The sequence below is a fragment of the Pangasianodon hypophthalmus genome, chromosome 4 (assembly GCF_027358585.1).
Source record: "Pangasianodon hypophthalmus isolate fPanHyp1 chromosome 4, fPanHyp1.pri, whole genome shotgun sequence".
In the NCBI taxonomy this organism is placed as follows: Eukaryota; Metazoa; Chordata; class Actinopteri; order Siluriformes; family Pangasiidae; genus Pangasianodon; species Pangasianodon hypophthalmus.
The window spans coordinates 25,617,428-25,761,606 of NC_069713.1; the positions used below are offsets into that span (position 1 = coordinate 25,617,428).

The 144,179-nt window shown below is 39.0% G+C and overlaps 3 protein-coding genes across 9 annotated transcripts; 2 read left to right on the top strand and 1 right to left on the bottom strand.

Moving 5' to 3' along the window:
• The first annotated feature begins 30,589 nt into the window (after positions 1 to 30,589).
• klhl20 (kelch-like family member 20) lies at positions 30,590 to 49,043 on the top strand. Its single transcript, XM_026937276.3, has 12 exons — positions 30,590 to 30,791; positions 40,504 to 40,852; positions 41,329 to 41,535; positions 43,966 to 44,124; positions 44,415 to 44,509; positions 44,714 to 44,829; positions 44,923 to 45,106; positions 45,619 to 45,762; positions 46,516 to 46,649; positions 47,506 to 47,714; positions 47,792 to 47,898; positions 48,057 to 49,043. The coding sequence occupies exons 2-12, from the start codon at positions 40,517 to 40,519 to the stop codon at positions 48,139 to 48,141; spliced, it is 1,776 nt and encodes a 591-aa protein (XP_026793077.1). The 5' UTR covers positions 30,590 to 30,791; positions 40,504 to 40,516; the 3' UTR covers positions 48,142 to 49,043.
• Positions 49,037 to 58,131, bottom strand: cenpl (centromere protein L). 7 transcript variants are annotated; one of them, XM_034303672.2, is made up of 5 exons: positions 58,058 to 58,131; positions 56,324 to 56,489; positions 54,610 to 54,861; positions 52,741 to 53,286; positions 49,037 to 50,471 (listed from the first exon to the last, which is right to left on the bottom strand). In XM_034303672.2, exons 1-5 carry the CDS (start codon positions 58,114 to 58,116, stop codon positions 50,397 to 50,399), a joined length of 1,098 nt encoding a protein of 365 aa, XP_034159563.2. In that variant the 5' UTR covers positions 58,117 to 58,131; the 3' UTR covers positions 49,037 to 50,396. The 7 variants fall into 7 exon arrangements, with proteins under 7 accessions (XP_034159563.2, XP_026792940.3, XP_026792941.3 ...); XM_026937139.3 differs by lacking the exon at positions 58,058 to 58,131 and adding an exon at positions 56,978 to 57,117; XM_026937140.3 differs by lacking the exon at positions 58,058 to 58,131 and adding an exon at positions 56,978 to 57,105 and having other exon boundaries at positions 56,324 to 56,486.
• dars2 (aspartyl-tRNA synthetase 2, mitochondrial) lies at positions 57,329 to 83,004 on the top strand. Its single transcript, XM_026937138.3, has 17 exons — positions 57,329 to 58,001; positions 58,225 to 58,324; positions 58,409 to 58,475; positions 58,594 to 58,695; positions 61,242 to 61,337; positions 61,709 to 61,832; positions 61,913 to 61,959; positions 63,883 to 63,989; positions 67,045 to 67,114; positions 67,384 to 67,563; positions 67,773 to 67,880; positions 72,123 to 72,185; positions 78,271 to 78,423; positions 79,958 to 80,176; positions 80,668 to 80,778; positions 82,169 to 82,244; positions 82,597 to 83,004. The coding sequence occupies exons 1-17, from the start codon at positions 57,836 to 57,838 to the stop codon at positions 82,785 to 82,787; spliced, it is 1,980 nt and encodes a 659-aa protein (XP_026792939.1). The 5' UTR covers positions 57,329 to 57,835; the 3' UTR covers positions 82,788 to 83,004.
• Positions 83,005 to 144,179: the final 61,175 nt, after the last annotated feature.

Genomic DNA, 144,179 nt, shown 5'->3' on the forward strand with positions numbered 1-144,179 from the left:
TTGTGATGGCTAGATGACTGGGTCAGTGACTCTCCAAAACAGCAGGTCTTGTGGGGTGTTCCCGGTATGCAGTGGTTAGTACCCACCAAAAGTGCGTCTGTGGGACATGCTGGACAAATAAGATTCATGGAGGCTTCACCTTGCAACTTACAGGACTTAAAGGATCTGCTGCTAACGTCTTGGTGCCAGACACCACAGCACACCTTCAGAGGTCTTGTGGAGTCCACGCTTTAACGGGTCAGAGCTGTTTTGGCAGCACAAGAGGGACCTACACAATATTAGGCAGGTGGTTTTAATGTTATGGCTGATCGGTGAATTTATATATTTATTTATATTTTATGATTAATTATGTATTATTTATATTATTTATATAAGTAATACTAGCATTACAATGAAACAACAACAATATATATATATATATATATATATATATATATATATATATATATACATATATATAATATTTCATTTCATTTCCATAATATTAATTACTGATAAAATACGTCAAGATATTGAAAATGAAATAATAACAATTATTCTTGTTGTCAATAACAATAATAATAATCATCATAATATATTAATATGTAAAATATCAAAAAATTTAATATAATTGAAATCTTCAATTCAAGTCAATTGTTGGTGTTGCTGCTGGTGGTGGTGGTGTTTTGTTGTTATTATTTTTGTTGTTGCTGTTACTGTTAGTCACGTTACAGAGCTGGAAAAAAGATGATGATAATGACGACAGCTTATCTTTAATGTCTTTAAAAACATAAACTGGTAACTAAGCAGTAGTCATGGGAGAAAGTTTCTGAAACATATGATGTGGCAGAGGAAACATTTATGTAGCTTTTTTTTTATCATTTATCATTACATTTTAGTTTAGGATTTTGTGCCAAAAAAAGAAAACACTCCCTGTACTCCACTTTATTGCAGATGGTAGGTACTGCAGGAGAAACTTGTCCACTGCTGCACATCACCCTTCACACAGCTCTCCTTCAGTCAACAGCCATGGCTCAAACCCCAATCCACAGCCCTCCAATGTAACAGCAAATTGAACTCTGGGAATGTGGCTCGGCTTTGTTTTCTCTGGAAGGGAGATGAGCTTCGTTGGTCGCTGCCTGCAGAGGGAACCCTGGAATAACAGGGCAGGCTGCAGCACCCTTTTGTAAAAGACGTTAAGCCACACTGAAAGATTAAGTCAAAAGATAGTGAATAGAGATTAGGAAGAGTCTGAAAAGCATTTAGATTCTCCATCCAATATGTTGTGCAAACATGTATCTTTGTGTGTGTTTCCATAACAGGCAGAACACGCTTTCTGAAAAGCAGCCTTTCTAAAGGTTTATTTGGTCACCTTGACATTCCTTCCTTTGAACAGACAAAACAGTGTGTTAGCGGTGAGAGTCGTGTTAGACCACCCGGAAAATCCTGCATGATGTCGCAACCACAGTTTACTGAACACACTGTGCCCATTCCATACATGCCACGAGTAGCCGAAAGACATTTCACCGGTAGAATCACATTTAATAATCGTAAACAAGCAGAGAGGAAAAAACAAGCACAACTATCATTTACATGTTATAGCCAGCTTAACACCCAAATTTGCTTTTCATTTAACCATGCTAAGGTAATGATGTTAAATGACGTTGAGGACGTGCATCAGATTAAAACTCACACCAGGGGTTTACGGATACGTGTGCGGTGGCCTATTGGGTGTACGTCTTTACAAACAGACTGTATGCCTACAGGCCAAAAACAATAAACACTATAATATACTAGTCTGAACTGCAAATATACATGATGTTATCTATAGCTCTGGAAGATGAAAGTATAGGTTATAGCAAATGAATTTTTTTTTTGCAAAAGAATTTTTGGCTTTTTATATCAGAAATCGAACGTCATCTTTTGTAATATTTATGCTCAGTCTTAAGGAAGCTAGGACTATACAAAAATGTCATAGTAATCTACAAAAAAGTAGTAATATACAAAAATTAGCTGAAAGACTTAACCACATTGACTCCACCTCCATGATTTACAATTCTTCTATAAATTACATTTGATACTTCAAATAATTTCCTTGTCAATCGCCTTGACTCTGGGTTACCGCTATGGTGCTCCTCCTTAAGAAACATCGTTGCATTGTTTAGAATCAGCCCTAAGATAGAAATTTGTGGAAAGCTACATATGAGCTACATATTCAGTTAGAGGTGCTGCTGAATGTATGTATGACTTTGGACCAAACACAAATGAGTAAGCGGATAACTGGAAACAATGATCAGGTTAACTACTTTAGGTCATGTTGGTGATGAACTAAATCCTGAGTATTAGGGTATTTTGACGGTTTGGTTAATGTTAAATCTCTGATGATGCAGATTGAGGGTCTGAAACTGACATTAAACCTGCATTGAGGCAGACTCTGTAATTCAACTGTCCTGTGGTATAAAGAAGTTTAACTACCTACAAGCTAGTTAAAATAGTTAACTTCTGTTCATTTAAGTAAATAGGATTACATAATATAACATAATCATTCTAATATATATAAATATCTAATTACAATCCATGTGGTAATGAAATAAAAATGGAAAAACGCAGAAGGACACTTCAGTGAGAAGAGTTGTGAATAAGAAGGAATGAAAAAGGAGAATAAAAAGCAGCGTTCAATAAAAATTGATCCCTGCTTGTTATAAGACTTGTGTGAGGCCCTGAGGTTCTGGCAACCATCATCTTTGCAACCGTGCAATAAGAAACTTTGCGTTCTAATATCCTCCACTTCTTCTTTATTTACAAGCTGTCAGCTGCATGCTGGTGGCATCATTTTTGGCCAGTAAAAGGTGGATTGTGATTCAAAGCAGGGCCATCATAAAAGTCAGCGCATGCCACTGACACTTCTGCACTGATTAGCTGCTCTTTTAAAACACTAACCCCGTGGCCACAACATGCTCTGCAGGGCTCAGGAGGAAAGAAAGACACAAGTTCTCGTTGATTCTCTTAATGACGACATGCAGCGCTGGGGGCGTAGGGAGGAAATGTGGTCCAGGTGCTGGAATATGAACCACAGTCTCTAAAGTGTCTAAAGAGATCCACTAACATGGTGGATTGTGCAGGTCTTTTGTGGTAGTCCCTAATTTAAACAAATGGCTCTGAAAAAAGCCCATGCGGTGGGTCTTGCTGCACGCACACACACACACGTCTGAGTTTTTAAATGTATTTCAGTATGCAGAATATCATCTTATATTTACATTTTACGATTATGTAGTGGCAGGTGTTTTTATCCAAAGAAACTTTTGGACAAGGAGACTCGCTTAGGGGCCAAATAGCGGCTCTTTGACAGCGTTAGCATTTCAATTCACAATTTCCTCCGTCACTAGCACAGAACCCGAACCTCCAAATTACTAATCCTTTTTACTCGACTTCACAAAATCTCCCACTGCTCCAATTTAGTCTGAAATATGATTATAACTATGCAAAAGTGGACCATTGCACCCGTAACGAATTCACTAAAACCATGGGTTTGAACGGAAGCCAGTGCAACTGTCATGAAGGAGAACAGAAAAGTGAGATGGACGGATCAAGCCACAGAAGTCGCACAGCTACCACAGGGCTCGATTTCCTTCTGATTTCCTATGCCTTGGCCCAAGCAGCTCTTATAAATCATTCTCAATTCCCTTAAACAAGCCACCCGGATTAGGTCGGTTTAGATCATAAACATGCGCCGGGGCCAGACCACCCACAGGGAGGCCTCTGACCGCCGAGAGCACAACATGCTTCGTGTGGTTTGTTTGTGTGCGTGTGTGTGTGTGTGTGTGTGTGTGTGTGTGTGTATATGAGGGAAATAGAAAAAGAGACAGAAAAGTGGGGGCCGTGGAAACAAAAACACACACCCCCTCCCTTTCCTTATTCACGGTCAGCCGCTGATAGACTGTGACATAGATAAACACACTGAGCTCTGCAGGACTACACGCCCTCCTATGTCTCAAAACACTCCTTTTTACTTTATCTGAAAATGGAAAATGATATCTGGCTTTAACATGGCTCCACAGACATCACCTATGTCCTAAATGCTAGAAATAATGTCTACTTAGAGTTTTACTAGAGCATCAGTCGTTTTAAGAAACGTCCCAAATGCTACAGCTGATAAAATCCTTACTACTACTATCCCTACTGACTGATCGCTCCTTTCATAACGCATGCCAGCTAAAGCATAGTGGCTAAGGGATCCAATCTAGTCCCATAATGCACTGTGAGCAAATGGCACTTTCATTACTCTTTATCAGGCTTTAGCTGAGGAGTTTGTTTATGTAGCAATGTCAGTGGCACTAGTTTAGTGATTCCATGATTGTGGCAGCATTAAGTCCTTGTAACGCTTAAAAATTAAACTTTATTTTTATCATTTATCAACATTAAATCTAAGAAAACACATGCTTAGCCATCTCAGGCGACAATCTCTTACTTTCACGAGGTTTCTCTACTGACAATGGCTGCATGTTCCTTTTAAACGAGTAATGGTTGAACGTAACAGGGTTATGATTTTCGTATAGAATTAGCAAATACACAAAATGCGGATAACTCACATCCATGCTAATGATACAAGGACATTAAGGACATTCTATTGATTTACTTAACGTATTTTTTTTTATTCATACTTTACTACGTCTATAATTTCAATAACAGAGTATTTTTTTTCAGTGTCCACATCACAGTCAATATCACAAGATCTTCGAGAATAACCACACAAGAATGAGAGAACCTATGTTTTCTTTTCATGATCTTCAAGACATTCAGATGACGCAACTTCCTGTTGAACATATGACACTTTAATCATGGAATCAGCCCGTTACTGGCTAACTCCCGAGAAGTATCTATCTATTTATACTGTCCAAAACAAAACTCTTCTTTTAAAATGTATTAATTTACATCACAGGTTAGAATGAGTTCTTCTATCAGATGCAAAATAACCATTATAAAGTCTGTGAAAATGGGAGAACGTAAAGAAATGAGTGCAAGATTGCGATGTAGCATTGTTTACACAAGAGGTAATATTTAATATTTAATATTTGAAAAGTGAAGCAGGAAGAGATGATACGTTTCCGCCTACATGGAGGAGAAAGGAAAAGGAATTAGGCTAGGTTTTAGCACATGGTTTCCATTAAGGCAGGCCTCCCCCGGTGACTTCTCATTGACATGAAGGCTGAGCTGCAAGAATACACATTCGCAGTGCCATTAGCAACTGATAAAGAGGCGTAAATCACGACCACACAACTGCTCCGTTTATAAATGTCCTAAATAGCAAAACCAGGTAATGGAGAAGGTGTTCAGTGTCATCAGGTTATGATCGAGAAGAGCTTTAGGGCTAAGAGTGCTAAATAACTGTCTTCTATGGATGGGAAAGTATTTATGACCTAGTTTTATGAATCAAGCAATTACAAATTTGTTTTTATAGCCCATCGACATTCACTTGGCCATAAGCACACAACATTTGTGTGCATGTGAATGTCTAAGAGAGAGCACTGTGTGTGTCTCATACAACAGGTTTTATGATCTGCCAGCTGCGGAGTGGAATGTAAAACAGTTTTTAAAGAGGAATGATCTAATTGTTCACTGATTCACACTACACAATGTCACTGTTACCAGTTTCCACTTACGGTCCACATAAACGCACACGTTCCAAAACAATTTTCAACATGTCGGTGTACAGAAATTGTCTAGAATTGATTGGAGCTTGAATGTATTTGTGTCATTAGAGTTTGATTTCTTTTAAGCATTCTAATTATGCTTTAAAAAAAAAAGAACTCTAGTTCAGTTCTTACTCTGCTCATATATTGTACATAAGTGTTAGTTCTACTAGTGACCATTCAAAATCCAGTTTGGGATGGGGATGTGTTGGGGAATCAATATTTTGGCTTGATCTATGATGTCCATCTGTTATAATCCAGATGACAGAAATACCATCATAACATCCAAACTAGTCCCTTTGCTACTAGTAATGAGTTCTGAGAAGACTTTAACTGGTTGCGTGCTACTACAATGAAGATGAAGAGGCAAATAAATTTGGTTTTAAATTTAAAATGTTCTATTACAAACCTATTGAGCAATGAAATGAAAACATTTAAGTTACTGTATGGAGGAAACAGGCTGGTAGCCAAACTATGCTAAATTTCCCCTACGTGTGAATGAGTGCCCCATAGTGCTTTGCGATGGACTGGATTCCCATCCGAGGTGGATTCCTGCCTCGCGATAAACACTGCCAGGATAGGCACTGTGACCCTGACCAGGATGGAGCAGATGCTGAAGATGAATGAAAGGTTTTATATAGTGTATTTTCTGTCCAAATATTTAATGTCTTGAACCGCTTTGTACCAAAAAAATGCACAGTTATGCAAAAAGTTACGTTTTTCAGTATTTTTTCTAGAGCTTTTAGTCAAACATCATCATATTGCTGCTGTGTGATATCTAGATGAGGCCCAAGAATGGTTATTTAAAGAAATTTTGATATTCAGAATCATTTGCCAGCACTATAAGTAATTGAAGTAACTGAAGTGGTGCTTGGACCCCTAATGATCACTGCTTGCAAATAAATTGAGAATGATTTTTGTTAGAGAATAATTCAGTTTGGTTTATTTCCAAACATTCTCGACTAATGTTCTCCAGTTCCAGGGCTTCAGTTCCCAGTAAGTGAATATGTTGTAGTATTTTGTTTCTCAATCAAGCTAGATCACACGAATACTTAAACAGTGCATAACAGGCATAATATTTTTCATTTTCCTGCCTTTCTCTGCTCCATTTAAGATACAAAACAAGGACAGACAAACATGGCCTACTCTCTTCTGTCATAATGCACGCCAATTTTTCTTGTATTTGATTTACAATGCACATAAGAACAAATGCCTGGCAGACAACTTGTGAGGCCTAGAAGTGTGTAACCCTCTCAACACTTCTAAAACAAAAACTGCCCATGTATCTCACAAAGGAGAAAATTTACTTCTCACACCATTTTCTCACAACCATCTTTTTTCTCCTCGTTATTTCTCGCTAACATTTGACTAAATTACAGAGCGAGTTGAGAGACTTGAGAGTCTTATTCCAGTAGAATTTGTCAGCCAGCTGAAGTGCTTTACAGACTTCATCAGCATTGACGTTGGGGGCAGAGACCATACGTGCCCCCTCGAGCTTTGTAATTTGTGATAACTGCTCAGAGAGTTCCCATTTACTCCCCTGTAGCTTTAAACACGGGCTTTGCAGGGTGACACTTCATAAAACCCACTCGTGGGCTTGTAAAGGCGGCCTAGCAGACCTTTCTGCACTCGGACAGGAGACATGGACGCCTAATGCTCTGTGCATGTACTTCTGAAAACCAAACCCTCTGGCTGCTTCACACGCTCGGCCTGGCTTGCCTCGTCTCTCCTCTGGTTAATGATTGCCATAACTTGCAGGTTGGCAGAGATTCAAGAGGGCACATTGGGCCAGAAATTGGATAATGAAATAGAAGCGATGGTAAAAAGAGAGAGAGAGAGAGAGAGAGAGAGAGAGAGAAGAGAGAAAGGCCCGGAGGTAGTATCTGGTGTTTGAGTACAAATCTGTCTAAACATGGCCGCGAGAGTGGAAAATGGGTTATGTTGCGGTTTCTTTTTTTTTATTATTATTATAGCGCCTAAACAAGAAAGTTACACTCATTCCAGCTGAAATACCCTTCTCCGAGTGCTTGCTGTGTGCTAATTCCTGGCACACATTTGCACTTAAGCATAAATACTGGACTCCGTTTAATTCAGTAAGAACATCCGCACAGCACGGCATACAGGTGTGAAAGTTTGTAAGTTTTACTGCTGAGACTAAAGTGTGTTTTGGAGAATTCTGGAGGATAAGCCACAGGAGTGCACAAAAATGGTTACATGCATGCCACACACACACACACACACACACACACACACACACACATATACTGGTTGGTTCTTGTGATCTTTGTGTGCGTCTGTGCTGACTGTTTGCCCCAAACCCATCTGACTGTGAGGTCTTCTAACCACACACACAGACCCCTCACTGCTACAAAAAAAAACCTGTGTTGTCTTTCTGTCTGTCTCACTCTCACTCTGTCTCTCTCTGTGGGGAGTCTGTCCTTGGGCACCCATCACAACCACACTCTTATTAATTATCCGGGATTTTCTGGAGGGAGATGTGTGCTACCTGTAGGCCTACAAAAACTTGCTTCTGGTTAGGGAAATTCTCATTTAAAAAAATATATACTTTTTCCCTCAACCTTCAAAGACAGTGTTTTCTATCTTGGAAGGATGAGTGTGTATATCTTTATTTGTAATGATAGGACTTAGCCGTATGTCTGTCCCTGAGGTCCTGCTAGTGCCGTCCAGCTGGCCCTGGTCTGGTAGTACAGTGACCGAAATCTAGGCCTTGGGCCAAAAGGGGAAATATAAAAATCCTTAAACAGATTTATAAAGATTTGATTTATCCCCGGTCGACAAGGAAAGGAATAGCTCGCAGAGTCTGTGCCAATCCTCACTCACAGTATACTTGTGTGGCTTCAGAATCACTGCTTGGTGTGTGATTCAAATCTTATTGTATCAGTAGAGCAACCTGCACTAGTGTCAGTCTGGATTTGAATCAAATTTAAAAAAAACACACACACACATTGGGGAGTGATTCAGGATGGACTGTCAGCCACCATCGCTGTATTGCCTGTTTTGGAAAAGTTTTTTCTTACACTAATGCCAGTAAAATGTCACCAGTGACTAGACTCCTAACAGTAGCACTAGCATTTGGTTTTATTTGTACAGCACAAATGATCACTTCTGGCTGGCAGAAAGACAAGATAAACCAACAGGAAGAAACATGATGTGGTGCTTCATTAATTTCGCTTGTTGCCCAAAGTCCTCAGAGATGAAAGAAGGCATAAAGCACTGAGGACATCCATAATGATGCCCTATAATACAGTAATTACAGTACTGCTGTGATTGTATTTAAGGACAAAGTGTTGGTATTATATCTTCATAAATAGACCAAAGGGCTTGTCATGCTTTCTGTCATTGAAACCACAAGCAGAGGTTACTTTACTTTGTTACTGTAGTTAAATCTCTTTCTTTTCTGTGGTTTACTTGAGCTTTTCTTTCACCTCTGACTTTTACTCACTCAAAAGAAAAATCTCTACCTGTTTTTACTCATTACATTTTCAAACACTAGATCACTACATGTCTTTATAATCATATCTTTTTAAATCGTAAAATGACAGCTCGATTTCTAACAAACTGAAACTTAAAATCTAAACCAATCTAAATCCAAACAAATCTAACAGCAAAAATGAGCCCTAATAATCATGACTGTAATCTCTCTGCTGTTATGTACACTTTGTTTTTAATCAAGGCAGTTTGTATTAGCTATTAGCGTTAAACTAATTTGTATCAAAAGAGGTATTAGCATGCTAGTTAACATCTGAGACGATCACTGATTTCATACTTTTAATAAATTTAAGAATTTACACTTTTCTACTTGCGCTTTTACATGAGTTCGCTCCCTCCGAACACAAGGGTTTGCCTGATTTGGATGTTTTGCGAGATTGTGTCCTTCATCATATCATAATCATATAGACTATTTGGACAACACAAACTAATCCCAGACCACCAGGTCAACCTGTTCTTGTTCCATTCAAAAAAAAAATTAACTGAAGTACAATACAAAATTGAAGTTTCCTACATATATCTTTTTTGCACTTTGATCAAGAAAAAAAAAATGAAGTCTATTTTTGAAATCACACTTCAGTTACAGAGATGATCTTCAGGCCATGCTCTAACCTGACTAGAACATGACCCACTCTAATGTGATACACAAGGTGCAAGGTACAACAGGACATCTACTGCTAAGCAGTGAACAGAACATGAGGGTTAACACGCAAAGGCCGTGCTCAGCGGATGCTGATCTCAGTGTGAGCGTGGAGGCTCAGAGGAGCTGAGCGCTGTGTGAGGTCTGACTTCACAGCAAGAGCAGACTGCTGGCAGAACAAACATGGGTGGGACCACTCGCCACACACAGACACACACTTCCAGCACGCACACACACAAACACAAAAACCACACTTGCGTTTAGTAAGCTAATGAAGGCAGGGCCCAGACTGACTCATGTCTTGACTCAGTGTTTCATTTTTACACTTTAAGTCTCAACCTAACACTTATCTCCCAATGCCTAATTTCTCATCGAATTAGGAGTGTGAGCAGAAAACTCATTCGTGGCATAGATGCCTTTTTTTTTTTTAAAAGCTCTTGTTTTATAGTCTGGAGTTTGTTTCATGTCAGTGCTTGAGGCATTTGTTATCCTTGATCAGCTTTCAAATGTTTTTAGGTCTGTGAATACTGAATAGAGTGGAATCCAAAACTACAAATCCCAAAAAGAAGATTAAAGCCACAAGTCATAAATTTTGTTCTCTTTGCATTATGATAAGCTTCCAGCCCAATGTTGTGCTTTTCAATGTGTCACGTCTTTCTCTTTTACATTTCCAAAGAGGATAAAACGTAATGACATATAACACATATGGTGATTAAGAGAAATGGGTAAAATATTTTGTTATTTTAAATGGCAGTGGGAAACAAATACATTTTCCTATCATTTAAAAATGATATGCTTGCTCTTTATAAAACAGACTGCCTTGTTTAAAAAAATCTTTTACAAAAGGGACATTTCATACACAAAGATAATGCATCGTGTTTTACATCGACATATTAAAAAACTATTAAGTGAAGAGATGAACAAGGGAAGCTGAACTGAGTGCAGTGCATAGCATAAGGATTTAATCAAAAGCACCAAGAGAATGAAAATGTTTTAAATGTGGTTTTAAAGATGGCTAACGTTTGGACACATGTGAGCATATTTCCTGTCTAGACCAGGACACCATAACAGGAACAGTATACTGATTTCAGATTTCCTTATTATGTTGCTATAGCTGAATGCCAAGAAGTGAAAAAAGACAATCAGAACATAGAGATACATGAAATATACTTTAATATATTGAATTCTTACTAGATTAAAAGTAAACGTAGCTACCCCAAATGATACTTAAATAAAAGTTAAAAGGTGTCCACAATGAAATGTGTGTATTTAACAAAGAAAAATATGATCGTTGATTATGTATAAGTAAAAAATGAAGACATCATGATCTGCGTAATTTGTATGAAAAGTTGATTTGAACCAGAATTAAGAAACATTGCCTTGTTCATTTATACAAACTGAATTTATACACACTGAGTCTTTTTTTTTTTTTTTTTTTTTTTTACCTATGTAACATTAATGTATGAAGAGCAAGTGAGACTAATACACAGTCTGTACACAAAAACTGGTATGGATTTTATTGTGTTTTAAATATAGTCAGCGAATAAAGTTAAAATGCATAGAAATGCAAGTGGATTACTAGTTGGGCAAAAAATAAAAAATAAAAATAATATGCATTTGGAAATTTGTAACAACTATTTACATTTACAACACTTGTGGTTTAACATGGAAAACTAATGGAGTAAGAGTACAAATATTCATTTTCATTTTCAAGTTATCATACACAAGAACAGCTCCTCTAAATGATATTTCAGTATATAACAAAATACAATTCCTCGTCTGACTATATAAGATGGTGAGTTGAATGAAAACCTTAAACGTGTGACAGTCGTTTAGAGGAATCCGGAGAAAAAGGATACGCTTTTGTGACGCCTATTTGCAATAAACAATGCAAAGTTTTTAAAATTATGTTTTCATTTGACTCACCCTCGTACATCAAACCCCTAGTTGGTGATAATTCCAATTTCAACACTGCGAATTCATAACATGTGAAACCTGAAATCCCCTGTGCATCTTGAACTATTCATCTGCACGCCATAATGAAGGCCCCCCAGAAATATTTGTCTGTTTTTTCTAGCGTGAATCCAGCCTTTCTCTGTTTATTATTGTGCTCAGGTAGGCTAGCATGTTTCTCCAGGATTGTTTGAAATGGAACCATGTAGGTCGCTGCTGAAATAAATGTTTATAGCATTCCAGCCGTTTTGTACGAGACCATATGTGTGGTCCTGTCAGCACCTAGTAAGGGGCGATGTCTTGTAAAGGTGTGTGTCTTTGTGCATGCTCCGTTTACCTGCGTGTGCTGTGGCGCGCCTGTGTCTGTGCTTGCAGCTGTGTGTAGTCTGAAGTTTACTTCTATCCCAAAAGTGACATTAAACCACAATGCCATAAATCCCAATAATATATTTATATGTACAGTGTTTAAGGAAAAATGTCCGGGGCCTTAGCAAAGCTGGCAGCCTTTCCTATTTGAAGACAATATTACAAAATGAGGTTCCATTTCAAACTGTTTTCTTACAATAAGGATCCATCTGCTGAAAAGCTCAACACCATGTTTTTTCTCTCAATGTGTCTTCGAAATATTTCAAATGGTCAGCTGGGTATAGAAGAGAAAATGAAAACATGGAGTATCCAAGGTTTCACTGCAGTTGATTTGTGCTCTCGTTGCATATATCGATGCTACAATCTCAGCTGGAGATCTATCAGTAATAGAGATTTATTCCGCATGGTCAGTTGGCCAGGTAGCCACACAGGAAAGTGAATATTTCCTCAGAGACTGTAACTGCAAACATCATAAATGTGTGGAAACAATTGGATGTATTAAGAGGACTTTATTAAATGTAAAAAAAAAGAGAGAGAGAGAGAGAGAGAGAGAGAGAGAAAAGGAGAGACAGTGAGAAGAGAGAAATGTGGCCTGTTCTAAGGTAGCCTAACATATGGGTGTATCCCAAAAGCTAATGTTGGATAGAAGATTTCAGATTATAAATCAGGCTAACAAATAACGCTCATCAGAAAAAGTTAGATCCCATGTCACGAAGCAAAGCTGTTAGAAAGGAAATCATTACTTTGCACTAGCACGTTAATTCGCTAGAGTGTGATTTGTAGTTGGCTAGTGCTTTTGGCACGACAGCAGGAGCTAGAGCACATGGACAAATACACAAATACACCACTAGCTGTTGAAAATTTTCAATATTACGCTAGTAAAACGTCAGTAATTTCTGTGTTAAAACTGATGCAGATTGTGTTCTCAAAGTTTTTAAGTTTTTTCAGTACCACTTTAACTGTATTTAAGACAAAATGTGCAGAAATGATACAGTAAATATCAATATGCAGTAAAATAATGTGTGTTACAAGGGTGGCTGTTGTTAGCCTCACCAACTTCTTTGTACTTTGTAAGAAATAAAACATAATGGCATATATTTTTATTAAAAAAAAAAAAATACATGGTTGTGTGATACAACCCAACGCAAAGCTGAGCTACTGCTACACCAGCAATTTGCTAATCATTGGAATTTGTATTTATTAAATAACAACACATAATACTTTCAGTTACATTTAGTTTATCGTTACGTTTCATGTTGTGGAATGTCTGCTAAACAAGTTCGTTCTTGTTATCACTTACATTACAGCAGCTATAAACAGATTCTCTTACTTTCTCTTGAATTTCATTAGACAAAAAAAAATGCAGCTTGTTACTAATAAACCACAACGTCCTCCCTTCTTAGACTTTCCCTTTTGCAAAAAAAAAAAGTTTTACATTTGACTGTTACAAAGCTCTGACACTGGAGACTCCTTCCATAATAGCAAAATAAACGTCTTCTTACAGAAAACCTCACCATATCAATAATAACCGACTGATTTTTCTTCGTTAAATAACAGCACATTTTCTATCTGTTTATTATTAGTTTTAGATCATGTGATCGTCTGCTATAAAAGTCCCTGTGAATTAGCTGTTACTTTAGAAACTATAAATTATTAGAAGAGTGCTGGTACTACTGTCAGAGCTGCTGTTTTAGAAATGAATCATCATCACCTTCTGGCCAGAATCAGAACTCGTTATCACTATGGTATAAACATTTCTAACATAACATAAAATGTTATTAAATAAGTAAGTTATTAAATACTTATTGCAACCATTAATTTGCCACTAATAAGTAGTAATAAATAGTAAATAGTAGTTTTTTAGACAAGGTTTTTTAAGAATTTGCAGACACTCTGTGATGTATGTCTGTATTGCATTATAGTAATACACATTTGCTTAGCTGGAAAAATAACATCACGACCATGAAACCACTTTAGAATGGATTCTGTGTACTTGAATTTGGGATGTTTCTTAAAATGGCTCTCTTTCCAGCAACACTAATTAGACATGAATTCTTGCTTTTCAGACATTTCCCAGTCACGGTCTTCTGCTGAGTCTTCGGTGATTTCCTGTTTGTGCTGCGCCTCCTGGTGGTCAGGTTATATATATAGAGACTATTTAAAATACCTGGATGATGAGTCGCAGACATGGATGTAGAGGATTAGTGGATTTCTTTAGGTTCTTCCCCAGTTCATGTGGCTTCTCACCCAGGAGGACTTAGGGATGAGAATTCCTGCCTGATACGGCTGGTAGCCGCTTCCGCTTGCTCTGGGAAATCGGTTGAACCAGAGCCATCCTGTGAATCCCCAAGCGGAGATAAATCATGCTTAACTAGCCCCTTCGCACACCACATGTGTTGTATGTGTGTGTGTGCGTGTGTGTGCATAGCTGTGTGTGTCTAAAGGCCTTAATCACTCTGAACGTCTTTGTGTATGTGCTCTAGTGTGCAATCTGTGTGCCCATGTATGGCGTGCCTTCCAAATGTGTGTGTGTGTGTGTGTGTGTATATGTGTGTGTGTGTGTGTGTGTGTGTGAGTGTGTGTGTCTGTATGTGTTAGAGATTGTGTGCACAGCTGGATCCATCTTTTACTCCACTCCCTGGGACAATATTCCCCTCCTGTGCAGAAGTAATTCACAGAAACAGGGAGGGAAAAGACTACTCCAGATGCTCTCTCTCTCTCTCTCTCTCTCTCTATCTCTGAGAAAGGTACAGTCTCACACATAAGGGATAAATAACACATGCGTTACACTGGTGAAGACATTTTTAGTAGCTTTCAAAAGCCTGCCATTATCCGTACAGTTCCTGCTGAGGTGTACTTGCAATATGCAAGAAGCACGCATGCATACACACACACACACACACACACACACACACACACACACACACACACGCACACGCACACATACACACACACTTTTGTCTTACTATCCTTGTGAGGACCTTCCCTTGACATAATTATTAACGCAGCTAATAAATGCTATGCTACACCTAAGTCTAACCCTAACCTTAACCTCAGTAACCAAAAGGAAATCTTTTAGTTGTTTTTTTTTTTTTTTGTGATTAAAAAAAGCAGTTGTGCCCAAATTCCCAAACTGTCAGATATTCCTATCCTTTTTTTTTTCAGCACAGGTAAACTGAAGCTGAACACAAACCTGTTGCTCCAAATTTCTGACTGGAGTATGGACTGAATAACAAGACCTGTGATTGGTTAAATGGTCTTGTCTGAAAGCTGTGGGCCTACTGTTTTATAGTACAACAAACTTCTGCCTTGAAAATCGAACAGTGAATTAAAAAAACTACAAAATCTCTGCAGAGTGCTGGTTTATAATCCAAACAATATAACAAAAATACACATCATTTTACTGCTATATCTACTGTATAAGCAATACGTAAGACATGATCTTTCAGCACCAGCACCATCACACATGTATAACAATATATTGCATGGCAGAATAGTAAGAAAATAAAACCTGAAATAGTTATACATTTAACATTATACTATCCCAACATAAATAAAACTTATTTTCAGGGGTTTCCTGTTATTTAAGATATGCTACAAGATATGTAAATATGCTATATGGAAAAGGTTTCTTAACAAAAAATGACCTATAAAGTCTAGAAAAAAGTATTTTTACATTGCAGAAGACAACAAACGATCGTCTCAACAAGGCCATTTAACACCTTAGTCCCAGAACCTGTTTTCAAACTTACAATCTTGTAACTAAATACACTGTAAAAAAAAATACTTAATTCAAATACGTACATCGGTTCTGCATGATTGAATTGAGTTACATAAACACAAATATGTTTCCAACATGATTTGAAAGCCCTGAATAAAACTGAATTCCATGATCTCACCTGAGCTGAAGGTCAAACCCAGCTCTCTGACATTCAGCAACATCCACATTACCACTGTCAACGGATCACACTCGCTCTACATAATTCAATCTAGTAATGCGAAATGTGTTTACATTTACTATAAGCTATGAAATCATATTTTAGTAAGCAACATAATATTTTTAAGTAAACTATACATAATCTGTTCTCTTAAATCTGACTGACCACATACTCCATTTTCTATCGTTCATCTTTCATATTAGTTTCATTACTGAAATAGTCATGTTAATTAGTTAACAATATACTTGTTACAGTCTGTAAAAGGAGCTTTTCATTACATGTTGCGTGCATCTGCGAATTCATTTTCATTTGAAGATAGGGACAAAATATTATCCCTTAATTATCCTTCAGCGAACTCATAGGCAATACATAAGAATGATAGTTGATTAAACATGGAAGTATCCAGCCAAAAATTAAGTCAGTGTTTTCACGTGAAATGGTAATTTTATTACTTATAAAACTGTCAGAAGAAGATTTTTGTTTTAAAATGACTACGCCATTCTGTCTGAAAACATCGTTCAATCTCTGTAAGTTTGCAATATTTACAGTGAGCTAGAATTTGTCTTGCTGCTGAGCTAATTTGTGTTATGTCCTGGAATTGTTGCTGGTCTAACCAGGCATTAGCAAAGGAAACAGGCTAAATCAGTTAAATATAGCCAGTTAATGTTAGCAAATGAACACAAATGAAACCCACTTTTTCAAATGAGATGGAATCCATTCCTTCTAGAAAGGCAAAGGAGATGGCTCATTTCATACGAGTCCTCGCTTACTCCAGCTATAGCGCTAACTACATTGTGTAGCATGAGAAGATCGCAGCATGATTCTTGAGGGTTTTTTTGCTAAACTGAAATGCTTGAAGGCTAAATTGAGCCCGTTTACAGTCATGTGCAGTCATTGGGTATATGAGAAAAGAAGAGACATTTAAGACTTGTAACGAGCACTTTGAAGGCTACCTCTCTCTCCCTCTCTCTCTCTCTGTCGAGCTACACATACTACTTGTGAGACACAATGATCCTGACGCCTTCTGCTCTCCCGACCTGCCTGATCCATCCTGATGCCCTACTTCTGGTTGGAGTTCTTATTGGGTTGAGATCACTCTCTGCTGCTGGGGGTGGCCCCACATGGATGGCTTGAAGATCATTGGGATTGATGGGGATGGTGTCGCTTGGGGACCGTGGAGATGGCTTTGGACTGCGGTTCATATGGCCAGTTGTACTGTAATGGCTTGGGACTGCGATTGCTGTAGTGGCTTTGGGGCTGCGGTTGCTGCGAGCAGTTTTGCATTCAGGTCTCCATCAGTGGACAGTGGATAGGTTCAACAAACCGGACTTCATGTGAAAACTGTAATCAATTTCCTGGTTACACATTTGCACTATTTGTCCATGTAGTACACATTTACAGAAGAATTTATTTATAATCGCACTATCCATTATCACTCAGATGAGGATGGGTTCCCTTTTGAGTCTCAAGGTTTCTTCCTCATGTGGTCTCAGGGAGTTTTTCCTTGCCACCATTGCCTCTGGTTTGCTCATTAGGGAAAACGCACGCATTTAAAATTTATATCCTGAATGTATTTATTTCTGTAAAGCTGCTTTGGTGACAATGTCCATTGTCAAATGTGCTATACAAATGAAATTGAATTGAATTAAATTGTAGGCCTAAATAAGGTCTAAATAAGAGGTACTCAATTTCTAGTAAAGTATAAATATGCCAAAATAATACTTAAGTATAGTCATGTAGTAAAATAACGCAGGTATTTTCCACCCCGATTCATAAAAAGTATTAGCACATACTTTAAAAAGAATAACTGTATAATAAGCTGACAGTTTAGCGGGATACATTTTCCATAACTGTCTAATGTAAATCTTGGACTGCCGCTGGTGTGTTTTATGTCAGTTAATGTCATTATGTTTAAAACTCCATACCTGTAAGCTACAGTGTGGCATACTGAAAGCCATGATAATGGGTTGTATATTTAGTGTATCAGGTTCATTGCATGTAAAAGAACAAATCTATCACTCTCTATGTATATATCTTAAATATCCTAAATATGTTTCCCACAGATTGACATACTTTTCACTGTGGAGTACCTTTATGCCAGTTTGGGCTTCGTATATTAAACAATGTCTCCACTGAGTGCCAGTCTCTCTCTCTCTCTCTCTCTCTCTCCTGCATGCTAAATAACTCCTAGTTTCTCCCTGGCTCTGTTCCCGTGCCCATGCCACACTGAAAGACCACCCTGTAGCTGCTCTCTGAGATGCCCAGTGTGTTGTTTCTTTCATTAGCCCAAAGACCACACTGCACACTCAAGTCCCACGCAAAGCCAACTCCCACATAACACACAGCTTTTTACTGCAAAAGGAATAATCTATTTACATTTTGGACATTAAATTTATATAGCAAATGCTTTTATCCAAAGCAACTTACATGTTACAATACAATCCAGACAAATCCAGCCGAGCAGTTTAGGGTTAAAGATCTTTGTACAGATTTGCAGCATGAACTGACTACCACCTTCTGATTGAAAAACAAAAGGTGATGTTAACCTGGGTGGTAATTCCAATACCAAATTTTAGGACATTTCTGATAGTACAGATTTCTCAAGCTCAACCTAGAATTAAAGTTGGTACCATATGTCTGCCAACACGAACATGCCATCAGTACATAAGAGTTGTTTTAGTTCACATTTTAAGTTTATGATAACTTGGACACCTTCTTCAGTGCTGTAAGGGATATGTGGGTGTCTTTAGACAGGGGTATGCTAATGTTTAACATGAACACAGCTATATGCTAATGCAGGTTAATGTTACATGAACTGTAATGTTTAACTAATAGGCTGTCATTCTTGTTCCAAATGCATTGAAATGTCTTCCTATCTTTTTGACATGAATTCAATGGTGAATTCAAATGCTAGTGTTTGATAGAAAAAAATGTTACTGCAGGCTTCTAAGAAGTAGCAAACTTAAACAAATTGAGATAAAGAGTACAGATTTTGCACCACAAAGAGGCATTACAACAGAGAACATTATAGTTTTGCACATTATGGTTTTAGTTATGCATTGTAGTTATTATAATACATTTAGTAGCTAGCTAAAAGTCTTCTGATTAATATGTAAATGAATCATCGCATTCTGTACAAAGTGCACTTAGCAAAAGCCTCCTGCATTGTTTGGAAATAATACAGTTTTATTACACAATTGTTTAAAAATCAATGTGCTTACAGGAGCCATTTCTCAGTTCACTTGTGCAGTGCATTGTGGGTCATATTCAGAGCTGGCAACTTAAGTCCAAAAATCAATATTAATGTGGGGAAAGTTGCTTGTGTGATTTTCTGGGCTCCCTGTTCAGATTATTATTAAAATCACTTGTGTGTAAATCTGAAGTTTCCATATTTTTCTTGAGTAGAAACATATGAGACAAGAGTTTTCAATAGTGTCTATGAAAAAAACAATGATATATGAATGAGAAGATGGCAAGCATTGATATATCATCTAAGAGGAGACTAGTCTATTGCCAAGATATTGCTACATGAATATACCTAGCTGTAATTATCACTTTAATATAACAATATGGCTTCTACTCTCATTATTCAGCCCCTGATCCAGCACTTGATCCAGCGCATCTTATTATTTTGCATTTTGTTTTATATCATGTGCAGACAGTTCATTGTGTGCAACTTAATGAAGCCATGAAATATTAAATTGAGGTCATGAAATCATAATATATGTCCAAGATGTAGGCTACATTATCACATGTTTAATTTGCTGTTTTAAGTTGTCAAGTTAATAATATAATAATAATATAATTATAATATAATAATATAATGTTTTGTTAATTAATTGTTCTCTGCTATGAAGGATAAAAGTCTACTGTTTAAAGGATAAGCTGACCTAGCACTTTTCTTCTACGCTTACTACTTAAGTCTATAATAACATCTGATGTCTGAATACCGATGTGCGCAAACTTTACTATTACTCACCGCTAAATATGTTTAATTCAACTCTGAATATGGCCATACAAATGGAATGAACATGGTAAAATCATAACTATCCAAACATCTCGTTAGTAAAGCGTTTACTGTATGTTTTCTAGTATTTGGGATGTTGCTTAAAATGGCTGACATATTTTTAATAACACTAACAGAACCTGACTTCTAGCCTTTGGGACAGACCCAAGATCTTTTTCAAGGTCTACGCTTGGTTATTAAGTTTATTTTATTTTGTTATTTTTCTGCAAGCTATGTTTTTATTGGTATTTTTCGTACAACTTAAATATACTGTAGGCTACCGAGCGCTTCCCGCAAGTCCAGCGAGCAACGGCGGTTTATGTTTTTAAGCAGCCTCATTTCTGCTGACTGCGCTGTGATTTTTATGGACATTCAAATGAGACAAGCGATGGCTCCATCCTTATGGTCAGCTCACAAAGATGGACCTACATATAGCAGGAGAAGTGGTAGGGACTTTCCACCACTGCACTTCTGTATGTTTTTCTGCCTGTGGCTGATTAAAGTTACCTTATATAGAACTGTAGTTATTATTCTGCTCTGTTATTCTGTTGAACGTATCATAGAGTAGAATGACCCATATATCATAAAGGGACAACAGGACGTCAATCATTCATCTTCAGTCATTTTTATTTTTGATTCTGGGCAGGGCCAGAAAATTAAATTTATAAATGAAATACCATTGGATTTTATTTTTATTCTTTCATAATCTGTAACTGTTCTATCCTGCCCTATCTATTCAAACATATGAATATAATGCCTTATTTATTCAAGAATATAATATAATAATATAATACCCTATCTATAGCCTGTCTACCTACTGGCACGTTTTAGGAGGTGGGTCACACCCTGATATATGGGGTGTCCCAAAAGTCTCCATACATATGGGAAATTAACACTTTTTAGCAAATGTCTTCCAAAATGTTTCAAACTTAGTTTATATTTAGATCTTTTTTCAGATTTAAGAATGCCTTTGACGAAAGAACATTGAAATCATCCTCATGGCTGGATTGGAAAGCTGTCGCAAGGGTGCGATGGACTTTAACAGGAAACATGGCAAGCACATCACACACAACACTGTTGCCAAACTTATTAACAAATTCAAAAAGACTGAAAATGTTGCGGACCAACTGAGAAGTGGACGTCCACCAACATCCACTGACGAAGGCACAACAAACGTGGCTCTGGCGTACATAGTCCCCTATGTATGGAGACTTTTGGGACAACTTGTATTGCTGTAATGTTTTTACTAATATTTGATAGGATGTGGTATAAAATCTTGGTCATTTGTATATACTTTTTAATGACTACCATGGTTTCCTCTCTGATATTAATCTTCATGGATTACTATTTGGGAAATTTAATTTGCAGCCTAATCTTTGGTGCTATGAGGGAGTGATGTTTATGGCGTAGTGGTTATTCATTGTTCATTTTTCCACTCTAGATAATAATATAGCAGGCCTGAAACAAAATGCTGCTGCTACTGCAATACAAATTCGAAACCAAAATTGTCATCCTCTGATCCAGTAACTATCCACAGGACACTCATCAATACTATGTGTCTTGTGTGGAAGGAAGCTCAAAGATGGATGATTCCTCAAGTAAGCCAGCGCAGCTCTGCCACTCCTGATAAATGATTGCCATCTGCTGGGAGACTCAGAACTTCACATCGAGTCCACGAAACAGCTAAGGGCTCAGGAGCAATAACACTAGTCCTCATGCATGAGTATTCAGAGGTGTTCATATAAATAAATTCAATAAATGATACCAAAATGTTGTGACCTGTATATTGTAATGTCTGGCAGTTTGAGTGAGCTCATTCCTCTTTCTAATTTCTTTCTGACTGAGTGAATGCATGACTCAAGCTTGACTAGCATTCATACAGAGGTGCTTCATCCAAAATGAAGTAATAATGGCAAGCAAGCACACATCCGATAATTGATTGAACTCCTGGAAAATCAAGCTGCAATCCCATAATTCCCTGCTAGAGCACCAAGGCACACCCCTTTATCTCCCCACCCTTGGCATGGACTCTTAAGGTCCAGCACATGGCCCCAAACCCCTCCTCTGTCCCCTTCACCTCCACCTCCTCCTTTCCCCCTTCCCCTTTCTCCTGGTTGCCTGGGCGATGCCTAACAAAGCCATCATTTTACCAATTTCCACAGAAACAGGTGCTGGCACAATGGCCGCTTCCTTCGGCGCTGAAAGGCGAAGGTTAGAGAGGTTCATGGGAACCCGCGAGGACAATCTCGGGCCTGTCCAAGTGTCGTCCTTGGTCCGTGACATAAAAGAAGGCTAATTTGTTGTCGCTGTTTTCCCAGGAGGGGGGGGAGGGAGATTTGGGCGGGGGTAGTGTGGAGGGGGGAATAAAGTTTACAGAAAAACACACACACACACACACACACACACACAAACTCACACACAGAGCCTCAGATATGAACCTGAGCAGACTTTCCAACAAGTGCGGAGTGTGTATAGTGACGTGGGTTTGCGTGGGTGGTGTCCATGTGGGCACATTGTCGTGGGTCAGATTGAGATCAAAGCAGAGGCTATGCGGCCGTGTTGACATGTTTCAGCTCAGCTGCCTCCAAATGTGTACACACACGCCTCTGTGTTTGCATGCATGCATGTGGCCGTGAGGGAATATTTCAGTCGGGAGTTTACAGTCTAACCCCCACCACGTGCCCCCTCTCCAAAACAACACAAGACTGGTGCGCTGGCAGCACTACAAAGCCAGAGTGGGCATTGAGGAGGAGGCTTTCCACGCTCCCTGCTCGTTTGTGCTCGTTTTGTAGAGCACAAACCATTTCAGGGTTCCTGAACTGTACAGTGAATCGTGCTCAGCTTCTACATCAATATACAGTAAATTTAAGCTTTGCTTCTTCTGGTCATCATCCATTAAAGAGTTTGTGCGTTTGTCATATCAATTATAACATACATGAATGTAATTGTCATTTATCCTTCTGATCCACTTTTAATATAAACTGTTAAGTCTTATAAATATTAATTAAAGGTATTGAAACATAAGGAAAAAATTGGACAAAACAAGTCAAAATGAAGTGGAAAATGTTTATTCATATGTGGAAATGAAATTCTGATATCTACTGAGGTTACACTTGGGCGATTTGAGCCGCAGGCATGGCGGGTTTGTTTCCCTCAATGGTGTGCTGCTGTTTCCCCTATGACTGAGTCTGAAATGGCTCCTATAGTGCAGCACGGGGGCCACCAACCGCACACACACTCACACACTCCAACATTCCACAAAAGGGCTGAATAAGATATCTTTACAAGAGGCCCAGGAGCCAAGACAGAGTGTGTGTGCGTGTATGTGTGAGTGTGTGTGTGTGTGTGAGTGAGACAGAGAGAGAGAGGGAGAGAGAGAGAGAAAACAGGCATGGCTGAGCTCGTAAACCGCTCTGTAAACATTCCATTGAGGGATGGAAGAATACAGGCCTATAAGAGTGTTATTCACATTCACACAGGCACGCCTGCACACACAGACACAACCACAAAGAAATGATACAGAGCACAACGAAAACAGAAAAGCCAGGCAAAGTACGTGTCAGCAGTAACATGTTTCATGCAGAGCAAACAACCGAGTATTAAAATACTCACTGTCTCGCTCTTTTGCACTCTTTTTCCACAGCTTGCTATAAAAATAGCTGATCATATTCTGAAAATTGCTATACTTTTTAAGGAAAAAAAAGGTTCTAGCACTCTAGGGTTCTTTGGTTTGTCTCTCTGGGAGAACCCTTAAAGATTCTATGTTGAACCCTGCAGAAGTTTTCTCTTTCAGATAGGATTAAACCGCTTTATGTTGAACCTTTATTTGTCAAACCGCTTTATGATGAACCTTTAACAGTCCTTTTTTTTTGGAGCATATTTATAATTCTGAATTCATATTCACATGACATACAGTATATTAATATTTCCTACGAGTCATATTTATGCTGCAATAATTAAGAGTCAAAAAATGACTCCTGACTTGTTAGACCAGTTACAGGCTTTTTGCAGTGTGTGGCACTGAATAAAGCTCAGGATTGCCATTATCAGCAGACTGGGTGAATCCTAGCACACACATAATTAACTGATTAACTAGGAGGAAATCATGATCAAATAATTATGTTGCTGGATGCCATTTCGTACACTTCAATTGCTTACACAGATCAGATCTCCGCTCCTTCTTCCTGCCCATCTCATGTCACTAGGCGTACAGTTTGGGTCTGCATGGACCAGTGGAGCCAACTATGTGGTGGCTTTGGCAGTGGAGTCTACAAACTGAGCTATGCACATTAATAATTGTCACTGACTATGGTGAAACACCTGTTTGACTTCATTAACATACTCAAGTTGATATAAAATGCTCTGATTAACAGTCATTAACAGTCACTCTAGTGCCTATTGATTTTACAGGTTATATCAGAGACAGTTGTATTTATACCTGAATGCTGATGGATATTACTTGTTGACTGAATCATTACTGTCACAGCACTATTTTAATTTTACATCACTTTTCCTAAACTGATTTTACTATTGTGGAAATCCTCCCTTGATGTACTAAATAGATAATGATGTGGCATACATCACTATGACGCAGAATTTAGTATTTGGCTAAATATCATATTCATTCTTGTAAAAGGTGGTGCATTCCTCCCTCTCATGTCTCAGGAGTTCCCGTGTTCTTTTTGCACTTCAAGTTAGTAAAATATCTTAAACACAAAAACAATACAAATTCAGTTTAATAGGAACACCTGTACCCAATTGGCAAATCATGTGGCAGCAGCGCACTGCACAAAGACCATCCAGCTAGCAGCAGTTCAGCGGGCCTTGAAAGGCCTTGATGTTGAGAGAGGTCAGAGGAGAATGGCCAGACTGGTTTGAGCTGACAGGAAGGCTACGGTAACTCAAATAACTTCTATACCACATACCGCTGTCCTTGCTCTTTAGATGTGAGAGAGCTGTGTGAATTGCAATGTTGACAGCATCTTCTGTGGGCCGGTTTTGGTGAGGGTCTGGAGTGTCTGGTTAGCCTTTCAAAATACTTCATCACAACTGGAGTCAGTGCAACTGGCTGATAGTCATTAAGGCAGGTCAATGTAGTCTTCTTTGTGCGGGGCATGATAGTGGTGTCTTGAGCCAGGTGGGTACAGACGTTTGTGCTAGGGACAGGTTGGATATGTCCACAAAGACATCAGCCAGCTATGATGACAAGCCTGATGGCCTGTGGATAAAAACTGTTCCTTAGCCATGTGGTTCTTGATTTAAACTCTTGAAGTGTTTACCTGATGGTAGGAGTATAAACAGGCTGTGTATCTGGAGACAGCAAGACAGCATATAAAGGGGACCTGGTGGCATGGTGCCAAAACAACAACCTCTCCCTAAATGCCAAGTAAAAACCAAGTAGATGACCGCTGACCCACGAAGGAGGAGGGAACAGCACACACTGATGCACATGGGTGAGACAAAGGTGGAGAGGGTGAACACCTTCAAATTCTTTGGTGTTCCCATCAGCGAAGATCTGGCCTGGTCCCACAATGCAACACTAATAAGGAAGTCCTAACAGCGTCTGTATTTCCAGAGAAGGCTAAAGAAATTTGGCATGCCAGCCAAAATTCTTAGCAACTTCTATCCTCACTAGCAGCATCACAGTCTGGTTTGGAAGCTGCTCCTCTCAGGTCCACAAGGCTCTACAGCGAGTGGTTAGAACTGCTCAAACCATCACAGGAGCAGCTTACCCATCACTGGAAGACATTTACAACACCAGGGTCACCAGGAGCATCCATAATATCATCATGAACAGAACCCACCCCAACACAGCCTGTTTTCACTCCTACCACCAGGTAGATGCTACAGTAGTGTGTAAAGTCAAGAACCAGGTGGATAAGGGACTTGTCATTAACTCCATCCCACTGCTGCTCCCACCAGCACATATACGGGGCTGGACCCAATTCCCTAGACACACACACACACAACCATACTGGTGCTACCAAATCTTGCAATATTGCACATTTTTGCACAATGCACTTTTTGACCACGGCCTCAAGGACAAAACATCTTGTATCACCGGTCTGTAATTGCACTAAATTTAAGCAATATCACATGAACAAAAGTTCAGTTACACTGAATATTTGCACGGCTGTGGTTTGGCCGTTGGTAATCACAGCTGTGCCGATATTCGGTATAACCGCATGACTGTGAGAGTGATATTGTTTTTACATAACAGTCCTATAAACAAGAAATGAATATAGAGTCAGTGACATTTCGGATACAATATGGCCAAACGCTCTGTTTATTTTTGCTCCGCTAGCAGAAATAGAGCCCGAAGAAGCTACACTCACTTTATGGCCTGTCGCCTAGCTGGCTAGCTCACACTGATTTGTACATTCCTGTTCAAGGTGCTTCTGGTGAAAATGGCTTCCCTTCTTCTTTTTCATCTTCATCTGACGAGCTTTCATATTTTAAGCCAAAAGTTATATTCCCAAAAAATGTATCGGTTGCACTGTCCGCTGATGATGTCTCCAGCTCTACTGTAGTAGCCATTTCTAATGAGGAAGTGGAATTTTATGTGGCTAACACAGAGGAGCAGAGTGATACACACAGTGAAACATCCCAGTGAGGTTATAGGAAATATAGGCACTCTTGGAACGCCACTCAACCAATCAAATTAGTGGACCAGAACTAACGGCTGTATAATTATATTTATACAATTTGACACCTAATGTCTCTTTTATTGTACAAGTTTACTGCCATTGTCTTTACACTGCAGCCTACCTAACTCACGTAAGTATTCTATTAGTAGTATGTATATATATTCTGTAGGTCCCCCTTTTGCCACCAAAACAGCTCTGACTCATTGAGCCATGGACTCCACTAGATCTGAAGGTGTGCTGTGGTGTCTGGCACCAAAACGTTAGCAGCAGATCCTTTAAGTCCTGTAAGGTGCGAGGTGGGGCCTCCATGAATCGGACTTTGCCCAGCACGTCCCACAGATGCTCGATCGGATGGAGATCTGTGGAATTTGGAGGCGAAGTCAACACCTTGAATTGCACAATTTTTGCACAGTGGCAGGGCACATTATCCTGGAAAGAGGCCACTGCCATTAGGGATTACCATTGCCATAAATACAATGTACAACAGTGTACAATATATATATATATATATATATATATATATATATATATATATATATATGCATAATATGTATATTTAATAAGTATTGGTAATAAGTAATAAGTAATAAGTATTTGGACGGTGACACAATTTTGATCCGACCTTTATATATATATATCAAGAGATGCCTTCATGAATGTAAATACAGACGGTTTATCTGAAGATGCAAACCACTGGTAACACTCAAGAACTGAAAGGCCAGATTAGACTTTGCTAAAAAAAAAAAAAAAAACAAACAAAAAAAAAAACTCTAAAAAAAAAAAGCCTGACCAGTTCTGATGCAAGATTAGCTTGTACCAGAATGATGGGAAGAGAAGAGTATAGAGAAGGAAAGAAAGGGCTCATGATCCAAAGCATCCCACATCACCTGTCAAACATGTGGAGGCAGTGTTATGGCATGGGCATGTATGGCTGCCAATGGAACTGGGTCACTGGTGTTTATTGATGATGTGACTGCTGATAGAAGTAGCAGGATGAATTGTGTACAGAGGTGTATAGAGCTATACTTTCTGCTCAGATTCAGTCAATTGCTGCAAAACTGATAGGACAGCACTTCACAGTAGAGAAGGAAAATGTACTGTGAAAGCAACCCAAGAGCTTCTTAAGGCAAAGAAATGGAACATTCTGAAATGGCTGAGTCAGTCACCTGACCTCAGACGCATCACACTCCACCTGTATATAGTGCAATTTCCAACCATTTTATACCACTATGTGTACAGAGTAAGAATTTCATTGTACAGTGTAACTGCCTGTGTAACTGCAGGAAAAAATTATAGCACTAATATGAGCTTTCCATTTAACTAAGCTGGTATATTATCAGATGCAATGTGACAGCAGCATCTCCTAAACTTAAGAAAATCACTGAAATTTAGTGTGTTACGAATATTATATCCATTAAAGAAAATTGACAGCGTCTTGGAAAAAGGCAGAGCGCTGGCTGAACTACAAAACAAACTGAATGAAATGTGGTCTACAAATTAAAAGCAGAGCACGCTTAACTCCAGGAAAGACGTGGTTGGAAAAACACTGACTTCGATTTCCTTGGGAAATAATAACATAAACATGCAAGCATATGCCCTCTAAATATAAATATTTCAAATTGTAGAAGATCCTAGAACAATATCATATATCATAATTTGCATTCCTAGTTTAACTGTGAAACAATTTGTTGAAAGAATAAAACAGCGCAGCATTAACAGTATCTTTTGGAATGTCATAGCACTTATTAGGGGGCCAAGCACCGAAGGTGTGTAGGCACCCTATTGTTATTCTGCCTTTTCTTTTATTATTCTTTTGCATCTTCTTCTTCTTATGGCTAGGGTGTTTATAGCAGCCCATAGAACCGTCTTATATAAAGGTGTGAAATTTGACACACTGATTGGAACATTCTTTTGAACCGTGTGTCCAAAATTTACAAGGCATCCCTGGGTTCCCTGGGTCAAGACGAGTTCAACGCACCCTATGATGACAATTTCTGCCTAATTAGATTTTCTGCCATCTTGGATTTTGTCAAAAACTGTTTTTCCACTACTCCTCGTACAAATTTTGTCCAATCATCACCAAATTTGGCACACGGCGTCTTCAGAGTAAGCCACAAAAGTTATCAAAAGCCGCCAAACAGGAAGTGAGGCTGTATCTCAGCAACGACTTTGTGCACTGACACAAAACCTGGTCATAAGTTACAATAACATGCTAGAAATGCTTACATCTAACTGCCATTTTTGCTACTCCTCCTCCAAATTTTGTCCAATCTTCACCAAATTTGACTCACACCCTCTCGAGACCTGTCTGAACAAAAATTATCGAAGGAATATTGATATTCAAAATCGTTCTCCTGTAATGCGCTGGCAAAAAAACAGGATGTGAGAGTGTACCTCTTCAATGCATATGTATCTTCATGAAACTTGGTAAGTATCTTCAGGACCACACCCTGAATGTACCCAAGAAGTTTCATGACTGCAACAACTTTCATTTTTTTCCTTATATAATTTGAAGAATTTGTACTAAATTCACAGTTCATTTTTCCTGTAATTCCCTGGGGTATGCTGAAGTGAACGCACACCAACACCTGAAATTCAAGTATACTTCCTGTCGACCATCTTGGATTTTATTATTCCTCCTAAAAATTGGCACACCGCATCTTCAGACCAACCTGGACAAAAATTATCAAAAGAATGTTGATATTACAAATGGTTTGCCCAAAATGTGCCAACAAATCTGACAGTGAAGCTGCCAAACAGGAACTGAGGCTGTATCTCAGCAACGACGTTACACACTGACACAAATCTTCAGGCATCTTCAGGACCATGCCCTGAGGCTATGTAACAAACTTCATGACAGCTCCACTTACTGGTCAGAAGTTACAATAACATGTCGAAAACGCTTCCATCTAAGGGCCATTTTCGCTACTCCTCCTCCAAATTTGGTTCTTCACCAAATTTGGCTCACGTCATCTTGAGACCTGTCTAAACGACTGTCTACTGCCATTCTAGCCATTCAATGTGCCATTATACAGACAACACGTGACTGACAGGGTTTAATATGGAATAGCATTTTTGTTGAGCAATTTCATAAAAAGCAAATCAATAATAAAAAAAATACAATACAGATAGAAGTTTGGTGCAAATAGTTGCACAAAGTGGGGGAAAAAAGGCAGAGACTGATGAGGGAAAAAAATACCTTAGATGTTTTTAATAAAAAATATTTTCAGGTCAGAGCAGTATCAATCATGACCACAGGTCAAAGTGGCAACAGGCGACTCCACAGGTCACAGGCCACAGGTCACAGGTCACAGCGGCAGCAGCAATGCCACCCTGCTGCCCATTTGTTCATCTAGACCATTCCTCCTACAGACAGGGAATTCCACCCTGTCTGTGATCAAAACACACACATCTTGAGTGAAACTACAAATCACTGTTGAATCCCTTTGCCTGAAGTTATTGCTTAGGCACCAACTGTAGCGTGTCTGTGAATGTGAGGCACACTTAGTCTGGGTGCTTGGCCCCCGAAAATGCTGACTGCAGCTTTAATTACTCATTGTGTTTAAATCAGCATGCTCTGATATACTCAGATTTAGAGTTATATACTGACTAGTACTTTGGATGTTTATCCACTGATTTTACAAACATCGTTTGTTTTCTGTGCACTATGAAATGACCATTTAAGAAAAGACTCTTTAGATTGGATATCAGTTATCTCTAAGCTTTTATCTTGCGTGCAGCAAACTCCTATTTAACCTTTTAGTCACCCTTATTTTGAAATATAATATTTCCGGTGGCCATTTCGGAAATTCAGCGAATGTAGCGCAATTCACAAACTGAATCCCAAATAGCTAGTAAGTCCCTACCTAGGAACACTACAGAGTGTATAAAATAACGACATCTACAGCCTATATAGTGCACTATTTATGCATCACGGAGCTGTTTGGTCTTCTGCCGCACTCTTGTCGTCATTAAGGTATTACTCGCTTCAGGTTTAGACCCAAATTCTCTCTCTCGAGACGACTTAAAGAGCACTCTGGACCGCTTGAATGGACAAATAAGGTAAACAAATATTTATTTACATAATACTGTTGTTTGTATACCTCTCATTTTAGCTGCAGTGACAGCATACGTGGTTGTTTGCTAGACAGCCGCTAACTAGCTAGCAGTTAGCTATGCTGGCTACCTGGCATTAGCTTGGAACAAGCTCAGTAACAGGCAGCTGAAACCCAGAGCACTGTAAACACTAACACACTTCAGAGACAAACATTCCAGTTATTTTATTTTCCTGTTACGGTTTATGTGCGAAACACGTTTAAGTTCTTATTTATCCATCAGCAGGGTTGTCAGACTTGAACTTGCCACCACTACTCCCTTTTTAAAATGACCACTTGAGTGCTAATTTAATTAACATTCTCCAGCTGGATAGAAGTGTTGTCAAACATACAGGAGCAGAAATGGGTTACAGTGTGCTTCTCTGAGGACATTCCGACACAGCTTCATTCAGACACGGCATACTAGCGCACTGCTCAGTGTGGAAGGACACTACTTCCCCACAGGGTTCACACATACTGTTTAGTACGCTAGTATGCTAGTTTCCACAGAGTCTCGTGCTGAGAGTTCAGGCTGCACGACACGTCTCGCGGAATCTCCTCGCTATTTTAAGCGCGTGCACGATGACAGCTGTGAGTGCGCTCGTGCAGCTCCAGTTAGACGCCTTTAAATATAGTCCCTCATTCTGCATGGCAGTGGATACTGTGCAGGTCATGCATTTTTAATAAGCAGTAAAAAAAAAAAAAAATAATCGTATGGCTTTTCTGATTTCAGTATCAGGTCTGTGAAACCACCATCACGAGCTTACAAGCTCTGCAGTTCTGCAGGTGGCACTGTTAAAACATCATGACACTATCACTGAGCGCAGGAAGAGGATTCGCACTGCTCAACGTGGAATGAAGCAGTTGAGCACGCTTCATTTACAGCAACCAGGCACAGACCTGGTCGCATAGTATGTACATCCACAGAGCTGGACCAACGACATGGTGAGCGAAGACGCCACATGACAGGTGTTTGGGTCTCAGTTGTCACTGGGTTCCAAGTGGTGCGACAGAAAAGCATCATCTGGAGAACAACAGTGCCACAGCCATCCATATAGGCGAGGGACCAAATTTGTTTGTGCTCTCAGGGTGGGAGGGATGTTAGACTCTCTCTCTCTCTCTCTCTCTCTCTCCCCCTCCCCCTCTCCCCCCCCCTCCCCCCATGTGTGAGCTTGTGTGCGGAAGAGGGTAGATAGCGCTTTCCTCCAAAGTTGTTGTGCTGCCCTTTGACGCAGCATGTGCAGCAGTTCGAAAAGATAGTTGGCTTGCTTCACGTGGCTCAGATGAAGCACGTGATGGCCTTCACTCTCCGTGGTTGGTAGGTGTTGCATGATAGGGAAGAGGTGGCTGGATAGGAAATGACCAAGTCATGCATTGTTTCTGCATGATGTATGTCGAAACCTTAATACTCACTGGATACACACATCCTCACAGCAGCCAAGCCAACTGTCTGCGTGCTTCTGTCAAGCTTTGCAGGATGTCAGAAGCGAGCTGGTGGGGTGATGCGAGATCAGGTCATCTGGGTTCGGTCCTGTGTAACATTATAAAATACATCAACGAATCAGTGTGTAAAATACCTCAAATTCTATTTGATAACTGGCCCGGATTACAATACTCAGTATCAGATCAATACATCAGTTATAATCAGATCACCCTGTCAGTTACAGATTGGGTTTCGTATATTGCAGATGATGATCCATCCGGGAAAATCAGCACCGTCATCTTGCAGCTCACCATTTGTTTATTGTGTAAAGTCACATTTGTGGCAGAAACACCATAGATACACTCACTGTCCACTTTATTAATAACACCTGTACATCTGCACTTTCACGCAGTTATTTAATCAGCCAATCATCTGACAGCAGCACAACGCAAAAATCTTACAGATACAGGTCAAGAGCTTCAGTTAATGTTCACATCAAACATCACAATGTTGGTATCAGGAGGGCTGGTTTGAGTATTTCAGAAACTGCTGATCTCCTGGGATTTTCGCACACAACAGTCTCTAGAATTTACACCCAATGGTGCGAGATACGGAAAACATTGAGTGAGCGGCAGTTGTATGGGTGGAAACACCTTGTTGATAAGAGAGGTCAGAGGAAAATGGAGACTGGTTCGAGCTGCCAGGAAAGATATAGTAACCCAAATAATCACTCTTTACAACATGCACAACACATCAAACCTTGAGGTGGATGGGCTACAGCAGCAGCAGACCACATCAAGTTTCACTCACTGCTGTTGTAGCCCATCCACCTCAAGGTTTGATGTGTTGTGCATGTTGAGATGCTTTTCTGCTCACCACTGTTGTAAAGAGTGCTTATTTGGGTTAGTATAGATTTCCTGTCAACAGTCTTGTTATTCTCCTCTCCTCTTTCTCATCAACAAGATATTTCATCCTGCAGACCCTCCACTCAGTGTTTTTTATTTTTCACATCATTCTGTGTAAACTCTGTCTGTGTGAAAATCCCAGAAGATCAGCAGTTTCCATTCTGATGTTTGATGTGAACATTAACTGAAGCTCTTGACCTGTATTATTTTATGCGTTGTGCTACTGCCACCTGATTGGCTAATTTAGATAACTGCATGAATGTGCAGTGTACAGGTGTTCCTAATGAAAATGGACGGTGAGTGACCGTATTCAGTGTTTTACACATTGATAAGTGGACTCAGGTGGTGCGGTATGCAAACACAGCTTTTTTTCTAAACACCCGTGCTGTAGATCAGGAGATTTGATGCTTTGCTCAGATGTTTTAGTTGATGCTTGCGCTGAAATGTGTGTTGACATTTGGTAATAGAAGCAGCTGTGCAGTGCATTTGGACCACACACACTTGTCTGTTGTTGGCTCAGGTCATGTTTGTACTCTCTTGAGAGATTAGTCTATGCAAAGTGCATGACTCATGCTTTTCAGAGTGTGCAGAGTTTGAATAGAGTAGAATAAAAACTTTGTCATATGACTGAGGCCAGTGGATGTTCCTGATACAGCCTTACTGCAAAGAAATGACAAAGGTGGACAGAATAATAATCCAGGACACACACACACACACACACACACACACACACACAGGGCTAATACAGGATATAATGTACTTACAGTACTTAAAAGAAACCTCCACCCAGAAGCACTTTAAAGCTGGTTTGTTGGTTGGTGCTGTGTGTTTATTGGTTGGTGCAGTGTGTTTGTTATTCCTGTGCTGATATCACACATTACTTTTACAGTTACAATGGCAGTTAATAGGGAAAAAAATGTTAGTGATCTCAAACATAAGTGATAAATGGTTTCTGTCTCAGTTTTACAGTGACGGTTAATGAAGAATTTATTATTTATTATTACTATTACTGAAGAATCCAGCAAAGACGTCATGAAGGAGCAACGAGATGTTGAGCAGGATGGTGTTAACGGCAGTAGTAGCATGATCTGCTTGAGCAGAGTTTACAGCTGAGGAGGTGAGGTGAGGTGAGGTGAGCTCACCACTGTCAGCAGGCAGTCATAAGGCATTGTGGGTAGTGTAGGAAACCATTATCCCAAAGTGAAATAGACTAACATAATTTCATTGCAATGTCAAGTATACACAATTTTCTACTTATCCCAACTCTATTCGGTTAGCTAAGACGTTTGGCTCCATTCACCCAAAGTCTTTTCCATAAGTAGATTCACAAATCTTCATACAAATAACATTAAACAACATAATCTCATTTTAAAATCATTTTAAAATAAATAACGTGGGTAGTGGAACTACTTTCATCTTCCAGCTTTCTGGTAAAATTCCACCTTGTCTGTCTTTCATCAGTTTTGGACAGAAAAAAAAAGGCTGCCCATAAGCATTAGAGTATTCTGCTACACTGTGAAGTTTTGTTTATTTTTTGGATTACAGTAAATCATAATGTGTCCTAAACCACATCGGAAATTCTGCATGACTGAAGAACAGGATTTGGTTTGAGGCAGATATTTATGGAAATGATTCAGTTTGAGGGAGACTTCCTTTACGTCTTACTGAAGAAGCAGACAGACACTGACCATGTGTCAGTGTTTTATTCTGCCGGGAGCTCTGTGGATGAGCTGAACGCTTATGTCATTCTTATTTATAGGATCCAATTAGCAAGTGGTTCAGTGTCACAGGTTTATACGCAGCTCGTAAGATCAGAATAGTTCTGATGTCTTTTTCATTTATTTTGTGAGAGCTCTCTTGGAAAAGCTATGAGTAGCATGAATCTAAATCTGTTTTGCTATTCATGCTAGTGCCTGGTAGGTTTTCTGAACAGTAGTGGCGTGTGAGATGTTGAGCTTTAAAGAGATGCTTCACAGGTGTGTGTGTGTGTGTGTGTGTGTGTTTGTTAACTATTTTATAAAGCTATTTGTTTTATGAATGCATTTTCCAACCGTGAATACCATTTTTCCACTTGAAGTTTTACTCTCTGTTAGTCCTCGGCTCTTTATTCTATCACCACTAGATATTTTTCTATCCGGGTATTAAACAGACTTGAATTCAATCTCTGGCAAAGTAAAATGTGACTGGTGTTTCCATTAAAACCTGTCAAAGCCTGTTTGTACTGAAAGTGTGGCAGAGAACCAGTGTTCTTCCACTTTACTTAATGTCGAAACCAAAGCAACCTTGTGAGATGTAACTTTCGTCTGACAAAACCCCAGTACACACGAGTAAAGCATAAAATCCAGAGACACATTCTTACACATTATGAACCTAATTTAAAATCGTTATCTACATCATTGCTATGTAGTGCAGCCTGTAGCTACAAAACAAACTACTTGTAGTTATACTAATGATACCAATTATATGCTGTTTATTCACTCTCCCAGTGCTTCATGTGAACCACCATCATCATGTCCGGTGTGAATTCTAGATTAGACAGATATGAGCCAACACTGCATTTGACTGAACTCAGAATTAGGCTGTGATTTTTGAGCTCAGCACATTCAAGCTTAAAGGTGGGAAAAAACATGGCTGTCTCCATGAACGTGTGTGTATTGTTAGCAACAAGATAGCCAGCAAACCTTAGCAATCATGAGTTTGACTTTCAAAACAGCAAACTGTGGTTATAGATTTATCCAACTAATGTGTCTATGTTGACTAATCTAAAGTAAATACTACTATGAACTCATTTAACGTAGTGCTGCGACATTTTGTTTACCGTTGACAGTGTGAGCGGCCATGTTGATTTAACGCCGAATGCTGATCCCAGAGTTGAGGACACCTTCCTGATTGTCTGAATAGGAATTGACGTTATTATCTTTGCTGTTGTGAACACGATACTAGCTAGTATCAAGGAAAGCAAAGAATCTGAGACACTGCTCAGTACACAATCCCTCCACGTCCTCCAGGAACCCGCATCCTCTTTTGTGGGCTCTCCTCTTCAGCTCACCCCACAGGGATTCACTGGGGTTTAGGACAGGGGACAGAGATGGCCATGTTATAAGCTTGATTCTGTGGTCGTTGAATCATTTAGTGTGGATTTGTTTTGGAGCTTTGTCTTTCTGAAGGATCCAGCTATGACCCAGTTGTATCTTCTTGGCAGAGGCAGCCAGTTTTTTTATGCAAGTTTCCTGGTACTTCATGGAGTCCATGCATCCTAACAAAGTTTCCAGGCCCTTTGGAGCAAAACAGCCCAGCATCACAGATCCTCCACTATTCCTAACAGTTGGGATTATTACTTAATTAATTTTTTGTATAACCGTCCTTGTTTTCTGCCAAACCCAACTTCAACGTTTGATTCCAAACAGTTTGTTTGTCTCTGACCTTGAGGCAAACAGAGGGTTTGTGGGGGCTCTGAACTCAGACAGAGCAGTGTAAAGTGTCAGGCTGTGTGCGTCTTCGAGCACCTCTTCACCTCCAACACGAATGCTCGTCATCTGTGACGCTATCATCAGAGATACGCAGTTCAACTCTTTAACACTCTGCTATCCTGATTCAAGACTGTCTGGCATAACCACTTCACAGTCAAAAAAACTATAATCCACTCTGTCTTAATGCAGCGTGAACTGCTCAAAGGTGATAGTTTGCGCTTGTAGAGAAGTGTGGGAGAGATCTTTTAATCTCTGATTCAATTCTCACACTAGGTCGTGGGTGTGACCTTTTTTAGCATACTACTCAGTCTTCATTCTTGGCTACGATTACAGTGTATGTCTCTGTGTTTTGATTTTACTGAACTGATTGTAATTGGTTGTGGAAACACCCTGCACTTGTTAGAAGAGATGGCTCCCATCCAAATAGATTATGATCTCACATGCTGTCAGCAAATATATATTATCGTGTCCAGTCCATGAGCATGATTGATTAGACATACAAGCCATTATTCCTGTACGTCTTCTCCCTCCTCCAAGCATACTTTTGATTGTAGTTATACTAGCTCCCTCTGCAGGCCCGGATGTTTAATATTACATAATATTACAGTATTACATAATATTACAACTGATTTTCCCAGTCAGGATGTACAATAGGTAGAAAATCAAATGGAAATTAAATTCTGAATGCCATTGTGGTGCTTATGTAAAAAATATGGTGCACTTCAAGTCTTTGGAACCGAATTGTGATGCCTCTGTATGTACTATAAAATGATCAACTGGCTGTTAACTGAGACCTGGCTTCACCAGACAGGAAACAAGATATTAATTGAAGCACAGCCAGCTTTTTTACATTGCACAAGAGATAATAGAAAGGGTGGCGGAATTGCCTTTTCTGTATGCAGTTCACTTAAGCTATAAAGTGGTCAGTTTCACCTCCTAATCACCTCCTCGTACTAGACTGGTCTCCGAATTTGGTAAAAAGACTGTCCAAATCTTCTACTGATTCTGACTCTATTTTACATCCATGTTGATAATTCTGATACGTATCTGAAACACCTATTCAGTTTGTTAGAAACATTTGGACACTCTCAGCATGTTCCCCAGCTTGCTCATAAAAAGGCAATATCCGTGTTCTTATTAGCCCTGAAACATCAAAATCACAGTCACTGATAGGGCTGTGTGGTATGACGATACATATCACAGGACGATAGAAAAGTGTCCTGTATCGCCAGTGCCACAAAGAGGCTAGGAGCTACTCGTGGTGTGCAGTAACACAGATTAAAAACAAGCATGGAGGAGGGAAAGACTAAACTGCACTCTCAGTATCTGTAGCAGAGAAAAAGACTCACTTTCTGTTTTCTGTGAGTGATCAACATAGAATTACTGCTAAAGCTTGTTTCTGCAAACTTAAATTTAAATTCATGTAGACAAACATGAACATGAATGAGTTTAGCTTGTATTTTAAGCTCATGTAGTAATAACCTTTCACTTATTAATGCTGATGAAGTTGAGGATGTTACATCACCTAAAACGATCCACTTGTTCCCTTGACTTGATTCCCACAAACCTTTTAAAATATATTTTTCACTGATGATGAAAAACTGCTGTAAATTGCTCTTTTGTTCTGTTTCTATATACTATTATCATACCACTACGGTAAAAGAGTAATGCTGATCTGGTTATTATTAGCATCTATTGGCCAGTATCAGATGTTCCATTACTCATCAAATTACTTGAAACAGGTATCTATGAAATGTGTTTAATTACATGTTTAATTACATAGCTATCTCTTACTAGGACATGTACCAGTTTGGTACATAGCCATGGCACTGAAGTGGCTCTTGTCAAAGTTAGAAATGACCTTAGGATTAACAGTGATGTGGACACATTGTCTGTTTTAATGATTTTTATATGTGAGTGCTGCTTTTGATGCTGTCAGTCGTGTTAGTTAATTAAGGAGTCGTAAATATCGATCTAAATGGCCTAGATTTTAGGTGGTGTTCTACGAGGTTCAGTTCTAGGTCCTCTGCTTTTTAGTTTTCACATGCTTCTATTTGGCATGATCGTATGAAAGCATAACTTGTCCTGTCTTTCATATGCTGATTAATCTCAGCTGTACCTCTGTCTGTCGCTCGCTCGCTTGCTCGCTCGCTCGCTCTCTCTCTCTCGCATGCTCTCTCTCTCTCGCATGCTCTCGCACGCTCGCTCTCTCTCTGGCTCTCTCTCTCTCTCAGTAAGCTTGTTGAGTGCCTTGAGATCAGTAAGTGGATGTCACACAATTTGCTACATATAAACAAAGACCAAACTGTTGGCAAAAGCCAGGATGTCTTACCTTACCCAGCTCTGTTGTCTCTCAGATGCACTGAACAGGTCCAAAACATGGGTGTAATTATTGATCTGCTGATTCCAGAGTCATATTACAAATCTTACCAACACAGCTTTTCATCATCAAAATAATCTCTCTCATTGAAGAGACTTTTGCCCTAGCCTGAAAAACTAATGCATGCTTTTATTTTAAGTAGATTCAAATACTGTAAGTCTTTACTGGAAAAACGACAGACAACGACAAAAAAAACGACAGACAACTTCCAGCTTATTTAGATTCAGATGAAGATGTCTGTTTACTGGTAATTCCATGTCTCTATCCCCATCTGTGGTCATGAGCTGTGGATAGTTACTGAAAGAATGCCTCCTGGCCGGCTCACATTGGAACCATGTGAGGCATGTCCCACTTGTCGGAGACCCCAGGGCAGACCCGGAACCCAATGGACAGATTGTGTATCTCACATTTGGCTTGTTGCTACTGTGACCCCCAGAAGGAAAAGTGGAAAAAATGTCCTTACAACGCTGCTTACCTGAACAAGTCAATATGACCACACTCCCCCTGTCATCAGACCACTTCACTGGTTACCAGTCAAATACAGAATTGATCTTAAAATTTTTTTATTCCTGTGTTAATCCCTGAATGGCATTGCTCCCAGGTACATTTCACATCTGCTCGCATGATGTATACCAAACCGAACTCTGGGATTGTCTGCGACTAAGCTCCTTGTTATCCCTAGATTACTAAAGTCAGTAAAATAAAGTTGGTTCTTTATTATTATTAACAATTAATCACACACACTTTTTTTTTCATAGCTTTTTTTTTTTTTTTTTTTTTAACCCATCTTTACCAAGGGTAAAGTCAATTCTGGAATTGACTGCAACTCGTTGCAAAACTGCTTGGTTTTCCTTAATGCAGAGCACTGAAGCTGGAAGCAGTATGCAAGAGTGTCAGGTAAACACTCCAACGCAGTTAACATCAACTGACCAATGCCAAACAACAAAAAGGATTCCTTCAGACGTGTGGCCATAGTCTTTATTTATTCTGCAGTTCAGGCTTTTTAACTCACACTGCCTGTGACAAGTCATTCATTCACTGAGCACAGAGTTTCTATTCTGTACTTTTTTGCCATGAGTAAATAAAGTGTAAATGTCTATTTTGCACTGTCAGATTTTTCTAAATATACGTTACAGATCTGCGTTTTGTATGTCTGGGTCTTTAAATCCATCAGAACTGCACTCAACAAACACAATCTGTGATTGTAGTTTTACTGAGGGCACAAACTCTATAGGCTTTATAAGGTCAAGGTCATCCCTAGAAATCTGTAAGTATTCGGTCTGTAAAAATAATTAAAGAGCAGGTTTCTGTCCTCTACTGGCAAGTAACAGCATGTCTTTCTATGGTTGACCTGACAATGATTACATCAGAGAGGCCAGTGGCCGGGGAGGCAGAAGCAGTTTGAGCAACGGGGGAGTGTGAGCAGGAATGGAAGACGCTGGTGTTGCTCTTTAACGTTATCTAGTTTATCTATTGTTTCTGATTTGTGTTTTTACATTCAGGGGCACCGGCGGGATGGACATCACGAGCCGTTGCACCCTGGGCGACCCCAACAAGCTGCCGGAGGGCGTGCCGCAGCCGGCCCGCATGCCCTATGTGTCAGACAAGCACCCGCGGCAAACTCTGGAGGTGATCAACTTGCTGCGTAAGCACCGCGAGCTGTGTGACGTCGTGCTGGTGGTAGGCGCCAAGAAGATCTACGCACACCGTGTCATTCTTTCAGCCTGCAGCCCCTACTTCAGGGCCATGTTCACTGGCGAGCTGGCCGAGAGCCGGCAGACTGAGGTGGTGATCCGCGACATCGACGAGCGCGCAATGGAGCTGCTCATCGACTTCGCCTACACCTCACAGGTCTGACACTTAGGCTGTAGGCTTGGTTTTACACACGTGCTTTTGTGCATATTTATGCAGCTATTTATGCCACAGACCAATCATGAATGCATGCAGTTCTTTTGTATAGACAATTTCTTCATCAATTTTAGAGAAAATGTAACATATCATGATGTACATCGTTTCAAGATATGAAATTATCCATATCGTTATAAGATTTTGTCCATAGCGCTCGCTCACTGATATTTTGTGAAGCTCACAGCTTTTGTGAACCTTGAAAGTCAGAAGTTCAGTGTTTGTACCAGTGAATAAATATAACTTAAATTTGTTAATAACTACAAGTACGAATGCTTTTGAGTCGTATTTCCTAGGAATGATGAATTTAGTAGACAGGTTTGGTGTTCCTTTATCTTTAAGACGACCACTAAATGTCTGTACTCTGGGTTGGCACTGGTAGTGTGTGAGAGATTAACTGTAGGTGTATTTGTGGCACTCAGGTGACCGTGGAGGAGGGAAATGTGCAGACGCTGCTGCCCGCCGCCTGCCTGCTGCAGCTGGCTGAAATCCAGGAGGCTTGCTGTGAGTTCCTTAAGCGCCAGCTCGACCCGTCCAACTGCCTGGGCATCCGGGCTTTTGCTGACACGCATTCATGCCGAGAGCTGTTGAGAATCGCTGACAAGTTCACCCAGCACAACTTTCAGGAGGTAAAGGGCTTCCTTATAGCTCAGGGCTTCAGTCAGTGGGAGAAGGTGGAAGTAGACGTGTAACAATAATCTGTGATATTCTGCAGTATTCAGCATGAGTAGTATGATGATGATGATGATTATTATTATTATTATTATTGTTATTATTATTATTTATAATGGTGCACAAAGGCACAACAGATAGTATTGCTGACTTGCAGCTGCAGGGTCTACAGTTTGACCCTGAGCTCGGGTTGCTGTCTCTGTGGAGTTTCTGTGCTCCCCATTTCCGTGTAGATTTCCCCCAGGTTCACCAGCTTCCTCCAAAAACATGAGGGTAGGTGGGTTGGCTATGCAGAATTGCCCCTAGGTGTAAATAATTGCATGAATGTGTGTGTGCATGGTACCGTGTACATAGTGTTCCCACAACCCTGCCCCATTATTGAAGCTGAATGAAGTGCTGTGAGGAAGCTGCCTAGGTAGTCGGCATATTTTGGCCCAATTAATAGCCAGTTATCTAATTCTGTTTACTACACAATACGTTCATGAAAGATTTGTGTGACGAGGAGGAGGGAGGGGCTAGGCTGTGAGGATGCATGCCTGGCACTGAGCTGTCTAATCAGTGGGAGAGAGTGATAAAGGAGCGGCTGGAAACGCCTGAGGGGGAGAGGGAGACATGCACGTGTGTTTTATGTTTGTCACAAACAAAAAACAAAAAAAAAAACAACCAGGCCATAACTGTCACTTGGCCAAAGGTTTGTTAACTGTGTCAATAACTAATCCTACCATTCTGATTAACAGTCATACTTGTTTAAGTCGTTCACAGGGTAAAATTTCATCAGATTTCCCTCCACTCCAAATTAGTCTTAAAAAGCATAGCTGTGTTTTTATCCAGTCTAGCAAGTCATTGTTATATTTGTTAATCATTACAGTGATCTCATTACAGAAGACTCAGTAATGTAATCAGTAGCATTGCTGCTATGTAATTGTACCTGTGAGGAGATGAGACAGCAAGCTTTACTTCTTTCTTTTGTTACTTCAGGGCTGTGAGTGTTGCTCAGTCTCAGGATGAGTAAGATCGAGAGCGACATCCCTGTGCTAAATTTAGCAATGCTCACTGGTAATAAACTATATTATGTGTCTCCCTTTTTTTCCATGAGCGTCATGTTTAATAGATAAAGATGCAGCCCTGTGTTATTTTTACCCCAAAGGAAAATTTGAATCCTAACATTTGCTAAATCTATCAAATAATAATCATCATTTAACCTTGAATAACCAATAGTTTAACCACACCAAATTGCCAGGCCGTGTTCCCATTTCTGTTTTTCTTTCTCCATAATCAGCCTTTTTATTATACTCTCCTCTATAATCACCCAATAACCTGAGACTATGTGAATAAGACGAGCGCATTCTTTCTGTTTGTTGTGCGACATTTCATTGTTTGGTTAGCTAGCTTAACAAACAAAAGTGGACTCTTAAATAAGCTTAATAATAACCACTAGATATTTAACTTTGTGTCCTCTTTTTGTTTTTGGATTTCTCACTATAAATTGTTTGGAATTTATCCTACAGCTTGTCAATAGGTTGTAGTCTATTACACTTTCAGTAAATGAACCTTGGCTTCATACTACTGATAGCTTGCAAAGCTGCACTGCAAATCAGACATCGGGGTCTGAATATCCTCTTTCCAGCATATGTCTGTGATGAATTTGAGTTTGGCAGAATTGGTTTATGTAATAATTCTTTATTTTACAAACTCTACCTCACACAGAATGTCAACAGTATGGCTGTGGTTTTGTGAATTTAGTCTGTCCATTTGATTGCCTGTTTCTGTGTTCACCCACTGATGTTTGATTGACAACCAAAGCTGATTGATCCACCAGCCGACTAATCCGGCTTGATGAGAGGTTAAGTGTTACATGTGGCTAATGGCTATACACAGCATCCTGAAGACTTTCCCAGGTGGAAAACTTTACCTCTGGTTGTTACAAAGCACTGACACTTTAAATCGATTTATGTGGAGTGCCAAGTTTTTGTGTTGGTTGTTACTATAGAAACGATAATGTATGGGAATGAGCACATTAATATAAACCTTGCAGTCTGAATTACTGTCTGAATTTCTGTTATAGAAACTTAGTTAAGACCTTCGGACTAATCAGAATCAAGCATTTAACAATGCTGTGGTGTTTTAACATTACTGGGTTTAATTGTATTTATCATGCCATAGAAGGTTCTCTTCTATGGGTTCCTTCTCCTTTTATTTCTATTACAGTGAAACTGAATTATTGATCTCTTGAACTTTCACCCCTTTTTCTCAGCCCTGTTTCTTTATGTTGGTAAAGTACCAATAAATTCATTTTACTGTGACAGTTAGGTTGCTAACAGGGTGAGGCGTTATTGTGGACTGATGGGTTGATTCTCTGTCTGTTTTTCTTTTCATCCCACCTTCAGGTCATGGAGAGTGAAGAGTTCATGCTGCTCCCAGCCAATCAGCTGATCGACATCATTTCGAGTGACGAGCTAAATGTGCGCAGTGAGGAGCAGGTGTTTAATGCGGTCATGGCCTGGGTTAAATACAGCATCCAAGAGCGACGGCCTCAGCTGCCTCAGGTCAATTGTGCACCAGTTACACACATCTTGCACCTGGGTTGTTCTTAGTACTGCTTAACTGTACCTGTACATTCATATTTTCACTATTCTGGTTTTCATTTTCTTTCATAGTAAAAGTTATATTACTTTTAAAAAAATTTTAAAGTATACGGTGTATACTCACCTATTTAGATTACCAGTAAAACAAATATAGTACATGATAAAATTTTTACAAGCTAGCTGTTGCAGAGTCTGAGTGTTTACTGTTGGATGTACATATATTTTATTTATTTAATTTTTTTCCCTCTCAGGTCCTTCAGCATGTCCGCCTTCCTCTGCTGAGCCCAAAGTTCCTTGTGGGAACAGTGGGCTCAGATCCACTAATTAAGAGTGATGAGGAGTGTAGGTGTGTATGTGCTCCATCAATACATTTTTTTTTTTTTCAAGGATGTGTTTACTGAAATGTTACAGTCAAACTGCAGGTAACCAAAAACAGACAGACATCCTAGTAGTCTGACATCCTAGTAATCTGCTGCTGGGAGGATGGATGACCTTTTGCTTTGACATTGTAGTTTTGATGTGACTCAGAGTAACTTTTACTTCTTTGCAGAGACCTGGTGGATGAAGCGAAGAACTATCTTCTGCTTCCTCAAGAACGCCCGCTCATGCAAGGACCTCGTACCCGACCCCGCAAACCCATTCGCTGTGGAGAGGTTTTGTTTGCTGGTAGGTGGATTATAATTAATGAGTGAAAAGTATGTTTTGATTCTTAATACGGAGTTTAATTTGAAGCTGTGTGTGTGTAATATGTGCGCTCAGTAGGGGGATGGTGCAGTGGTGATGCCATCTCTAGTGTAGAACGCTACGACCCCCAGACTAACGAGTGGCGCATGGTGGCGTCCATGAGCAAGCGGCGCTGCGGAGTCGGCGTCAGCGTCCTGGACGACCTGTTGTATGCTGTGGGCGGCCATGATGGCTCTTCTTACCTGAACAGTGTAGAGAGGTGAGCATTATATGCATTATAAAGGTTCCTGTATTAAGAGTTGATAGTACTGAGGTTCTTTTTGCAATCAGCGTGTATTAGGAAATGAATATACAAACTTACAGAAGTGTTTGTCAAAAACACATTCTCATGCTCGTATAATAGGTGAGGAAAACCTAAACATATGAAAAACAGAAAAGATGAGCACTGAAGTGATACAAAGGAGTTGTGAATCTTTAACAGGGATGTTAATATTTAAGCTCAGCTTAACACGGAAACTTCAACATTTTCATTTCTTGATCACATGATTTTTAAAATTTTTTTTTTATTATAATAACCTGGCTGGCTGTGATTTTGGTGTTGTGGCTCTTTTTTTACATTTTTTAAGTAGATTCTATTGTTGTAATGATAATTAAATGTAATATAAAGATCTTATAGCTAAATCGGTTTAGCTTCCTGTACCCTGTGTAATATGTACAGTAATATGTCATTAAGAAACTACAACAATGCTGCCCTCTGGTGTTTCTTTCAAGGTATGACCCTAAAACTAACCAGTGGAGCAGTGATGTGGCACCCACCAGCACATGCAGGACCAGTGTGGGTGTCGCTGTGTTGGGGGGTTACTTGTATGCAGTTGGTGGACAGGACGGAGTCTCGTGTCTGAACATAGTTGAAAGGTTGGTAAAGCAAAATAATTGCAGATCTTTGTACAATTTGAATATAAGTGAAGTGAAGTGACTTGTGGCCAAGTCTGGTGACCCATACTCGGAATTTGTGCAAACACACAGTAGTGAACACACACACACACACACACACACCGTGAACACACACCCGGAGCAGTGGGCAGCCTTTTTTTTTTGCTGCGGCGCCCAGGGAGCAGTTGGGGGTTCGGTGCCTTGCTCAAGGGTCTCACCTCAGCCGTGGTATTGAGGGTAGGAGAGAGCGATGGTCAATCCCTGCCGGACCTGAGACTCGAACACACTTCACCTTCGGGTTGCAAGGCCGACTCTCTATCCATTAGGCCACGACTATTCTTTTCATTTTTGTCCAAGTCAGGTTTCGGTTCTTACTGACTGAAAGCAGTCACGATGGGTGTTGCATAGAAGAACATATTATTAATGAGACAACAGCTCTTGTGTGACTGAATAAAATATAGTGTTGCAACAAGCTGGAACAAAAAAATGAACCAAATGGCATGCTAGGGGGATAATCAGACGTTTATTTGTCCATGTATTCTTGAAGTAATAAGCATTTAGAATGTAGTGGGTTTTTGATTATTTGTCTAGAAACAGCTCTTTATTTTAGGCTCAGACGTTTGGACTTTGCTTTATGGAGATTACATATGACTGTATTATTTAGGATGCTGTGAGCTTTAATCATAATGTTTGTTACATATAAATTAATTATTAATATCTTGCTTTTCTGTAAAGATATGACCCTAAAGAGAATAAGTGGACACGGGTGGCATCCATGAGTACGCGGCGTTTGGGGGTGGCAGTAGCTGTTCTGGGAGGATTCCTCTACGCAGTGGGAGGCTCAGACGGGACTTCTCCTTTAAATACAGGTACCTGTTTATTTAAAGCACTAATTACTGTACTACTTTGACTAGCATGTAATGAGATTAGATTAGGAGAGTGCAGTTGATGCAGTTTCTGCTATTATCTTGATGCATGTTTACTTGTACCCATCTCGTTAATGTAGAAATGGGAGTGACTTTGAGGAATTGTTGATAATAAATGTAGAACAACAGTATATTTCGAGAACAGCAGTTGTGTGCAGATACAAATTTTAAAGTCTCCAGGGTAACAATACTTTGTTAAATATTAAAGTATAACATGTATGGCAGACATGTATTGTTAATATCAGAGAAATTCTGATATTAACAATATTTAGTTCTGAAAACTTCCTGAACTGAAACGGTTCTCTATTTAGCATGTCTCAGAACCAGAAGTAAAGTCTGCTTAGTATTTATTTCATTTGCATTTTATTCAATATGTAGTAAATAAAATGGCTAAAAATAGTAAATATGACACTCTGTGATGGAAAGCGACTAATCACGTCTCTCTGGTCTTTCATGGCATTTGATGAACGCAAGCCTCATTGTCACTCTTGACTCGACTAATCACTGATTGCTTTTACATCAGTGCTGAGATAACTCACTGAATTAAACAGAGGTTTTGTTCTATGCAATATGTCCCAGATTTCCCAATATTTTGGATTAGCCTTCAAAAACTAAACTTTGTCTGCCGCCATTTCTAGTGTCAGCAACAGCAAGTGTGCATTACAGATGATTTGACAGCTGGTATTTATACTGTTTACAAACGCAATCTATTAGGCTTATACATATTTCGATGCTTCAGACAAAGTAGGTTTTAAAAGAAAATAAATAAAAATCCCGGCATGTTTTCTTCCATCTGCAGTGGAGAGGTATAACCCTCAGGAAAACCGCTGGCACACAGTATCACCAATGGGCACACGGCGGAAACATCTGGGCTGCGCCGTTTACCAAGACATGATCTACTCAGTCGGAGGCCGCGACGACACCACAGAACTGAGCAGCGCTGAGAGATACAACCCGAGAACCAATCAGTGGTCTCCTGTGGTCGCCATGACGTCCAGACGGAGCGGGGTAAACACTTCGCTGTTAATTTGCTGCAGGCTTAGGGCATGTTCACCTGGGTTGATGATTGTGTTTCTGGCTTTTAGGTCGGTTTAGCGGTGGTGAATGGCCAGTTGATGGCAGTTGGTGGATTTGATGGCACTACTTACTTGAAGACAATAGAAGTCTATGATCCTGACGCTAACACATGGAGGTAATTAAATACACAGTGAATGCGATTTCATGAACAACACCATCTTGGGACAGAAGCTTTGTACCTGTATAATCATTTGCCGTTAGAACCAAGCTGACTAGCACTTTTCAAATGATTATGGTGACTCTCGAATAATCTGTGCTTTTTCCCCCCTTCAGGCTTTACGGTGGAATGAACTACAGGAGATTAGGAGGAGGGGTTGGTGTCATTAAAATGACTCACTGTGAATCACATATATGGTAATACCCTCATCCACCCCCTCATAGATGCCTCATTATAGCTTGTGCCTCTCATTGAGACATTAAGAAGAAAAAAGACTCCATTATTTAAGGCTATTGCTTTACATCTCAAGACAATGAGATCACTAAGGAGAGGATGAACATCTGTCGCTCTCATGTGGAGCTGATCTGTGAAGACTTTCACATTCAGGGCTGGATTTCATCGCTCTTTTCATAGGACTTGCCCACAGCCAAAGGCTAGCTTCCATACGAGAGAGAGAGAGAGACGGAGAGAGAGTGAGCTCTGACGCTCACTGCAGCATTGCTCCTGTCTCAAACACAGGAAAAAAGTCACATTTAAAGATACACTTCTCTGGAAGGATCTGTACTGCCTAGTATTTGTGATTTTTTTTGTTTTTTTTTGTTTTGTTTTTTGGGAGACGTGTCGTGGTAAGCTGATGCTGCGTGAGGTGGCGTCACGGTCTCATGCTCATATGGACAGTAGCTTGTCTGAATGGTGTTTTAATCTTATGAACTGGATGCACTGTGATTTTTTTTATTTTTTTTTCTTCCTTTGTGCAGTTTCTTTTTTTGAGTTGTAAAACGAGCTTTGTTTTTCTACCTTGCCTCATCAGCCACGGATTCAGCAAAGCATGTTTCTTTTCTTTTTTTTTTTTTTTTTGTTATAGTGGTGCTTATCAAAACAGTAGAATAAGAAATATGCGAGCCTTTGTTGAAGGTGTGAATGAATGAAGGCGCATGCAAGTCATTTTTCAAAAGCGGTTTCTACCATTTCAACACTATCACTTTTATTTTCTTGTTTACTTTAATATCATATGATGCATCGGTCTGTGCACTTTAATCCAAGACAAGTTCAGTTTGGTCACTGTTCTGTTTTTAACACAGTGAGACAATGTCGACATTTTTTTTAAAAAAAAAAAGAAGAAGAATGTTGGTGGATTTATTATGCATTTACATTTTGAGTTTATGGTATGGATGCTGGGTGATTTTTCAGAGATGATAAACAAATGGTTCCCAGTGTTGGCCTGCACACATTGCATCGAAATGTTGATTTATTAAATAAAAGGGATGCATTTTGATCTGTTAAATGGCTTACATATGAGTGTTAAATGTGTAAATGGATTTCCAACTGTTGGTCAGGACAGCTAACAGTTTCATCAGGATGCTTTAACATAATTGTCCTGCCATAAGATGCACTAAGGCTATAAGAATCATGCTGAAAAGCTAGGGGTTTAAAACATTTGTACCTCTTTTTGGTCACTTGCCAATTCCCACCCACAGCAGCTACCAACCAGGGAGGGTGAAGGCTAACACGTGAAGCCACCACATCTTACCCAAGCTAAAGCACAGGTCAGTGTAACACACTCTGTGAAATTGTGTATGTGGAAGAGGGTAGATAGCACTTTTCTCAGTCACCCACGATTGGCTAGTGTCACTGATTGACAGGAGAGAGTAACGCCTTCCCTCTCACCCACGGCCTCTTTTTGCTCTTTTGGACTCCCATCTACGGACTGCTGTGGCATCATCAGGCTCATGAGCCCCAAAAGCCAAGCATTTATCCATTCCTTAGTTTTAAAGAGGGATTTGAATGCTATTTATATATATATATATTCCATTTATTTCAAGATAAACAGATGTCAATAACAGAGAAAAGTAGACACTATCACTTCTGAAGGCATGTCCTTAAAAGACAAATATTTATAAAATATAGTCTGAAATTTTGATTTCACACAAACAATAATGAAATCATGTCACCTTCTCTCACTGCAAATGGATGAAAGGAGAGTCATGTTGTGCTGGAACCAGAAGTTAACAGTACGGACACATTTACACACTGAAATGGATAGGGTACATTATTCACTAGTGATCTACACAAATGTACATGTGAAGTGTAAAAGCAGAAAAGAAATGGTAAATGTTACATTTAAAAAAGGAAGCTTGGGCTATTTACAGACACAATGTACATTAATTTAGGACTCTGTAGATGAAATTTGATCTGCCTGGACTTGGGAACAGGATTATTTCATAAACTTCCACAAAAAGACAAACAGTGATACAATATTGTCTTTGTCTAGTCCTTGGCTAAAAAAAGTCACTAGTTTAAAAACAAAACAAAAATCCATGTAAAGGTACACCTTTACGACTGAAGGACATGTAAATAAATACAATTTTAAGATTTGTGCTTGTGTACAAAGACTGCTACACATGTATTTAGTAAAACAAAACGCTATTTACAGATAAAACAGTAAAGCTGAGAAATTAAACGGGTGTTCTGAGGAGGGCGCACTCTGTTAGCAGCGTCAGTAAGGTGCTGATGTAGTCACTGCTGCCAATCTGAAACAGAAAAGTCATCACCATTCATCACGCGCACGTCTCAATACAACACATCTGTGAGATCTGTCATTAGAGACAGTCCACATCACCGGATTAGCACATGGCTCTAGGACATGGCTTTACTGTGCAAGACTGGAAAATAGGAATTCTCATAGCACATGTTTGTGAAATTCAAGTCAAGTTATTCAATTCTGTTGTTCCCTACAGCATTTATTACATTAGAAACAATACCAGCAAGAGATAAATTAAAAAAATAAATAAATAATAATAATAATTTTTTAAAAAAAGAAGGTCTTGAAGATATTTCACAGCTTGAACCTAATTTACTTGGTCTAAAAATGACTATTGTGAAATCCAACTGACCAGTTTATTTCAGGCTTTAAAATTCTGCCAATTACATGCAAATTCCTACATAATGTCCTCTCTGAGAATCATAGCTCAGGCTGTTTTAAAGGAATTTTAAAAAAAAATCCACCATTGTAGAGAACCTTTCAGAGTTCAAATTAGTAATGAGGCGATATTAATCAGAGTTTGAAATGTTTAAAACCTTAAAGCTAATTCACATAGTTATTTAATATGAAGTGGTTCTGTTACCCGCTGCTTTAATGTTCACATCAAACATCAGAATGGGGGGGGAAATGTGATCTTGGGATGAGAGATGTCAGAGGGAGAATGACCAGACTGGTCATTGAGCTGACAGGAAGGCTAAAGTAACTCCAGCAACCACTCTTTACAACCACAGTGAGCAGAAAGCATCTCAGAATGCATGTCAGGTTAAACCTTGAGGTGGATGGGTTGCAGTAAGAGAAAAGCACACTGGGTTGAACAGGAATCTGAGGCTAAATGGGCACAGGCTCACCAGAACTAGAAATACTTAAAGATTGGAAATACTTCTCTTGGTCTGATGAATCATGATTTCTGCTGTGATATGCAGATGGTAGGGTCAGAATTTGGCATCAACAGCATGAATCCATGGCCCCAACCTGCCTGGTGTCACCAGATCAGGCTGGTGGTGGTGATGTAATGGTTTGAGAAAATGCTTTCTTGGCATTTGAATGCCTCAACCTGTGGTCTGAATACTGTTTCTGACCACATGCATCTTGTTATTGTCACAATTTACACATCTTATAATCGCTATGTCCCACATGACAATGCACCATGTCACGAAACACAAGCCGTCTCAAACTGGTTCCATGAACATTGAGTGAGTTCAGTGTATTTCACTGGCCTTCCAAGTCACTGACAGAGCACATGTGGGGTGTCGTAGAACAGGAAATTCGCAGCTGACAAATCTGCAGCAATTATGTGATGCAATCATGTCAACATGGACCAGAAGCTCAAAGAAATATTTTCAATGTTTCTGATAGGGAACGCTACACTGTATTAGTATGGTGTTCCTAATAAAGTGGACAGTGAATAGTGTACTGTAGATACCTCTCTGTCAAATGCATAGTCTGCACATTACTCTAGAATGAACGGTTTTCCTTCAAAACACACTGTGAATGACTTCTCAGAGAGACAGAGTGATGAAATAACATTCATCTGATTCTGTCTGGTTCAGTGGCATGGCCACAAGATGACAGAATAAACATTCAGCAAATACACAATACATATTTTACACGTACAACTTGGTACGTGTAAACAAAACTGGTAGCAACAATAAAGCCATATTTATACCACAGCACTGCTGAATTCTCAATTCTGATTGGTTAGAAGGTTTTGATTCATTTCCTATAACAGCAGCTCTGACAACTGTAAGTCAAATCACAAGTTTATACATGTGTTGTTATTTAACAAAGAAAAACTTAATCATTGATACAGTGAAACTTTGTGCAAGGAGACGATTATTTAACTGCCAGGGAAGGAGTCTCCAGTGTCAGCACTTTGCAACAGTGAGTTCTCTGACACAGGAGATTTCAGGAGAAAGGGCTTTGTGGCTTCTCTGTAATACGACAAGCTGCTTTTAACTGTCCTTATAACTTCAGAGAGAGAGAAAAGCAGGGCTGTGAGCAAACAACTGTTTATAGCTACTATAACATTAGTGAAAACAGGAACTAAGTAAGTTTGTGGAGGTTCCACAACATTAAATGCAAATATAAATGAATAAAAAGTATGTTTTTAATTGATAAAAAAAATTGGAATCATTGTCAAATTAATTGTGGTATGAAGTATGTGCTGTTATAATAGATGAAAAAGAATCAGATCAGATTGAAGAATTCGACAGCGCTGTGGTATAACAGGAAATAACCGAGAAATACTTGGTGCCTACCTTGATTTTGCCCTCATGATGAGCTGAACCGAGGGAAGTGGAGACCTTCATGAGCGTCCCAGCCGACAGGTAGATCTTAAAATGTCTGAAAAGGTGAGTCTCGAGTCCATTCATAAACTGCTGCACCTCATCGATGTGGATTCTATCGTCTGCACTGTCCTCGGTGTGAATGCTGTTCCACAGCTCCCAGGCGTCCTGCGGGTTCACTGTGTACATGATATCCAGCGAGGGCTGCGTGGGCATGGTCCAGGTCAGCTTCAGGAACCTGATATTGCTGCTGGGATGACAGCCGGTCCACAGGGCAGCCAACCAGTTCAGAGTGGTGGAGTTCAGAAACAGAGAGCCAAAATTACAGTCAAAGGTGCGTTCAAACCAGGACTTGACCAGAGCCGTGAGGGATTCGGAGCCGCTGCTGCAGAACAGAGGAAGGCTGACAAAATCAGGGGGCAGTGACCTCAGGTACTCGTGGTCTCCGTTCACGCATGTCAACCAGCCGCGCCACACCGGTTTCAGAGCTTCTGCCCCAAATGTTGGTTTGGAATGTATCTGAAAAATAATTAGATATTTCAATAAATTTTAAATAGTCTTATACACTGACTAATTTTAAAACATTTGAGGTCTGATTTTCCCTAACCAGTAGATCCACATTTGTAAAGGAACCAAGTCATACACTATATGGCCAAAAGTTTGTGGACACATGACCATCACACCCATATATGGTTCTTCCTTAAACTGTTGCCACAAAGTTGGAAACACAATTGTAGAGGATGTCTTTGTATGCTGTAGCATTACAATTTCCCTTCACTGGAACTAAGAGTCCCAAACCTGTTCCAGCATGACAGTGTCCCTGAGAACAAAGCGAGCTCCATGAAGACATGGTATGGCAAGGTTGGAGTCGAAGAACTCGAGTGTCCTGCACAGAGCCCTGACCTCAACCCCACTGAACACCTTTGGGATGAGTTGGAACGCTGACTGGTGTGGTCCAGGTCTCCTCACCCACCATCAGTGCCTGACCTCACTAACGCTCTTGTGGCTGAATGAGCACAAATCCCTACAGCCACATTCCAAAATCTAGTGGACAGGCTTCCCAGAAAAGTGGAGATTATTGTAACAGCAAAGGGGGACTAAATCTGGAATGGGATGTTCAACAAGCACATATGGTTATGATGGTCAGGTGTCCGCAAACTACTGGCCATATAGTGTAGAATATAAAACTCCTGTTACAGGAAATTAATCAATGACAGGGTGATCCCATTATCACAAGTTGATTTTTTTTTTTTTAGAACAGCACGTCCTGAAACATTTAGTACTCGTGTACAACAATTTGTCAATGCAAATAATTTTTTTAATTAAATAACATAATACCATACTTTTTAGAATAGCATTTAATATTGTTAGTTCCCTCACCAGCTTCTCTGTTCTCTCTTTTGCTTGCAGTTGATAACACAAAAAAATGCAGCCTGTCATGTTGCAGAGAAATGCAAAGCTCTCTGTCCTGATTTAAACTTAAAGTTACTGCTTTACCTCCAACACTGGAGACTCCTTCCAAAACTATTAAATAAATGTCTCCTTACATAAAGCATTACCTTTTCTTTGTTAAATTAACAGCATGTTTTAATCGGTTTATTATTAGTCTTATTGGATTATGTATTAGAACGAGGGCATTAATATAGACCTGTGATTTGAATTACAGTCGGCACTCCTGTTGTAGAACAATAATCACAACATTCGGACCAATCAGAGACGAGAACTCAGCAGTGCTTTGGGATAAAAAAAATATGTATATAATGCACACTGCATGAGTCAGGAAGGCGCTGATGTGTTGATGAGTACACAAACATTTCATTAACAACCTTACTGTTAATTTACCTGAATGAAAATGGTTTCTGCGTCCTCCTCGCTTTCTGCCATTCCCAGGACGGTGGAGATCGTGACCTTAAAGCCTGCCTCCACTCCCACCTCGATGGCGACCCCCTGCTGCTTCTCGGCTATGATGAATGCCGTGAGGTGTTTGGAGTATAATTTTAGCTGTGTGTGTCGGAATCGGTACAGCGGGGTGACGTACGCTAGCTTCCACTCGTGCTTCACCAGAAGGGCCACTTGCTCTGGATCCACTTTACTCTGCAGGAAATGGAGGTTGTGCAGAAATATACATGCTCAATAGACTTGTCATGATTCTTTACATCAACACACATCCTCACAATAATAAAAGTATACAACAGGGGAGTAGCTCCACTGTACAAGCAAACTGCTGCAGTGTGTGAGTTTAACAGGTAAACCTTGCACGTGTGAACTCGTACTATTACTGACTGTAGCTCAGTCAGTAATCAAAGACATGACTTTCACACACGTATTTTTTTTACACAGGAAGTGAACATCAGGAAGGGTAAAGTGTGAATACAAGCCAGGGTTGAAACCAAGGAATAATGACAATTTACAAGGATGAGATGATCACAATTCCTGTGAAATGATCAGAATAGCTCATGTATGAACAGATGCCAGTAGATTACTGAGAAAGACCCAAAGATATCATATGAAGCAAGTGTCTGAAGCAACACCATCAGGAAAAGCCTAAAGCCAAGGAAGAAGAAGAATAACAGGAGACATGTGGAAATTTGCTTGATATGGAATTACTCCAAAGATGAAATTCTTACATGCCTGTAGGAATATCTGTGTAGATGAATGCACACATGCACACTAGGGTTGTTACCTCACCTTAGACTAGAGTGCATTGTTGGTTATTACTGTGTACCTCTTGCATCTTTTTTGGCTTAGGCTTCTTATTCAAGTGGTTCACATTCCCATAGTGTCCAACTGTGACTGTCATCTCTTCTCTCTGGACTTACACTACAGACCTGAAACCATACTACAGTAACCTCTGTGCAGGGGATGTGGACTGCTGTGTAAGCAATTTGCCGTTCCATTGCTACTTCTGCTACCACTCGGGGCATGTTCATGACTTTATCATACACGACAGCTAGCAGGAACATGGCATTACTAACCACAGCTAAACGAATCAGTGATCAAATTTTGGATAAACAGCTTAGTGCACAGTGCAGCACTGGGTAGATGTTTTGGCTCAGCATGCTGCTTTCCTTGCAACCCCCTCTCTCTCCATCTCTCTCTCTCTCCCTCCCTCCCCCCATCTCTCTCTCCCCCTCCATCACTCTCTCTCCATCTCTCTCTCTCTCCCTCCCTCCCCCCATCTCTCTCTCCCCCTCCATCACTCTCTCTCCCCCCATCTCTCTCTCTCTCCCCCTCCACCTCTGCTTATAAAAGCAATGTGATTAGTATTGCCAATGTAAGAGACTCCACAGTAAAATAATACGCTCTCAATAATAGATTTCCAAGAAAGAATAATTTGAGCGTTTGATCTTTTTGTACAGAGATTTCATAATAAACTATTCCGTTACTTGTCACCACTGGCTTGTGTGTTTTCTAAAAGGTCGATGAAGACTATGATACTTGAAAACCGTGATCATCTTCAGACTGGGTTATCATACCGGGAACTCTGCAAACCGTTACACCTCTAAAGCACACAGAGCTGATTTCAGGAATCAGACAGAAGAGATCAGTCGCTCACTAGCACATTGCGGGATCTGGCAGCTCCTCTGCTGCTGGGGATCCTGTGGCCCAGGGCGGGGAAGTGGCCTGGTGTCTGCCAGAACAGAGACGGATTCTCCACACAGCTGCGGCCGTAACTCTTCCTCCGAGTCATAGGCATGTTAGCGGGGGTGTTTACAGCACTGCTAAACAAACAAACAAACAAACAGTCATTTTAATGAACATATTACTAACACTGAAGTTAACCCTGGCCACGCTGTAGTGCTAGCTATCCTCAACACAGTTAACAAAACAAGCACTGTTTACTGACAAAACAAAAAAAAAAAACCAACCTGATACAGCCTTCAAACCACGGCCAAATCCCAAACGCACATAGTGCACTACTTAGTGTAAAATTAACCATATTTACTCTTCCCAGTGCACTATTATTTAGGACATTTCGGATAAAACCTACACCCCTTCAGTACTAGAGTAAAATCAGACCAGGCAGCTAACACAAAGCTAACACAAAGCTAACACAAAGCTAACACAAAGCTAGCATTAGCTCCTCACAGCACGAAGGCAAACGGAAACCCCTCTTATTTTATGCTAAAAGATAAATAAAACCCTTACAGGGCTTTTAATTCCGTCTAACACAAACCATCCTTCCCGAAAACAAAACAAGTTTCCCTACCTGACTCGCCCCTCCATGGCTAACAGGCGCCAGTTAAGGCGGAAATAGATTTGAACATCCCGCTTTCCCATCATGCAACGCGCTAGGAAAACGAATCAATCGCGGTTCGAAAATCTTCCGAGTCAAGTTCACTCAGTGATGGGAACTCAAATAAAGCCTTTCTTAATTAATATATTTTAAGCAAAACAACATAATACAATTATATCTAAAATAAGCAAAATAACACAATGCATTACTATAAGATAGCGGAATATATGTGCCTCGGTTGTCCCTTACAGGGAAGACAGACCGATTAGATGAGAGTTTGATTAGTTGAGTCTGATAAGTACATGACGCACGGTGGGGCGCGTCCAAGCCTATGTGTACTAGCGCACTAAACAGTGTGTAAGGATAGTATGCTAGACACAGTGAAGTATTATATTAGCATACTGTTTACTACAGTAGTGTGCTGTCTCCGACACCGCTACAGTACAAACTCGTGTTTAGTGTAAGGAACATGAAGTAGGGTACATTTTGAGGATTTCTGTTGACAGTTGTGGCGCAGTTTCTTTCTTTGGAGTATGACGGTTAGATATAAAATTTCACGATATGACGTGGATAAAGGATAAAGTGAAATGGGAAGGTGACCGTCACGTGACTCGCACGCGCTGTGTACATTATCTGTAGCGGGAGACACCTGAGTGCAGTTTGAGGATAAAAACTTACAGTTAAAACTTACAATTCACCACCCGATTTGCTGACATTTTATTAACTGTTTATTAACTTATTCATTTCTTGATAGGGTTAGACAGCTCTTGGTTCGCTCTGTAGGGAAGTAAGTACTATAATGTTTGTAGTCAGAGCCAGGACTTTCCTGTAATGGCCCATAGACGCGCATCAGTGTTGCTGCTAAGGGCTCGCCATGTCCTGCGCTTTTCCCGGCACGCGGCGGTTCCTGTGAGCACGCGCCCCATTTCCGCCTCACAGTCCATCTTCCCACATGTTCCTGCTTCTTCCAGTCATTTCTACAGTAGTACCACTGCAGGTAACAGTCACACAATGTCCACAGTGTCTACAAACAGAGCCCAGATTTGTCATTACCTAACAGAGTGATGCCGAAGCTCAAATGGCTTCTTACTTTCAATATGCGTGCACTCCATAGGGCACGAGATAATGGCTTATATAGACTGCACAGTGCACTATGTAGCTAATAATGCGCGATTTGGGACTGAACCTTAGTCATAAGCAGTATGTTGTGTTTGCTGAAGGTCAGAGCAGTTTCTCCATCCGAAGTCACCTCTGTGGAGAGCTGAGCTCCAGTCTCGTGGGACAGGAGGTTACATTATGTGGCTGGGTTCAGTATCTGAGGTCTGTTTCTTGTTTATATTCATGTTCACATAACATTTAGTGATGTCCTGCTGAATAACACTGGTTTCCTTTTTGAAATTCCAGACAGGATCTGTTTGTGATCTTGAGGGACTTCAGTGGTTTGGTTCAAGTTCTCATCCCACAGGATGAGGTAGCAAAATAAACAGACCTCTTTATTTAAGGAAAAATGAATCACATTTGTTGGCGGTGGATAATCGTCCTTGCTTGATGTCCTCAGTCTGAACGCTTTTCTGTGCTCTTGTCTTTAGTCTCAGCGGGAGCTGAAGGATGCGTTCTGTGGTTTATTGGTCGAATCAGTCATCAAGGTGAAAGGAAGAGTCAGGCTTCGTCCAGAGGGCCAGAAGAATACGGTACGTGTCATGGCTGTATGGTTATGACTGAAAACATGATCATGATTATTTTGTTGAACACTGTCATTACGATTAATGAAAACAATTATTCTGCCAATTCAGGAAGTGAAGAGTTTTATTGCTCTTTAGCATTTTTAATCAACAGAATAGGGCCTTTTTTCACATTGTACATGATAAACCATCATTTCTCTTGATCAGTAGGCCAGAACATGAGGCAGAACATGAGGCAGAACATGAAGCTTAATCAGAGATCCACCAGAACAAATCTCCGCTGATTAGTCACATCAGCTGAGAGTTAACTTTTAGGATGCAGCACAGTCAAATAAACACCATTATATAACAGTTAGTTCCACTCCACCAGTTTGATTGGACGAGTGATGTTCCAAGAGTTCTTATGTTTAGTATAACCGCACAGAGACGTTTCACTGTTTGTATCACTCCACTCGTCTGTGTTCACCGCGTAAAATTCCAATTCTAGCAATAGTTTGTTGCACTGAAACGGTTACTACAGTAGAGTTAGTGACATAGTGACAGTGTGGCTTCTTCGCGATCTGTTTCCACTAGCTGGGCAAAAATAAACAAAACATTTGGCCATATTGTGTCCGAAGTGTCACATAATCAAATTACTTTCTTGTTCATGGGACTGTTGTATTAAAGCAATACTGCACTCGGAATTGTGCAGTTATACTGAACATCAGCACGGCTGTGACTACCTACGATTGAACCACAGCTGTGCTGATATGTGGTATAAATGCGCTCTTGCTTGTGCGATATTGCTTAATTAGATATTCTTAGCTAATTACTAATATTACTGGTCATTATGTAAAGTATAAAACACAACGTAGTATATTGTCATAGGAAAATAATCAACAGCGGGGTGGTGTGATGTGGCCCAACGCAAAGCGAAGTTGAACATTGTCCTGTAACAGCTTCTGGAGTGTTTTCATACCGCAGTCATTTTCCAGTAGACCCCTGAGTGAGATGTCTCACTCTGATGACAGACACGCCACCTGGGTGCAGAGATATAGTGGGAGTCTACAGTGATTTTAACAGTTTTCTAAAAAACACAATCAGAAACGTGTTCATAAACACATTCTCCTTTTACCGCATCCTGTAGAATCAAAATACAACATCTTTTCCCTCCTAAGACTTTTCTGAGGTGTTCAAGTTAACGCATTACTACTGACTGTTACAAGAGTGGTGACTCCTTCCAAACTAAATGCCTCCTCACAGAAATCTCCACTACATTCAAACATTTTACATTTTATTTGTTCAAAAAAAAAAAAAAACACATTTTAGCACATTCTATTGTTATTATAGAAAAAACAGGTTAGAACTACTATACATATCTGAACTACTGTCAGAGTTGCTGCTGTGTAAGGAATAACACACACGGTCTGGAGTGTGCTATTTGGCTTATACCACAATGAGTTGCCAATGATTACAATGTTTAAATAGTGAATAAACTCTCTATTGTGCTCTCTCTCTCTCTCTCTCTCTCTCTCTCTCACACACACACACACACACACACAAAAAGCACCTCAGCCTGTCATTTTATGGAAGAGACGGAAAGCGTAACTGAGACTGAGAGCACTTAAAACCGAGACTCATTCTATAAATGTTGAATAAATGTCTCCTGACAAAAAAAAAAACTCACCACATCAACGATTATACGAATGACATCTTTAAAGAACAACACGGTTTTGAGTCCGTTTATTATTAGTCTATTATTAGTTTCTATAGTAACAGCTCATACATAGGGGCATGTATAGGTGTTACTATGAGATGTTACTATGGAAACAATAACATATTAGAAAGAGTACATTAAAATTAACCTATCATTCATGTTATAGCCGGAACTGTATGCTTTCTGACCAATCAGATTCGAGCATTCAACCACGCTGTGGTATAAGGAAAATTAATCAACACCTTCTGTGTTATATTTCCCACTTCATATAGTTTTTCTACTCTCCCTTATTTACACACAATTGAAAGTAGAGGGTCAGAGTGCAGGTCCAGCTGTGGAATGGCAAGACCATGGCACTGGTACTTCTCCAGTTCACTCACTCCATCACGGGATTCAAACTGAAGTACTGAGATGCCATGGACCCAAAGTGATTTTTAAACAACAAGTCGAACCCTGTTGGGAGTCAGTTTGACCCTGGTGACATCCTGACATCCTGCAGTTTAGCCACTTCCACATGAGGATAATGTATTCTAGATTTATGCAGCACTACACAGCTAATGAGCTCTCAAAAAACAAGACCAGAAAGATTTGTTCAGCGTGCCGTGGGATAAAATATTTTCGCGTTTTGCAAGCTGCTTCGGTCTAACGAATCACATTTCTGACAGAATCCACTTACTGTGGATTGAAACATTACTAAATTGAAGTAAAATGGTATGAATATTCATTCACAAGTTGCAGTATCTGTCAAGAATAATTACATAATTGCACACTTATAGTACAGGGGAATATTTTCAAAATAAATTTGCATAAAAAGCTCACTTGAGAATGCTTATGTTGTTTGTGGTGTTGTGACTTTCAGAACATGTCCACTGGAGAAATCGAAGTGTGTGCCGAGAGCCTGGAAGTGTTGAACACCTGCCGCAAACTGCCTTTTGAGATTAAAGACTTTGTCAAGGCAAGTTGTTTACTGCAAGGAAGCTCATTTCATGCATCATTTCTGAAAGTGTTCCATTATATTGTTTTGCGGTCACGGAGAGTTAGCATTTTGAGTTTTCCCATTAGGTTATCGTGGTCTTTCACTGGAGTGCATTCATTTCTGCCATTATATTTTATTTAAAGACAAATGTTTTAGCTTGTTCTCAGAGTTCCTCCAGGCATTTCTACATAAATTACTGAAGACAGATTGTCTTAAGTCTTTCACTAAGCAAAGAACTTTGGTACCGTGGCATTTAGTCTAGGGGTGGGAATCTGAGCACGGTCATCATACTGTGGCTTTCATACTGGCACATGCGTCGTCTAACATCTGTGTTTGTTTTGTTGCGGCAGAAATCAGAAGCTCTCCGGATGCAGTATCGCTATCTCGATCTTCGCTCATCTCAAATGCAGTACAATCTGAGACTGCGATCACGACTTGTGATGAAAATGAGAGACTACCTTTGCAATGTACATGGTAGGACTGTAACTAAAACTACATTCTCTCAAACTTAATTTGTGTTGTAATAATTCATAATAGCGTTTTAATTTCTTTAGGTTTTGTGGACGTGGAGACCCCAACTCTGTTTAAAAGGACCCCTGGGGTAGGTTTTCTCTCTTTCTGTTGAAAAAGTAGATGTAAATAAAGTGGAAGTAATAAATTTAAGCTGCAGAATTAAGACTTGCAACATTCATTCAAGAGGATTGAATAATATATCTAATAGGCATGCGCAAATAACAATATCACACATATCACACTATTCAGCAAGCACAGTGTTCTCATGGACACTTCACATTAATGTCATTTGACCTTAATGTTCCAGTCAGAAGTAGGCTGCCTATGCAGGCAGATAAATCTGCCCAATTTGGACAGCAGTATAAGAACATCTGTCTTCCATATTTTGGATAGATTTGAAGCAGCATGTTTCGTAATCCCAAAATTCTGCATACTAGTCAAGAGTGAACATGAAAAAACTGGGACTTCTTAACTGTCCATTAAACTGAAGAATAAGTAAGGAATAAAACCTGACAGGGTGTGCTGTTACAGGAAAATAATCAACACCAGGGTGGTGTGATGTTTTGTGTCAGGCCATTACCAGCCCAAAGTGTTTTATTCCTCTCACTCCACAGCAATTTGTTAAAGATTACATTTTAAATTTATTGAAGAAATACACATAATACTTTTTTTTTTACTTTTATTGTTGTGAAATGTTCTCAGAACAAGTCAGTCAGTTCCTGTTATAGAAAAATAAACACCTTCTGACCAAACAGACCTGATAATTCAACAATGATGAGGAGTCTAGTACATGAGCAAGTGGATGATATCTAGTGAAAAGTATATTGCAGTGTGTAGGTGAAGAGGTGAGGTGCAGGACACAAGTTCATGCTCAAGGAGTGTTTATTAGTGTTCTTCCGAAAATCCAAGTCAGTCTTCACAGACAGGATTACAATGGGCATGTACATGATCGTAATGCTTACAAGAAGGCAGAGGTTGTAATCAGGGCTCAGATATAAACCCTGTAGCTGAGCTGGTGGAAGAAAGAAAGCACAGCGTAAAAATGGTTTGCCATGAAATGGTAGAAGCGATAAATGCCTCGTCTGTAGCCAAGAGTGAGAGGTACAGCAACTGGCTATATAAAAACCCACACATTAAGGTACATATCGATATTTGTTTTGCCACACACACAGAGTAGGACTGGTTGATTGGGATTGCTCATTCTGTGATTGGCCACTCCAGCAGAGCCATTACGGGTATACAGACAGTCTTGGACTAAGCACGTCTGAAAGTGCCAATAATACTGTGGTTAGATTTGAGTAAACGGAGAGTAATTGATCTAAGACCTGAAGCACTGTATCATTGAAATGGGTGTTGATTTGTATTTGTATTTACAATCCACGTATTACATTACATAAAGACACTAAATGAACAGAGCCAGCCAGAGGACCATATGCCAGTGTGTGCCTTATTCCGGCAGTATTGCTTGTTTGTATTTAATTACTAATTATCTGTGATTAAGAAAAGAATAACCTTGTGATTGACCTGATATATCTCCATGAGCTCTGACTAACACCTTGACTCAAAAACAAGGAGCTAGAAAATCAAACCACACAAAAAGAACCACAGGTCAGACTGAAAGCTTTGCTTTTACAAACACAGGCACCCAAGCAGATATAAATACACAGACTAACGAAGGGTAACAAGAAACGAGTGTGAACAATTAATAACCATGGCAACAAGAGTAAGGTGAGCAGGAAACAATGACCTTATAAGGAAGTGAAAATGGTACAGATGGTGTCAGAATCAGGGCAGACATAATATACAACTTATTATATTTAGTCATACAATATAAGCCTAAATATGAAGTTAAAAAATGAATGTAGTCTACATGTTTAATTTCATTATGACTTCCACTAAAGTCTTGTTTTTATATTTTAATATTGTAAAATGTGTCAGTATTTTTTGAGACATTAATACTGTATACACATTTCGCTGCCTTACTGTACTTACACTTACTTTTATTTGTTAGGGTGCCAAAGAGTTTGTGGTGCCATCTGGAGAACCGGGAATGTTCTTCTCTCTCCCACAGAGCCCGCAGCAGTTCAAGCAGCTTCTGATGGTGGCAGGTCTGGATAGGTAAGAATACACATAATTCTGCTTCACTGGAGCTAAAAACTAATATAGTTTGGTCATGATATATTTTTAAGACATGACGTATATGACAGTGGACCATGTCTCGAGTTAAGTGTGCATAGTGAGGAGTTAACACTGAAATTGCACACATGAGTCTAACATAACTACAGACTTGAACTTGACCTTGAACTCAGTTTATATAGACTTGAACGAGGAGCAGTATTAAGTCCAGCACTACTGTCTGTATTTGTTGTAACCACAATATTTCCAACTTGTTTTGAACATGTTTTGTTCAGTGTAAATACGGAATCTGCGAACTATGATCAATGAAATTCCATTTAAGGGCAATATTAAATATATAAATATGAGATTATGAATGAATTCATTGCATCATCATTGCAGAGTCTATAAAAAGTTTTTTTTTAATACCACAGATGACATTGTATATATGGATAAAATTATGAACTATACTTACTTGAAGTGAGCTGTAAGTGTGATGATGAGTGACCCTTTAAACACGTTTTCACAGGAGAGAACATCGAACCAAAATGGGTTATTTTTATTAGCCTACATCTTGCACACACACATTAAGATTTCATTTCATTTCATAAGGACATGCTGTATCAAGAGCTATTTTATAGGCTGGCAGCTGAATAATAAGGATGAAAGCCATATTGTAATAAATCAGTATATTAGACTCCTATTAGATGTTTATTTGAATTCATGCCATCTTCCTGTTTATATATTTCTTTTTATTTTTTAAATTGTCTCTTGCTTTACTGTTGCATTGTATTACATTTCATAGCAAGAAATTGGTCTAATTCTATCTCTTCACAAGTACTGATTCTGCCTGCAGTATTCTTTGAAGGTGTATTGTGATATTGGTTTATTGTCAAAAAGGCGTATTGTCATATTGCCCAGCCTTTTATAAGTCTGCAAAATACATTTATCAAACAAGATTATATTATTCTTTAATCAGTAAAAAAGTTATTGCTACTGCCTTCATAATTGGTGTATGTGAAAGCAGTAGCAATAACATACACCGATCAGCCATAACATTAAACCACCTGCCTAATATTGTGTAGGTCCCCCTAGCTCTGAAATCAGCTCTGAAATCAGCTCTGAGGCATGGACTCCACAAGACCTCTGAAGGTGTGCTGTGGTGTCTGGCACCAATACGTTAGCAGCAGATCCTTTAAGTTGCGTAAGTTGTGATGTGGGGCCTCCATGGATCGGACTTGTTTGTCCAGCACGTCCCACAGATGCCCAATCTGATTGAGATCTGGGGAATTTAGAGGCCAAGTCAACACCTTGAACTCTTCGTCATGTTCCTGAAACCATTCCTGAACAATTTTTGCAGTGTGGCACAGAGCATTATCCTGCTGAAAGAGGCCACTGCCATTAGGGAATACCGTTGCCATGAAGGGGTGTACTTGTTCTGCAGCAATGTTTAGGTAGGTGGTACGTGTCAAAGTGACATCCACATGAATGCCAGGACCCAAGGTTTCTCAGCAGAACATTGCCCAGAGCATCACACTGCTTCTGCTGGCTTGCCTTCTTCCCATAGAGCATCCTGGTGTCATCTCTTCTCCAGGCAAGTGATGCATACACACCCAGCTGTCCACATGATGTGATTCATCAGAGCAGGCCACCTTCTTCCATTGCTCCATGGTCTAGTTCTGATGCTCACGTGCCCATTGTAGGTGCTTTCGGCAGTGGACAGGGGTCAGCATGGTCACTCTGGCAAGCTGCAATGTGTGTTCTGACACCTTTCTATCATAGCCAGCATTAACTTTTTCAGAAGTTTGCGCTACAGTAGCTCTTCTGTGAAATCAGACCAGACGGGCTAGCCTTCACTCCCCACGTGCATCAGTGAGACTTGGGTGCCCATGACCCTGTCGCTGGTTCACAAGTTGTCCTTCCTTGGACCACTTTTGGTAGGTACTAACCACTGCATACTGGGAACATGTTAATGTGAAAACCAATTATCACATTAATGTGGAAAAAAAAGAAATGTTAGTGTGCAAACATGATATCCAGACTAACATCATCAGTATCAACTGAGGCAAAATTTTTTGATACATGGATGGAATTCATAAAAAAATTCTGCTTTGTAGACTTATATTTTTGCTTCCTGCTATTCATTAACCAATTTGAGATGAGTCACTCAAACACTGCTGCTTGTTAAATTCCCTTTACATTTAAAAGGAAGAATAATAAAATATGACATTTTTCCAGTTGACTTCAAGCCACATTCTGTTTGGTGTCATGATCAATTATAATTGGATTTCTGGACTTTTAGTTTGAGTTTGACCTGTCCAACTGGATTTCATGTAGAATTTTTTTCATCATTTCGTGCATATTGCTTCTTGACGTCAGAAAAGCCAGCATGACAGCAGGTCAGGGTATGAGAGTGCTTACACCCAGCACAATGATGAGGGGGCCTGTCTCCATTCTTTGTTTAAAAGCTGTCTAGTTTTTGTCGCTGTTGTCTTAATTGAGGCTGGGCTATATGATGATATGAGGAGAAATTCTAATGCTACAGTATATAAAGACGTCCTATACAAATGTGTGCTTCCAACTTGGTAACTTGGTTTGGGGAAGAACCACACATGGGTATGATGGTCAAGTGCCCACCTTTTTTATCATACTTTCTATCATATCCCCTCCTACACACACACACACACACACACACACACCCACACACCCACACGATGCCATCCCCCATAATCTTCAGCTTATATGTTTAGAACAAAAAACCCATGGTGAAATCTATCTGTTGATAGCTAAGTAACTTGTGCATGCCCTGCACTATTCAGTGTACACACATCTGCATCGTTACTGTAATAATCAGCATGGATAAGCCAATTAATTGACTATAAACAAACAAATCATATTTGGTTGCTTTCAATTTCAGTCTAAAAATCAAATTTCAGAAATAAATCATGATTGCCATGCTATATGAACAAAGCTGTAGATAATGTAATTTAATATATTAAATAATTGCATAATTTAATATGAAACCTCTGATTTTATGTCTGATTGTCTGTAATCTCAGGTACTTTCAGCTGGCACGCTGCTACAGGGACGAAGGCTCCAAACCTGACAGGCAGCCTGAATTCACCCAGGTAATAACCCCCAAAAGCACAAGATTGGCTGTCGTACATGTGAGAATTGAGCTTGGCTCTGAATGCCAGTAAATGCTGAGATGGGATGATTTGCCTTTCTCTGCCTCCACACACTCTGCTAGCTGTGCTAATATCCTGGAGGGGAAACTTAATCAGAATTTTAAAAAAAACAAACAAAAAAAACAGAATGGCCTAGGTCTGCTCTGCTACTAATGTCAACACAACAGCAGTGTTGTAAAAAAAAAAAAAAAAATCTTCTACACATGCAGGTGGACATTGAGATGTCTTTTGTGGATGCGGCTGGAATCATGGCTCTGATTGAGGGCTTGTTGGAGTACTCCTGGCCAGAAGACAAAGGGACAATCAGTACCCCCTTCCCTTGCTTGACATACGAGGAAGCCATGAGAGATTATGGAGTGGACAAACCCGACACTAGATTTGGAATGAAGGTCAGTGTGTGGTTCTCATTTTTACACTGGTATGACAAGATAAGCAGTTCATTATCATACTTTTTTCCATATTGTACCACCCCTAGATTAAGCAAATGTCTATGATGTGCTTCCATCTGTATAGAATGTATAATGCTTTAACCTGTATGTTCAGAAAGCCTGGCGTGGAATGTTTTGACTAACAAGGCTGCACTCTTTTGCATGTGTAGCTTGTGGATGTTAGCGAGACGTTCCAGCACACACAGATTGAGTTCATCAGGGACGCCATCGTCCAACCAGGCGGCTGTGTCCAGGCCATCTGTGTTCCAGACGGAGCTGTAAGTAAGAGATATGAGCTCGCTGTCTCACGCTCTCAAACACAGTCATCATATAGTCAAACTTAATGAATTCCTCACAGAATTATTTCTTTGTTAGCTGTGGCAATATGGTGCGGAGGGCCATCAGTAATGAATAGTCGCCAAGAAAAGCTTAAAATTAATTAATGTATTCATTTAGTCCTTTATACAGAGAATAATCCTGTTGAGACTGAGGTAAAGTAGAGCATTACAGGAAAATTACATTGATGAAAACCGTACTGTACTCCTAGCCAGTCTTTTAACCCAGGATGCTTTTCTGGAGTTCTAATTATAAGAGATAATGTAAGAGAGTGGTAAATATAAAAATTGGTCAGTGATATATGGACGCATTGATGGGACTGAAGTCTTGACTCCTTTTGCCCCCTGGATGGTTTCACTTGCATAGCCTAAAGATTGCACTTACTGAAAACACTCTGTAACCAAGTCGTCTTATTCACTGGATAACTTCACTTGGATACTGTCGATTTAACACTACAAACTCGGATTAGTGATTAAAATAATAAATAATTATTAAAATGAATAATATTATAATAATAATAACACTCTACCTAGATATAAACACTATAATCTAGATCAGGGGTTCTTCACCTGGGCGTCGCAACATGGTCCCTGGGGGGTTGTGAGAGTGGTGCTAAAAAGATAAACAGAAAAATTATTTTGATGGGTATGTGCAAGGTCTGCATAATAGCAGCACCTTAAGGCCATGGAAGAGAGTCTAATGTTGATTGTTTGTTTCTGTTGGGTGAGCTACTTACTGCAGGTTTACCATTTGCTGTTAAATATATATAAATATATATACACACACACATATACAAGCAAAGATACAAGCATATGAATGAGTGAAGATGTGCAGAAATGCACTGCAGAAAAGTCAGAACTTAAAAAAAGAAAATGAGGAAATTTGATGAAAATTACATGGTTTTAAAAAGACCAATGGAGTGGATTTACGACCACAAATTGTAGTGTGTGGTGAAGTGCTAACTAATGAAAGCCTCAAATGCTTCGAATTGCTCCGCCATTTGCAGACCAGACACTCATCTTTACAGTCTAAGCCTGTCATCTTTTTTTGAGCAAAAGCTACAAGAGCTAAGAAGCCAGCAATCTACCTGCCAAAAAGACACTACTGTGAATCAGAAGGTACTTCAGGCATCTTTTATAATAACAAATTGGATCGCCAAGCCTGGGAAGCCACATACCACCCTGCGCTAAGGAAATGATTTCAATCGGCGCAGCTAGCATTGATACCAGTGCCAAATGATACTGTGTCTATCCACGTTGAGTGTATGACAAAATGCTTGTGTACACCAGATTTGTTGAAGGGAGACAAATTAATGAAGACTTATTTTGTTGTTGTCTTCCTGGGTGAGCCACCGGTTATGAACATTTTGGTTTGCTGCATATGTACATACATAGATATGAAATTGACTGGAACAAGCGTGTGTGAGAATCTGTTCAAACGTCGCATGAGCTGTTACTGACTAACATAGTGGTCTGGTCACGAAAGTACAGGCTGTTGCCCCATTGGCTTTGTGGACACATGTGATTCACAGTTGAGCTCTTGCAACTAAGAAAATGGAAAAACTCAAACAAGTAATGGATGAAAAATATCTGGAGGCTAACACTTAGTATGTTATATCATTTACACAAGGGGCAGCTGATTATTTTTTGTTCAGAGCCTCAGTATGTTGTGGTTAGTGTTTGAATATAAAGAAAAAGCCCTCTCAACTATCTTTTAAAGCTACCAAAAGTCTGTTTTTGGAAAATATTTTGGGTATTCTAGCTTAGTAAATTCCCTGGTGGTCTAGCAGATAAGGAGTCCGTCCTCTCACCGCTGCGGCCTGGGTTTGATTCCCGGGCAGGAAACCAAGTCAGCCACTGGGAGTGTATTCTCAGTGCCAGTCCCAAGCCCAGATAAAATGGGAGGGTTGTGTCAGGAAGGGCATCCAGCATAAAACCTGTGCCAAATCAAACACATGGACCAATGATCTGCTGTGGCGACCCCTAACGGGAGCAGCCGAAAGAACAACAACAATGTTCTAGATTAGTAAATACATTTAAATGTAATGTCATAGTTTTCTATTTGAAATGCAGCTCATGACAACAATCATGACGACAGCGGAAACCTTTAAAGAAAAACAGACCTCATCCATGTGTATATTGTCTCCCAGAATGTTCCACAGTAATTGGTTTGAAATGGCTTAAAATTTTGCAAGATGGAAATGTGCTATCTAATCCTCCAGACGTACAAAAGGCGAGAATGTGACTGAGACTAATGCACACACAGTCACACATCTAGTATAACCTTTCCCTAATAATACTGCAATTCAGGAATAGTTTTCTTTAACCAAATCTGTATTAAAATCTCAGTATCACCCTAAGATATTAACATACATTCAAATTAATTTATCTATATATTCTAATACAGAAACAAGTGTACTTGTAGGAATAATCTTTAACCTGTAGGGGAAACCCCCACACTCACACCTGATTTCAAGGGATAAACGTATGCAACGTGATACAATAACAGTACGAATGGAGTGGGGTGTCTCTTATCTCCCTTAGATCATGAAGTAAAATAAATCGCACAGTTGCCTGCTCAGCATTAAATGTTGCTCTGTAAAACCTGTAGAATTTAAATTGGCACTGCCTAACTTGAAGCAAGTTTCTAACCACATATTTAAAAATTCACAATGTTATATGTATTCATAAAGCATAAAGTGTATAACATATAAGTGCCTTCTATTAAGATAAAACTATCTTGTTTAAAAAAAAAATTCTGCCTCCATCCAAAATGATTCCCCGTTATTTATTAAATTCAGCTTGTGAGATTTTTAGCAATCTTGACACCATATGTTCAAAGCATATATCATACCTCTACATCCGATGTGAGGAATGAGGACACATAACAGATTTCTTTCTATTGTCACAAAGAGAGATTTCATAGCTAGCATAGATTTTTAATAGCTATTTTTAATTAAAGAAGAGCAGTACTAAGATATCAGTTTCTGATATTGTATTCATTCATCTGTTAACATTCTTCTTAATGATTTCTTTAGAAGTCTGTTTATGTTTGGTTATATTTTCCACTACATGAACAATAAATTAATTTTTATGTGACCCGTCCATGCTCACATGCAGTATTTCAGAATTCAGTGAATTTTCAGAGCATAGCATTTACAAATTTTTGACCTCTTGCTATGTTGATACGGGAGCCACCGGAAAACGAAGTCTTTCTGCTTTTTTCAACTGGCAGAAAAGCCAATTCACTGAAGGGGAAAGGGCGCAGGACATGAAAGATGTGCCTTTGTTTCTGGTAGCTGTTACTTTTGCTTCACACTGACTTTATCTAAGTGAACTTTGGCCTGCGAAATTCTGAACTCAGGCTTGCAAGCCAGTAAAAAAAAGTGGGACTGTGATCTTGCTGCTAATTATTATGTAGCGGTCACACTAGATTTTGACTTTTTTAAAAATATTTATTTATTTTACTTGAAAAAATATCTAGCTATTGTTATCCCTAAATTTTCACACACTCATCAGAACCAACATACTGTTGCTGTGTGCAACTTAACGCTCTCATGTAGTCAGTGACAGTATTCTACATGCTACCAAAAAAGTCTGTCTGGATCTGAGTGGGGAAAATTAAACTGTTATGCAACCGTATGCAAAACAATGATTTTGCTTTTCATTTTTTTAAATAAAGAGCTATTTTCAGAAGCAACCATTTCTCTATCAACAGGCAGGTCATTCAGAATAATAAAGCAGAGTTTGTGTCATCATTTTATATTATCTTTCAGTGTAGGCTATTTGTGAGCTTAGTATTATAAGGTTCTCTCTGGGTTAAGAATAAGAAATAGAACCTTATAATCCTAAGGCAACATATTGTCATTTTCACCCACTACATGTTTTATGATTTATGCTGTTAATTTTGTGCCATCCCGTCCACCTACACACACACACACACACACACACACACGGGTTTTTGTCCTCAAATGAATTTTTTTCTCTCTGCCCGCTAGGACTTTCTTGGTAGCATTGTTAGCACTTCTGAATGTTATTTATTAATACAGATATAGTTAGAATCACAGAAATATGTGATAGAACATACAGTTTTTTACACACATACACACTCAATGACATAAATGTAAATGATTTCTTCTAGGTAGTGTCTAAATATATACAAAGTGTATTCATTTTTTTTTTCAGAAACACTTGAAGGGCAAGGACATGGAGTTCTTGAAACAAGCAGCCAAAACTCAGTTCAACCAGGTAAGTCCCCTTCAATTTGTATCTATCCCTCCCTTCATCCATGCATCCACCACTCTTCTCTGTGTTTCTCTCTCTCCTTTATCCTTCTCATCATTACAGAAGCATCACCAGCAGTTACAATGCACACAGCAGCTGAGATAAGGAAAGCTCTTATGAAATATTTATCTAAAAGTAATCCATGAGGCTGATATATCATAGTAAAAGTGTTCCTACCTAGAGGCAAGGGTAGACCACACTCGAAGGGTACATCTCGGCTGATTCTGGAGGCTTCTCACGTGTAGTTAGAAAGGGAATGATAAATGCACACTTTCTCTGGAGCTCTGTTGCATGCACTTGCAGTAACAAATGTGTATTAGTAATTTGTAATCTGCAGTGATTTGACCTCTTTGGTCCCACTCTATTTTAAGTGTCCCACAGTACTGTGTACTTAATTAATTATCTAAGGCTTTACTTTTACTGTTACTTAGTAATGTACTTAAAAGACATAATGAGTTGGTAGTTAATTAAGGAACAAAAAACACAAAAATTGGTCCATGCTGTTAGAGGAAAATAACGACAGGATGGTGTGATGTTGCAACTACCAACTCGGAGTGGAATATTTTTGTATAACACCATGTTTATACCTCTTATACCTCAGGAATATGCCAGTGATCATATTTATTTATTACAGAAAGACACATCATGCTTTTCTGTCAGTTTATAGTTATGTTTATTATTGTGGATCGTTAGTTCACGGATTCCTAAACTTCTTTGGCAAACGACTCCAAATGGACAGTATGAAATTGCTGCGACCCCAAGCCTTGACCACCCTTCAGCATTTTTCAAATTCCAGGTTAATAATATAGGTCCACTGTAACATTTAAACATGTTATTATGTCAGTAACATAAATATGTGTAATGTAAGTGACTGAAAACCACAGGAATATTTATTGTACTGGCGTCCCAGTCTAGTGGGTAGTGTTGTGTTGTCATAGGAAAACTAATCCATGCTGGTGTGGTGTGAAACGGCCCGTTGTGAAGCAGAGGAGGCTGGGTTATACTTGGAGTGAGCAGAAGCAGCGGCAACACAAGCAGCATTGTTCACACATTCGCTGCATATCTTATGTACATCCGGAAGATTTAAAAGCAACATTCACTAGATGGTACGTCAGTCAAACTATAAAATGTTTAGTGATTTCACCAACAGTGACGTTAAACACAGTGGCCAGCTCTGTCTCTTTTTAAAACTTTCTGCCGTGGTTGTGAATGTTGTCATGGGCTGTGTCTCAAATCGAAACCTCTGACCTTACATTCAAACATATTTACTAATCTAGAAACTCACGAAGACTGGTACACAAAAGGTACACAGACCTTTTGGTACATTTAAAGGCTATGTGAGAAGTTTTTAAAATTCGAACACTAACTGTAATAGGAAAATGGTTTAGAATAGTACATAAGAATTTGGGATGCAACACTAGTTTCCTTAGTGGAGGTAGATTGACAGGGAAGTTTGTCCATTTTATTGTTAAACTACACTAGTGCAGCATGTGAGTATAGTGAAAAAGACTGAAATAACATGCACTATATTAATTTAAATGTGGCATGTCTGAATGTAACTCCCAGTAACATTTCAAAATATTAGCACACAAAAGCTGATATTTCTAATATTAATTTGTAAAGGAAATGAATGAAGCAAAAGAGGATGAGTTTCTCTCACAGTTATGTTTGTAAACAAAGCGACCTTGCAAAGCGACTAGGGGTCGCAGCCCCTAGTTAGTTCCTTTTATTACTTATGTTATAGCAGTTATAAACAGATGTTCTCTCACTTTTTTCCTCTCTACTGACATTAATAAGAAAAAAAGCAATGAGAAACCACAAAGCCCCCTTTGACCTGAAGACTTTGGAAAATTAAAGGTTTTAAAAAGTAAAGGTTACAGTTTTACCTGTGACTGTTACGAAGTGCTGACACTAGAGACTCCTTCCATAAATGTTAAATAAATGTTTCCTCACTGAAATATCACCATGTAAACAATTCCATGTGCTTTTTAAATATATTATGTGGTGCATCTGCCAGTTGTTCCTATAGAAATGATAACAGATTTGAACAAGTGCACTAATATAAACCCTGCAGTCAGCATTACTGTCTGAGCTGCTCTTCTAGGAATTGAATTAACAATAATGTGCAAGCAAGAATGCTGTTGTACTGAGTTATCATGTGCTGATATTCAGTACAACAGCATGATTGCGAGTGTGATATTCATTTTATACAAATTTGCTGTTATACCAAATATCAGTGCTCTTGGAATGCTGCTTGTCCAATCAAATTAGTGGACCGGAACTAGCTGTTGTGTAACCTTCTGACCAATCAGAATTGAGAATATAACTGCTGTGCTGTGGTATAATTATATGTAAGAAGAACAGCATAGCATTTCTTCATGCATTTCTATCTGCCACCAAATTTGGGGCTCGTATAAACACCAATCACTTTTGCGCCACAGCCAATACTGGAAATTGGAGTTTGACACATTGCATTCCCTCTGTACTTAAAAACTGCTTAAAAACTACTTAAAAATTCTGCATCTGATGAGAAGGAATGTGTAAGAATTACACTGAATGTAAAACCATTAGATCATATCTAGTAGCTTTCTCCTGTTTTAAATGTATTAGTTTTTAATTATATGTAATGATGTAGATTGTAGAAGGAGTGCCTGTTTGGTCATTTGAATTTCTGAGGTTTTTGATATGTAAATTAATTTATTTATTTACTAATTTATTTACTTATATATGGTCCAGTAGCAACCTTAGGTCTGGTTCATGGTGAAATATCAAAGGAATCCTGTATCATCATAAAACCTCTAATTAGAGTCAGTTCACAGTTTTAGGCTTAGAGGTGCTAATATCAGTGGTTTAAGGAAAAGGTAAGGGAAAAGACACAGGATGTGAAAGACAAGGGTACTTTTGAATCATACCGGCTTTATCCAGGTGAACGCTGACCTGTGAAATCACGTATTTCGGGTTTTTGTTTTTACCATTGTGTGAAAATAAAAAAAATAGAATAAAAATGTCTAATTATAATGCATTATTGTGTCATAGCAATGGGTGTGATTATCTACATAATGTATAACTCATATGGCAAAGAATGTGGCAAAGAAATAATAGCTTCAGGAATCTTAGCTGTATCTCTGCCATCTTACATCATGGCTTCTGTGAAGTTCAGTGCTGAGTCACAGTAATTTGACGAACAGCAACTACAGTGTCTGTTTCATCTTACCCACTCACTGTCGCAGGTATTTCTCTCTGCAGTCTGTCACATGATGTACTGTCACTTTTCATTCTGTCACTCTGCGGGTTACACAGACTTATCAAGTGCTTTTCATGAAGTAAACAAAAGCAGCCCATTAGTAAAAGATTGAGAGATGACTGGTGAGCTTTTTTTCCGTCTGTGCCCCCGCACAGTATTAAAAGGCAAAAACAAAATGAAACGGCAGCAGAAACTGTACAGCATTCCAGCAGCACTGCTCAGCTCAGAGAGAGAGAGAGAGAAAACTGTGTTAAATCAGCATTCATAAATACAAGACAGGTGTGCCACGTTAATTTGCACGTCCCCCCAGACTCCCCCTAAACCACACCCCCATCTTATACGAAGACATTTTGTTTTATCTTCATCTACATAAACAACTCAGGAGTTAGGCCCCAAAGTTTAAAACTCATAATTAATCTGAAAATCTAAAACATAAAAAAAAGAATGCAATAAGGCTGATTTGACTGCGAGCCATTTTGTAGTGCTGTCTGAATTTATCTGTGAACAATTATAAGTCATGTCCAAAAGCATAATGCATTATCTAGTGTGCTAATGAAATCCCACAATGCACTGCAATAGGTTAGTGTCCAAATGATGTACCCTAGCAGGTGCAGTATACCCATAATGCTCATAAAGATGTTGGTGGGAAATAGGAGATAGGCTGCCATTTTGGACACAGTGATATTCTCTGGATTTTTTTTAAACCCATAATGCCCCATAAAACCAGTGAACGACCAATGCACACTGCTTCTGCACAAAGGTACCACAATACATAGTGGTATTTTCTGCTTCTTGTTTATGCCCAAGTCTCACCCTAGCTTCAGTGGATAATCTATGAATACTGGTGAGACACTAGCTCAATTAATACATTAAAACCACTGACAGGTGAGGTGAATAACATTGATTACACTTTCACCTGTCAAGGGGTGAAACATACTAGGCAACAAGTGACAGTCACTTCTCGAAGTGGATGTGTTGTAAGCAGAAAAAATGGGCAAGGCTAGCAAAAATGGGCAATGGGAGCGAAGGCTAGCCCATCTTGACCGATTTCACAGAAGAGCTACTGTAGCACAAACTGCTGAAAAAGTTAATGCTGGCTATGATAGAAAGGTGTCAGAACACACAGTGCATTGCAGCCTGCTGTGTATGGGTCTGCGTAGCCACAGACCGGTCAGAGTGCCCATGCTGACCCCTATCCACCGCCGAAAGCACCTAAAGTGGGCATATGAGCGTCAGAACTGGACCATGGAGCAATGGAAGAAGGTGGCCTGGTCTGATGAATCACGTTTTCTTTTACATCATGTGGACGACCGCGTGCGTGTGCGTCACTTACCGGGGGAAGAGATGACACCAGGATGCTCTATGGGAAGAAGGCAAGCTGGCGGAGGCAGTGTGATGCTCTGGGCAATGTTCTGCTGGGAAACTGTGGGCATTCATGTGGATGTTACTTTGACACGTACCACCTACCTAAACATTGCTGCAGTATTTTCAGTATTCCTAATGACAGTGGCCTCCTTCAGCAGGATAATGCTCCCTGCCACACTGCAAAAATTGTTCAGGAATGGCTTCAGGAACATGACAAAGTGTTTGAGGTGTTGACTTGGCCTCCAAATTCCCCAGATCTTAATTCGATCGAGCATCTGTGGGATGTGCTGGACAAACAAGTCCGATCCATGGAGGCCTCACATCACAACTTACAGGACTTAAAGGATCTGCTGCTAATGTCTTGGTGCCAGACACCACAGCACACCTTCAGAGGTCTTGTGGAGTCCATGCCTCAACGGGTCAGAGCTGTTTTGGCGGCACAAGGGGGACCTACACAATATTAGGCAGGTGGTTTAATGTTATGCCTGATCGATGTAAAGTGGTCTGATGAGGTTGAAACAGAAGGCGGAGATGAATGAAATAAAATAAAAATGGTGTAAGGACTCTTAGTTAATTAAAAGTAAATCAACCCAAAAAGGCCAAAAAAGTCTTGTCAGATTTATTGAATTTTTTATGATGCATGGGAAAAGTAGATATAAAAAAAAATGAACATGGGAATGTTAACCCACAGCAACTTTATTTAAAAGTGAATACTCCTCTGGTCTGTCTGTAGGCCATCGGGCAATGAGAAAAACAGCATCCCAAAATGAAATGACCCTGAAAACTCACAAGTCACAAACTCTTTTTGTGTGCTTTCTCCCAGAAAAGGGACTTTTTACATTACATAAATCAACTATATCGCTTGCCAGCTAATCATAATTTGCATTTTAATCTGATAGTTTGACATTAATTGTCTTCATGCTGTCTGACAAAATGAATAACCCAAGATGTCAAAAACCTTTGATGGCTAAAGTCCTGATAACTTTTAAAAAACACATTATCTCTCCTAGCCACTGAGGCACCTCAGGCTGATGAAGGACACACTTCTAATAATAAAGGCCTGAGAAATATGCTTTTACAGACCGGAATCGGAACAGCTGCGCATTCATGCAGTTATCCAGTAAGCCAGTCTGGTAGCAGTGCAGTGCATAAAATCATGCAGACATAGATCAATAGATGAAGACTGGAAAAAGACTAGGTGGTGTTTTCCCAATGTTCAGCAGGCCAGTTTTGATAGCCTCACATTCCTGTTCTGTTCCTCTTGACCTCAAAACGATTTAATTCATTCATTATGCACTACAAAGTAAAATATGTATACCAAAAAACTAAACTAACTCTCAACCAAACTAAAGCTGATCATTAAACTTGTGATTTCTTTCTTCAGATCTTTCAGCAGGTGGTAAATGCTGCTCTGTCCTTTTTATGTGTTTTGCTGTGTAGGAGGTGGACTGCATGCTGGTTAGGGCAGAGGGATCCATCAAATCTCCTCTTGGTCGCTTGATACCAGACACAACAAGGCTACAGCTGCTGCTGAAGATGAGGGCCAACGCCGGAGACCTGCTCCTCATTGCTGCCGGAGCCCAGGAGCGGGTGGTGTGTACTACACACATGACTACACACACTCATCATGCAGCCATAATGATACCCTTTCATTTAGCTTCATTAGAACATCCAAGTGCAGCTGCTCAGCTTGACTCAGCCACATGGTAATTCAATTCAAACTTGGAATATGACTGTCGCTTATTAATTATTTTTTTCCTACAAAACAAAATCGGAAATGATTTCTCAATCAGCCGTGTTTGTGTTCCTTTAGCTCTTTCAACTGACAGTTGGAGAGAAATGACTAGTTGGGGATATAACTGCAGCACTGGCTTAAAATCATTAGTGATTATTTTGACATTACATGGATTAGGTTTGTCAATATTGAAACTAAAAGCAATAGTGCGTAATAGTGTTCTTTAACATTCCATTAAATAATGTGCAGGTTTACAGCAATGTCCTGCATATTGTTCCACTTAGTTCACAAATCATTTTTGAAATCTTTGTTTCATTGTTGAATTTTCTCAACTTTTGTTCCTTATATTTGTACTAATTAACATTTTGTATAAGTAAAATGTTCATATTTAGTAGCTAAGTTCTGCTTCTCACATGGCTGCATCATAGCTTGACTTCATGAAAGTACAGTAGATGGTGTAAAGTCCTGAACAGTATAAAGCAAATTCCACCAAACCATGAAACGAAATCCCTCTCTTGAGTGCAGGCATCACTTCATATTTGGGCAAGGAATAAGACATTACAGAATGCACATTCAAATCATCAATACAGCCATCTGTACTTCATCAGTCCTGCATTCACATCAGTAACTATTTTGTGCCTCACATCGCTCAGATTTCTTTGTTAGTCACTAGTGGGCTTTCCTCTCTTTAATTCCCTTAACCACTTACCACTTGTTTTTTCCTGAGAGCGCCCAGCTAGTGTAGTGTGACCACACAAGTTCCACAGCGAGCCACAGAATGTATTCCCTAACCACAAATTAAAAAATGAGATGTCTTGCTCATTATGACCCCAAATCATTATTCTTACTAATAATTTCAACTTCCTTGTACCACTGTCCCTCGCTCCCATTGGTTGTTTCAAGATCATTTTGCTTTGCTTCATTTGTATAAAGTCGAACTCTGTTCAACTTTTTCCCCTGCTCATCTTTCACTCTGCTTTTACTTTATGTTGCTCTGCTGCCTCGCTGTAAATTCCCAGCTCTCATTTAAAAAAAAAAATGCCGCTTTGTTACTCTATAAAAGTTAATAATGCTCTTTGATTGTTTTAAATGAATATTGAAAGGAAGCAATTCAAACATGCTCGTAGTTAGTATTTGCTAGTGGTAAAACACCACCTGTAATTTGCTCATTAAACTGATTGAACACAGTTGATTTTCCACTGCACTAACTTGGCTGTAACAAAATAAAAAAATCATGGACCTTCTAGCCATTCTTCACGTACCACTAGACAAAAACCATGGATTCAGTAGCCTTAGGATACAAGACCAAAAAACATGGTTTTTCCTTTAAATATTTTTATATGTCTGATGGCACAGTATACTTTTTATTATTATTTTTTTCTTTCCTCACAGCGTCCACTTCTGGGGAAACTGAGATTGCAGTGTGCTGAGCTGTTGGAGGGTCGCGGTGTGCCTGTACGTGACCCTGCGGCCTTTCACTTCCTGTGGGTGGTGGACTTTCCCCTCTTTTTACCTAAAGAGGATGAACCGGAGCAACTGGAATCAGCACACCACCCCTTCACCGCACCCATTCCCGAGGATGCCCACCTGCTCTACACCCAGCCCCACAAGGTGCACTGCACTTCCACACTTTATTTCCTTTATTACAGGTACAATGTGACATAAATATGTTTATATCTAAATATCTGTGATGTGTTTTACAATATCTTGCTCTTTGAAATATTTGTGCTGTGTTTGTTGGTTGGTTTGTGAAAAGTTAGTGGTTGTGACTAAACTGATTTTACACTGTGCTGCAAGTACAGTATACAAGTACAGGATATACTGAAAAGAATGATAGTAAAGTTGTGATGCTGCAGACAAATTTCCAGAGAGGCCCTGTGATTACATAAATCTAACCCCAAAGACTCTGAATTATCACATTTTCACATTCCTTATGGGGGAATTGATACTGATTCAAACCTTTAGCACGGTTGGTGCCCATGTGTGTTTATGGCAGATTTAACATGTTTGTCACCTCCTCCGTTTCTGTCACCTCTTCCAGTTGTGTTTTATCCACACCTCTCCTTTAATTAAATCCATCCTTTTTACTATCCATTCCTCAGGTGCGTGGCCAACACTACGACTTGGTGCTGAACGGCTGCGAGGTCGGTGGCGGCTCCATCCGCATTCACAATGCCGCTCAGCAGATCTATGTCCTGGAGAACATCCTCAAAGTAAAGTATCTGCAATTTAACAAACATTGCGAAGCTGAAATGTAAGTGCCTTCTGGTTTGTGAACGCCTCTTGTGTTGGGAGTGAGCAGGTTTTTCTAGGGCAGCGCTTCACCACATGTGGTTAACACTTTCACAGCCTTCCACTGACTTACACCTCTGTCGCCGTGGTAACACTATACTATATTTAAAGCTTAAACAGTGGGTTTAGAGTCAGGTGGAAAGCAGTGTTACAGCATAGTGCTCTTATATATACATAAACAGTAGCTTGAGGTTTTCTCTCACATGACCTGGACATTTTGTTATGTTTCTGTAAAGGCACTTTTCCAAGCTTTTTTATATAACGCATGTAACAATTCTACTACTCACTTCTGTTATGTGATATTCATTTCTTTTACGTGCGATTGATTCAGTTTGATCTTTTGGTTTAATTCAGCATTATTGTCACATATGTAAGTGTGCATTATAGCAAAACTCATTTTTGGGCTACCTCAAATGCATACCATTCAACATACAATATAGAATCACCAGTCACTTTAATAGGAACACCTGTACCCCTGCTCATTCGTGCAATTATACAGTCAACCAATCATGTGACACTGGACAGTTGAAGATTGGAAAAATGTTACCTGTTAATGTTTTTCCAATTTTCAGTTGTTCACTTGTAGCCTCAGATTGCTCTTCTTTGCTGACAGGGGTGGAAACCTGATGTGGGCTTCTGCTGTTGTAGCTCATTCACCTCATGATTTGGTGTGTTGTGCATTCTGAGAAGCTTTTCTGCTCACCACAATCGTAAAGAGTTGTTATTTGAGTTACTGTAGGCTTCCTGTCAACTTGACCCAGTCTGGCCATTCTCCTCTGACCTCTGTCACAAACAAGGCGTTTCTGCTGGCAAGACTGCTACTCATTGGATTTTTTTTGTTTTTCATTCTATTCTCTATGAAATTCAAGACTGTTTTGAGTAAAAATCCTCAAAAATGAGCAGTTTCTGAAATACTCAAACTAATAACTTGCCATGGTCAGAGTCAGTGAGATGATGCTTTTCCCCATTCTCATGTTTGATGTGAAGTTTAACTGAAGCTCTTGACCTGTGTCTGCATGATTTTATGCTGCCACATGATCGGCTGAATGGATAATTGCATGCATGAGCAGGTGTATAGGAGTTCAAAGTGGCTGGTGAGTGTATGTAGAATAGGATTAAACTATAGGTGCAAATTTTTGAAGAATTTACAGTGTCCAGATGTAAAATGGTGGTGATGTTTATATAATATTGATTCAGGTACGAAGTGCCAGTGTATTTTGTTTGGCTGTAATGTAGAGTAATACAATATTAATATTTCTTAAACTGAATAAAGGATGTTCTTGTGTTGTGACCTGCTCCACTGTGTTACAGGAGGACCCGTCTCTCCTCTCTCACCTTTTGGAGGCTTTGGACTCCGGGGCCCCTCCACATGGCGGGATTGCATTAGGTAAGCTCAAACCGTGACACCTGCTACCCACCAAGATCCATCAGTTAGAAAGAAATAAGGTCATAACAGAGCGGCTGTGAGTAAAAGATTTTTTCTGAAGTTATCTCTCCATATCAGCCGCGGTCATGCTCCAAGCTAAAATTGATTGTCTGACAAAGATTACTTGGCAGAACTGCAACTCTTCTGAGGACTCGAAAGTCAAAACAAAATTGTGTCCATTTGAGAATTTTTTTTTTTTTTTGCCCGTGACTCAAAACACAAACTTTCAACCAATGCTGAAAATACGATAATAAATTGTGATAGTGTTCTGGGTGTTTTCAGAGCAGATTTACCACTTATTCTCCTCCTTTAGGTTTGGACCGGCTGGTGTCCATCATCGTGGGGGCTTCCAGCATCAGGGATGTCATCGCCTTCCCCAAGTCCTTCAGAGGTCATGACCTCATGAGCCACGCCCCCAGTTTGTTGCCAGAGGAGGAGCTGAGGCCATACCACATCTCAGTGCTCTGGCCTAGTGCTAAAAATGGACAGGGTGACAAACCCTGACTCTTCCACTGTATATCATCTTCCTGAAACTTCTTGTACCTTGACTCTCTTTGTGAAGAGAGGTAAGAGCAGGAAGCCAACTCCATTTCATGGAGAACTAGAGAAACACTGAGCAATCTCAGAGCTATCAAACCACTTTTTCTGTTAACCACCCTCTTCAGATTTCTGTAACATCTGTACTCATGTGAACATTAAAGACATTTATTCTTCTCCTTCATTCATTTCATTTTGTTCAAGACTCAGAAATGTTCCAAGCTTCTGTATTCAGAGACGGAGAGAGAGACGGAGAGAGAGACGGAGAGAGAGACGGAGAGAGAGACGGAGAGAGAGACGGAGAGAGAGACATTCCAGTAGGGGGTAGCATTGGTCTATCACGCTGCACATCCTTTGCAGATATCCTGAAGCAGAATGCATGCATATCTAACATTTCATGCTTTGGACTTCCCAGTATAGCTTCAGTTGTCTGCTGAGGGCTGATGCTTATCTACAGCAGAAGCATACTGATCTCCCACACTCGGGTCCACATATTCATTACACTGAGTGTTATTTCGGGGTTAGACCTTGTATGCTGTGTGAAAACAGAGGTGAGGTGGGGCTGCTGAATGCTGCCATTTCTCAAATTAATGATGTATATCCTCTGCCTTGCTGTGCTGTAGGCTTACATTTTAGTGAAGAAACGACATGTTGCGATGTTGCGCTTGCCAACACTGACAGGCTTGTAAGCAGATGTTCTCATTAATTCTCCAAACACACAGCTAAAGTGTACAGCGACTACTCTGTTTGGCACTGTGCATGAGTGAACTTTCTCCATCTTAGTAGAGAGGGAATCAGGCAGCTTGTACGATATAAAAACTCCTTGATGAAGAATCTCGAATAAACAGAAACTGACAGCGACTAAGATCAATCTTAATTTACTCATAGTGCGTTCCAGAAGTGATCAAATAAATGCAGAACGTGAGCGTGACTCAAGATCAGAGCTCCTTGTTCTCTCTCGACTAGTATCACCACCACCTTCAATTTCTTCACACTCTCGAACAGCCTAAATTAATCTCTCATCAGAGCTCAAAGTACAGAACAAACACAAAAGGTCAGACCAAGGACAGTCAAATTCCCCCCTCACATAAACCACTTTGAGTTAGCACACAGTGTGTGACTGCAGAGAAATTATAACCGATACCAGCTGAGAATCTTAGTCAGAGCTTAATTTGTCACTTCGTAAATCTTTCACCATTTTGTAATTTCTTGAGACAGTAAGCCAAGTGGATGTGATGAGTAGGAAGGAGCCTTTAGGTACCTGAGACACGGAGAGGGATAATGAGCTCACATTTTTGTGTTCAGAGGACTCAGAACATTAAACTTTAATCAAAGGGATATTTATAGGGTTTTGATTTTAATATTTGATTCCAATTTATGTCTGAACTGTGACTTTTATGTCTCGCATGTATGTTTCTCACTGCATTGTAAAGAATCGGACAGTTCCTTCCTGTATTGCGTATGAAAAGAAAATTAGCATACTGAAATGGACATCTATTATACAGGTTCCACTATGATGGGCTAAAATTACTTATGCTTTGACAAACTACTTTCCTTTGACCTTTGTGTCATTTTTAAACATAGTCATATGCATCCAAAGCAAAGGTCACATTTATTATCACAGTCTAAGACCGGGCAGTGGACTCAGAACACGAACAAGGAAGCAGAACTTCAGAGAATAAGGCTAATTATCTACCAAACCCACACAAAGAGACCCTGAACACACACAATTAGCAGCTTTAGAAGGCATTTTTCTGCATTCAGAGACATTTTAAAGAAATTGTGTAACATTAATCTCTGCAGAGTAAGCGCCTCATTTGGTGTGCATATGCATTGCAGATAACTGTATACAGAAATGTGGTAAATCATTGAACACAAGGGACTGTTACATAAAAATAGTCACTTGTCACAGTGAATAATAATAAAAATAAATGGCATATTGAGAAGCTAGCTCTGGTATACCCATAGCTGCTTTGAAAATATTAAAGATGCTGTTCTTAGTGAGGTCTCCGTGTTTGATTTTTCATGGGTTTGGTGAATTCAGGATGTGGAGAACTCTCTAATAGTTATTGGATGGTTTTCCATGTAGAGTGACACTCAGCTTGGGATGAAACTCCAGTTACAGCAGAAAAAATACAGGAGGTACTGATGTCCAGGCAGATTTCCCACTGATCGCACAAAATCTCTTTTTTTTAATTGCCAAAATCAGAGCAGAAAAATGAGTTTAAAAAGAAGGCACTAAGCCATCCACCTCCTCTCCTAAACTTTAGAGGCACAGACTCTCAGCGTGTGAGGTTTATGTGCAGATGTGTCAATCAAACGCTTGTGCTTACATAGAGACTTTCACTTCTTCAAGTTCAGAAAGGCAACAGGAAGAATTATTTTAAAGGTACAGCATCTTGTCAAGCTATCCAGTCCTTATTGAAGCTCATTATGGCTGGCGTGTTTGTGGATCCCCTGAGGCTTGAGGAAGATGTGTTAATGACAGCAAATGAGCTGTGCTCCAGCATGGACTGTGGCATATCCACTTATCAGTGCTTTCCTCATACATTCAGAGGACTTGAAGTTGCCATGCTCTAGGCTGCATCAGTCTTTTTCATTTGGTTTAAAATGTTTATGTAATATTCTGGTTAAGATTATTATACGTAAAAATTACCTTCTGTGCCAATTAAGATTTAATTAGGGGATGAAGTTCTTATTCTTACGATTTTAAGGTCTTCTAGCAAGTAGTGTTTTTTGTTTTCTTCTTTTGATTATTCTCTGCTAAAACACAATCTAGTGTGAAGGTAAAACCACTAAATTTAGCAGAAGGGTGCAGTACTCTCCCACTACTCAGGCAAGTGATGGGTAAGCTTTTGACACTGTGAAATATACCATCGTCCAGCCGTGCCCTCTAGCAATCGCTGATTGCCCTTGCAGGGAGTAGTGCATGGTAACTTTATCACGGAAACATAATCCCATTTAATAGCCATCATGATAGATGGAATCTGTCTGCGATTTCAGATTTTCATAGTTGACCCGCTCAGGCTTAATGAGGAGACCTGTTTATAACAATGCAGTGAAGAGACCTTGGCTAAAGCCACAGAAATTTGCCATTTTTTTTTTACTATACAATTTTGCCCACTTTGGCTATGCTGACAAACCATTAGGCCATGAGTAAATCTGCATTATTTATTAAAATTTATTATTTATAAGATTTATAAATGGTGACAAAATGGTGGCCAAGGAAAACTGATGAGCCAGACTGTTTATGTGGCGCTGAACAATGAAACGTTTGATTCTAAAGCAGTATTAATTACATTCGTTATATCTTGCCAAAAGATATTTCTCAGGCCAGGCATCACAAAATTTGGCGTACTGATGGAAGACACCTCTCAACAACTTGTGGCCCTGCTCTACAAGTCCTCTAGGACCACTAACAGGCCAAAATTTTGCCATACATCTCTGATCATTTCTTCAGAACTGTGAGCTGTGCTTAGTGAGGAGTGAATGCTGAAAGTGGCAGTTGTTATTACACATTCTGACAATATCGTCAGAAGAAATTTGGGTGAAAATGGGTAAAACTATTTGGCTGATAGTGTGTAATAAAGTTTTATGGGCTATATTGACTAAAGGAGACACTGTAAGCAATTTCTGTTTTGAAGCTTTGTACCTATAGTCAGTTAGACATGAGATGTTCGTCAAATGTCATGGCAATATTATTCTAGGGGGCGCTATAACTCACCATTTCACATTCTAATCCACAATGTGGGTGCGCGACTCCACATTTCATTTTCTTCCCCTATATGTTGGGTAAATTTATTAATATTGGCTGGATTTTTTTCAGCCTTTGAACATTTTGAGAATGAACCTTTAGAGAAAACAAAAATTTTCCTTCAACCCTTAATAGAATCCTCATGATATTTGTGTTGTATCATCTATAGACACTGAAACTGTCAGAAGAAAACTAATCTGCCAAACCGACAGTAATTCCAAATTGGAGGCTATTTGCGAAGTAATGCTTGGACCCTGATGATCACTGCTTGTGGCTATATTTGATGTATTCATTTCACATAACAGCCTCAAAGGAATTGGAAAAAGATTGAAGCTCATATTGAATGGAATAGAGTAAACAGCTAAATAGAAACATGAAAATTGCGCTAATAAAGTTATTGCTATTAAATTATGTGGTGCAGATTGGGTCTGACAGATGGAGGTAACAGTGTTAAAAACCGGTCCACTGTTAGTTGTTGCAAGAAAAACAAATGCTATACATACACAAGCCTGAATGAGTTGCATATCAAAAAAAATGAAAGTATTAGCAAGAAAGGATATTACACAATATTGAATTATGCCCAAGTGGTTGATTCCTTTTAGGAAAACTGTGTAGATGTGCCTAGGGGTGGACTTTGTTGATTGGTTTCTACCTGCTGTTAATAAATGCTTACTGAACCAGGGTTCAGAGTTTCCATCACTTCCAATATGCTGATCATCCCACTGAAATAACACTGCAGCCTGCTTCAGGGTTTGGATACTTGACTGACTGAGCCATTCATTACCTCCAGAAAATAATTTTACATTCCTTGATGAACCTTATAATGAACCTTCATTATTCTTTCTAAAACAAACAAAGCAAAGTTTTTCATTTTTGGTCTTGTGATTGTTAGCTCACTTGCCAACTGCAGCAGATCCAGTCAACAGTGTCACATGCACAGTGATGATGTGAAAATTGCTAAATAACTTGTTAACAATGCCAAAAGTGGAGTAATTTTAAAATGTGTTGGGGAGGTGCCCTCTGTGTCACTCCCATAATTCTGTGCCAGTGAGTAAAATACTGCAGTCTTATTTCCCTATCATGATAAAACAGACAGTTCAGTAGCTTTTCTGCATGTTTATAAAATGGTGTGTGAGCAAAATAAAACAGGTCTATAGAATAATTTTGAAAAGTAAACCAGCCTTTTTAAGTCTTTGTAGTGGCTCCTCAGTAGATTTCACAGCATACTGTATGCCTTTAGGAAAGCTGAATGCCTTTCGTGAGCGGAAAATACTCAAAATTTAAAAAAACAGTTCATGAAAATAATTTGTTTGGGGACAAATTGACATCTCAGAATTAATTAATATACTAAGGACTAACCAGAACATGGTGACGCAGCAGGTAGCGTTTCCTCCTTACAGTTCCAGGGTCCCTGGTTTGATCCAGAGCTCAGGTTACTGTCTGTGTGGAGTTTCAGATGTTCTCACTGTGTCCTCATGGGTATCCTCCAGGCTCTCTGGCTTCCTCCCAAAAAACATGCTGGTGGATTGGAGCCTGGAACGTGTGTGTACGTAGTGCGCTGTGATGGACTGACGTCTCAGGAGTTTTTTTACTCAGTGCATATGTCAGTTGTTGTCTGTGGTAACTGCATGTACCTTTTGGATGCAATTAGAGGATATGTTGCTGAAATAAAACACTTATTACATTCTGTACTGTTAACACTTTTGACTATCAGCACAGACGGAGACACGTGAGTTTTGAACTTGACACAGGAGGATAAATGCATCTGATTATCTTCCTTCAGCTAAATGATTGACAGAAATGCATATGACTGGATACACCACAACAGAGGATCTGCTACAGAAGAAGAAATGGTTCATGTTTATAAAACTAAAGCCAGTTTTTTTTTGTTTTTTTTTAAATATATGTTTATGAGCTCTCTGCAGTATTTTCTCTCTACTTGGTTTGGTCCAGTCTAAAATATTCAGACTCATTCCTCACCTTAGTAACTAAATACCTTTCTGATTCATTTAAATGTATTTACTAAATCATTCATAGTAGTCATTAAATGATGTACTTTGAGAAGAATGATTAAATAATAAGCTGGGTCTTTAAAGGGTTAAAAGTGCTACTCTGTGGCTTGTGTGCCACTTTGCTAATCACTCTTATTGTTACAAATGAGTGGCGCTCATCATTTTTTGGCAGGGAAGAGTGAGACATTTCTCCTTCCTCCTTCAATCTGTCAGGACGTGTCAGGGCTTGAATAATAGATTGTCTGTCAGACCTCCTAATGTCATTTGCTGTCAATATTGGAGCAGCCTGTTTAATGCCGTATGCTAAGGGACTTGCTGCACAGTGTGTGCCTGCTGAAGGCAAAAATAAACGCTTTCTGTTTGGCTAATTTTAGAGCAATGCTGAATTGACAGGAAAAGGAAAGGTAGTGGGTCTGCTCATAGAATCCTTTGCTGATGAATTTTTAAAAAAATGGTTTTGCTGGCACTAGAAATACGTTTTTCATTGCAGGTTTAAAATACAGATATATAGGTTGCAGCTGTTATGTACGTTTTCCCTTTAGCTAATATTTTTTTTCTCACAGGCCAATCCTGTATTAAAGAGAATAAATACATGTGATCTATGTACTACATCCTCATACTATGCTTCTCATACATTTGTTGTATTGTTAGAACCTAATTTCACAAAAAAGGGAAATCTCAAGGAGTAGACTTTGCAGCAGAGTTAATATTGTATGTGTACTAATGTTCTGAATTATATTTATTTAATGAATTATATTTGTGGAGACCTTTGGGACACCCTGTATATACTATGTGTGTGTGTGTGTATATATATTGTGTCTGTATATATATGTATATATATATATATATATATATATATATATATATATATATATATATATATATATATATATATATATACACACACACACACAGAGTATATACAGGGTGTCCCAAAGGTCTCCACGCATAGGGGAAATGAACACTTTTTAGCAAAATGTCTTCCAAAATTTTTCATTCTTATTTTTGCAATCATATTGCAATCATTCTCATGGCTGGGTCCATTCTTGGGGATATACAATATATATTTATACTCAAAATATTGCATTGCATGTATTATTAATTTTTGATGAAGGGATGAAGTGCCAATAATTCTGGAGGTGGCAGCAGTATATACAGGACTAAAGATACAGAAAACGTACAATGACAAAACCAGTGTCAATAACTGTCATTCGCTTGAAAGACCTTTCAGTACCAAGAATTTTTTTTTTTTTTTTCCAGACCAATTACTGCATGAATGCCTTAATGCTTCTTAATGTTAATGGTTCTCAGAGTGAAGCATAGCCAGGGGGTCTGTGATTTTAATGTTGCTATACTGGTAAAAATCACAACCCACACAAGTATACACAAATGTACATTATTAGATTTATTAGAGAGTTCTTATAGTTATTAGCATATTTGACTGGACTCTTGAATTGATTTAATCAATCCCTTAATAATGAAGTAAGTAAGCCTATAAGTAATAATAACTTGTACCTAATCTATTCTGTCTGTAGAAAGTTCAGAAATAAAACAATATTATCAAAATTTTAATAAATATTATATTTGTTCATATTATGTTCACAAATTTAATCTGTGCCGAGTGGGTCCATGGAATTTATTTTATTTATTATTATGAAAAAAATTTGTATTAAATCAGAAAGAATGCAAAAAAAAGTATTTTCAGTCAGGGACCCCTTTAAATACTACTTTTTTTTTGCATTCATTTCTGATTTAATACAAATTTTTTTCATTACAAATTATATTATCAGCAACTGCTTGAGTGTAAAAGGAGAATCTTTACAAAGTTCACTAGAAATATTTACACAAATTTCAAGAATACTTAGTATTTGGTACATCACCGTTTTGGTTTAATGACAGCATGTACTTGAGCTGGCATGGACATGCGAGTCATGATCCGTGTTAGATCAAATCCACTGGAGTATCACTGGAAGAGATAAGACTCCAGGTAAAAATGACATTTTGTACAAAGGAGTTAAATGGTAAATATTACAAATTTGTCTAAATTTAAACAGTGACCTAGAAACTTGAATATTTAATATTTCCTTTCTTTGTTTTTAATGATTTAGTATTCTAAAATGGTGTAATTTCCAGTTTTTTAAATGAAAGAAAATGTATGTTTTGGACCCGACTATATTTTTAAATAGCAGTATTTCGAATGAATACCCAGTTTTGTTTTTCATAATGCACATTCAGAAGCAATTAACTTCAGCTTTGGGATCTGATTCCTGCTCTTTTATATATTTTTTAACTGTCTATGAGTCAGCCATTTTAGATGGAGGAATATCTCTCTGTACTTTCTTAACCATTAAGTTCAATTGAAGAAATGAGTTCTGTGTTTCAGCTTCTGCAAAGCCCTATGTCATTTCCACCCAGGCTGTTATGGGTGACTGAACAGAATGAGCCAAGAGGCATATTAAGATATAGGCTATGGAAAGGCCATAGCATATATCAATTTTCTACCAGCCTCATATTCATACATGAATGACCTTTTCAAAATATATGCGGTCAGGCCAGCCTAGAAGAAGAGATGGATTTTTGTTTAACCAAATTGATTTTTGTCAGAGTTATTGATTGATTGTCAACTTTTATGTCACTGTAATTGGTGCCACCAACCAATTATACATAGCACAGGCAGTCTTCTCTGATTATTACTGTTTTGTACAGCAGGAATTCTGTCTGTTAGTCGTTTTCCAGGTCAGTATATTATACTTGCTCTTAATGTAGCACAGCACAAAACAGGGTATGCATATTATCTTGGGAATATACATGATATTGGAGAATTTCTAGATTTCTCTTTTTAGTGTGCTTGCTAAAAGTATACAGTTTATACTCAAATGCTGTTTGCTTATTGATTATCTAACTAAATTATCCAATTAAGAAATTGGATCTAGAGAACTGACTCAAGCTAACTAAGCACACAGATTCTTGGGTAACTTATTCATTGGGGTTTCAGTAGCTCCATGCATTTTATATGGTGGGTATTTAAAGCGTCTATGTGATCTTAAACTGAGTATGTATTTCCGTAGGGGAAATATACACGCTTTACACACATTGGACCTTGTCACAAAGCAGCTTTACAGAAATCAGGATGTAGATTTAGAGCCCTAATGAGCAAGCCAGAGGTGACAGTGGTGAGGAAAACTCCTGAGACACAATGAGGACGAAACCTTGGGAGGAACCAGCCTTTAATGGAAACCCGTCCTCCTCTGGGTGACACTGGATAATGGGTTTAGTCTACAAGGTTATCCACTGAAGCAACTTTGATAAACAGTCCCACATTTATAACTTAAAGATTGCACGTCCTAAAAACAGTTTATGTAATGTAAATGTTGGACCGTCCAGATCAGCAGGCGATGAGTCACAAGTGCAGAAGCTACCAGCAGAATTAGAGTAGAGTAAGAGAATGAATCAGGCAGCTTTGGAAGGTGAGAGGAGCCACAGAAGTAGAATTGTATTAGGATCTGGTACTGGATTCACAAAAAGCAGCAGGGGTACACATACAGCTCAGCAGAGCGAGAGAGAGAGAGAGAGAGAGAGAGAACAGATCTGTGGTGGGATCGAGAAACCATCTCATAAAAACATGTGAAACATTTATCACCATGTCAGAAGATTCACACGACTTTGATCTCAAGTCAAATACATTTTCATATGCAGTCTTCAAAACAGAGGGCACTTGAGGTCATATGGAAGAGAAGCGTGAAGTTTTAATGGCATAAGAGGGAATAGGAGAAGAATGTGTATGGGTAGAGGTTCAGAGTGTGTCTAGCTTTATTCTTTAACACACACAGTGTGTAAAACTGATAACATGTGGTCAAACCATCATTTTATATTAATACCTATAGATCCAACGCTAAGCTTTTTTGATGCCTTTTAATTCACCACACTGAGGCTTTTAGAAACAGCTATAACGATGATGTACCGCTGATGGAGACAGGTGGCCTCAGCCTCTCAGTGCTGGAATATTATTCCAAATAAACTGCTGTTTCCTTCCTAGAGTGTGTCGAAGCCTCGCAGCCTGTTGCGAATTTCAATCAGTCACAGGGGGCCAGCGGCAGGTTAGTGCTGTCCTCCACCGATTTCCCTAGCGCCATAAATAATCCGGCCAATGCATTTTCATCAAGGCACCTTTCTTTCTGAGCATGCACACGAACACAGAATCATTGATGAGTTCCACTGTTAGTGCAGTTGTTTTTTCCTTGGCACAAAACACTGCTGTGACGGGCAGCAGCATTTCATTTTCTCGATACATCAATATGCTTTGCTTCTAACGTGAGACGAGGGTAATGAATAGTTAATATTCCTGTCGTTCACTGACAGTGATTAACTAGAATTATTACTAAGAGCCCTCTGTGCCATATGCAAGACGTTCTTGTCGCGCAGAGTGATGGATGGTGGAATCATCAGAGGACCTGCAAAGCAACCCCAGACTTCCTTTAGAGTGAGTCCAGGAATGGCCTTTTTGGTTTTCTTCCTACAAGTGGATGTTTTTTGTGGGGAAAGGTTTCAGACACAGACCCACTAATTCACTGAGATCTGCAACAGGCTGACAATTGCTAAAAAATAATAATAATAATAATAATAATAATAATAATAATTAAATAATAAATTCATTAAAAAAAACATCAAGAAATGGCCCAGGAGACAAGCTGGGATTCGGTTGAGCCATAAATCTGTCAGTGTGGGCTGTCTGGTAGCCACTATTAGAACTGGTGAAGCTGTCAGCCTTTATCTGGGTTAAGCTTGAGCTTGTAACTCAGTTCCTTCCTTTTGTCTCCTCGGCTGACATTAAAAAGCATTTTCAAGCCACCTGCATAATTGTAGATGAACATGCCAAAGTGGCCTTGTGAAAAAATTCAAGCCATTTCATCTTCCCCTGCCAAAATACTTCCCCTTCGTCTAAGTGTGTGAGAGGTGATAGGATGTGTGAATTGTCTTTTTGTCCTTTGGAAGACTGATTTACTCAGACTGCCAAGCGGAACTAAACGAAGCAATATCTATTCGAAAACAGCGGCGCCATCTTACGTCTCCGAGAAAAATGACTTTCACCACCCGTCCTGTGCTGACCTCACATATTGATCAATAATGCTTTTGCATATTTTTCCTACTTTCATTGGCTGTAATTACAAGACACTCTAATCCTTGTGCCATTTTCTCTGGGAGGGCTGACCTCTATCAGAGATAAAGAGATCATGTTCTTTTCCATTTGCCACTAATGCTCCTGAGCCTGGTCCAAACTCTCCCTTTTAACAATCTTTTGTCAGAGACTGAACCTTGACCTCCAGAACATTCAATTTGAACGTGTGCCTCATGAGTGTGAGGAGCTGGGCCCGTTAGAGTGATGGATTCTCTATAGAGAGCGCTATTGACCTGACAGAGTACTGAGAGAAGCATACTGAACAAGTGATTGGGATAGATGCAGTGACCCTTTCAATTTTGTTCTACATTGTCAGGTGGGCTGAAGTCTGCTGCTGGTCTCAGTGTGGGTTCACCGTGTATATTCGAAGGTATTTGGTCAAATATAGAAAGTTGCAAAAATCGGTATAGACTACGTTTAGAATATTGTTTCATATTGTATATTCGAACTTTTATAGTAAATGATCTCTCTTCTGTTAAAAAGAAGGATTGATTCAAATGTGTAGCAGTGGATCCCAGTTGTACTTTCATTAATAGCTTAAATCTCTCTTAAACACATAGGTGCTGCGATGTTGGTGCTACGTTCCCAGCAATTTTTCGTGTTCACTCAGGTTTGTCGAGGGTGAAATAGAGGAAGGTCCCAGGATCCCTTTGTCCCTGTGCTACCTTCTAGAGCTCTCTTTTTAGTTAAGCTGTTATAGCAAGGCTTCGTTTGCCCTATGATAAAATTTGCTGTGTGACCAAGTCTGCTGTAAAACATGTAATACGATTTTTATAACGTAATATACTTGAATTAAAGGTACAAACCAGAGGTGAAAAGAAAATGAGACGACATGAGGGAGAAACATTAAGAGGATCCAGTCTCAAAAGGGAACCCATTCAGATGGTGGTATTATAAATCATTACATTATGCAGCTATAGAAGAGTGTGTTGAAAGGATGTTCATAACAGTCCTTTATGATTACAGAAGCAGTTTTTAGAAGGTAGAAATCTACAGTATCCATGTGAGATTAACCCTTCTATACCCTTGTACATGAAGCCCTGCTTTCTGGAATTTACAGTAGTCCCTGGAGTTTATCCATGATAGTACAGTAAGGTACCTAGCTAGCTAGCATTCCATCATTTCTTCTACTTGGCCAGTTATGACAATATTAGCTATTAACATGCAAAACGTCAAACAACTTGCTAGTTTGTTGATGCAAGAATGGTCTGAAATGCCTAGGTAAAAAGCATGTTTGGAAGGTTAATTGTAGACATCCACATCATCCATAACTATTGTGATTGATTAGTTTATAGGCAATGTGTGCTTGACCTGCTTGGTCAGTTATTACAAAGTTGGCTAAAAAACATTGACTTGGAACACATTAAATTGGCACCCAACTTTATTCTGTTCTCAGTGAGCAGGTGTCATCAGCTCCCAGATTGACTACTTTTATTTCGTTTGGTCTCACTACACCACATTGTTTTTTTCCACTTTTTTTTTTTTCAGAAAATCAGATTGTATTTCAAATAACAATATTATCAGGCTTTTCTTTTTTTAGTTTTGAATTCTGCAATATCTGCTTTCCTGAGCAGTGAAGAGATTGGCGTATCTATAAAAGGTCTGATAGGAGTCATATAAACACAACCATGAAGTGGAGCATGGACCCATGTTTTTTCAGGTGCTTTTTTCACAGGCGCACAATACACTTGCTTTGATCACATCATTTCAATAATGATGCATCGCTGTGTTCCCGAGATATTTCCATGTTATTATTAAGAATATTGGTGAAATTGAAATGAACTTTAAATGAAATTGAAATGCCTCAAAACCCAGCTATTATCTTATTTATGACAGCGGACAACACCTTGTTTGCCAGGGGGTAAAAGACCAGAAGACAGAATAGCAAATTAAAAAGGTTTAGATTGGATCTGATGGTAGGCATCTCCATCCATCCATCCATCCATTTTCCATACCACTTATCCTAGACCGGGTCGCAGGGTAGCCTGGAGCCTATCCCAGGGCACTCGGGGCACAAGGTGGGTGACACCCTGGATGGGGTGCCAACCCATCGCAGCGCACAATCGCACACACACTCACACCCCCATTCACACACTACGGACAATTTGGAAATGCCAATCAAGGTAGGCATCTCATTTTTCCGAAGGAAGAAAAAGGGAAAGGGAAACTAAGAAAGAGAGAGATCTAGAATTTTGAAAACAGGTACCTAGAGCCTAATGAGGTGCAGTGTTTTTCTTGAACAGCTTGTCATTCTGATGGTTGTGAGGCTTACAGTATAAAATGCAGCCATGTAGCTCCCACCAACACTACAGCACCTTCTCTCTGGAATTGGAAATGGTATACTTGACAATGAGGCTTTGGGTTTTATTGCACATAGACAGTGTACAATATGTTCTGACTATGAGAAATGATCATAAATCTTCTGGACATCTGTTGCATATTGTAATGTCAGTATATGGAATTGAAGCAGACATTACTGTCACAGTCTAAAATCAGTCCTGTCCTGTTGATTATTTTAGCAAACCTTGCAGTAGGTTTTGATACATTCCAGAATGTACAATACAGGCTGGTCATGTCGAGTAAAAAACATTATGTAACCCAGGCAATATCACTGGATCCAAAAGTTTTTGAGACATCTGTGTTCTGTTCAGAAGGTACTAACTGAATTGAGTATGAAAGCATTGGAAATGTGACAAGGTAGTTCAGGTACTTCCAGTCAATATTCCTCTATTTCTGGAGTAGAAATGGCACCAGTTACAGTAAGCGTCCCTGACCAAACAGCTGCCTGATTCAGTTAGTTAGAAAAAAAAAAAAATCTGTTGACCTATTTACAAGCCCTTCAGGGTTCTGGGAGGATACCAGACCATGGAGTGATTGGCTGCTACATTGCATACTAATGAGGCAGATATGTCCTTCTTCTAACAGAGTATCCCTGACTTTGAGATATAATTTATGGTGCAACTGGAGCTTGATCCTGAATCTCAGCAGTAGGATGCATCTTTGCTGTGCTTAGTACAGTTTTAATGCCGTCTTGGGAGGGGTTTCAAAGAGTACTGATACAGTATGTAGGCGGTGCAGTCACGGATGGACTGGCTTCCCATCCGGGCTGTATTCCCGCATTAGTGTTCTCGGGATATGCTTCGGATCCACCATGACCCTGACCAGAATAATAAAATGGTTACTGAAGGGAGAATGTATTGGTATGTGTGATGACATTTGTGGGACATCTAACTGAGACCTTAAGTCAAATCAAATCAACACAGAAGCTTAGTACATGGGACTACAGCAGGTATAATCTGTGTGACAAGTGTAATGTATGAAACCTCAGTTTAAATAAAATATCTGAGGCAAAAGAGTAGATATTCTATGAGCACCAGCCTGCTAACAGACAGCTAGAGAGTTTTCTGTGAAGCACAGTCTCAACCTCAAATGCCCTGACACACTGTACTTCACAGAAAACTCTCTTGCTGTCTGATATCTTTTGTACATTTGGCTGGCCAAAGGCTTTAGAATTTGCAGTCTGATTGGCTCTTCACATTTACACACACACACACACACACACCCTCTCTCTCTCTCTCCCTATATATATATATATATATATAATTTGTAGTACATCCATGTTCTGGTTTGCAACAGGGAAATAAAATTCGATCATGACACAGTAAGGTTAGAAGATATAATAACTCCATTTTCATAATTCAGAATTACAATTCACACACACACACACACACAAACATGAAGTATGCCTGGAGGGAGTTTGAGGATGAAGAAAACGATTGTGAAATTAACAGCCACTGGAGGGATGAGAAAACAAAATCATTTCCTGCTCTAAAGTGCAGTATCATTTTTTTAATTATTATTTACTGCTGTTTCCTTGCACTCTGTTATTGGCCAAACTGAGAAAATTATGCTTAAGTTAAAAGAAATTGGGAGGAGGGAGAAAGAAAAACAGAGTGCGGGTCTTAAGGGCAATGGCAAAAGGAGGAAGAGAGTAATGAGGTATGAACAGACTAATGAGTTATATATCTTACAACTGAGATAATGATCTATCTGCATGGACAAATCTCTCATTTAGGGAATTCCAACAGGTTAATTTTAGGTACATTAAATACATTCAATAATTCTGTGGCATCAGTGCAGTTAATTAGAAAGATGTAAAGGTGAGATTATTCATTCTAAATTAGAAAAGTATCGACAGAGCCATTAATTACTTTTACACTTAAAAATCAGAGAAACACTAGGTATCTGGCTGCTTGTAGTTAAGTGAGGTTTAAAAACTGCAGCCACCTTTCTCACTAATGTATCAGTGTACTGTTACATGAAATGGCTTAAAAATAATCAGAACAGGAAAGTACACTGCTAGAAAACAATAGCTCCTTAAGGGTTATTTTGTGGATAACAGTTCTAAGAGTATTTTAATGAGTAGATTTACTTAAAACATTTTTTTACTTAAAATATTTGCTTAAATTTAATTTGTTACAACAAACAAGTAGTTTCCATCTTAACAACCGGAAGAACCCTTTAGGATGACGGATGGAAACTTTTTTTTGTTAATTGAATTGAGTGTTATGTAAAATATGTCAAAATACTATTGTCCTGAAAGTTTTTGCATTTGTTTTTCTACCTGCTAACTAAAACACGTCCTCAAGTAAAGCAAATGTTTTAGTTTTAGACTGACCATCATAAACTCTTAGAAAAAAGGGTTCCTCAGAAGTTAAAGGATTGTAAATGGTTCATTTCTTTAGGAGTCATTACAATATTTTGCAGCAGACTGTGTTTTTCCCCACAATCATATGATCTAGCTTTGCTAGCTGTTTAGTTTTGGCTTCTTCCATATTTGCATTTCTGAGCAGTGAAGAGATTGGTGTTTGTATAAAACTGATAGACTGATAGAAGTGATATAAACAGGTGCATTTTCTCAGGCGTAAAATACACTTACTTTCATCATATTGTTTCAACAATGATTCTTTACCCCAGTATTACTTAAGAAAATGTTTTATTTTTAGACTGAACATTAGCTTTTAGGCAAAACGGTTCCTCAAAAGTACATTGGATTGTTAATGGCTCTAGCATTCTAAAAGTGCTCTATGTGGAACCTTTTCAAATTCAAATTCAAATTTTATTGGTCACATACACAACTATACACAATACGACGTGCAGTGAAATGCTTTTCTCAACTGTCCGGGACATAAAAATAGAATTCACCTAAACCAGAATTTACTTCTATACAGGTAGGGAAGGAAAAATATAAAAATATAAAGATATAATATAAGGGATAGAAAGATCAGTGGCAGAAACACTGTATTTTGAATAAAGTGCAGATATGTGCAGTTGTTTGTGCAGTATATGCTGTTTAATATCAGGCTGAGGTAGTGGGCGTTGTGCAAACAAGTCCGAGCTCTAGTCCTGTGTGTTGTCCTGGTTGAAGGTCTGAATGGCTTGTGGGAAGAAACTCCTCCTCATTCTCTCTGTGTTGGCCTTCAGAGAGCTGAAGCGCTTCCCTGACCGCAGAAGAGAAGACTCTATTGTTCGGCTGTTTTTGTTGTAGTTGTTGTGTTCGTATGTGGATCCCTTAAAGGTCCGCCCAGATAAACAAACTAAAGACATCTTTATGGTAGAAAAATCTTTCTAAGTCTGCAAAATCAGATATGATTCTGTTTATTTATTACAGAACTGACACAAGAAGACGTTTTGGACAAAGGGATTCACTAATGATTTATTCTTCCTTCTCATTTATCTTCTAGTTTCTGCTCTGACTGCAAAGTGCTGCTTTGACACAGGTTTAACACAAAATTTAACACAAGATACAAGATTATACACTTATATGAACTATTGTTAACTCTGGTCCATGGCTATTTCAAGCATTTCTTCCTTTCTCTGAAGTTGAGCTTTCTGCTAAGGCACCTATTAATGTGAGGGCCAAATGCACTTGGACTTGAATCCCCACTGGCACAGAAGAGAGCACTTGTGTGTAGGAGAGAGAGAGTACAGTACAAAGTGAACACACTGTTAAACTCATTAGGCAAGTTACATAAAAATGGCTTTAGAGGTTGTTTCACACTCCTCCGACTAATCTCAATCTTGTACACGACTATGAGCATGGCAGGAGTTGAAGTGGAAGTAAAACGTCTGCCTGCAATTGAATGCTGAAGAGCATCGTCCCATTATGTTTCGGCTGTTTACGGGCCAGCTGGGAGAGGAATATTTAGAGATCTGAATGGGTGTTTGACTTTGGGAGGAAGGGAGAGAAGACGAGAGGGGGCATGAATGCTATAGCCATTGTTGATGTAGTTGTTTCAGAGGGATGAGTGTGCATGTGTGCGCTTCTCTCTTTCTCTCTGTGTGTGTGTGTGTGTGTGTGTGTGTGTGTGTGTGTGTGCGTGTGCATGCATCCACTTGTGCTTTTCCCCCCTCCTAGCAAAAGATGTGGCAATCCATCACAGCTGCTCTTTCTTATTGAAGTCTGCCCAGCCATTTGATGGAGCAAAGTTTGTGGAAATTAGTCACGTACTGCTTTCCGAAGAGAAATAAAAAACAAAAGTATACTAACAGGGCCCTCTGCACCCTCTTTCCCTCCTCTCTTTCCCTCTGCTCTGCTCAGCTGGGGCTGCAGTAATTGTCTCTGTGGTGGTAGTCTATTTCCATCCACTGTGCATCATTCAGGTATAAGGAGCCGGTCTGAGAATGTGTGGCATCTCGTTACACTGAGAGAAACCACCCTGGCCTAGAGTGCATAACTGCATATTTAAGCTTGTGTTATGTTCATGAGAAAATATATTCATTAAAAGATCATTAAAAAACTATTAACACATGCACAGACAGACAAAAAATCGACAACATTGCCCCATACAAATATTAAAGGTTCCTACAACACATTAATTTCAATTAAATTCATATTATGTTGTTCTGCATCTGTGTGATTATAGACCATTATAGAGTTTGTCTCTTGAGTGATGTTGCTGCTCTTTCCCGGACAGTACTGTTGCTTCATTACAATCAAAAAGGACAAACAAATGTGATCATGATCTGGGGCTTCTCAGAGTCTGCTGTGAAGCCGGTTAATGTTGCTTAGAAAATTTGGTTTGTCAGGGTGTCACAGCAGAAATAAAGGCAATAAACACCTGCTGCAATCATGGCATGGCCTGTTAAATAACTGCTGTGAGGACATTATTCTGCTTGAATATTGCACATATTGATCCAAATCTCAACTCGATACCTAAAGACATCTTCCCTAACAGCTTCCTCCTGGTCAGGGTTACTGTGGATCCGGTGCCTATCATGGAAACACTGGGCACGAGGCGGGAATACATCCTGGATGAGATACCAGTCCATCAACAGACATCACACACACACACACATTCACACACACATTCACACCTTGGGCAAATTAGAGTAGCCAGTTCACCTACGAGCATGTTTTTGGGAGATGGGATGAAGCTGGAGAACCCAGAGGAAACCCACAAAGACACGGGGAGAACATGTGAAACTCTTCAGAAAGAGTTCAGGTTAGGTGTTTAGCTAAATGAACTGTAGTACAAGTGAGACTCAAAATTCCTGTTTATTGGCATGCAACAAAATTAAAATTTACCACAGTATTAAAAAGAGTTTCTTTTCTATTTTGTGTCATTCATCTTCAGTAACCACTTGGTGGACCTGGAGCCTATCTCAGGAATACCAGGGGCATAACAGGAACACAGCCTAGATGGGACACCAGGGGCAATTTAGAATAGGCAATACATCTACTGTAATACGTTTTAGGGAAGTGCCAGGAATCTACTTAGGATTGAACTCAAGATTGAACCCAGACTCTGGAGCTGTGAGGCCGCAACACTACCATCACCTTGTTGATGTATTTATATGAGTATAAAATAAATCAGTAAGTTTGAGTATCCACCAGTCAAACTAAGCTAAGCGGCACCACACCTTCACATAATGTATACGAGAGAACTTTCCTGTTAGGAACTGACATGGTTCATAAACATCCTCCAATGCCACTGAACTCCAATTACTCCTAGGGCTGAGGTCTGTTTCACATGGCTGCCTAGCATATTTCACCCAGCACCAATCTCCACTGGATAATTCAGATCCGTTCAGCAAACAGTTATGGACATTATGCCTCGATTTAAACCTTGTTTAGGCCCCAGCTATCGATTTTCACTTAGACTTTTCTGAAAGCCATGATGCCACAAAGGGCTGCTGGTGGAAAATGGCAAATCAAATTTAATATACAAACACAGCAGGTAAAATGACCTTTATAAGAGGCTTCTAAGTAAGCCGGGGGGGATCCATCCATGTTATGTTAAACAGTGGTCCTGCTTGGAGCCCAGGAAGGATAAATTAGAATGGGGGGATGGATATCATTTATTGCACACCACTGCACCAGGAGTAAAACTGACATCATTAATAATGGTGCTGCTTACACTCGACTCTAACCTCCTGAATTTAAACAGAAGTGAGCTATTGAAGCACCAGCTCAGACACTCGTTCCTCTCTATCGCCCAGGGCCTAGCTAATGTGCTGCAGTACCTTTCATTATCTGGCCACATCGTACCAGAGGTGCAGTGTTAATGGGAATTCTGTTAGGGTTGCTGGACTAGCGGCAAACAGTCCCTTCCAAGAGTATTGGAATGGCAAGTTTTTGCCATTATAGTTTTTACTATATATCAAAGGCATATAGGTTTAAGATCAAAAGATTAATATGAGACCATAGATCAGAATTTCAGCTTTCATTTTTTCACAAGTGATCAAAATATTGGAACGTATTTGTGACAGACAGGTGTATCTTGATGCCCAGGTGTTCCCTGTTAGATTGATTATTTAAAAAATAAATGGTTCTGAATATCTACTCTTGGTTTGAGCCCTGGGTTGCATCTATCGAGAGCATCCTGTGCAGCTGCATCACCTCCTGATTTGGGAATTGCACCGTCTCGGATCGCAAGACCCTGCAGCGGATAGTGAAGACAGCTGAGAAGATCATCAGAGTCTCTTTTCCCTCCATCACGGACACTTACACCACACGCTGCATCCGCAAAGCCGCCAGCATTGTGGATGACCCTGCACACCCCTCTCACACACTCTTCACCCTCCTGCCGTCTGGCAAACGGTACCGAAGCATTCGGGCCTTCACGACCAGACTGCGCAACAGTTCATTACACAGTTTCAATATTATATATTTTACCACATTACACCAAATATGATGCATAGCCATGCATAATGTATACTGAGTATTGGCTAGATATGTATTTGTTGCTTGAGTCTGCCTTTCCTGTAAATTTAATGTTTCTTTTCAATAAATTAATTAAATACGACTTCACTATGTGGAATTGCATTGTCATGTGCATCACACTAGTGCAATGCTGTCTTACTTAGGCTCTTAATTTCAGTCACTATAGCAACTACTTAAGTGTTAATAAGTTGATGATATGCTTTTTCTAATCTGTTTAAGTACTGCTCTATAGTTGCCACATGTGGCTGTCATGTAGTATGGCCTAAAGAAAACAAATCTAATGATTTATAAACTATATGTATTTATTCATTTATTTTAACCTGATTAGATTCCGCTAATAGCAAAGAAAAAAACTGCACACCATAGGCAAGTCTGACTCCATAGAAAGAGCCGAGTATCTTGCTAAGGTTTGAAGGATGTTAAAAAAGAAAACTATTACAAACCTATCAGTAACATTGTCCTACTGTATATCTAATTAGCTGATAAGGAGAATTTTTTAGCATGTTTACAGTTCTCATATTCTATATTTTCCCCCAAAGTCCACTTATAATGCTATAAAGTGTCCTGTATCAAAACCTGTCATAATTCATTTTTACATGACCATTTTACAATCTCTCTTTATCCCTTAGAATCCAACAGGCTGTTTTATTTTTTTAGAGCGTCTTTAAGATGATAGGCTGTGTGAAACGGCCTCTGTCTAGGATGAAACATTCCTTATCACTTCAACATAAATGGGCGGGTCTAAACTGCTCCGGACTGAATAGCAGTGATATGTAAATGTGAGTCACAACTATGAATAATTAAATGGCTGTTTTTGCAGTAAGTTTCCACATATCATATATAGACTGTACGGATTAGGGGTGAAAGTGACTTTGGAAATATTTGCATAGTACGTTAACTTGTTATTCAAAAAAAAAAAAAACAAGAAAAATGTTGTTATATACCTTTTGTTTTATATCATGCATTTAAAACCAGCTATTTAAAATCTAATTTATGTCAGATCATTTTATGTTATTGTTTTAGCTATCAGAGCAGAAAGGAGCTGGGAGTGATTACATGTGTAGGCCTAAGCTGCATTCACAGTGCCTTGTAAGTGATAATTTGCAAGCTGTAATTACATCATTTCCCACCTTGGCACGTTCAACCTGCAAAGTAGAAAAAAAAATCATGGATGCATTCACGAAAATGTGTGTCTTTTGTCTGCTCTGTCAGAGCCTGTAAAGCTCAGAAAAAAAAGCCACTTTAAGCATACTTTTACAGTTACAGGCCTGAGTGACTGCTGGTTCTGTTCTACTATAGTGAACTTCAAACATTCATGCAACATTTTTAACTGAAATTGCAGTACAGCTACAACAGCAGACAAAAGTGAGTAGCTTAGCAACAAGCTAGCCAGCAGACAATAGTGAGGTGCATTAGCAACAAGCTAGCCAGTTAAAGCTTGTGGTAAGTCTAATGTTGATGATTATCTTCTCAAAACAGTGTCTGTGTCTGTATATTAACGGATCTAAAGCCAATACTGCTATAAACTAATTTATAAGTAGAGAAGCGGGACTTTACACTGTTCAGTGTGCGCAGAAAGAAAGAAGACTACCCAAAGATGACGAGTTGAAATTTCAGGCTGAAGGGGCATTTTTGGTGGCTTTTACCAGCTGTAGGTGGGAAATTACAAGTTGCGTCTTCGCATCATATGCAGCGCTAATCCTTAAGTGACCTGCTTTTTTTTTTTGTATTGTTATTGTATTGTACTGTATTGTGAATCTCTTGTAATCATTATTCTACATTTCTGTCTCTTAAATTTCTGTCTTGCTTGCCCCTTTATTATTTATTTCTGTTATTATTGTACTGCTGTAGACTGCCTAAGCCTCACAAAAAGCATTTCAATGTACATTGTCACTGACGCTTGTATATATGACAAATAAACTTGAAACTTGAAACTTGAAACAAAGCCAGACAGGAAGAATCTATATCCTCAAGATACAGGGAGAAAAAAAACATGGCTACAGTTGTGTCAGACCTTATACCTCCATCAACGTAAAGTTTCACAGACATTTCACTTTTTATAAGACATTTTTAAGGTAAGGTTAATGTTAATGATGTTTGAAATGTTTGTCTATGAGATTTCAATGAGTTTATTCTGTTTGTTGAAAAAAAACAATGGAATTTATTGCATATTGCATCTTTTGTTCTTCTCATCATTTGGCGCCATCAAAGCATAACCAGTAATTGCAACAACTGCATTAAAATTCAGAATAAAATATCTAAGCTCTGTGATATTAATCAGTATGCTCAAGAAGATATTAATCTTGTAAATTTTTTTAATCAGTTAAAAAAACAAGTCAGTCAGATATATGGACAGGGAGGCAGTGCAGGTATAACACCTAAATAACTATTCATGACTTATGTTTTTTTTCCCTACAGATGTTACTTCAATACGTGTTACTTGTAAAACTTTGTAAAAATTTCAGACATATTAAGGAAATATATTTTTTGGAGGATAAATCATAGTTACATCACATTATCATTTTAAGACTAATTAGTGTTGATGAAAAAGTGCTAAATTCACATAACTGCATTTTTTTACATAAATATAATGGATGTCTAGACAACATTCCCTTTCACTGTCCCTATATGTCAATGACCCTAATACACTAATACTAATAACTGTTTTATAAATTATCCAAGGCTCAGAATACTAAGAAAGGTAAATCGTAAATGAAGGAAACATTACTCATAAGCAGTTTGTATCAGTTTGTTAGAGATGTCTTGTCCTTGTCCATTTGTCTTGGAACAAACTGAAAGCGCATTCTGCAGCATGTAAACATACTAACATACCACACAAACATGAAATTCCCTGTTAAATCTGTCTGAAGCCTGAAATGTTGCCTTCTTTCCTGGAAGATTCCTTTAGCCAAATAAACACAAATCCTTCTCAAACACGAAGTGCTGTGCCACGTGTTTGATTATTTGATACTTCAGTTTTGCGTGTACAAAAAACCCAAAAATGGCCAGAAAGATGAATTTGTCTCACTGTCAATAGAATTTATTGCTACATTCAAACTTTGCCTAAAGTGTTTTCCTAAAAAGACAATTCACTGTATGAGACATGGATTTAGAAAATAAATGTCTGAAGAAGATTGTGTTCTTCATCGTCAAAAAGCCGTGGTGGTGAAATAAATTGTAATCTATTCAATTGTTGATTATTTCTTTTCCAATGTAATGCATATGTGAATTTATTTGCATCAGTGAGGGCCAACAAAACACCCTGACCAAGATTATGATTAAGACCAACCTGGCAAGATTATGAAGACACTCAAGAAAAGCTGAGTTATTCCATTATTTCATCTTACAATTAATGAAGTCATCGTCATCTTAATAAAAAGTGGGCACTAAGTTTCAACTAAATTTCTTACTCAGAGGACTTGGTATTCTTAATTGATTTTCAGATTTGATTAGATTCCCTTCACTGATTTTGCTGCCTCATTTATTTGAAGCTGATGGAGGAAATTAGTCCTGGAACATTGTACTTTCAATTATTCATGCCTTTATGATCAAGGAAAAAGGTTACCTATATCTATTTAAGGGTATAGAGATGAAATACATTTAAGTTCATAAATTATAACCAACTGCGATTCATTCTAGCTCTAATGAAGATTTTGGTTCTTCAGATATACTTATGTAACATATGTAAATAAAACGTAAATGACTATTTACAAAGACAGTTAGAACCGACATTAAGCTTCATTTTATATTGGTGTGAGAATGGTGTGAAAAACAAAAAAATCTTGTGAGTGGAGAGTCTTCAAGATTCTGTCTGAAACACCTTGTTGATGAGAGAGATCAGAGGAGAATGACCAGACTAGTTTGAGCTGACAGGAAGTCTATAGTAACTCAAATAAGCACTCTTTCAACTGTGGTGAGCAGAAAAGCATCTCAGAACACACATCAAACCTTGAGGTGGATGGATTATTTGAGTTTCTATATCCTTCCTGGCAGCTTGAACCAATCTGGCCATCTTCCTGTGACCTCTCTTATCAACAAGGCGTTTCCACCCACAGAACTGTCACTCACTCAATGTTTTTTTTTTTTTTTGCACCATTCTGTGTAAACTCTAGAGAGTTCTGTGTGTGAAATTCCCAGGAGATCAGCAGCTTCTGAAATACTCAAACCAGCCCATCTGGTTCCAACAACCATGCCACAATCAAAGTCACAGAGATCACACTTTTTCCCCATTCTGATGCTTGATGTGAACATTAACTGAAACTCTTGACGTGTGTAGAATGTCTTTGTATGCTGTAGCATTATTTCCTGTCTCTGAAACTAAGAGGTCCAAACCTGGTACAGCATGACAATGCTCCTGTACACAAAGTGAAGAGGTCCATGAATACATGGTTTGCCAAAGCTGGTGTAGAAGAACTCAAGTGACCTGCACATAGTCCTGACCTCAACCACACTGAACAGGTTTTGGGATAATTTGGATTGCCGACTGCACACCAGGCCTGTACATGCAACATCTATGCCTGACCTCACTAATGCTCTTGTGGCTGAATGAGCAGAAATTCCCACTGCCACACTCCAAAATCTAGAGAAAAGCCTTTCCAAAAGAGTGGAGGCTTTTATAGCAGTACAGGTGTCCACATATTTTTGGCCATACAGGCCATACATGTATGTCCTTAGTGTCCCTAGTGTAGGATACTAATGTAAGATGTCAATGCAAAAACATTAGTTACACTATAATGTTTGGGAATTAACTATGTGTAGATGACACCCTGTTTACTAATTTATGATTGTTTATAAATATTTGTTAATATATTAGCAAATATTATTATGCAATTATACATTAAGCAATTAGAAACTAAATATGTGTAGCTGTCTGGAAAAACCCATCAGGTGTCACTGCAGCTGAATTCTGGAAAACTGCCAAAAATTATGAAAACTCAGGTTTTATTGGCAGGGTTTCTCAGCACCAGTCAGGACGACTCTCTGCCTTGAGCAAAGATTCAGGGTTTCGTCTCTTCCAAACAAACCTGATCCAGCTCATGAAGGGCTCCTCAGCTCATTATGTTGAGGGCAGGGGTTCCCTGACAATAGGGTTGAAATACACTGGTCAAACAAGTCATTTCTTACTGCAATAAAAAGAAAAAGCATCATTAAATGAGGCCCGTTATACAATAATTCTTAATTAATTGAGCATTAATTAATCATTAGTAAATTATGTATTACTTGTTATAATGAGTTTATTACAGAACCTTAAATTAAAGTATCACCAAACATTTTGAAGGAAATTGAAGCCGTGGTGAGTTAAAATCCAAGACATACCTCATTAGGCAGGCGAGTATTAGGCAGATGGCAATCTTGGCAAGTATACACGTAGCTCCAATGGAGCACTCGAGCTATTGATTAACATGGCATGTGGCTCTCCACGTTCAATAAGCCCTACAAATGTGGCAGCACCAGAGCGGAGGTCCACAGTGTGAAAGTAGAGATATTAAAGCTGGAAGGCTGAAAATGAAGCAATGAGGCATAGACACATTACGGAGTCGAAGGAGATGTCTGCTGCCAGCACTGTGGGAGTTGCCGTGGCTACATGAATTACAGATCAAAGTCCCGCTTGGCAATGTTGCAAAGAAGGAGGTGGCATGGAATGGAAATTTCACTGAATAATGACAACCCAAAATCATAGCTGTAGGTATATCACAGTGCCTGCCTACAACTGCACGTTTACAAAGAGGATGACAATACATTATATATAACATATGCAGTGGCAGAACTAGTCTGAAAGTATTAGGGAAACTGGTGAAATATTTTAATGGTGATCTCTAGTATCTCTGCTAAATACCATTTTAGCATGAGGGAAGTGCCATACATAGAAATGATCTGGTGCTGGTATAGCCAGCATTGAACAAGCTACTATAACAGCTAAGCTGCACATTACTCTGTGCTTACATACATTAAAGTTGTCTTTTGAGAAATGTCGCTACACTATATGCTACATTAAATTGGCAAAAAAGAAGCCTTGTCTTAGAGAAACCCCCAAATACCGCACCAAACCTTCCCAAGTGTCACTGGAAATACAACTGGAGTCATGTGTTTTGGCCAGATGACTAATAAAACTTTTTGGCCATTAACACCATCAGTATTTTTGTTGAAGTAAGAGGACTGCGTTTTGTAGTCCAAGGGATCTTGTGAAGATTGATGTCATTCTGGGTTCCTTAAATTTCAGTCTAATTTAACCTTAAACTTGGTTGCCTCCAAATTAAGATGGCTTTATGTCAATGTTTCTTATATCATTGATTGATTCACTGATTCATTCATTTATTGAATCACTGATTCATTCATTCATTTTAGTGCTTTATCCTAATCAGGTATGCTATCAATCTGGATTCTTTTCCAAAAACAATGGGCACATGGCAGGAAAACACCCTGGATAGGATGCCAGTCCATTACACGGCATCCCACACATCTATTCACACACTCATTAGTGTAGCTTTTGTTTTTTTTTTGATAATATGCGTATCCTCCTCGCCAGCAGAGATCCCCCTCCACTGAATAATGTTCACTATTCACACCACTTCCTGTTTGCACAGTAAAAGTCTTGCCTCATTTCCTATGAGTAAATATTTTTTTTGCCTGGCTTTCTGGATTGTGTTTTTGGATTGTGGACTTGTTTTAATAAAACCTCTGCTCAGGGAGCCTCAAATTTTTCTGGCTTAAATGTTACAATGTACAACCAAACCAACAGAGAAGTGGTTGCTGGAGCACAACCTTTTTGTTTGCTTGTTTGTTTTTTAACTTAATTTTTAATTTTTTTTTTTTTCATGTTTGGACATTATTGTAAGGATTTACAATGTCCTATAAAATATTTAAGATACGAGCAAACAGACAATAAAAAGTTAAACAAACAAGCAAACTTTGTTAGATGTTACAGGAAGAGACTCAGTGCTGTGTTTTGCAGGAAAAATGCAATACTTATGGTAAAAAACACTCTGAAAAAATAAATCTATACAGTGTACGTGTACTGTATATTTACACTCAAAATATCCATTAATAATTGTCTATAAATCTGAGGATTACCATGGTATTACTACAAGTATTATAATGCATGTTATCAATATGTAACAATGAACAGTGTTACTCCAGCCAGTCCATAAATACAGTATTTAATACGTAAATAGAATAAATATATAAATATTACATGAAAATTGATTTAAGAAATAGCAATGAGTCTTTGCAAGTAATTTTATTTAAACAAATCTCATTGCTACCTATAGCAAGTAAAGCTGAGTATACTATAGCTTAACATTCATATCTTTTTCAGTTTTCCTTATCATACCTTTATATGATACCTCATACCCTGTTGCAAAGATTTCTGAAGTTTTGCTTGCAGAGCGGAGCTATAATGCATGCTTCTTGCCATCCAAGAAGCAGCCCAGATGCCACTGTAGTGTATTTTCAATGAAAAGTAAACGGTAATATATTCTGTTTATTTAGCTGCTTTATTTCACTGGCTCACTGCTGTAGGGCCTGCTTACAGAGTTTATCACAACATTGGAAGTGGAAGTCATTTCCACTGCTGACCTTACCACTATAAAAATGATCCAAGGCTTTTTTTTTTTCTCTTAGACTACTCATACACTCCTACAATCTTGTATCTTTTATATACAACTCTCCAGGCTTTAAAATACACTTTACATGTTCAACAAATTCAGCTTAGTTACCTATGTTTTGACATTTATCACAATTATATCAGCCAGCATCATTAACATTCTAAAAACACTGTCTGATAATCATCCATCAATTAGACATGTTCATGCTTTTGTGAATTATTAAGAAAAAAATATGAGTGTTGGCAATTAAGCGACAGATGATCATTTTTATGTGGCAATAATGGTTGAGCTTGCCCTTAGGCGGTGCAATTAAAAAGGTTATTGGAAAAAATGAATAGAAAATCGAGCAGAGTCCATTTGTGCAGCCAAGTACCACTGAGTGCATGAAAGAGAATGGATGAGTGTGGTCACATAACAGATTCAAGGTTCAGACTTTGAGAAGATCCATTTATTTTCTGTCTTGTCTATAACACGCTATGTTTTGACACACCTTTACTTTGTATTGGATTTCTAATATGTTTTGTGCCCTGTGCTTCAGTGTTGAGTGGGAACTGTGTTTCTCTTGCAGTATGGTGTGACCTTTCCTATCCGAGCTGATGTGTGGAACGGTAAAGCCCATTGATCTTACGTGAACTGTGTGTGGATTGCCGTCTGCCCGCCATCACTTACCAGTGACAAGTGATGCTTCAGTGACAGCTTTACTGCCCAAAGGGGTGTCATTTTTTTCCACAGAGAAGAGAATGTGAAAGCAATTGGCTCAAGCTGCACAGCTTTTTTTTTTTTTTTTTTTAAATCCATGCTAAAATGGAGAATGGAGCTGATAAATCATTATATACAGTCACTAATGACTGGCCACGGGGTTCAGTGCTGCTGCATGTCATAAATAACACACTATAGGAGAGATTATTGGATGAATATTGTCTCAATCCTCTATGGTTTGATGATACAAGAGTACTACCAATTCATCAAGGCTATACGAGCGAGTTTTTTTTTTATTATTATATTCTGTAAGAAAAGAGAGAAGAGGGGTTTATTTTATAATCCTGTCTCACATGACTTTTTCTGTCAAAGCGGACAACCACAATATGATTAGAGTATGAAGACTGCTGAGATTGGGGATTTATAAAAATGATCAATTATTAGATTCAGGTTAGCAGCTTCGGTTGAAATGACTACTGTTTTTAATTGGATGCCACTCACAGTACACTGCTGGGCAAAACAACAACAACAACAAAAAAGGGCCAAGCTCAAAATGGCAAAAATATTAAGCTTTTAATGGTCTTAACAACAAATCATTGGTCAGGAAATTAGCAAGAATTAAAAAAATAGATAAAGGAACTTAGTATGGGAGCTTTTCCTTTTGATTTCTTTAAATGTTTAAGCCTTGTGGCTCTTGATGGGCTGCATCAGGTGTGACAGATAACCAAATAATGACTAATCTTTTAAGAAAAAAAAATATCCCAGAAGATATTTATGGAAAATTTTGTACACCCAGACATGTGTTAGTGTGAATTTTACATCAAACATGTTAATCATTATTATGATTTTTACTTTGTAAGCAAGAAGACTATATAAGTGAATTTTCCTGTTTCTAGCTTTTCCCCAAGCAAACAGTTCACTGCAGCAAATGTAAACAGTGGCACAGGAGCTCTCAGGAGTGCATTTGTTTCATTCTTGCTAATTTTCTGACCAATGATTTGTTGTTAAGACCATTAAAAGCTTAATATCTTCCATTTTGGGTTTGGTCTTTTTTTGCCCAGGAGTGTCTGTATGAACTGGCTCTGCTACAGAAGCTTAAGTCTTCCTCCTCTTTGCATGGTTCACTGCAATTAGCATTAGTTTTCCTGATGAAATGTTGGCCTGTATTTAAACAACAATAACCATATTTTCAGGTTATTGCTTTGGACCTACGTATAACACTGTTTCTGCTTTTATAATACAGAAACACCCCAATTTATTAGTACAAGGAAGAGAAATTATTTGTTGTTTATTTTTTCTGGAGCATTGAAGCACATTTGCACTCAGAGAGGATAAAATTAGTTTACAGTTTTAACCAAATTGCTGAGATCTCTCTAATTATACAAGGGACCTCATATTGCAATAATCTTCTTTTTATAGTCAAATTACTTGCCAGATATGTGCTTGCTGTCTAGAGGAGTTATGGCTTCATCTTGCCTTTTTTGGAACCTGATCACTTCTGGGATTTTATCCAAATATATAGCTTTCATGCTTTTCATGCTCAGGTTTTGCTTGTACCTACTATAATAGTGCACTTTGTGTAAGATATGTAAATTTGTGGCTCCATTTAATCATATCCCATCTAAAAAATGCTGTCCAATTATCACAACCTCGTAACAAAACACCACTTCATCGGCTACATATAGGCAGGTTGATTTAATGCAGCTTGTAAGAGTTTTACTACTCCACTCCTGCTCTGAAGGGATTCAATCACACGAGTCTAAACTAATCCCCCCAGCAGTAACTGGGAGGCACCACGAAATTAACCTTCAGGAACCATTACTTGAATGACAGTGATTATTGAGAGGTCTGGGAAAGTGGTTGGGGCCAAACTGCATGAGGAACAGTCAGTTTATGAAGAATATATAGTATTTTCTACACTAAATGTACCTAAATTAACATTTAATTAACTTTCAGCGACCTTTAGTTGAAAGTTGACAATTACAGCAGGTGATTTTTGGACAGTGAGAGAAGTGGAAATGTATGAGCTGGCTATGCATCAGCACAGCAAAACTTTGGCTTTTGACACCTTTATTTCTTGCAGAACAAGGCCGCTGAGATCTTGCTTGGTTTTTTTTTCCAAGGCCAAATTTATTTATAGTGAGTATAGTGAGGCAGTGCGGCAGTGATCTCTGCGAGGGCAGGGACCTCGGATTCTGCATCCTGCCAGAAGTCAATTTCTTTTATAGTCCCCTGCCCATTGGGACAAGCTGCCAGTTGCTGGATTCTAGCAGCTCTAGCCGCTGCTACACTTCCTCCTACCATTCTCCTGAAACACATGGGCTGGAGTGAGTAGGATATATTTGCAGAGACATGTTTCCTTTTTTGGCATAATCCTATAATCTTAGTCATAATCCATAACAGGGGTCAGATCAGCAGCCAATAAAAGATAAAAATGACTAGGGTCTAGAGGACAGGAGCTAGAGACACTAAGAAACCATGGCAATTTCAGACACATTTTAGTGACAGTATGTCACCACTAGTCAGGATTGACTTAGATCCACCGTATCAAAGATGCATGAGGACAGCAACACAATAGCATAAAGCTAATAATATTTGCCATTTTTGATAACGTAAGCCCTGCATATGCCTTCAGCATGAGTCTCTTTTGAAGAATTATTGGCCAACTAGTCTCTCACTATCCAGACAGCATTAGTTAACATAACAGAGAGTGATATACTGTATGTTGATGCAAGGACACAAATAAGCACATGATTAGAAACCCAAACCTAAAGTTTCCTAGCAGTTTTAGTATTAAAGTGCTTCTCTTCCTGTTTGCTGAACCTTTATCCAAGTGCTCTAATAGGACTTTTTGATCTCTGTGCATTCTGTCTGGAATACTAAGTTACCCATCTGGCCAAAAGGAAATATCATTTCCATTTTATACTCATTTTGCATGGCCCTGTGCCTCTTGGCCAGTCAGTCTCAGCAGCATTCTGATTCAGTGTGAAATAGGCCTCTGACTTCAGGCCTCAGCTGGGTCAGTAATGAACAAGGAGATGAGAGCTTAGGTTATACCACTATGGTAATTCCTATGGATTCATTGTGATTGCTGTAATGAGACACGCACATTGCCACCTCATTCTTCAGTTTTGCAGAGTATGAAGCCCTTATTTCTCCAAGAGGACAAATCACTGAACACAGAAGGTGACATTTACTGACTCCTACAACCATCTCTTTTAATAGCCCTATATTGTTCTTGCTGCTCTTGTGCTTGTGTGTATTTGCACTTTGCTCTCATAAGAGAGGGAGCAAGGAGTAAAAGCTTGTGTATTGTTTTTGGCAGGTGCCATTATTTGGAGCTGCATGTGTTCCAGTTCAAGTTTTGCCTGGAGCATGCTGTTTCCTGAGTCGTTTGTTGTTGCTGTAAACCATTTTAGTGTTATTGCTACGTTTATTCCACACTCAACCTCTTGTCACAGTGTTCAAGCCCAAAACCTCAGCACCTGGTGTTCGACTCCCAGTGTGTTTCCTCTCCTCTCATGCAAAAAAACATTATTATTATTCAGTGTGTTCAAACTCACAGAATTTGAGTGTCGAGTTCAAGGAGAGACACTGTGGATGTTCCACTTTGTGTAAATAGTAACTGTAGTTACTGGTGGCCAATCGGGGGCACCATAATTTACATAATGCTGAAGAACACAGTCATCCAGTGAGTTCAGTTAGGGCAGAGTCTTTTGTTGCTTTTTGTTGGCTTTTATTGTAAATATTTTATACTATGTAAGTAAGTTTTCTGTGTTTCAGTCCCATTACAGTTCTTTTTTAGCTCAGTGGCTCTAGGGCTGTCCTGTTTATTCAGCCAATAAGCATAATTAATGCTTGCTTAATTCAGCATGCCATCAAGGCAGATGCCATTAGCTCTGATGTACAATGTCTGGAGTGATGGTGTTCCTGTCACACCTCGTTCATTACCTCTGTGATTCCACATCCTTTTGTCCTTGAGAGAAAGGAGAAGAGAGGAAGGGAAAGGAAAGAGCTTGTTCTGGCACAATCACTGAAAAGCAAACACTCCTCTTCTCCCAGTCTATCCAGATTAGTGGATAACTAACTGTAAAGCCTTCGTGGGCAGGGAAGTGTTTGAGCTGTAATTGGGAGAAGATTTTATCTTTTGCGATATGTTCAGAATGAATAAGTATCAGAGATGCTGAGGGATTGTGAAGATGAAAATCATGTTGATTGTGAGCATGATGTTGAATAGCAACCCATAGAAACCTATTTACAGTATGTATGTATATATGTACTGTATGTATGTATGTATGTATGTATGTATGTATGTATCTATCTATCTATCTATCTATATTGTGCCCTTCAGAATCATTGACACCCTTCATGAAAATTGAGCAAAAATAATTGTATAAAATAAACATTACACACAATACAAAAAAAAAAATTATCCTGTATATCCTTGTTATACATTACCTTGATAAAAACCAAAGAACTTTCAACACAAAGGAGAACAGCAGGGGCTATGACTTGCACAGTTTAGTTCATTCTTGTGGTTGTAAAGGGTCAGAATCAACTCTTAAATGCCACTTTCCAAACAAGCTGTTTGGAAGTGTTGTAAGAAAGAAAGAAAGAAGCCCTCTGTATATATATATATATATATATATATATATATATATATATAAAAAATTGCACCATGCTTCTGAGTGGTGCAACAGAAAAGGGTTCACCCCATCGTCTGGAGATCGCAAGTTCAAATTCTGATGATGGCACCTCTGTCTGTAGCCAGGAGTCTGGGGGAGCAAAATTGGTTGTGTTTTCTGGGTGGGAGGGATTGCATACTTTCTCTCTCCCCTGTCAATCACAGACTCTAGTCAATTGTGGGCATTTGTGAACTCGTACACTCCTGGGCAAAACAAAAATGGTACATAATAAGGTTGTAATGGTCTCAACAACAAATCATTGGTCAGAAAATTAGCAAGAATGAAACAAATGCACTCCTGAGAGCTCCTGTGCCATCATTTGCTCGGTTACTTTTGCTGCAGTGAACTGTTTGTTTGGGGAAAAGCTAGAAACAGGGAAATTCCCTTATATAGCCTTCTTGTATGCAAAGGGAAAATCATGATAATGATTAAAATGTTTGATGTAAAATTCAAACTAACACATGTCTGGGTGTACAAAATTTTCCAAAAATATCTTCTGGGATGTTTTTTTTTCTTAAAAGATTAGTCATTATTTGGTTATCTGCAGCACCTGATGCAGCCCATCAAGAGCCACAAGGCTTTTAAAGAAATATCAAAATGCTATCCCATACTAAGTTCCTTTATCTATTTTTTTAATTCTTGCTAAATTCCTGGTCAATGATTTGTTGTTAAGACCATTAAAAGCTTAATATTTTTCCATTTTGGGCTTGGCCCATTTTTTTCTTTTTTCTTTTTTTTTTTTTTTGCCCAGGAGTGTATATAGCAAATGTGTTATGCTACCCTGTGATGCAGCATGAGCAGCAGTTCAAAAAAGATGCAGTTGGCTGGCTTCATAGCTGGCTTGTCTCAGAGGAAGCATGTTTTAGCCCTCACAGCTGATTCGTAGCCGTTGGAGAGCTTGCTGGTGGGTGGGAATTTGCCAAGACCTAATTAGGAAGAAAATGGTGGGGGAAATTAAAAAAAATGCCCCACTTAAAAATGTTTTGTTGTAAAAAAAAACATGCTTAAGTAAAACTACAACATCGCTGTACATTTGAGATCAAAATATCATTTAAACGTTTTTTTGTTGGTCTGTTATGCTGAGGAAGGGATTTTGCTGCCATTATTTGGGCTTACTGGTCAGCTTAGATTGAAGATCATTGCAAATCAACACAAAGTTATTCTGACTGATCAACTTTATCCTATCATGAAAAATTTCTATCCTTAAGGGAGTGGTCTCTTCCAGTTTGACTCCACCCCCAACCCCAGTACATGGCTCACTGAATGGTTTCATGAGTATGAAAATGATGTAAACAATATGCTATGGTCTTCCCAGTCACCAGATCTCAACCCACTTAAACACCTATGGGACATTTTGCAGTGACAGCACTCCAGCACTCTTCACCACCATCATCAAAACAATGAATGAGGGAATATCTTTTAGAAGAATGCTGCATCATGCCTCCAGAGACTTGTAAAATCTATGCCAGTGTAGGGATACTTTCTCGTGGCTCAACATTTTTGTGTTTTTTTTTCCTTTAATTTGTCACCCAGCTATATTTTCACACATATGCTGACTAAAATGATTTTGTCTATGACACATTTATAAGTAAATACTCTATATTTCATGACCTGAAGCTCTAATTTTAAATCAAAGTACTGGGAGTGAACACTAGAGAGCACTCTCTCTCCTCTACACCTCATCAATCTTGCTTGCTGACATTCTTTGATTTCTGCCCACTTTCATGACAGGAACATATAGTTCCGCAGGCACTGCTGTTGAGATATGCCTGTGCAGTGATATATTTGTTTGAAGAGTGTGGCACATCAAGACTGACGTGGGATGACAGACTCTGCAACAGCTGGTTCACACTCTGGGAGTCGGAGGGAAATTATATTAGGCTTGTGAATTGGTGGAGATGGCTCATAATGCACCGAGCATAGAAGAAAAATACTTCCGCCACAGTGCTGTTTGTTGTTGCAGTATTAGTCACAGGCGCACGCACAGCTGTTATGAGCTGCCTGCCAGCCTCTGCAATTTTGAAAATGCAAACACTCAAGAGAACATTTGCTGGTGATGTTAAATAAAGAGGAAGAAATAATTAAATAAAAGTATGCATTAATTTGCCAGAAGTGAATGAGCACCTCATTTGCAGACCCTTAAAATGTTTTCCATAGGTATACATATTTAAAAAAAATAACAACAACAATGCTGAATTAGTATTCAAACTAGTATTACAAACAGATGTTTTGCAAATGCAAAAATATTTTAATTACAAGAAATATTTATGCCTGTCAATGCCTAAATAGTGGGTGAAGCCATCTCTCCAACAAGGATTTTTGTGTAGTCTTCACAGACCGACAGGCTGCTATGTCATGTAAAAGGTCATGTTTGCTAATAAAAAGCTGGCACTCTCTGTATGGTAGTGACATTTGGCACTGGCACTGCCAAGCACTCTGTGCCAGGACTGAAGGGAGACAAGCCACAGAAGCAAAGGGTACTCAGGTGGAAAGCTTGCCATCCATGGTGGCCTTTAAAATTTAACAGGTCCAGACATGAGTCCTGTGCTAATTGAATAGCATTTTGTTATAACACGTTCTAAATCTTTTGGTAAGAGCCACATAAAGGGACATGGAGAAAATGTTCCACATAAAGGGACATGGAGAAAATGTTCCACATAAAGGGACATGGAGGGAATGTTTCTGAGACAGAAAGTGTGAATGCTTCATAAAATTGAGTAGTATGACCTTAAAAGTCATGTTCCTTTAATTTCTCCAGCAAATATAACACAAAAAGAGATGTGGAACGGATATTCTAAATATACAGGGCGGAAATGTATTGGGGGAAATAGTCTTGAAGGAAATGTACTGAGGAACTAAGAAGCAATTTGAGAGGATTTGACAGGATTTAGGTGAGTTATCTTGGCTTTTAGAGAACTCTCTCCTTCATTCACAGTGCTGCCGCAGAGTGGGCTCGTCAGACATTCAAATCCGTGATACGATTTGCCAATCCATCTCCGCTTGTTAAGAGACAAGGGGTGGTAATTGAAACATTTTCATGAGTTTTGCATCAGAGAATAGAAATACTGAGCCTCAGAGAGGGAAAATATGCATCAGAATTACTCAGTATGAAATATCGCCTAGAATCCATCAGATGACTAATATGGTCTGACTGTAAAAACAGCTAGCTTTGAGAATAGTAACAAATGAATAGCGTACTTGATGTTGACCTAAACCAACGCACATGTATACAGTGAAAGCATAGGAAAAAATAATTTTTATATCCAGCCCCGCTGTTTGTTCTGAGCTGTTTGTTCTGAGCTATCTATCAGGCAGCTGGCAAATCCACTGCAGTAGCTATTCTACAGCTTTCACTCAAAGCTTTTCTCACATTGCATCCCTCCACTGATTTCTCTCAAGACTGGGAAGAATCATTGCATCCCTCAGCAAGAAGGAACGAGTAGTGTGAAAGCTTCGAGTGAGAACAGACAAGATTGAATAAGGTAACAAGTAAGTTGCAACTAGTTGGTTGGCTTCCTCTGGTAGTACAACTTTTTATTATACAAAATCTGTATACATACAAACATATATATATTGACATATATTGATAGTGAGCCAAGTATTTTCCTTGGGTCTGATGTAAAATCTTTCCTTTCTTTATTTTGGTTAAAAATTTCAGGGTCAGAGAGGAGGAGATAGAACAGAGCAGCTTCAACCAATGAGGAGAAAGAACCTAATCGACCTGGTAAAGCTTCTCCTTCTCCGCTAACTGATAAATACTTTATGAGTTTGGTTGCTAGACTGAAAGTTTGAAATGTATATAAATACACACACACAAACACAAGACAACCTTTCCTACCCTTCCTAGCCTGACCCAAAGCACAAGTCCACCATTCCCTCATCACACCCGATCCACCACGTATGGCTATTTCAGACCTGTGGGTAACACTGATTTTTGAGCTTCTACATTTTTTTTTTTGTTTTGTTTTTTTTGTGCTGGCACTGAACACTCATAATCTGAACAGGAAGAAAGTGTAGAACGCAGCTACTGTATCTCGGATGTAGTTTAAAATGGATGTAATATAGCATCAGATATTACGATGATAATAATTTCATTATACAGTTTTGTTATTTCATCATCATACCAAATTTAAGCCTTATTTCCCTTCTCGTGCATAAATGCTCAGGCATCATTCTCTTTTTACACACTTGAAAGAGAAAGCAAAAGATAAATATAGGATCTACACAACCATCTTCCTGTTAACTTCCTTTTTTAGCATATATAGACACATAGTTCACAGATACTTTTTGCAAAGTCTTGCCAACTACTTATTTTGTGTAAGATCGGAGCTTTGTTATTTCTCTGACTGCTTCACAGTGCCCTTGACCTTTGTCTGTGTTTTGAATTACTCTTTGGACTCCTGTTTTAGCCTTGTTTGTTGTAATGAAGACTTGTGTTTTGACCCTTGCCTTGATATTTGACATTGAACTTTGAATTGTAATTTGGAATTATTAATAAAATCCTCATGCACATGGCTACTCAAAACCCTCCAGAATCATGTCTGATACAGAGCGCTTGTGATTTCCAATCCAGAGCAGAGGCTTGAGTATTTCTGAGATCCCTGGCCTGATCTGGCACCTCATTTGTGTAGTAGAATTCCAGCAACTGCCACAAGATGAAGGAATTTGCAGTGAACCCCTGCTGGATGATGAATTACTGAAAACAGCCCAATCTTTCATCTTGGCCTAATCACCAGCATAGATTTTGTTTATCTTCCTTAAGTAGCATCTGTTCCCAATGACGCTCCTTAATGAAACCCGATTTGTGTCCACGTAATTGAGTGGAGCTCACATCCAGCCCATACCAACACATATATAATGAGCAAGAAAAGACTCTTTTCTCTCAGTCCTATTTTCTTTGGCTCACTTCCACTTCTGCATTTTCTGCTCTTGTTTTTCCATTTAAAAGATCGTCTTAGTCCACCAAGTATCTTTCTGGTGAGATTGTGCTAATGAAGAGATACACCATCTGTCCATGAATAAGGTATAAACAGAATATTCTCAGATCTAATTTTATCCATGAATAGTTTAGTTTGAACAGTTACATATCTGTGCCCCATGAATGGCAAGCGCTTCTGTGCTGAGCTTCGGAGGATGTGGCGCACAGGTGTCAGCACTAATTTGTATTCCAGGAAGGACTGACAAGACAATGACGCCTTTCCAAAAATGACGTCTTCCGTGTCAGTTAAATCCTTTCAATTGTAACGTTACAGAAGAATGAAGAACCATTTTGTTACAAATGACTGCCTACTACAGGAATTATCACCGAAATCACAGGTTCGTGCTTTGCATAAAGAAAGTGTACACGATGCTTACAGCAAGTGCTGCTATCAGGCCGTTATATCAATAACATTATATCTAACCAGAACCAGAGGTTTACAAAACATTCCATACGGAGTTTTTTTAGTCAGTCCATTAAGTTGAAATGTACAAATCAACACAATTCTTAAGAAGTATCATTTTTGTGTATGACAGATAGATAGTTAGATAGATAGATAGATAGATAGATAGATAGAATTAAATTTGCATTACACTGATTGAATTTGAAAGAGTGTGAGTCACTCACTTATCACTTCCCATTCACTTGGCATAAGAATTTCCTTCTTAGCACTTTTGGTACACTAACAGGTAATATTTTTTAAAGCAATATAGCAATATAAGCACAAATCACTTACTGGCATGTCTAGTCTGTGCTGACCACATCACTTTGATTTGCTTGTAAAATTAGACTTTATATAAGTCAGTTATTCATCAATGACTGTTTTAAAAAGCTTAGCCTTACTGTATTTTATTTCTCACAAGACGATAGGAAGAAAATGAACAGATAGAACACATAATGTGATTCCCCTATGTTAAGTCTTGATGTTTTTATAATTAATTTTTATTTATTTATTTATTTTTTAAAGATTCCAGGTGGGTTTGGCCTTTAAGTGAGATGTACACAGATATAAGTGATGGTATTTTTTTTTTTACATTCTTTTTTTTTTTTGTTTTGTTTTTTTGAAATTCTGATGTATTGTCTTATATTCATGTTTTGATCTCAAACCCAAATGTCCTCATTGTATAGCACAGAAACAAAAGAATTGGCCTTTCTGTTCCAATACTTTTGGAGGGGACTGTATCTTAGCAGTGTGTAAGAAGCTCTGAAGGGAAGTCTAGCATTCAGTTCAAGGTCAAGCCTGGTTCACTCTCTGTTCTGTTCAGGCTCTCAATGTGCAGTCTTTTTAAATCTTTATCTGCTCGAAAAGTGTCAATACCCCTGCAGCATTTGTAAAAAAAAAAAAAAAAAAAGAAAAATCTAGTACACATGGAACTGGCCACAGGCCATTTTCTAGTAGTCACTAAACTTGCTTTTGATGGCTTTGGCCTCACAAAGATGAGGATAGCTGCAGTTGCCTGTCAGTAATTCGAATCTCAATCACTTCATGGCGTGGCCCATGCTCACCTGCAGAGATACAAAGCTGTAAACACTGCAGTGAAACCAGAGAAACTTAAAATTCGATCATGCTTTCAGTTTCAACATCCACAGTTTGCTTATGCTATATAGCAGACATTTGTGTTGTATGAAATGGGCCAAATTAACAGTTACATTAAAAAATATAGTCAGTAGAGAATCACTTACAAAAATATAGGATATTTTAGTGAATTTAAAAAAATACTATATACATATACATATATGAATGTATGGATCTCAAATAATTGCGGCGTGCTTTAAGTTTTTTAGCTTTTTGGAGCCCAACATGATGTGGAGTTACTGTTACCACCTCAAAGCTGAATATTATCCTAAAACATGTTCCAATGTATTGTATTCCTCTTATAGCACAGCAATTTGCAAATGCTAACAATTTTATATTTATTAAAGAATGACAAGTCGTACATTTTATCCATTTACAGTTACATTTAATGTTGTGTAACATCTGCGAAACGGTCCTGTTATCACTTACATTATTACAGCTACAGTCATTCCATCACCAGCCTGTCTTTATTTCTCTCTCTCTTGCGGTTAGGAAGACAAAAAGTGCAGCTTGTCATGTTATTGGGAAACCACAAAGCCATCCATTCTGATGACTTTCCCCTGGTGGAAAAATTAAACAAACAGCTTTATCTCTGACTGTTAGAAGGTTCTGTTATTCTTCCAAAAATGGTAAATAAATGTCTCCTTACAGAAAACCTGATCATATCAATGAATGCACATGATATAGAAATAATTAGAACATGCACAAGTGCATTAATATAAGTTACTATCAGGAAATGAATCAAAACCTTTGACCAATTAGTTTCGAGCATTCAACAGTGCTGTGGTATAAATAAGCTAATTGCATGAAGAATTTTGTGAAGATGCTGTTAGAAGTATAATTATTACTCTCCTTGAAGGTAAACCACATATTGACTTGAAAGTATACTTTGAAACTTTGAAAGAGAGGAAGGCCACATGATTCTCACACCCAATCCACACACACCAAACATTTTACCACTGCACCAATCACTGTGACATTCACAGGCTAGTTTCATAAGTCAAATAATCTTTATTTGTAAAACAAATTTAATAGCAAGTGACACATAATTAAATTGCTGTACAGTTAAATTTGAATTTAAATTAAACAAAGTGGCTTTAATATCTTTTCTCCAAATATAATTAAAATGTCTGATAAAAATGTTATCTCAGCATATTGTATACTAGATTAAAATGATGTGGATGAAATACTAGTAGTCCTGAATATCTAGTATATTCAGAAATAAATTTCATAACCATATCATACTAGCATATCTAAATCAAATTATATATTACTTGTCACCTAGTTACTTAGTTATACTTACATAAGACCTGCTAGTATATCAAAGTAAATGTAAGTATACTTGTACACTTGAGTAAACTTCTAATATATTTAAATAAACTTATTCTGTAATGGATTTCTACTGATTGACAACTATGACTCACCTTTGGTCATTTATGATGAGAAACAATATGATTATTTTACATGCAGTGTGAAAGGCCTTGGATCTGTGAGCAGGTTCTACCTTTCCAACTGTTATTCCCACACTCTTTTCAACACGAATACATACAGCCACAGGTTTTATAAATGTGAAGAGAAAACTGTGACAATCTGCTTCTCTGCCATAAAAAAGATCCAACACAAATAAAGCTGTCTCTTTACCAACAAGTACCAAAAAACAGCTCATTTTCAACAGCATTTTAAATGAGTCAAAAGATGAACAATCTCATTACCAGCACCACTGCGTCTATACAATGAATAAGAGAAAGAGCAGATGGTTTCACAGAGACTTTAACTGTAGACTCAATCACTTGCTTTTGTTGATGTATCAGGCTAGATTTGATATGAATTAAGTTGTAAAGGTAGTCGGTGATGTTGATTGTCTGTCAATAGATTGAACTGAATTAGCAGCATTTTAAGGATTACTGCTAATATAATATAAATTTATGTTATAAACTAATATATTCTTACATTCCATTAGTAGTTATGACTTATTATTAGGATTTTTAAGTTTATAGAGCAGTTAAAAGCACAATTAATCTCATATTTATTCAGAATCACTTCAACTGCTAAAGGGAGAAACTTACAGGGAAACTTGGGAGTTGAACATTGTTGCAAAGAAACTTGCCAGTGCATACTGTCTCACTAACTCACAATGGAATAAGAAAAAGTTAAATAATTAAATAATGCAAGTATTAAATACTTTTGTTGCAGCATTTCTAAAATAAAGTATGTATAGCCCTTCAGGAAGCACAGGCTCACTGAAACTGGATTGTAGAAGGATGGAAAAACCTGCACACGCAACCATCTTCAGCTACCCAGTGTTGGTGAGCCTATGCCCACTGTAGCCTCAGATTCCTGTACTTGGCTGACAGGACTGAAACCAGATATGGTCTTCTCATATTGTAGCCTGGGGGGGGGACACGACTGGTGGCTTAGTGGTTATCAGGTTTTCCTCACACTTCCATGGTTGGGGGCTTGATTCCTGCCTCCACCCTTTGTGCACAGAGCTTGCATGCTCTCCCCATGCTTCAGGGGCTTCCTACAGGTACTCCGGTTTCCTTCCCCAGTCCAAAAACATGCATTGTAGGCTGATCAACATTTCCAAAATTGTCCAAAATGTGTGTGCAATTGGCATGCTGTCCAGATTGTCCCATGTGCCCTGAGTCCCCTGGGATAGGCTCCAGGTGACCCTGTGTAGGATAAGCAGTACAGACAATGGATGGATGTTGTAGCCCATCCGCCTCAAGGCTTGACATGCTGTGCTTAGAGCCTTGACATTAGAGACTGTTGTGTGTGAAAATGAATTTGACCTTGTCATGTTTTCCTGGGGTATAAATATGAGGTTACACACATGTAAAATATCGTTGCCGTTAATCGCTATTGAAAAAAGAAGTTTCAACACAGATGAGACAGAAGGTTGTTGGCCTGCACAAGTCAAATAATGAGTATTATGATTACCTGAGTAGTGTAACAAAAAAAGCATTCACTCTATCATCCGGGGATCATGGGTTTGAATCCTCTTGATGCTACAGCCATCTGTGGCCAGGAGCCAAGAGAGTAAAATTGGCCATGCTCTGAGGGAGGGAGGGATGGCATACTCTCTCTCCCCCTACACAGTCACAGTGACATTAGCCAATCGTGGGTGTCTGTGATCTCATGCATGCAGAAGAGGGTGCTTTCCTCAAAGTGTGTTATGCCACCCCCTGACATTGGCTTCTTCACTGGCTGGCCTCACATGCTTTGGAGGAAGCACGTGATAGCCTTCGCACTCCCTAGTCGGTAGCTGTTGTGTGATAGGGAAGAGCTGCCTGATGGGTGGGAATTGGCCATGACTAAATTAGAGAGAAAATCAGGGGGAGAAAAGGCCAGGTAAATATCATCAAGCCCAGCCAGGGCCATAATAGTACAGCATGTTGGAAATTTACAAGGTACTGGATTCAGGTAAGTATCAAGTTATTTTATCACAAAACCTAGTTGCCTCTGCCAGGGGGTTAAGACTGGCAGCTTTCAAAATGATGATGACAGCAAACATACATCCAATTTAACACAGTTTGAACTTGTGGGCTGTATTGAAGAGAAAGGTCCATTTGAGTTTTCCTCAAAATAGAAAAGAACATAAACATGTTCAGAACATACGGGTAGACCAATATCCCTCTACAAGTATCTTCAACCTTGTTAGGTGTTACAGGAAGACACTAAGTGCTATTAATCTCTTCAGGCAAGACTTCAAAAGATATGTGTAAGGGTGTCAGTAGATTGGAAACCAGTACTACATAAGAAAACATTTTGTATTTGGAAAAAAGTGTGTTTAAATAAAAGCATACAATGTCTCTGAGCTCAGTGTTTTGAGCTCAAAATATCACTTATTGCATGTTGTACTTTTTTAATATTAATTTTTGCCCACTTTCATGAAGGGTGCCAATAATTAAGGAGAGCAGTATATGAAAAGAGAGATGTACAAATACAACAGTATAGTAAGTATTTAAAATATAGTAGTTATTCGTAAGTAGTTTTGAAATGTGCACATTTTACAGTATGAACAGCATATGGAGCATACGGAAAGTCTAACAGCAATTGCATTCAACCATGCAACATAAGGCCTTGGTGATTAGCCACCATGTTGTGGTTCCTTCTGCTCTGCTAAAGCACAAACAATATTTTAAGAATGACACCTCACCATTTTTTTTGTACATAGCAAATGCAGCTGGCCCTGAGCCCACCTATGCACTACCTTACCCAGGCTATTCTGGGAATTAATTAACCTCCTTATGTCCATCTCAGACTCAGGTCTTCTGCAGAGTCTCATGATTTTAAGATAATGGCTTATTTTTTGTTTACTGGGTGATATTTGCACACTGTGTGTCTGGTGGGAATGTCAGGATGCTGATGTGCAAAATCTTCAGCATGACAGGTGGCCTCCACCCACTGGTGTCTTATACTAGTCAAAGGAGAAAAGCAAGAAACATTTTGTCTCTGCACGTACAGCATGACATCAATCCTTAATTGTTTAAAGTTCTATATTATACAACTGTTTGTACAGGCTTAGTGTGCAAACTGCTATGATTGTCCCGAAAATTTGTCTTGCTTTGACATTCAGCATCCACTTCATTTTGCCCTCAACTGACATCACACTGGTTTTTCAAAAAACCTGAATTGATTCCTTTGCTACATCAAATCACAATGAGTAATCAGCATCAGCATCACAATCAGCATCACCAAACAGCTCACTCTGCAGAAATGGGCCAATAATTCAAAGGGTGATCTGACATCAAACACACAAAAGCAGTCTGTTTTTGACACTTGATGCCTAATAGAAAATGCCTTTATAAATGTTTACAATTTATCATGAAGGGCTTACGGTATGTAGACGTTAAGTAGCACTGTGAACTTTGCGCAGCAAGAGGCTAACCCATGTGTCACAATTGACTAGAGGCAGTGGATGCAAGTGCAGGCTTTTGTTTTGCATACTGCACAAATAAGCAGCTAACACAGTGAGTAAACACAAAACAACAAAACATACAGACTATGGTCCAAATGATGGTAGGCAAAGCAATACATAAACACAACATGAACAGCACTACAAGATTGACAAATACTTACAGAAAAACTAGAACTTAAATAGTGGTGATAATTAACATGAAACAGGAAACAGGTGTGCATGAACAATGGGACGTGTGACATGGTCATGTGACATACAGTGGCTAATGGGTACTGTAATTCGGCACCTGTTAGACGCTAACCTGACAGAGCCCCCTCTTAAGGCATGGCTCCCGACAGGTGAAAAGTTGGGGGGTGGAGGCTCCTGGACAGCCCAAGGCGATGTCCCTCAGCTGATCAGGGTTTCTAGGAGAGCTACCCCTTGCGGAGCCGGCAGCAGACGTGACGTCCTCCCTTAGGTTATGAGGCAAAGCGATCTCCTCCACTATCTGAGGGGTGGTGCGATGTCTGGGGCAGAGCACAAGCACAGAATGATGGCCACCACAAAGCCAGCAGGGGAAGCAAAGTTCAAGGTGGAGCCAGAGGAGGGAGCAACGTTCTCCACGAACCCAGAGGGGAAGCGACATTCTCCATGCAGCCAGAGGGAGGAGCAACATTCTCCACACAGCCAGAGGAGGAAGCGACGTTCTCCACGAAGGCAGAGGGTGGAGCAACTTCCCCTGCAGAGACAGAGGGAGAGGGCAGAGCAGGGATGTGGAGCGACTTCCTCAGCTGTGTGGGAAAGTAGAGCGACATCCTGAGCTGAACGGGGAGGCAGAGCGACAGCTGATGTGTGGCTGGAAAGGTTGGGAGACGGTTCCAACCAGACCGGGAGCCCCCCAAAAAATTCCCAGAGGAGGTGCTTGAACCATGAGCTGGTCCAGGAGTGCCTTGAAACCGCCTGATCTGCCACTGGTTCTCCCTGATCTGCTCTTCGTGGACCCCCACACACTGACCCAGGTCTGCTGTCATGTTTGGGTAGCAGCAGATGCAAGTGAATAGTGCCCAAATAAATAGCTAACACAGGGAGTAAACACAAAACAACAAAACATACAGACTATGGTCCAAACTATGGTAGGCAAAGCAATATGCAGACACAACATAACGGGCAATAGAAGTTTGATAAAGACATACAGAAAAACTAGAACTTATAGTGATAATTAACATTAAACAGGAAACAGGTGTGCATGAACAATTGGACATGTGACATGGTCATGTGACGTGCAGTGGCTGTAGTCTGGTGCCTATTAGGCACTAACCTGACACCGTGACCCAAAGACTACAGTATTATTAACATGAAGATGATATTATTTAGTAGTTATGGTAGTTATGGCATGGTGGCACAGCAGGTAAGGTGTGAGGTCCTTGGTTCAATCTTGAGTTCTCCAGTTTCCTCCCACATCTCAAAAAACATGCCGGTACATTGGCTACACTGAATTACCCCTTGGTGTGAAGTTGCTCCCAATGTTCCCAGCATAGACTCCAAATCCACTGAGACCCTGACTAAAAATAAATGAAGCAGTGGATCCTAATATACTATAACATCATTTATCAGGATATTAAACATGTTCAAATCCTGCAACCAAAGACCAAAACCAAGATTTACATGTTTAATCATAAACATAGCAAAATTGACTGGAAACACATAACATTGCCTTGGTGAAACAAGACAGGTATCAAAAAGAAGTGTCATTATAATTTGAAACATCTCTTATGTAAATGTCACATTGTTGAAGAAAGACAGCTTTGCTTTAGCCCATTATCATGATGTGCTACACTCACTATGACAGCTTGCAAAGCTGCTCTATTACTTGCGTAATCTACTAGCTCTGTCCCTGAAGGTTCTTCTTTCTTTCCAAGCACATAAAACTCTTATCCTGGTTATAATGTACCTTGTCAACAACTGTCAACAACGAGAATGATTTTTTTTTTTTTGCAAAAAGTATGTTATGTATATTTTCAGAACTTTCTAAAGTCACACACTGAACACTTAAAGGGAAATCCACTGCTGAAAATATCACTAAATGTTTTGTGGACCATCAAAATCACATCTTTTTTTGTAAAGTGGAATACACTATGTCCCACTAAGGAATAGTTGTGAAGCGATATGAGGGAAACAGCGTTGACATACTTAAATATTTTCTTATGATAACATGTCAGAGTAGTCAGAAAAAGCTAAACTGCCCTCAGAGTAAGGCAATAGGTGAATACCATGTGTGATAGCAGTTGGTTTTTACCCTGAAGCGATTTGCCCTGTCAGTTTTTGTACTTTACTCTCAGAGGAACAGCATTGCATAGTGTATGCATATTTATCAATTCCTTTAGATATATTTCAGTGAGTTCAATTTTACTGACTTGCCTCCTGCTAATATTCTCTCTCCCTGTCTTTCTGCAAGAACACCCCCATCCATAATTTAACCTTGCTTATGGTAAAACTCTTGAGGTTTGATATTAAAGGAATAATGTAGCCGATAATATAGTCTTGTTTTAAGTTTGTATGTGCTATTGATTTCATTGACTTTACAAGTTTTGGAACAGAGAGAACAGGTTAAGTGTCATGTCTGATTCACATACAAACTCCCAGCTCATGATCCACTACTGCGTTCTGGTTCTCCAAACTTCTAACCACCACCACCTGTTCCCAGTTAGCACATTTCCCTTAAATAACCCAGACATGACCAGTACTCTCAGTGAGTGCTTTCAATGTCTTACTCGTAGCATTCTACTAGTGACATTACTGAGCCTATTGTATACCTACACTCTTTTCCATTATTGGTCTGTGGTGTCTGTGTGGGATTCTTCCGGGTTTTCCAGATTCTTCCCACCTTCCAAAAACATGCAGTTAGGTGGACTGGATACACTAAACTGCTCCTAGGCTTGAATGAGCGGGTGAATGTGCGTGCATGGTGCCCTGCGATGGACTGGCATTCCATTCAGGGTGTATATTCCCACCGTGCACCCAGGATTGTGTTCCCAGTATTGGCTGAGGATCCACCGTGACCCTAGCCAGGATAAAATGGTTACTGAATGAATGAATGAATTTGAGTGTGAGTTTGCCTTTTTGGATTTGTCTTCTTCATTCAATAAAGCATGCACTAGCATTCAGGTCCCAACATAAATTGAAAAAAAAAAAAAAGCTTGCCAGGTTCTGCCCTTTTGGCCTTAGATGTTCCATGCCACTAGATCAGTCCTCATCCCCCTGGAACTTTCAGCAGCATTTGACATAGTCAACTCACAATAGGCTCTCTTGTCCATCCTCATGAGTCTTGGAATTCATGGCACAGCTTCGCAATGGTTTGCTTCATGCCTGGAGGGATTGTCATATCAGGTGACATGGAAAAATCTGCTCCAGCAGGCACTCCACTTGTGTCCCATAAGGCTCTGTACTTGGTCCTCTTCAGTGCTCCCTCTATACTTGATCTCTTGGTGAGATCAAATCCTCACATGGGGTTTCATACCACTGCTATGCAGATGACACTGAACTCATCCTATCCTTTCTTTCCTCAGAGACTCTTGTTTCTGCTCAGATCTCAGCATGTCTTGCAGACATCTCTTCATGGATGGCAGCTCATCAGCTGAAATTTAATCCCAGCAAAACTGAACATCAGGATCTTGGGATCCTGTGATTTTGTGGTCATCCCCACGTCAAGTCAATTCAATTCATTTTTATTCGTATAGCACTTTTAACAGTGGACATTGTCACAAAGCAGCTTTACAGAAATATATAAATCAGAATATAAATTTTAAAGATATGAATTTATCCCTAATGAGCAAACCAGATGTGATGATGGCAAGGAAAAACTCCCTGAGACGACATGAGGAAGAATCATTGAGAGGAACCAGACTCAAAAGGGAACCCATCCTCATCTGAGTGAAAACTGATAGTGCAATTATAAATTATAAAGATTATAATAACAAATTATAATTACAAATAATATACGTTAGGATCTTGTGATCTCTCTGGACAACTCTCAGATCTCATCATCTATCACTGCATGCAACCTCGGGGTAACTATGGACAATCAACTGCCCTTTTCCTCTCCCATTGTTAAACTGACATGCTCATGCTGATTTCTTCTTTACAACATCAGAAAGATCTGTCCATTTCTATTCATTCAGGTGTTTGTTCAGTCCCTTGTCATTTTGATATTGAACTACAGCAACTCACTCCTGGCAGCTCTCCATCTGATTCAACCTCTGCAACCGATCCAGAATGCAGCTGCAGAATGCAGGTTGTTTTCAACCTTCGAAAGTTCTTCCACACTACCCTATCGCTACACACTCTCCACTGGCTTCCTGTAGCTGCCCACATCAGATTAAAACACTCATGCTTGCCTACAAAGCCAAAAACCGGACTAGCACCCACCTAACTTAAAGCACTTATCCCACCCCATACTGCACCATGCTTCCTCCGATCCTCTAGCACTGCCATCTCTCAGGCATACATCAAGGCTCCTCTCTGTTCTGGCACCTAGGTGCTGGAATAAACGAACTTCCTCTAGATGTCCAAACAGCTGAGTCACTGGCTGTCTTCAAACAAGGACTAAAGACATTTTCATGAAGTATTTAAATTAGCACTTTGTTATTTAAAAAAAATCTTGTGTTGTCTTGTGTTTTCCATATTATACTAACCTCCCCAACAGGGTTTTTAGGCTGATGGTACTGTTAGACCCTGATCTAGTGAACCAGTATTAGGATGTATTTATTGATAGAGACTCTGGATAAGGGGATCTACCAAATGCCATAAATGTAAATGTAAGATGTAAATGTTCTTAGAATAGTTTGATAATCTCCAATTTATGACATGATTCTGAAGTTTAACTGATCTGATTGTGTGTGTGTGTGTGTGTGTGTGTGTGTGTATAATGATTGGGTGAAAGTGACTTTGATATTGTGCACTGAGTGACCTTTAAAAGCACAATGTGGAGTGCTCTTACTTTTGACAGTCTTTGCCTTTTGTCTTGAAAAGGAGGAAAGAAATACTTCATGCTGTGCTTTGTTGGGATGTTGATCACCAAAAGGGGCTTTGATGTGGGTAGATGACCGAAGTACTGGAGGTTTAGGGCAAGGCTGACATGGTTGGAATAAAAGCATGAAAAGACAATGATGTCAACTCATGTCTTGTGTTCGTCTCAAGGCTGACAGTTAATCTGAATAACAAACACTGGTGCTTACAAATTGCATGTCACATTTTACTGTCTGACTGTGATGTGTGACATAAAAGAGAATTTAAGATTTAAATTTCATAACCCACTGTCAGGGAATCCCGGGCTGGTCAAGAAATTCTTGAAAAGATTCTGTTACAAAATCTGCATATTTGGGCATATTTTTATGCCTCAGATGCTGAATAGTAACACAAGTATACACACAGATGATAAGTACTCTAATTATGTTTAAGTGTAAAAGATTAATAAGTTAATATTTGAAATAGGTGCTTACTTGAAATTTGAGGGATAGTAAATGAGGGCTTATGAAACAGACTACATAAAAATAAAAAAAGATACAAAAATTAAATATTTAACAGTTTGCAAAATGCTGATTGTTCTGTTGTCAGCAACATCAGTACAACATACTCATTATTATCCATTAACATTTTCAGCAGATAGTTTCCCTCCATGACATGATATTGGTTGTGGCCATTGGTGAAATCTCAAATCCCAGATGTATGGAAGGTTTATGGAATAGGGAGAATGGGAATGAAGGAGCAACAGGAATCATTAATCATTAATATGATAATACACAATTAAAAAAAAATTGCAAACATTCAAGTGGACATCTAATATAGTATCTTGACAGTATACTGAGGCTGTATGAATAGTCCTAGTTGTTATCAAATTGCGATCACTGCAAATTTGTATAAATTAAACAATATGGCTTCCAGTCTCATTATTCCAGTCTCATTATTCTGCACCTTATAAAATAGAACTTGATCCAGCTTATCCTTTTTTGCATGATGAACCAGAAGTACAGTAGCAGAAAGCATCGAGCTTCAGCAGAGATGAAAAATGCTGTATCTACTGCTGAGAGTTACGGAAAAAATATATTTTTTATATAATGTGCGAAACAATTTAATGTGACCCTATACTTCATCCATGTTGTGAAAATGCAATGTGTATGCATGAGGTAGGCTTCTATTTTGTAAGTTCAATTCAGTATTTTATTTTGAGTTGCTGAATAAATCTTCATCATTTTGGTTAATTTGATCTGCTCTCCTGTAAAGAAAATGTTCCCATGTGTGGATAACGGATGGCCCAAGCACTCATATGCCATGCTTACCTCCCACTTTAAGTAAATGTAGTGTAAAATTTGGTCTCAGGATATGTAATGATTAAGATTCTGTCTTCACCAAGCTCCTCTAGAAAAAAAAAATATATATATATAATTCATTATATTCATAATGTCATATTAATGTACTTAATATTGCCATGGAATGCAGTTCCATTGTTTGAATGTTTTTACAGCCCAAAACACAAAATTCAGGGTGAAATAGTGTGCTTACAACAAACCGTCCGACAATAGCACTGGACTATAGATATGGCTAGGCCCCAGGAGAGATTTTGTAATGGCCTCAAAATGTCTGTTTGTGATGAATTTTTAGAGTAGCAGTAGGCATAAAATTGATCAAAAATATTTCTATGGTGCAAAATAGACCTGTCTATTCACAATTTCAGTTCAACAAGTACAGATCAGGTATCGAAGTCAAGCAACGCTATCTCCTCTCTCTCAGATGCAGGTCCTATTTATGATATTTAAATACACACACTAGAGACTGGTATAATCTCGGGGCAGGCTGAGGGTGTTTTTTCTCTGTATTTACACTTGCATTTTTAATAACTTAGGTGACAGTGACATTTGCCAGCACAAATATGAACTTAAGTTGAATTAATGAATTTTCTTAATTAAAATTTTATTTATTCTCACAAATGAAAATATATTAACTCAACTCTGAATATGGCCCTACAATAGCAGCAGCTTATCCTGATAAACTGTAAGATGGACTATATTGCTTTAGATGGCATAGCTTATATTAAATGTATGGCATGGTATGAACGCTACAAAACATTAACCAGAGTTATTCATCTGTGAACTAGTCTAGGTTGTGCATTTACTATACCAGTGTAAGTTAACCACCTTGTAGAGCATTCAGCACAAGGATTTAATTAAAGAAATAAAGAGAAATCAGTTCAGTGGGCTGATTAGAAAAATATCTTATGTTTTCTAATCTACATAATCAGATTTGCAGTCAAGGTATCACATTTTGAAATTTTGCACATCATTCTGGGTTGATACATGTGTGATACACTTGTTATATTTGTGAGACATCTTTCCCATTGCTCCTACATTCCCATTTTTCCTAACTCCTAAACCTTCCCTATGTCTCTAAGATTCTGTGGCCACTTGACAGCAACGGCTCATGACCATAGATTTTTGTGGGAATTAACAACAACATAGCTTGAAACAAAATTAAGTTGAGAGGCTATCACATGACTTATGCTATAGGCTATTTGCAAGTATATTTTATATATTATTTTAACCCAATAACAGGCAGCTGAGAGTTGCCAGCATACATAGTCAGTTCAGCATATAGTCTAGCAGTTGGTTTTGAGCAGTTTTAAACATACGTCAGCTGTGTTTGAGGTAATATCATTAGCCAGCACTGACAGGTTTAAAGAAAATTTCCAGTCCTACTACACCTCAAAATATCTCAAAATTGTCAAAAAAAATTTGGACATCAGAAAATCGAGACGTTTCTTCTTTTTTCTGCCTTTGAGTGGAAAACAAGCATTTAACATGTATTTCTGACAGCATATATTCCATAATCCCTCCTTCCTTTTTTCAATCTGCAATATGTCTTACAATAGAAATAGTTCTGTGCATCACAGACACACTGTCTGCACTTACACTTTGCCATTTTGTGGAAATTCAGATTATTTGCTATAAAACAAGATATTGGCAGCAACACAGTATTTTTGATCTAGCCCAGTTTGGCAACTCTATCATTAACTGTCCTGTCTGCTCCTCCTCCTCTACTGATGTTCACAGACCAAGCATGGGGTAAAAAAATAATAAACTACCCCAACTGATGTCTATTAGTGCTTGTTCAGTTCCCATTCATGACCATCAGCACAATAATAATAAATAATAAATGGAAGCTAACTAGAGCTTCCCTGCAAATTGTGCAACGTCTACAAGCATGAGCAAATCAATGTAAAATTGCTTATATCTGTCAAATAACATTTTTTAAATTGTTGCTGACTCAAAAGAGGATCTTCAACTGTCAATTATTTCAACAGAATTTAAAATGCATGTAGTAATGAGGACTTTATGAAAATTAATTTTGTTAAATGGCTGATAAACTCGACGAGCCACCATTGCCACGTCAACCTTCATAATGTCATTGAGGGAAACTAGCTGCTGGAAATGTTAATGCATAATATTAATTATGCTGTTAACAGCACTGATATTAATATTTCAACATTTTCCAAAGTGTTAATTTACCACCTTTATGGGTGATCTCACATGCTCAGCTTTTAAGTACCAATGTTAACACATACGAAGTAAAACATAGAAGCTAAGGTTCACCGAGCACTGAATAAAAGAAGACATCGCATGAGAGGCTATAGCACTGACCAACAATTTTTCTTCTTATCCAGAGACATTTAAGGATCAATATAACTGGCCTGCAACTCATCAGCTCAACTGTGCAGACGGGGGAAAGAACAGGCAGGATGAGATAGCAGTAAAGATGGACTCAAGCTGAAGTGCCCTGAAGCTCCTATAAATCCACCTCTGTAAGAGATGGGACAGGCTGGAGAGTTAAAGCTGAGCAGCTTCTCCATCACCCTGGCAAGGCATTGCACAGGTTTTTTTTTAATCCTGTAAATTGTAGTACAACATCAATTCTGTGACTTGCTTCCTTAACTGAAAATGGCAGGTGCACATTTTTATTCATTTGGGAGCATTAAATGAGTCATTGAGGCCAAAGGGGAGAGTCAGACTTTGGGAGGAGAGGTGTTTACCTAGCTAACAGAGAACAGGGAACTGTGCTGAGCACTTATACTCCATGCACTTTAGTTTGTTTTGCTATGTGCCTCTTTTTTGGTTTTGGTCCTGTCTCTGCCACATCTTCTCATTGACATTCTTCTTGATTGTGTTAACCTGCTTTGTGTTCACCCTTCGTTAGTCCGCCTGCTTATACTGTGGTGATTCCATGTCTTGTTACTAAGTCTAGTTGATTGTGCACTCACTGTCCACTTTAATAGGAACACCTGTACACCTGCACATTCATGCAGTTATCCAAACCGGCCCTTTTGGTACCAACATCCATGCCACGATCAAAGTCACAGAGATCACACTTTCTGATGTTTGATGTGAACATTAACTGAAGCTCTTGACATATCTGCATGATTTTTTGCATTGTGCTACTGCCACATGATTGGCTATTTAGATTACTACATGATTGTGCAGGTGTACAGGTGTTCCTAATAAAGTGGATGGTGAGTGTATCTTGCATTTCTGACCCTTGTTTTCCATGTTCTTGTGTCTCTTATTTTGACCTGCACCTGTTTAATTGACTCACATTTTGCATATGTCTATGATTACCTTGTCTGCCTGTGCTGTGACCCTTGCTTGAACCTCTGACTACGATTCCTGGTTTGCCTTCAATAATGCTTATGCCAATCTTATATACTCGCTTCATCAACCCACACGTTACAGGAACATTTATAAATGTTACATTAAATTTTCTCAGCACACCCAGAAAACCTGATAAAGGTTTAGAAAACATTCTACCAACCTTAAATTGTTGTATTTGTAATAATGTCCCATATTTTACAAACATCTCTTTTTTTTAATGAGAGAGTTAGAAACAGACTGATGAGATATTTGGCAAAAGTTGGCAAAAAAAAAAAAAGATGTTTTTCCTCATTTTTTAACTTTAAAACAAGTTATTATTTGAAATTATTCGAAAGCAATTAACTTCATCTTTCTTTGCTTTCATGTGGTTGAGTGGTTCTTTTTCATTTAGTGATTAAATATGTCTACCTAAAGGTTATGAGGGATTTGAGCAGACACTCTGCTTTGAGCATTTTTTTCTGAGAATTTTTTCTCCCACAAAAATGCTAGATGAAGGATCTTCAGGGTGAGAAAATCAACAGTATCTCCATAAATCTGGAGGAGCTCCCTTATTATAAACTATGGACCATGTTTTAGATCATGCTTTTACCATGATTGGCAGGTTCACTGTTCTAAACACAAACTTTCAGCTTTAGTCAAGTCAAGTCAAGTCAAGAGGCTTTTATTGTCATTTCAACTATATATAGCTGACGCAGTACACAGTGAAATGAGACAACGTTTCTCAAGAACCTTGGTGCTACATAAAACAACATCGTCACCTCACACAACATAGAGTTACAAAACACAGAGCTGAGGACTAGACTAAGTTGTCCTAGCCGCATAAAGTGCATCGTGTGCAACCTAGTGCAACAGTGCAAAACAAAACAGTGCAGAACAGACAACACGAGACAGTGCAGGACAAGTACTGTATAGGACAAGTACACAAACACAAAATAGCAGCAACCCGTAACCTACTGTATATATATTTATATACAGTGCAATGTGCAAATTTACAAGTATTAAAGTGGCAGTGCCAGTGATGTGCAAAAAGAACCGAGCAGAGCAGCAGTAGCAGTTGTGGAATGTACAATGTAAACAGTAGAACAAGCCAACTTGTTTGTAATAACTTAATGAATGTATGAAGTTGAATGAGTGTGAGTGTGAGTGTGTGTGTGTGTGTGTGTGTGTGTGTGTGAGTTTAGTTCCAGTTCAGTTGTGTGTGTTGAGAAGCCTGATGGCTTGAGGGAAAAAACTATTGTACAGTCTGGTTGTGAGAGCCCGAATGCTTCGGAACCTCTTCCCTGATGGCAGTAGGGTGAAGAGTGTGTGAGAGGGGTGTGTGGGGTCGTCCACAATGCTGTTGGCTTTTCGGATGCAGTGTGTGGTGTAAATGTCCGTGACAGAGGGGAGAGAGAATCCGATGACCTTCTCAGCTGTCCTTACTATCCGCTGTAGGGTCTTGCGATCCGAGACGGTGCAATTCCCAAACCAGGCAGTGATGCAGCTGCTCAGGATGCTCTCGATGGTCACTCTGTAGAACATGGTCAGGATGGGGCGTGGCAGATGGGCTTTCCTCAGCATTCTTAGGAAGTAGAGACACTGCTGGGCTTTCTTGCTGATGGAGCTGGTGTTGAGTGACCAGTTGAGGTTCTCCGTCAGATGAACACCAAGGAATTTGATGTTCTTCACAATCTCCACGGAGGATCCATCGATGTTCAGTTGCTCTGTGCTCTCCTAAAGTCAACAAAACTAAAGAGATGGTTGTTGACTTTAGGAGAGCACAATCTCCACGGAGGATCCATCGATGTTCAGTTGCTCTGTGCTCTCCTAAAGTCAACAACCATCTCTTTAGTTTTGTCCAAATTCAGAGATAGGTTGTTGGCTTTACACCAGGCTGATAGATGTTTCACCTCCTCTCTATATGCTGACTCGTCGTTCTTGCTGATGAGACCCACCACGGTCGTGTCATCGGCAAACTTTATGATGTGGTTTGTGCTGTGCATTGCTGCGCAGTTGTGAGTCAGCAGAGTGAACAGCAGCGGGCTGAGTACGCAGGCCTGAGGGTGCTGGAGATGCTGTTTCCGATCGGGACTGACTGAGGTCTCCCAGTCAGGAAATCCAGGATCCAGTTACAGAGGGAGGTGTTCAAACCCAGTAGGCTCAGCTTCTCGATCAGGTGCTGAGGAATGATTGTGTTGAATGCTGAACTGAAGTCAATGAACAGCATTCGAACGTATGTGTCTTTGTTGTCCAAGTGGGTGAGAGCCAGATGGAGAGTGGTGGTGATAGCATCGTCTGTTGAACGGTTAGGACAATACGCAAACTGCAGTGGGTCCAGTGAGTGTGGAAGGTGGGATTTGATGTGCCTCATGACAAGCCTCTCGAAGCACTTCATAGCAATGGGTGTGAGTGCAACGGGACGGTAGTCATTGAGGCAGGAGACTGAAGACTTCACCTTGAGGCAGCAGTCGTACACTAACCTGTCGCACTAATGGAGGAATATAAATACAGCCAGCATTGTACTAGCCACAGCACACATGCTGATACTTATACTTAAACTTATACTTACTATAGAGGACTCAATAAGCATCGGCATGAGAAACAGCGTGACTTAAACATTCCGCTTTCTTGGAAATAATGTCTGGGACTTATGGAAGAACAGAATCTACAATCCCATAACCCACACTCCTTAAACTCTCAGATGTAGGTCTGGACTCATCCACTGGTCCTGAGAGTTTACAGAAAGGCAAGGGTACAAGCAGGGGTGGAGCTATGTGCCACCCCGATAGCCTGCCCAAACTAGCTGTGCCCCACCTGGTCCTGCATCCACCCCTGGGTACAAAATTGTGTACTTCTTGTCTTTTAAGTGAGAAAGAAATACTCCCAAAGGACATTACAAATTATGTAACTGATTTATGGCTTTTTTTGGGAGTCTATCTTATTGTTAATCTTGTCAATCTTATTGCTAAAAATCTAATTCTCTATTTCATAATGCCATTGAATGCCATTGTTATTTCTAGAACGTCACTGTTGAGCTCTATTTCATGAGTTAGATATTAAGCTCTTGTGAAAAGAACATGTTGAAATTTCTGATCCTTGTCTTTTTTTTTAAATGTAACTGCGACAAACTGTGCAAACACTATGAGATAACTATTACTAAGAGCTACCGTATCATAGTGCTAATTTTTGTTTTGACAGTTTTGAGATTAAACATTAGGATTCTGAAAACTTATATTGTTTAAACTATGATGCAAAGCACCAAAGGAGGAAGATTGATATAAAAAGTGCTAACTAAAGCCAGTTTCACAGAAACCACCTGAAACAAACAATAACTGAAAGAAGCTGCAGTACAAGTCTGGAAAACAAAGATCATTGCAAATGATTTTTGTGGTGAATTTGAAACCTAGCTTAAATGATTATAAGTGAAGAAAGCAAAGAAATGGTTCAACCTACACAGATTTTGTGGGATCCTATGTTACATGCAGGGTATTTCAAAAAAAAAAAAAAACAATAATAATAATAATAATGTACAGTGGATTTGTGGAGACATCTGTGAGCCATGTATTGTTTGAACTGACCTGCTGTGTTGAGGTCACGGGGCAGATTGCAGAGATGCCCAGGCCAAGAGAGAGAGAAGCAGGTGGTCGGCTCCACGAAGGCTTGACATCTGATGATGCTGTTTTTCCACAGTATGTACTTACATAAAACAACTAATCCAAGAAAATTCCCACCGACAAGCCAACTGGTTTTTACATAACAGTGGCTATTCACATACAACCATTATCTAATAATCTTTAGGCTTTCCATGACAAATCTTTGCCACATGTTCATTTAGAAGTTTAGGAGTTTTTTGCATATCAGTATCAGATTATATTTGATTACCAATATGAAAGGAAGAAGGACTGAATATCCTCTATAAGTGCTTTATAAATCTCTTCTTTCTTTTCTCTCTCTCATGCACCATCTGTCTCTTCCTTCCTCTCGCTTGAGGGCAGTCAATTTCAGAGGTGGAAGCCAATACACAGTTGATATACAATATAGTAAATATCCGAATCGCACTTTATACGGATTCAACCATAATTTCCTATCTGAAATCCATTAGCTGCTCTCTCGGCTTAAATTAATCTTTCCTGCAAGCGTAGAAAAAAAAATAGTATGCTTGGCAGCCAGGCCCTATTCATCACAGGCTTTTGACTGATAAAGAGAGTCAGTCTGGTTCAGAGAATATGGGGCTTTTTCTTAGGATTTTTTAAAATTTATTTTATTATTTATTTTTTTTTTGCATGAAGCTGCAAAGATTTCAACTGAGCCACAACAGGACAGAGAGACGATCTTACTCGTAATAATCTTCAAGAGTTTTATCAACACAGATATAACTGTACATTAGAGACATTAGTCTCAAAAAAAAAAAAGGCAGAGCTTTGTCCATTTGAACAGAGTGATGGGCTGTTAAGCAGAGCGAGTCTAGTACTGAGAGGCTGAGCAAAGTGTAGATTGATAGACAAGCTGTAGGGTAGATTGCAGTCTAGGAGAAAAGCTGAACATTTATATTATTCTGTTCAGTCATGCTAAATTAAACCTGTGATAACTATTGTGCTCTACATGAAGGATGAATATTTTTTAAACCATTTTCTAGTATTCCTCTTATTTTCAGAGGCAAACCATCAGTGTAATAGTTTTCTATCTGATCCATATGAAGCTTCTCACTATATAGTTTTAAATAGTTTGTTTATATCAGCCGCCCAAGTGACAGTAGTGTTGACTTTTTTTTCCATAATTCATTAATTTTCATGTTAATTTTTTTATGTGTAGGGCATGTAGTTTTATTTTTTACATAAAACTAAAAAATAAACTTTTTTTCTGACATGATTCATTTACTATCATATGGTCATTTTTCACATGCAGGGCATGTATTTTTATTTTTCAGATGTGATTTTCTCACATGATTAATTCTTTTTCACATGATTACATATTCTTCACATTATATCACATGAGTTCATATGGGCGGTGTAAGGGTATAACATGATAAAATGCACGTTCAGATGTTTCTCATGTGATCACATATTCACATAATCACACGTGAGAAACCTGTGATCATGTGAAATACATGATTTTTCCATAAGGGCATGTGAGGTGCAGTCTCAAAAAGCAAAATATCTACCTGCTTTTTTGTCTTTGATTGAATGTGTCAGTTTAACTGTTTCTTCCTTTTTTTTTTTTTGGTTTTTTCTCTCCAGTTTTGATTACCTGCCAATTTCTACCCACCAGCTTGCCCCTATTGTACAACAGCTACCAGTCAGGGGGAGTGAAGGCTAATACAAGACATGTAAAGCCAGCTACCCCATCTTTTTAAGCTGTTGCTCATGCTGTGTCACATGGCAGCGGAGCACACTCAGATGAAAGCACTATCTACCCTCTTCCGCATACATGAGCTCACAGATGCCTACAACTGACTAGTGTCGCTGTGATTCACAGGGAAGAGAGTATGCCAACCCTCCCACTCAGAGAGCATGGCCAATTTTGCTATTTTGACTCCTGGCCATGGATGGCTGTGGCATTGTCGGGATTCGAACTTGTGATGTCCGGATAAAAGAATGAATGCTTTACTGTTGTGCCCCTCAGGATCCACTGTAACTGTTTCTTTTTATGTAAATCTAATAAAGTATGGTTAAGGACAGACAACTGGTAATATTTACCAAATATGACAGTGCATAAGAGTATTAAATGGTTTAATGCTAATAGGATTTCAAACCCAGCTAAAAAACATTAAAACATTAAAAAAAAAAAAATTAAAAGCCCACTGCAGTGATAAGTGTCTTTGGATGCACTTTTGCCATTTAGAGTGTAGTCATGAGCATAAATAAAGTTAATGGACTGAACGGCATAGTGAGGACAAAAAGCAAAACACACTTTGACCATGAAGCACCAGTGGACTAGTGATTGCAGTAGCAATAAGCATTTCAATGACAATTGGAGTGATTAATTTCATCTGCGTCACCAGATGGTGAACGCAATAGCTACCATAATCACTCTCAGGATGCCACTTATGCCTTCAGTGAAACAGGAAATGTCAGCAAACCACCATAGTGGAAAACTGAGTAATTAATGCTTCTTTCTGATATCACAAACATAAAAAGGGTCCCATGAGCTTTTCATGTTTTCTTTTGAGCTTCTGTACAGAAAGATGTATTATATTTCATTGCAATTATTTGCTGTAAAACAAAATATTGGTGGCTGCAGAGTATTTTTTAAACTAGCCCAATTTGGTGTAAAAACCATGACCCTGGCAACCCTGCCATAGTGCTACATAAGACAAACACAGAACAACACAGAACTACAAGGGACTACATAAATTTATACAGAAAGTGCACAAGTGCAAACATGTGCAGACAGCACAAGACAGTACAATACGTCCAGTACAAGACCAGTACACAGTTCTACTAGAAAGTGAATCAAGTGAGAATAGTGCAAAGAGTATATAAGTAGCTGAATAGTGTAAATATAAGAGTAGCAGCCTATGTACAGTATAATAAATATTGTAGCAGAATAATGTAATGTGCAAAGACTTGCAAAAAAAAAACTGCAAAGAAGATGGAGGATGCTCAGTTTTGTGTGTATATATGTATGTGTGTGTTCCTTCAGTCCAGTTTCTGAGTGTTTAGGAGTCTGATGGCTTGGGGGAAGAAACTATTGCACAGTCTGGTCGTGAGGGCCCGAATGCTTGACCCGAATGTTTGCCAGACGGCAGGAGAGTGAAGAGTGTGTGAGAGGGGTATGTGTGGTCATCCACAATGCTGGTGGCTTTGCGGATGCAGCGTGTGGTGTAAATGTCTGTGATGGAGGGAAGAGAGACGCAGATGATCTTCTCAGCTGTCCTCACTATCCGCTGAAGGGTCTTGCGGTGCAATTCCCAAACCAGGCAGTGATGCAGCTGCACAGGATGCTCTCAGTAGTGACTAGTCAAGTACAATAATAACTCTATGGATCTAAATGGGGAGTGAATACTTTGCCCCATGATTGTGCAACGTCTAGAAAGGCAAGCAGAGGGCAAAGTATTCAGTTAGATCCATAGAGT

Coding starts and splice junctions, on each gene's coding strand:
- klhl20 (XM_026937276.3), top strand. CDS start 40,517: ATGGACATCACGAGCCGTTGCACCCTGGGCGACCCCAACAAGCTGCCG. Junction 41,536..43,965: donor CCCAGCACAACTTTCAGGAG/GTAAAGGGCTTC, acceptor TCCCACCTTCAG/GTCATGGAGAGTGAAGAGTT. Junction 44,830..44,922: donor TGGAGAGGTTTTGTTTGCTG/GTAGGTGGATTA, acceptor ATGTGCGCTCAG/TAGGGGGATGGTGCAGTGGT.
- dars2 (XM_026937138.3), top strand. CDS start 57,836: ATGGCCCATAGACGCGCATCAGTGTTGCTGCTAAGGGCTCGCCATGTC. Junction 58,325..58,408: donor GGCTGGGTTCAGTATCTGAG/GTCTGTTTCTTG, acceptor TTGAAATTCCAG/ACAGGATCTGTTTGTGATCT. Junction 58,476..58,593: donor TTCTCATCCCACAGGATGAG/GTAGCAAAATAA, acceptor TCTTGTCTTTAG/TCTCAGCGGGAGCTGAAGGA.
- cenpl (XM_026937139.3), bottom strand. CDS start 57,051: ATGATGGGAAAGCGGGATGTTCAAATCTATTTCCGCCTTAACTGGCGC. Junction 53,287..54,609: donor CAGAAACCATTTTCATTCAG/GTAAATTAACAG, acceptor ATTATTTTTCAG/ATACATTCCAAACCAACATT. Junction 50,472..52,740: donor ATCATGAGGGCAAAATCAAG/GTAGGCACCAAG, acceptor TTTCTGTTTCAG/ATTGGCAGCAGTGACTACAT.